At 39.1% G+C, this 122,973-nt stretch overlaps 1 protein-coding gene across 4 annotated transcripts; it reads right to left on the bottom strand.

The window, feature by feature from the left end:
- Positions 1 to 7,808: 7,808 nt before the first annotated feature.
- Positions 7,809 to 91,356, bottom strand: CFAP95 (cilia and flagella associated protein 95). Of its 4 annotated transcripts, none has more exons than XM_063650426.1 (7): positions 91,059 to 91,279; positions 70,293 to 70,401; positions 57,949 to 58,067; positions 56,648 to 56,716; positions 27,755 to 27,812; positions 9,368 to 9,450; positions 7,822 to 8,102 (listed from the first exon to the last, which is right to left on the bottom strand). In XM_063650426.1, exons 1-7 carry the CDS (start codon positions 91,208 to 91,210, stop codon positions 8,072 to 8,074), a joined length of 621 nt encoding a protein of 206 aa, XP_063506496.1. In that variant the 5' UTR covers positions 91,211 to 91,279; the 3' UTR covers positions 7,822 to 8,071. The 4 variants fall into 4 exon arrangements, with proteins under 4 accessions (XP_054357673.1, XP_063506496.1, XP_054357676.1 ...); XM_054501700.2 differs by lacking the exon at positions 9,368 to 9,450 and adding an exon at positions 11,677 to 11,810 and having other exon boundaries at positions 7,832 to 8,102; XM_054501698.2 differs by lacking the exon at positions 9,368 to 9,450 and having other exon boundaries at positions 7,809 to 8,102; positions 91,059 to 91,356.
- Positions 91,357 to 122,973: the final 31,617 nt, after the last annotated feature.

Here is a 122,973-nt window from a genome sequence, read left to right as displayed (position 1 = left end):
TCCATGCTTTTTTCAAATGTCCTTAGTTTTTACGTAACATCCTTTTTCTGTCCCAGCACCCCATGCAAGATATCACTGTAAATTTAGTTATCACATGTCCTCAGGCTCCTCTAGGCTGTGACAATTTCTCATATTGTCCTTGTTTTTAATGACCTTGAACGTTTTAAGGAAGACTAGTCGGATATTTTGTAGAATGTCCTTCACCTGGAGTTTATCTGATGTTTTTCTCATGACTAAATAGGAGCTTTAACACAGAGGTAAGGTGCCATTCTCATCACACCATGTCAAGGGTACATACTAGCAATATGGCTGATCACTGTTGATGTTGACCTTGGTCACCTGGCTAAGGTAGTGTTTGTCAGGAACCTCCACTGTCATTACTCTTATTCTTCCATTTTTATATGGTACTTTTTGGAAGAAAGTCACTATGTACAGCCTACACTTAACAAATTGAGAGTTAAGAGGAGCTCCACTCTTCCAAGGGTAGAGTAGTTACATAAATTGTTCAGAATTCTTCTGCATGGAAGATGTGTCTATTCTCCCCATTTATCTATTTATTCAATTATTTATTTATATCAGTATGGGCCATTTGAAGCTCTTTCTGTTGACTCGTGTCCCTTTGACATATCTTCATATTCCGTGTGTGTGTCTGTCTGTCTGTCTGTCTGTTGTGCGTGTTTACTTTCTGGGACTACAAGATGCTCCAGACTCATTGTGTATATTCCTGGCCACACCATAGAATCAACTATTTCTCCAAGGAGCCCTGGTGCCACAAACACTTTTATTGAGTCAGGCATTGCCTCAAGCTGAGTAGCCAATGCACATTTTCTACTGTTAAGTTCTAAAAGTCTAGAAATGTTAAAAAAATGCATCATTGATATTTTTCCATGAGTAATCACCTCCTCTACCTTTCCTTAGCAGCATTAGAGAGGGGAGACAATCTGCTTATTCTCTACTGAGAAAAACTCCTGCCCCTACCCCAGGACTTCAATTAAGGTAATCCCATCTTCAGAGAAACCCAGGATTCTCTAATATGCCATCTGTTTGGCTATCTCATGAAATAAGTTTCTCCACCTGATTTCTCTGAAGTGCGAGGCATTAAATCTGCCCCCACACTCACTTCATTTTCTTTATTTGATTGTCTTACTGTGTTTTTCACCTACCCATTTCCTTGAGTTTTTTCTCTTTCTTCACAGCCACTTTCTTGCAGTTATTCAATAAAAACCAGAAATGCCAACAGCTTCTTTTTCTACCTTCCTGCTTTATAAAAGAGCTTTATATACACTCTGCTGGACTTTAAACGATGTATAGAAAGAGGCATCTTGAAAAGAAATGCTTTTTAGTTTTTGGTTTCCCCATGTTATTTTCTTCAGTTGGCTTCAATAGAAAAATGTTTCAGATTTCAACATTTGCTTGGGTGTTTAGAAATATTTCTTTGTTTGAGGTACTTTAACTTTTAAAAAGCCACTATATATGCTGTGCAGTTTTGTTTTTTTTTCTAAGTCATGACTAAGGGCTTTTCTGTGACCAATTCTTGGGTTTCATAAAAACAACCTAGTCACCTTGTTAATGATCAGTGTCATATCAACTATCTTGTCAATATACTGCCTAAATTAAATCTATTGGGATTTTGGATAAATTTTTAATAAAAATGTTAATCAAATGCATCCAAAGAATACAATATTGAAAAATACTTTCACTTTAATTCATTCTTTATCTCTCCTCATTTTCCAATTACAATGCAAATTTCTCCTCTTCCAAATCTCTCTAAATTTGCTTCAGGCTATCCCATTCTATTTGTTTTCCTACTTAGTGATTCTACCTATTTCTACAGACTTAAATTAAGTTTAAGTACATTTATGTTACATTACATAAAAACACAAATTTTTCCTGATCGTTCTTGAGGTTAAGAACCTATTGCATAGAATCTTATGTTCTCATAAATGAACACTTATTAGGCACCTATGTGAATCCAACACATTAATTGTTATGGTAAAAGGTCTCTTATTAAGCCTTTAGCCTGCTCTTACCCTATAGAATAAAATAATTATAACCTACAAATACTCAATTCTGCCTACATTAAAATGATGGGTGAAACTATAGACCGTAAGTTCTATTGGTACTTAATGAAAACCTTACAGGAAAATGTAACATAAGTAGCTCTGAGAATTTAAAGTAGAGGGAGTTAGCCATTCCTCTTTGTTTAGAAAGATAAGGAAGAGAGTATAGAATAGGTACATGCCAATCACAATAACTGTTAAGATAAATTTATACTTTATTTCATCATCATGAAGTTGGGGTTCTGTCTAAATCTGTTGACTGAAAGAGGTATTTAGAATTTTTTTTCTTAGCAGTAGAACTGGGATTTTATAAAATCTACTTCACCTGTGTATGCGGTACTTAGTAGCCACTCAACAAATATTTATTTTGTCCTTCATCCTTATTTAGAAATTGCTTAGATTAATGTTTTCCATGAAATACGAATATCTTGGGATATATTTATAGATATCTCCTGCAAGAAGAAATGATTTTTTGATGAAATAAGCCTGGGAAATGCTGGATGAAATAGAGTTTAACTGCTTTCTGTTCTACAGAATTTCTCAGGGTCTTTAATATTTGAATATGCAGAGTTTATTCTGATTGGTGCTCTGGTTGGCCAGCAATCATTACTTTAAGGAGGATTTTAGTCAGTTCCATGGATGCTCTGGCAAACTCAGGTTTTCCATACAGGACATAACATTTTCTTAGGCCAATTTTGCCAACTCCTCCAATTTCACAAGATTACCATTGAAGCCCTTAGTAGGACAAAAGTGCTAAATATCAGAATATTTTTAAACAAGGCCATTCCGATCATACAGATTGCATTTGTATCAATTACCCAAGCATTCACTTATATTAAGATATGATTATGACAAACATATTTATACCAACCCTTCGGCATTTCTGAGTGCTCACTGCGTATTAGACATTGGTAACCCCCAGATGAGCAGATATAGCCTCCACTCTTCAAGAACTCATGTTTTGTGAAACAGCCATTTGACAAACTGGTTTCAATCGAAACAATGAAAAATAACAAATGTTGGCAAGGATAAGGAAAAATTGTAACCTTCATATATTGCTGGTAGAAATGTAAAATGGTGCACTACTTTAGAAAATAGTTTGGTAGTTCCCCAAAAGGTTAAACATAGAGTTACCATATGACACAGCAATTCTACTCCTAGGTACATGTCTGTATTACTCAGGGTTCCCTGGAGCGATAGAACTAATAGGATAGATGTATGATAGATGTATATATAAAAGGGAGTTTATTAAAGAGAATTGACTCACATAATCACAAGGTGAAGTCCCATAATAGGCCATCTGCAAGCTGAGGAGCAAGGAAGTCCGTCTAAATCCCAAAACCTCAAAAGTAGGGAAGCCAACAGTGCAGCCTTCAGTCTGTGGTCAAAGGTCCAAGAATCCCAAAGCTGAAGGACTTGGAGTCCGATGTTTGAGGACAGGAAACATCCAGCATGGGAGAAAGATGTAGACCAGAAGACTAAGTCAGTCTAGTCTTTCCACGTTCCTCTGCCTTTTATCCTGGCTGTGCTGATAGCTGACTAGACAGTGCCCACCCAGATTGCGAGTGAGTATGGCTCTCCCAGCCCACTGACTCAAATGTTAATCTCCTTTGGCAACACCCTCACAGATACACCCAGGAACAATAATTTGCATCCTTCAATTCAATCAAGTTGACACTCAATATTAACCATCACAATGTCCAAGAGAGATGCATGCAAAAACTCATACATGAATGTTCATAGGTGGAAACAACCCAAATGTCCATCAACTAATGAATGGATAAATCGTGGTATATCTATACAATGGAATATTATTCATCCAAAAAAGGAATGAAGTGCTGATATACGTTACAACATGGATGAACCTTGAAAACACTGTGGAAAGTGAAAGAACCCAGTCACAAAAGACCACATAGTGTAAGATTCTACTTACAGAAAAAATCCAAAATAGGTAAATCTGCAGAGGCAGAAAGTAGATTCTTGGTTGCTTAGTACTGTGGGAATTGGGAGGGAATGGAGAATGACCACCAATGGATATGGATTTCTTTCAGGAGTGATAAAAATGTTCTAAAATTGATTGTGGTGAAAATAGCAGAATTCTGTGAATATACTAACAACCATTGAATTATGTGCTTTAATGGGGTGAATTGTATATAATATGTGAATCATATCCCAATAAAGCTGTTAAACATTTTTTTAAAGTTATGATCTTAATATTTGGAACGATAATTTACTGTGTTAGATTTTGCTTAGATTTTCCACTTTGGTTTACAATGATTGCCTCATACTTGTTCTCTGCTATTTGGAGTGAGCTTCCAGCTATCTGCAAACTTCCCTGCTGCTCTCTCTGAAATAAAGTTAGCTTCTGATCTGTACATCTTTATGAAAGAATTTTCCTGTGGCTGTATTCTTGGCAGTGGCTGTGCCAGGCACTTCCATGGCCTCTCCCAGCCCGCCACCTACATTCTATGTCCCACAAAAAGACTTCACCGTTTTTTCTTAGCGTTTTCACAAATCTGGAATTTTTCTGCACCTCTGGAGCACTGGTGTCCATGGAGTGACTTTCCTTTATAAACAAACCACTGAGCTGGCTTGGCCCTGCCTCTTGTCTTAATCTGCCAGTGTCATATCCTAGGGTTTGGGCCTGGTACCCTCACTTCTTACTTCATCTCAAATGTGTTCCTAATATAAACCAGTTGAGCTGAAGTTTCTCTATTCTATAGTTATAAAGCAAAGTCCTTGACCCACTCCCCATCTCTACATTCTATCTAGGCTGGGATCTTGATTTTGACTTGAACTGAACCAGATGTGCTACATCCCCACTATCAGGATGCAGCCTCTGCCTTCTTCATCCTAACCCCAGTCACCAGAGCTGCCAGTTTGCTGCTTTTCTACCATTCCTTCCCCTTACTATTTCACATTGTCTCATCTCTCCCTAGGGAGGGGGTCATAATGCCTCCACAGTTGAGCGAAGTATACCGGGTGGAAATTGCAGCAAAACGGTGAACTTAGCATTCATCTAAAGAGACCCCGCCCTCCCTCATACCCCTGCTGATTGTTACTGTGTGAAAATGTGGCCAAGTGGTGCCAGATCTGCCAGATTTTCAAGGGAGTAGAAATCCTGATTTTTAGGTAAAATGTCTTAATTTATAAAGTTTGGTTCTATTCTTTTAAATTAATTTTTAAACACACTGTGCAGACCACATAAAACTTATATGTAGGTCAAACTTAACTCAGAGACCCCCTCTTTGATATATCTGCTTAGGATCTGCTCAACATTCTCTCATTCTGCCAGCAGTCTGCACCCTGGCGTGGTGGGCTCACACCAATGTCTCTGACACAGCAATGCATAAAGGCCAAAAGAGAGATGCTGTGTACATTTGAATGAGATATTGATGTAGAAATGGATCTCACTAACTTTATAAACATGAAAGATATAGTGTGATTTTGGGGTCTCGGGTGTGATTTAGAGGTTTAATTTGAATGAGATATTTATGTAGATACAGATCTTATTAACTTTGTAAACACAAAAGATATAGTGTGATTTTGGGGTCTTAAGTGGGATTCTATGACACATACAGATGGACCAGTCAGGAGACAGTGTAGTCACTTCCCACAGAGGACATTATCCAACAATGAAATCTGAATTCCAGCTTGTCTTATTTGAAGTGGTCTTTGATGCTGGTGAGATGAACCATTGAAGTGCTTACCTCAATATAAAATATTTTTACCTAAAAGATCAAGTTGTTAGAATAACGTAGAGTTCATTGAGTCCAACATTCACTCATTCACTCACTGAAGGCAACGTAATGCTTGTCATGGGGAAAATCCCTGCAGTAACCTTTATTTCAGTGCATCATTTTCCTTGGCTAGTTTAAATACAATCTCTCTTATTTCATTCTCCTTCTAACCCAAACCCAAACTGATTTCTAAGGTGATCCCTAATAGCAGACCCAGTCGTTTATACAAAATGTCATGGTAGTCATCGTGACAGTATAACATTTCTGCTAAAGTAAGTGAATCTTATTTTATGTTCTAGGCACCAGGCAGTATTCAAAGGTAATGATGTGGCCATTAAAACTTTTTCTCCACAAAAAGAAATTATTAAATGATGAGTGGCTTGACATCCAGATTTGCATACTTCAAATAGCTCTTCACCCCAGATATGTTAGGTTAGTGCTAGGAATGGTTAAACTTGGATGTATAGTATGTGGAAGGAAAGGTAATCCTAGGCAGATATCTACTAGAATAAGTACTACATAATGAATTAACATTTATATAGACTATATTACACTTAATGTATATGTAATATACATAATTAGCATATATAATATACATATTTGTGTGCATATGGACACACATTTTAAAGCAGCAGGAAATTATAGTAAAATTCTTCTGGCACATGCTTACCTGATATATCACATTTTCTATATTAGTTATCATTTCTCATCAAAAATCTTATAGTCTTTTTCATATCTTGTGAATCCAGCATTACAGGGAGTGTTCAATGAGCATTTACCATGAAATGCTAGTTCATGAATTTTATTTTTTAAAGAAAAATAAGTAAATGCAGCCCAAGTTGGCCAAATAATTAAATACATCCTCAGAAGAAATAAAAGTTTTCAAATGCACCTCAAAGATCCATCAGAATCTGCTACTCCTATAACCCTGGGCAACAGCTATGAACTGAATTCTGTTCTCCCCAGATTTATATGTCAAAGCCCTTACTCCCAATGTGGCTATCTGAAGATAGGGTCTTTAGGAGGTAATTCAGGTTAAATGAGGACATAAGAGTGGGGGTCTAATCAAATAAAACTGTAGTCTTACATGAAGAGGATGCGAAAGAGGTCTGCCACCTCCATCCCCCTCTTGCCATGCAAGAACAGGGCAAGAAGGTAACGATCTTAGCAATTGTTTTGACTCACCTTCCTATTTTGCAGAAATTTATTTTTGCATGGTTTTGGCGGCTGAAAAGTCCAAGATCAAGGTTCTGGCAGGGTTTATTTCTGGTGATGGATCTCTTCCTGGCTTGCAGACTTCTTTGTTGTTTAAGCCACCCAGTCTTTGGTATTTCGTTACGGTAGACCCAGTTGACTAATACAGCAGCCTACTTAAACCTCCATGGACCTCTGTTTGCTCATCTTTAAAATGTGAGGATAAGTCAAAACAATGGCTAAGATTTCTTCCAAATCTAACACTAGATGACTAGATTTCCCAACAAACCCCTAGAGTTTCACAAAGATTCTATCTGCACCTCTGCTATCCATATATTCAAAAGGTCTTAACTTGAATAAGGAAAAATGTCATGCAAAATAAATAATCCACAATGAAACTAGCTACCACAGATAAACAGAAATTTATAGATACCAATTTCCCCCACAAAAAAAATCACATACATACTCAACATTATTATAGGGCCAGTGTTGCCTAAACTTTGGCCATTTAAGTTTTATGTCAACCTATGTATTTATTCACTTAAAATTTGTCTTCAGTGGAATTTAAGTTAGCCTACCTTTTTATAATTAGCCACACCCTAAGCAATCATAAGCTTGACTGTGCTAGTTTTATGTGTTTTTCTAATAATTATTAAGAGAAATACATAATCCATAAAATAATGTTTCACTAAATACCATTTAGAATTGTGTAGCATACTCTCAGCAAGACACACAATAAACTTTGGAAAATACCAAAGTAGCTTGTGCAAATAAGGATATAAACACTGGTCCAGCAAATAAGACTTTCTGCTTAAAGGAATCTACTATAGTAACACTTCCATTGCATTTATTAAGATAGAAAATCATCAACCGCTACATCCATTTTTCGTTAGTCAGAGATGCTGATTCTATACATGATTTAAATTTAAATGGGCACAATAGACCCGCTAGTCAAGGGATAGAGTTTCCGTTTTACATCTGAATTAGCATAAATCCCACTCTCATCATGCCAAGTGTTGATGCCAAATCTTTTAGAACCATTTAGATCCGTGAACTGAGAACGGCATTTTCTGTGGACTATGGAATAATCATCTTGACACGGATAAGCCTATGGGGGAAAAAAGAGAAATAATATTTAATAACTGAAATATGTAAAAAGAAGTAATCTTCAAAAGTTTATTTTTCATATATTATTCTTATGATTGAAGGTTAATTTTTAATAATTGATTAATTTGTTCTTTCAAATAGCAAACGTTTCAATTTAAAAAATGGCTATTGCATTCATAATTACTTCAAAGCCCAAAAAAAGAATATAGTTAATGGTTGTTTATAAAACTAAAAAGTTACTACACATGTAAAATTTTTCTAAATCACAAATACACAGCATAAGGAACAATTTAAATTTTATGTTCATATATATAAGACCAAAACAATTATAATTTAACTACAATTCGACACCTTTTAAAAATATGTTATAACCATTGCAAAGAATAATATCTTGGGTTACATCTTTAATAATTGTTATGAAGTCATACTTCCCATGACACTGGTAAATGCCAAGCTCTGACACATTCCTGTAAGAATTTACCTCAACATAACCCAGTGTAGTGTTTATGATGTTTATCCTCAGGCCACTACAGAAAAGCTTCATTGTAATAAAACAAGATATTATCATTGACTATTTCCCAAAGGATATATTGATTCTTTCCGATTACACCAAGGGTAATGGCAGACATGGAACATAAAGACTTTCAACTGATTATCTAATATCTGCTTTAAATTGGCTCTAATTTTAAAGCACTAGGACAATATTGAAATTAAATCACCAAAGCGATAAAACAATGAAAGAACACCAAAATAGTTATAATCTTAGATTGGTTTTGTCAAAAATAATTGAAAATTTTAATCATATATTCAACCTTAATAGTGTCCATGTATTTATTGAGTGCCTATTATGGGTTAGGCACAAGTATTTGAGTGTTTATATTTTTAATCCATAACTGGGCTCTGAGGTATGAATTATTACACCCACTTTACACGTAGAAATGATGATTTTGCTTAAAATCTCAGGAGAGAATTTAAAGAAAGTCAGTAATAAGTGACTAAGCCAGGACTACAAATTAGATCTTTCTGACTATAAAACTCATTATCCCTCCAGAACCCTAACAAAACCTTTATCAATTAAGAGATGAAAATAAATATCAACTATAAAATTGTAGAGCTATATAATATCTGTGTCACTATTCTGTGTAGTTTGGGCTTTTGCTTTTGTCATTCAGGCTATTTCTTCAGGTGTTATGGTTGGTTGCTTGGTGGGTAGGTCAAATAGAGGTCCTTTAAATGAGATTTGAGCATCACTGGCCAAAATGTTACCTCAAAGGGAGGTGAGATCTTCTCATTCCCATCCCTGCTGCAGTCAAACTGAAGAGAGCTTCAAATACAGCGTCTATGTGCTCCTTCAGCATTTCATAGGCAGAGAGAAGGATTTTTATGAGGTGAGTGACAAGATGAAATGTGCTGTTCTAGGAAAGTGATTCTGGTAGCAGAAGCACTAAAGACTAGAGGAGGAAAAAACTGGATTCTGAAACTGTGATTAGAATTGGATCTCAGTCATTCACATCATCAATTACGTGAAAAACAAACGTGGTCTAGACATACAATGAAATATTATTTATCAACAAAAGGAATAAAATACCGATACATGCTACAGAATTGAAAGACCCTGAAAACATTATGCTAAGAAGCAAAACCACATATTGTACAATTTCTTGTATTAAGTGTGCAGAATAGGCAAATTCACAGAGACAGAAAAGTATACTGGTGATTGCCAGGAATGGGATGATGGGAAGGAATGGGGAGTGACTGTTAATAGGTACTGAGTTTCCTGGGGTGACAAAAATGTTCTGAAATTGATTGTGGTGGTGATTGTACAATCCCATAAATATACTAAAAAATCACCGAACTGTACACTTTAAAAGAGTGAGTGTTATAGTATGTGAAATTATATCTTAGTGAAGCTGTTATTAAAAAAAGAATGGGCCAGGCACAGTGGCTCACTCCTGTAATCCCAACACTTTGGAAGGCCAAGGTTTGAGGATCACTTGAGGCCAGGGGTTTGAGACCAGCCTGGGCAACACAGTGAGACCACGTCTCTATAAAATTTAAAATTAGCTGGGCATGATGACACGTTCTTGTAGTCCCAGCTACTTGGGATGCTGAGGTGTGAGGATCACTTAAGCCTAGGAAGCTGAGATTGCAGTGAGCCATGATCGTGACACTGCTCTCCAGCCTAGGCAACAGAGCAAGGCCCTGTCTCAAAAAAAAAAAAAAAAAATGCGTTGGAAAAAGCAATTCTGACATTAGAAAAACTAGTTAAGAGACTGTTGCCTGTTAATCCATGTTAGTTACATTGGGTTCCTCTCATTCTCAGTGCTGTGTTGGTAAACCAGCTCTAAAAAATTAAAAATGTAATATTTGCCAATTTCTGTGGCATAAATACTCCCACTAAGGCTAACTTCAAGTTACCAGAGTGAGGTCAGTGAACACTGAAGAAGAGGTGAGCATAGTTAGCTCATGCCGACTGTTAAGAGCTGGCTCCAGCTCACCCATGAGTCCGCTTCTCCCATTTTCCAGGGTGTAGCAGGGATGCGGTTTGAGTAGGATTGATCCCAGTCCCAGGTCTAGGAGCAGAATCTAATTGGCTGAAGATAATCAGAATAGTGGCATCTCATTCTCAATGACAGTAATAGGTTCAGTGTCAGGCATGTGACTTAAATTGGTCCAAACAGATTAAAGCCCAGGACTTCTGTTCAATGGTTTATGTGAAAGAAGTTCTTTTTCCATGATTGGACGTAAATGAAGAAGCATCTATCCAAGGGTGCTGTTTGCAGCTCTCCTATAACCAATCTGGCATGACACCAACACCATAAAAGTCACATCTGAGAGTCAGTAAGAAACACAATAACATTACTATATCAATCCTTTCCTGAATTCTGACTTTTTAGAACATGGAAGCAAGTAAGTTGCTTTTATAGTCTGACCCAATTTGAGCTGGATTTTGTATATCTTATTAAAAGCATCCTAACATACACCTGAATAATCTACAATATTGGAACACTGAGGTACTTGGAATCAGAGCAAATAAATGGGTCAAAACCAAGGGAGCAGGGCATATATGAAAAGTAGGAGTGAAGGAAAACAGGAAATTTCTGACAAAGCATACAACTAGGAATCAGAAACATGCAAACATGAAATAGGAGAACAAGACAGGTATTCAAAAATTAGAACAACTCACTAGAAACCTAGAGGGTATAATTATTATAAGAAAGCAGAGCGAGTATGCTTTTCAAAGTTTAACACAAAAAGCATGAAATGGAATAGAAAAAAAAAAAACAGGTATACCAAGAACAACCTTAAAAACCTTACTATTGACTGCAGCTCAGAACCAAGGCAAAATTGGTATTGTGGGAATTCTGGACAAGAAAGTTGTTTGGTATACCACTCAAGTCAATAAAGAGGGTAATAACTGGAAAATTATTCATGTGTTTTCCTCTTTCCGTGTATATAACCACCCATTTGTACTTTGTTTCAGAAAAACAACAACCAAAGAGCAAAGTCATACCAGCTTCTAACATACAAAATAGGATTTTTGAGCAAGACAATATCCTCGTAATCCAGCTCACAGTTTTGAGGACTTTAGAATGTCAATGATCAAATCTGGGAGATTATAGAGTTCTCCAAATGGGTAGAGAAAATATCCTTTGCTATGAAGGCTTAGAGAAGAGTTGAAATGAAGAGGAGGAAGATAGGGAAGAACCTGTCAAGGGAATTGTGAGAATTAAAAAACAAAGGGGTAGGGAAAGCAGAAAGAGCCAACATTATGTCCCAATTTTCCCATCCCTGGGCTTTAATCAGGCAAAGTCCCTTTGACCTGAATAGTGAATGGTACACTAGACGAATGAGAATGATGGCAAAAAATACACAGGATCTCTTTGTAGATTCTGGATATTAGCCCTTTGTCAGATGAGTAGATTGCAAAAATTTTTTCCCATTCTGTAGGATATGAACAGACACTTCTCAAAAGAAGACATTTATGCAGCCAAAAAACACATGAAAAAATGCTCATCATCACTGGCCATCAGAGAAGTGCAAATCAAAATCACGATGAGATACCATCTCACACCAGTTAGAATGGTGATCATTAAAAAGTCAGGAAACAACAGGTGCTGGAGAGGATGTGGAGAAATAGGAACACCTTTACACTGTTGGTGGGACTGTAAACTAGTTCAACCATTGTGGAAGTCAATGTGGCGATTCCTCAAGGATCTAGAACTAGAAATACCATTTGACCCAGCCACCTCATTACTGGGTATATACCCAAAGGATTATAAATCATGCTGCTATAAAGACTCATGCACACGTATGTTTACTGCAGCACTATTCACAATAGCAAAGACTTGGAACCAACCCAAATGTCCATCAATGATAGACTGGATTAAGAAAATGTGGCACATATACACCACGGAACACTATGCAGCCATAAAAAAGGATGAGTTCATGTCCTTTGTAGGGACATAGATGAAGCTGGAAACCATCATTCTGAGCAAATTATCGCAAGGACAAAAAACCAAACACCGGCCAGGCGCGGTGGCTCACGCTTGTAATCCCAGCACTTTGGGAGGCTGAGGCTGGTGGATCACGAGGTCAGGAGATCGAGACCATCCTAGCTAACACGGTGAAACCCCGTCTGTACTAAACATACAAAAAATAGCCGGGCGTAGTGGCGGGCGCCTGTATTCCCAGCTACTCGGGAGGCTGAGGCAGGAGAATGGCGTGATCCCAGGGGGCGGAGCTTGCAGTGAGCCGAGATCGCGCCACTGCACTCCAGCCTGGGCGACAGAGCGAGACTCCATCTCAAAACAAAAAACAAAAAAACCAAACACCACATGTTCTCACTCATAGGTGGGAACTGAACAATAAGAACACTTGGACACAGGAAGGGGAACATCACACACCAGGGGCCTGTTGTGGAGTGGAGGGAGGCGGGAGGGATAGCATTAGGAGATATACCTAATGTAAATGACGAGTTAATAGGCGCAGCACACCAACATGGCACATGTATACATGTGTAACAAACTTGCACGTTGTGCACATGTACCCTTATACTTAAAGCATAAAAATATACATAGGAGCTTCCTGGCCCCCATTTCTTTTGGAAACTCTTGAAATAGATCAACTCTCACACGGCCCTTTCCTTTCACTAGCATGGTCAGACAGAGGGAACCACTAAGACTCATCAATCCTGAGCCACTTTTGTTTTCCTGTGGCATGGATGACATCCTAAGGTAGCTGCCAGTCTGCAGAGGAGGATACTAACAGGGGCTGCAGAGCCGACCATTGGAGTTGGGGCTGCATAAGAGTCATAGAAGTTGTCTGTGGGGTGTACAGTGTCTATGGGAATGGAAATGAGGCTGAGTCATCCCAGACAGGCCTTCTGGGCTCCAACCAAGCCCAACGATAAAGAGAAAAAGACTGCCAGTTACAATGTCTATAAAGTTTGGCCACTAATGCCAGCAAAGAAAAGAGCAACCAGGTAGACTAGGGATATCACCCCAGAGAACAGAACAGGCAGAAAATACCACATGTAAAACCCTCCTCCTCCCTTCTGGCATCAGGATGCTAAGTCACATCCTTCTCTCCATGTATCTGCATGCCATTGTAGGGAAAGCTGCATTCTTGTTGCTGCAAACAACCCACTCTGCTCGTACTAGTGTAACACAATAGCCATTTCACTATGCCTCCAGATTCTTTGGGTCAGGAATTTGGACAGGATATGGCAAAGGCAGCCCTCTGCTCTGCAATATTCGGGGTCTCAGCTGATTCATAGAAAGAAGACAGACTTATAGAAGACATGAAAGTTGGAAGTGAGTTGAGGGTAGGGGCTGTATACATCTCATTCCATTTGGTCACTGATGCTGGCTGGCTGCTGGGACCTTGGCTGGGGCTGTTGGTTGGAATAGCTGCATGGGTCCTCTGCTTGGCTTCCTCACAGCACAGGGACTAGGTCCTGAGAATGAGCATCCCACAAAGTGAAACAAGAGGAAGGTGTATTGCTCTTTATCACCTAGCCTTGAAAGTCACATAACATCCATGCCACCATAGTCACAGTTCACCACGATTCTCTCTAGGTGGGTAATTTAGACTCTGCTTCTCAGTTGGAGGAGTGTCAAAATCACATTGTAAGAGCACGTGGGATAGGAGCATAAGTTGTGACCATTTTTGGAAAATACAATTTTTCTCCTCTTTTCAGGGGAGAAAAGAGTATGGTGTATTGGGGTCCCCAATACCACCTTAGGTTTGATGATCTAGGAGGACTCACAGCTGTGTGTGTATATGCACACACACCTATATACAGACGCTCCTCAATTTGCAGTGCAGTTATATCTCAATAAACCCATCTAAGTAAAAAATAAACTCACAAGGTGAAATGCATTTAATACCAATAAATGCATCATAAAGTCAAAAAATTGTAAGTTGAACCATCGTAAGTCAGGGACCACCTGTATAGTTGTACTCATGGTTTTGATTTATTACGTAAAAATGATACAAAGCAAAATCAGCAAAGCCTATGGGCTGACATCCACAGGAAACCAGGTGCAAATTTCCAAGAGTCCTCTCCCAGTGGAGTCACACAGTATGAGTGTAAATTCCCCAACAGTGAGTTGTGCCATGCTGTCTGCTGGAAAAGCTAATTGCAGACTCAGTGCCCAGAGTTTTTACTGGGAGCTGGGTCATGTAGGCAGCCTCTGCCTAGCATGTCCCAAAATTTCAGACTCCCAGAAGGAAACAGGTGTTCAGCATAAAACATATTGTTTGCACAAACATTTTAGCCATAGTGGGTCATTCTAATCAGGGAATTCTTATCCTGAAAGCCAAGTTTCTAGATGCCAATCAAGGACCAACATTGTAAGCAGGCTTTGAAAGGATAGTAGTATCAGTTCTGCTATGTTAGCTCTTCTCTGCACACACAGGGTGGGAGAGGATCTCTGAGAAGGTGAGCATTTTCTTCAGGAGGGATTAAACACTTTCTATAGAAAGCAGAACTATTTAAATTATGGCATCAGACTAAGCTTTAAATGGATTGAAGAACTTATGTTTTCCCACTGGTGGTGGGCTCCAGAAGAAGGTCAAATATCAGTTAGATAAATTTCCTCTGCATGTGTGAGTTGCAGACAGTTATGTTTTCCACACCCTAACATAATTGGAAATCTGTCTTCAACATTTATTTAGTGGGAATGGGAAGAAAGTGTGTATTGAAACAGATTTGTGAATTACTACATGTTACTGTTGGCTAGGTCACTATTCGGTGCTACACACACAGAGTTGTGACAGAGTTTACTTAAGGAAGGACAAGCATTGCAAGCTTTTTCTGAGCCCTTCAGGTAGATGAGTGTAACCAGAAGAATTTGTCTGATGTGTGGAATGAGTGGGCATTAGTGCACAAAGGCTTATGCAGAATGAAAGAGTAATTTCACAGGAAGAACATAAAGGACTTACACAGCTAACTGGGGATAAAGAACCAAAGATGATTCATAGCTTCAAGTCTGGAAGGCCAGGAGAGTTATAATAACACTGAAAAGAATTAGAAAGACATGGGGGTGGGGATGATTTGTTTTAGGGGGGAAATGATGAGTCACATTTTAGACATTTTTAATTTAAGATGACATCAGTAAAAAATGTTTATTTGGAAGGTAGTGCTGTGGGACAGATGGCCTGGAGAGAAGTCAGTGCCCTATGCACAGCAGTGATCACTGGCAGGGAAAAAATAGCTATAAAGAACATTATTGGGACCATGGATGATATTTAACATGGACTGTGGATTATATAATTGCACTGTATCAATTTTCCTGAAATTGAAAACTGTACCACAGACACTCGTCCTTATTTTTAGGAGATACACATTGAACTATTTAGGAGCAAAAGGGCGTGATGTCTTCGGCCTACCTTCATATGGTAAACAGCTATCAACTCTGCAAAGAATATATGGAAGCTCCTTGTGCCATTTTTGAAACTTTCCTGTAAGTTTGAAATTATACAACAATTAAAATTACCCCCTGCCCAATGTTGATTGGTATACAGCCATGGCAATTGATGAATTCTATGATATTGTGTAAAATGAGAAGTGCAGGGATCTGGGGCACAAATGTTGGGGAAGCCCATGATTGGGTCCATAAAGAAGCCATGAAGGACAGAGAAGGAGAGGTTAGGAGAGAGTGTTGCAATGTCATAGGCTCTGAAGAGGGAGGGAGGCTGAAGAATGTAGTGGTAACCAACAATTGCTAAGCTCCAAAGAAGCCTAACCCAGAGTAGCACCTGACAAAACACAATGTCAATTAACCTCTAGCCACCCTTGAGGGTGCATTTTCAGTGAAGGGTTGGGGGAGTCCCATAAAACATGCTGGTAGAAGGAGGAAAAGAAAGAGCATCAGAGAAAGGAATGCTGAAGGCAAAACAGGCCCTGCCAAAACAGGAAGCACTGGAGTTGCAACAAAAGAATCACTATAGGGGAAAACTGGCCTTCAGAAGATTGGTTAAGAAAGCATTCTTCTTTCTTTTCTTCTTGTTCTCTTCCTTCTCTTTTTTCTTTCTCAGATCATGGCAAGGCAGGTTAGGATGTTAAAGGAGGGTCCTCCTAGTGAGTGGTTCCCCCAACCCACCTTCCCTCATGGTTTTACCACTTACATCAGTAAAATGCATTAATGTATCTTTAAACGATGGGCTCTCCCGGTATCCACTCCACCTCCACCCCCATTGCTCCTTGTATGCTCTATCCTTACTCTGAGCACTATTATCTCTTGCACCTTTTTTCGGTAAAATGATAATGCTACTTCTTAGTCAACTGTATAGCCAGTCCTTAGCTGATTTTTTCCAATATTCTGGTAGGCTATTCCTTGGTTCTACTCATTCATATAGGATTTCATCCTTTTTCTTTAGGACCTTTCATTTCTGATAGTTTTATTTTTCAAGGTCATTTTCCGTTTTAGGACTGCCTTCTGGAACATAGTAACTCTGCCTAATTTAATATTACAAGATAATTTGGAAGCATAGTCTCAATTCCTTCATCCAGATCATCCATAAAAATGCATAATGGGTTATGTTTCCTGGCCAAATTAGTCAGTGCAAACTAACCTTGCATCCACCATTAAAGATAGCTATTAGCCACCTGGCATTAGCACAGCAAAGACCATTCTTCCCTAGTATGCCTATAAGGATGCTCATTTTGAGTGTTCCATTTACTCTTAAAATGATATTTGAGTTAGTAAGCTTATATATGTGAATGTCACATTGGATGGAATGAAAATAGATATAAAAGTAAATTGCTGTGATATTTTGTTTCATTATTTCCAGCATACAACATGTTTAAAAGTCTACCAATTACACGCACTTGACTGAAGACTTGCCTTCCTCTAATAAGGTTGTCTTCTAAGCACACATGCAGAATGGTGGGAGGAAAAGAAGAATTACCCTACAGTCAAACCTACCTTATCTACCCTGGGGACCAATGGGGGATGGGTATCTCAGGTGGATTCCCTCGTTCATTTACTTCACTAAATTTAAAATATTTTATTTCTTTTATTTTTTCAAAAATTTTTTTTCAGAGACAGAGTCTTGATGTGTCACCCAACCTGGAGTGCAGTGGTGCGATCATAGCTCACTGCAGGTTTGAACTCTTGGCCTCAAGCCATTTTCCCATCTCAAGCCTCCCAAAGCATTGGGATGACAGGTGTGAGCCACCGCACCTGGCCAAATTTTATTTCTATTGGATATTTTTTCCTCCAATGATTGTGTCACAAACATAAGAATAATTGGGAAATGTAGCTAAATAAATATGTAACTAGTGGGATATATTCTTATGTATTTAAGAAGTATTTACTACTCCTATTTATTTGATAAAGTTTTAGGAGGGAGAAGCATTTGTAAAAAATACTGGTATTAACAGAGCATGAGACTCTTAGCTACAGGGAAATAGCCATGGAAAGTACAAAGAAATTTAGGCTGTGGATAGAAATATAAATATCTCTACCACTAATGAATCCAGTCAACATAGTAAGGTTTCACTACAAAAAAATACGAAGATCTATGTAAATGAACACTTCACAAATCAATTGACTTTTAAAGATTAATATCACACAAATTTTAGTTATGGCCAGCATCAAAAACTAAGCAATACACAATTAAACATTAGCTATTGATATATTTGTTTCTTTCTAATGCACAAAATTGATTGGTTCTATCACTTCAATCATATAAAACACAAATATGATTTTTCTTATTCTTCAGTCTATATTATATGAGGACATTTACCTTTGCCACTGTTTTATAATGGAATGACTTAATGGGCTGTATATCAATTTGAGGCCTAGGCTTCTCAATCTTTAAAACTTTATTTCTCCTTACAAAAGTCATATATGTTCACTATAGAAACTGAAGATAATCAAAAAGAAGAAAATAAAATATCTCATAATTCCAAGTTCTCTGAAGCAGAACTTAGCTTTCTGGCCTAACTTAGAAACAAATGTTAGACCAGGCCAGGCGCAGCAGCTCACGCCTGTAATCCCAGCACTTTCAGAGGCTGAGGCAGAAGGATCACTTGAGCCTGGGAGGTAGAGATTGCAGTGCGCCGAGATCACGCCGCTGCACTCCAGCCTGAGTGACAGAGCAAGGCTCTGTCTCAAAAAAGTTAATAAATAACTTCAGAGGCAACATAAGGCAAAAGTTAAGCTTCTGGAGAAATAGGGTATCTCTCTACTAAAAGAATACAACTCTAAAAAACACTTAATCTGTTTCCTGAGAATTAAGACCCCACAATTTCTCTACTGTTGGTGATACACAAGATGAGCAAGAAGTTAAAATAATTAATTTATAATTAAGTATAATTAACATTTAATTTTCAACTAAGTTTGAATTAAATGTCTACCGAGGTCTTTAATCCGAAAGGATACTTGGTCATAAATAAATTACTATTTCAATGAGAAAAGATCATTGAGACAGAATCAAATCAAATCAAATAGTAGAATCTGAGAGCCAGAGAGCTTGGAAAGATCATTGTGTCTGTATTAGTCAAAGATCTCCAGAGAAACAGAACCAATAGAATACATACACACACACACACACACGCAGAGAGACAGAGAGAGAGACTGATTTTAAGGAATTGGCTCACATGATTGTGGAGGCCAGCAAGTAACTCATGAAGGATTTCTATGTTACAATCTTGAGAATGAATTCCTTTTTTTCCAGAAAACCTTAGTTTTTTGCACTTAAGGCTATAAACTGATTCAATGAGGCCCACTTACATTATTTGGAATAATCTTTACTAAAAGTTAACTGATTGTAAATGTTAATCACATTTACAAAAGACCTCCACAACAACATCTAGACAAGTATTTGACTAAACTACAGGACAAATAACCTAGTTAAATTAACACAGAAAATTAACCATCATACTGTCTAACCCTAGTCTTTTTTTTTTTTCTTTTTTTTGAGATAGAGTCTCACTCTGTCACCCAGGTTGGAATGCAGTGGTGCAATCTAGGCTCACTGCCACCAGGCCCAACTAATCTTTTGTATGTTTAGTAGAGATGGGGTTTCACCATGTTGGCCAGGCTGGCCTGGAACTCCTGAGCTCAAATGAACTGCCCACCTCAGCCTTCCAAAGTACTGGGAATATAGGTGTGATCCACCGTGTCTGTCCATCTAACTCTAGTCTTAAAGTGAGGAGATCAAGGCCTACAAAGGTTGAAGTATGTAAGTTTTGAGTCGTGTTTTGCAAAGTAGCTACAAATATGGCACTTGGAATCAGACCCAAGTTCACTTTGAACACTTACATGGTGTGTTATTACTCATACTTAAACTCTCTGGGACACAGATTCCTCAGTATGTAATTCTAATAGGTTGATATTCTGGGGCAGTTGTGAGGATTAAGTGAGCTAATACATGTAAGATAACTAAGCCAGTGCCTGGAACATGGTAGACAATAAGTGTTACTTCATTCCTCTCTTCCTCCCTTTATTTCTTCTGTCCTCCCTCCTTTCCTTGTTTCCTTGCTTCCTTGCTTCATTCCTTCCTTCCTTCTACTCATCTACCAGCAACTGTGTATTTTATTCAATAAGGCAAATTCTATTGTATCCCAATCAACTCGGTAATCTATGGAAGTTCTTTGTAGGCCTTGATCTCCTCACTTTAAGACTAGAGTTAGTCTATGTAGTTATATGAGCAACAACCAGCAGATCCTAAGGTTGAAGCTGGGGCCTAGGAAATGTGGTTCTTAGAGCTGGCAGAATGACATGAGACTCAGAACCAGAGCTGTTTGTTTATAAAACTATATAAATCCAAGCCTTCAAGTATAAATATAAGGTCAGCACACATATGTATGACATGTGTTGAGATCTTTCAGGCAAGATATTTAGGTTAGAAAGGTCACCATATCCTTTTGAACCCAAGTCAAAGAAGCCTGTTTCCATGGTTAACTAGCAGCAGCATTATGGGACACTCTGGCATGGATTATAAGACCCTTCCCTCTTGTCCAATTCTACCCGCTACCACTACCTTATTTGCAGAGGATTCTAAAATTCTCACTCATTTCATTTCAGTCAATAATACACGATAAGATAAATAAGCAAATGGCAATTATTCATTTGTTAGTGAATATTGAGTCAGACAATTAACAAGACAAAGAAAATTAAATCTTGGATATAGTCAGATGAAGTACAAATAAAATAGCACTAAAATGAAAGTAATAAAGATACATTATAAGCCTGGAACTTAGTTAAACTTCAGCCTTAATTTTCCAGTTACAAGTTTGGAAAAACCACGCTTTACTCTAGAATACAAGGCTTTTATACTTGATTTTCTATGTGGCCAGATTAAGTTGAACAATTTTCCATGCTATTATTTTTTAAAACAACAGAAGAAAAAGAGGAGGAGGGAGAGGAGGAGGAGAAAGAAAAAGAAAGAGACTGCCTATGCTGAAATGAAAATGGGGAAGACAATAGGCACATGGAATGAAGCAAAGATACAAACAGAGGGCCTTAAAATAACTGGGATTTGAAAGCTAATGTAATTCAGACAAGTGAGGCTTTCTATAGAATCTTCACCCTGTTCTGGATTCTCTTTCTGTCCCAGCTCTTTCTGTTTTTCAGCAAGCCATTCTTTCTCTTGTCTTCTTTTTAAGGCACCTGGTAGGCAACCCTTCCTAGTAAAATGGGATAGCTCCCTTGACCCTTTCGTGGGACTCATAAACGGGTGGCTTGCTTACTCAGCCCACAGCTCTCAACTCCTTGCAGCTCTCAACTCCTTCACTTCACAGTGAAGTTAGCCAACTGTGCTAACTTCACTTAAGGTAGGTAAGTGAGTGCAGAGGCTGGGATGAGTGCTTCTGGGTGACCAGCAAGAGCAGAACTCTGTGCGAGCCCATGGAAGCGCCTAGGGGTTGCCCATGACCCCCAGTGCCCCTGAGGGCATGTGTTAAAGTGTACTGTCTTAGCTTTGCCATCCACGGATGGCTAAGTGTTTAACAGCTCTGTGTGACAGCGCTCTGTATCCTGAGCTCTTGTTCAGTGTCCAGGAAGAATCAGATCACACAAACAAATTGAACATGGTGTCCAGGAAGAATCAGATCACACAAACAAATTGAAGATGGTGAATGTGGAGCATTTTATCGAGCAGTGGAAGTGGCTCTCAGTGGGATGGAGAGCTGGAAAGGGATGGATTGGGAAGATAATCTTCCCCTGGAGTTCGGCTGTCCCTGACTGAAGTCTTCTTTGAGGTCCTCCCAACAAACTGTCCCTCTGAAATCAAGCTGCTTCTTTCCAATGTCTGACTGCTTCTTCTCGTCTCTCCTTCTCTGCTGCTCTGCTGGTGAGGCCTAGGATTTTTATAGGTACAGGATGGGGGTGTGGCGGGCCAGGGTGGCTTTGGAAAAGGCAACATTCAGGCAGGTAAACAGGAATGCATATTCTCACTTTGGGCCATAGGTCCAGGTTTGAGGATGTGACCCTCACTGGAAATCGCCCTCTTCTACCCAGTATTTCCCTACCTCCTGTCTGTATCATTAGGAAATAGAAAACTAAAGGCAATTCCTCTTTGGAGAGTATCTTTGAGGTGAAAGAGCCTAATTAAACAATAAAGGGCTCCTAATGGTAATTCCTCCATGCCCAACTCTTGACTTTTAGCGAAGATGCATCTGCATCTGGGGTGGTTAAGTATTTCTCAGCCAAGCCAACTGAGTAAGTTCTAGAGGCCCCCAGTCAGCCAGGTACTGATCTGGTTTCTAGGAAGTCCAGGCTGAAACAACTTAGCCATTAGACACAGAAAGCACAGTGCCTAGGGCTCACAATACTTTTAGGGGCCCGTGAACCTATTTTAATTTCTTTTAAAATCAGAATCTTTAAAAATGAATATAACAACAGGAATGTACTTAATGCCATTGAATTATATGCTAAAAAAGATTAAAATAGTAAATTTTACCTCATGTATATTTTATGTTATGCATATTTTACCACAATAAAAAAATCCAGATGTCATTTTGAAAAACAAACTCTGTAGAAACTCAAAGCTAAGCCTGGAAATGATGCTGATAATATAATATCCATAAACACCTCAGAGGAAAGAAACTGATGACAGCTGTTATACAGAAAATTTGTCTTAAAATAGGGCATAGAAGTCCAAGAGTACTTCCCAGTGGGGGATTAAAAAAAGAACACCGTGTGATAACAACACTCATTGGTATGTTAGTAATAATTTCAGAAGGGTTAAGAATAACGTGGTCACATCACATGGCCATAAAATACAGTAACGCAGTCAAAATAGGTAAGGATTCAAACTGCGTAGAAGAGGGGAGAAAAGATGGGTATTTTTTACAAAATGAAAATGAGAAATATAGCCTAAAAAGATATTTCTTTTTAAAAAGCGTTTATTTTAAGTTCAGAGGTATATGTGCAGGTTTGTTTGTATAGGTAAATTTCATGTCATGAGGGTTTGGTGTACAGATTATTTTGTCACCCAGGTAATAAGCATAGTACCCAATAGGTAGTTTAGATATTTCCTTAATAAGCTTTAAATCCAAAAAAAAAAAAAAAAAAAAAGGAGAATATAGTCTAACTCGGATTATTTTTGTCTTTATATCAACTCAGTTGTAAGATATATTTGTTTGTTTGTTCTAGTGGAGGAAGGGGCCCATGAAGGCAACAGTGCTTAGGGCCCAGGAAAGTCATAATGCAACCAGGAAGTCCAGAGGCTGAGACATCAGGGTCCCAGGGGACTTGGGGCCACAGCTCATTTCCAACCAGCACAGAAATCTCAATATTTTAGCAATGCCACATCCATACCAGTGCATACAGTCCCAGTAGTAGGACAGGCAATCCTGCCATTTCAGGGAATAACTGCTGTTAAAGGGATATAGTTTCTTCTTTACTCTGAAACAATACATGGATGCCTTGTCCATGTATTGTGAAACAATTCTCTGTTAAAAACTTTCTCAGTTTCTAACAGCCAGCTTTGGACCAGTTCTCTAATGTGCCTTCTTTCCAACTTTTCCGCTGTTCTGGTTCTTTGGGAGATGATGGAGGTACTTTCAAGAGAAGGTATCTTTAATTGAAATTGAGATGAGCTGTAATAAACATCCAGTTTAAGAGGAGAAGTTCAAAATAAACAGCTTGCAATTTTCTTCCATTTCCCTCCTTGGAAATGACACCATGGCTTCCTAATCCTCTGTATTTCTTTACCAGTGCTTAGAGCTATGGAATGATAACCTGCATTCCCTTTACTTTCTATAATGCTGTCCCACTTTATACAAATGTGGATTAAGGAAATGTAAGGGACCATAATATAAAAATTAATCAAGTCTCAATTTATGCACAACATTTGAGATAATATAAATCCAAATATTTTCAGATTTCTTCAAAACTTGCATAATTGCAGATGTAGTAGACTGAATGAATGGTGAACTGCGTTCATGGCAAGGCCACATGGTGAAGTCTCTAGCAAGAAAATATTCTCTCCTTTTTCAGTATGTGTGAATTATACACTTGTTTATGTGCATGACAACATCTGTTAGAGTTCAATCACTATTCTCTGTTATTTAACTATCCACTATTATTATAATTAAAAATTATTTGTATCCAATAACAATGTCATGCAAGCATTCATTAAATGTGGGTGTCAGAAGCAGCGCTAAAAACATGTCTCAAAATCAATTGCCTTGGAAAAGACATTAGAAGTAAGTGAACAAAATTGCAAATAAAGGCAAACAACTGTCATGGTATGCTGTGCTGTTAATGTGGAAACAAATAACATGAGAAATATTAGAAATAATGCTGAAAAAATTAAAAGCATAAATATATAATGCAATGGTTAATGATTTATGTGCCCTGAAAGTACATCCCACGTTATTTATATTTATAATATTTAGTCCTTTGAAATTTGTGAGTTTTTAATTAGATTTCTTTTATTTAAAGATACAGCCAAATCACATGTAAATAAGAAAATGGACCTGAAATGCATTTTAAAATAATATGTTTCTTTCCTTGTGGTTTTTCTGATGATAAACGATCACACTTGTTACATTGGATAATTCTAAAAAGTGTAAAGATGAAGAAAATCACCTAGAATCTCAACATTCATTGGCCAACTGTGCTAGCATTTTGGCAGTTTCCCTAGTTTCTAAAATTTTCTCTATATTTTTATGTAGTTTGGATAAAATATACATGCAACTTTGTAACTTAATTTTTTTACCCTTAAATGAAGATTTATCAAGACACTAAGAACTATCTATGGAGATTATAAAGGCTGCACAATATCTCATCATATGACTATAACATACTTGATTAATACTACTTCTAATGTTACAGCCCAATGGATTCTTCTTGCCTGCCATCCCCCAAAAAACAATACATTGAGAACAGCAGGTGTTGCAGCAAAGAAAGAGTTTAGTTATCACAGGACCAGCCAAGCAGAAGGACAGGAGAAATTTCTCAAATCTACCTTCCCAATAATTCAGAGGCTAGGGTTTTTAAGAATAATTTGGTGGGCTAGGGCCTGGGGAACTGAAAAGATTGGCTGAGAATGAAATCACAGGGGTGTCTAAACTCTCTTTGCATAGCTGAGTCAGTTCCTAGAAGAGGATCTCAGGACCAGGGAACATTTCTCTGACTGCTGAAATGCTAAATCTGAAAAATATCTTAAAGACCAGTTCTTTAGGTTTCACAGTAGTGAAGTTATCTGGGAGTAGTTGGGGAAGTTATAAATCTTGTGACCCCCGTTAAATGGATCTGGAGCAGTAAGCAACGTATAGAAAAGCAAGTTAAGCAATGCCAGGTCATTATTTAACTATGCCTATTCTTTAGCAAAGTTCAAGCCCTTACCATAAGTCTAACCTTGTGACCTTTTGTTAGTATTTACAAATACGGTTTCCGTTTTTGAACGAGGGTATCAGTTCAGAAAAAGAACTATTATGGCCTCCACACAAGAAGGAGCAAAAGCAGCTGAGCCTGGTAGAAGCAAGATGGACTCAGTTATGTCACATTTCCCTTCTTACTATAATTTTTGCAAAGGCAGTTTCAGTAATACTAAATATTTAGGTACTTTCCAAGTTTTGTCATCATAAATAATTCAGTGATGAATATATTTGCGTATGAATTTTATTGCTAGTTTCAATTACTTTTCTTTGGGGAAGTTTCCTAGAAAAGGAATTATTAGGTCAAATGGTTTGTTTTTTTTTTCCTTTTTGAGACCGAGTCTCACTCCATCACCCAGGCTGGAATGCAGTGGCACGATCTCTGCTCACTGCAACCTCTGCCTCCCGGTTTCAAGAGATTCTCCTGCCTCAGCCTCCCAAGTAGCTGGAATTACAGACACGCACCACCACATGTGGCTAATTTTTGTATATTTTTAGTAGAGACAAGGTTTTGCCACATTGGCCAGGCTGGTTGCAAATGTCTGACCTCAAGTGATCCACCTGCCTCGGCCTCCAAAAGTGCTGGGATTACAGGCCTGAGCCACCATGCCTAGCCTCAAATAGTATTTTTTGAAAACATTGACAATTTTATTCTCAAAAGAAAAATATTTTTGTCTTAATTCATATTGTTTATTATTTGTAAAGGGGGTATGTTCCCTATATTTACTAGTTAGTTGATTATATTTCCTACTTTGTAAACTGCCCATATATTTCCTTTGCTCATTTCTCTAGGGTCATTAACATTTCTCCTGCCAATATGTATGAGTTCTATATAAATTAAGTGTATTAAACAATAAACTACCACATTTGCTGTTTCTATGTCTTAAATATTATTTTTTAATAGAAAAATATAAATCAGAATGTAGCATATAATGAAGGTGGTGTCCTAAACCCCTTACTTCCCTAAATCGGTTATGCTACATTTTCAAAACATTTCTGATTATTCTCATCTGTTTATCCTTTCAAATAATTCCTGGAATCTTCAAATTCTCATAGAAAACAAAATCCATTGGGATTTCATTATATTAAACTTATAAATTTGGTTTATAGTTAGTTTAGTTTTCCAGTTCCCTAAAATGGTAGCTATTCCTTTTTATTTGAGATATCTGCCTCAGTCATGTTTTGGTTCATATTTTAAAACAAACAGATAATGGCTTCAATTTCTTCTTGTGGATCCTCAAGGGTTGCAGTCAGATGGAAGCCAGAGCTGGAGTCCAGGCTCTGCTAAGCTGATTATCCATGATGGCTTCCTCACTCGTAAGTCAAGCTTGCCAGTGTCCCTCCCACGGCCTCTCCCTCCAACAGAGTAGCCTGGATTCTCTGGTGGCTCAGAGCTTAAAAGGTGGAGGCAATCTTAAAGCTAGGCTTAGAACAGGCACACAGTCACTTTTGCCATGTTCTACTGATCACCTCAACTCGAGATGGAGGAATCCTCACCTTCAATGGTGAGTGGCTTGTGCCAACAGGAAGGTCTGCCGTCTTTGGAGATAAACTGCCACATTATCTTTTATTGATCTTGGTGAAACTTTCCTCATTAAAGAATTTTGAATTTGTGTTGCTAATAATAATTTGTATGCTTTTTTCTTTTATAATTTATTAACTGTTAGTGTTGATGTGAAGGAAAGCTATTGTCTTATTTATTCTAATTACTTCTCAGCTTAATATCTTGGTTCTCCTGAACAGATAATTATACTATTGGAAAATAAGACGTTTTTCTCTTCTTTACCAATAGTTAAATATCTTATTTCTATCTCATGTCTACTGCCCTGGTTAAGATTTCCAGAACAAGGCTAATTGGAAGCAGCCTTGTTTTGTTTCTGTTGCATAATTTGTAAAGTACAAATACATTCAAGTTATAAACCGGACGTTCTTAAATTAACATACATATTTCCCAGAGCTATATTAAGCCACTTTTTTTAATGTGTTGATGCAATACAAATGAATAGAAAGTGGGTTCTTATTCCAGATAAATTGAATTCAGAGAGGGGACAAGTAAACAAGATGAGGAAGAAAGTGTCTAATATATTTTAGATACTGCAATATTTTTCCCTGAAATCGATGAACATCCAAAAATAAATCATAACCATAAAACATTGTCATGATTCTAATAAACAGCTAATATCTCAAAATAAATGTAAAATATCATAAGCTTTAGCAATTTCTCCTTTCTTCCCAAGTTTGACTATACTAGGTGCAAATAATCACTTCAAGTATACAAATAGGTAGAAGACTACGGCTCTTGTACTCACATGTGGCTGATAATCATATGGTGGAACATAATCTTCTGAGTATGTTGTCAATGCACACCTAAGAGGGATAAGTCAATGAGGAAAGAATGACTTCAAAAAAGAAAAATATTTTAAATTTTTATTGGTATACACTTTACATGAAATAAAAACATTTCAGGAAGGATTGGCCCTAATCAAAATTTAAAACCCCATAACTGTCCCAGCCTCTGTATATAGTGTTACCCACCAGCAGCAGGGTACCCCCTACTTCAATTTCAGCAGTCTCCCTTATCCTTAGGGAATATGTTCCAAGACCCCTAAGTGGATGTCTGAAGCCTCCGATAGTATTGAATCCAGTTGCTGTCAATTAGAACACATTACTGTTCACGTTTTCTACCCACAAATATAGTGCCTTTTTCATCTTAGCTAAGGACTTATCAAGCACTATGGCCTTCGCTGTTGCAGTTTGAGGTACAACAGCAAAACTAGCATGAATTTTTCTTTTCTTCCTTATAATTGCAAGGATAAAAGATTCGTTTTTACCATAGGTCTTAGCAACCTCAGCCTACGATTTTTTTTTCTCTCCTTAAGTTGAGAACTTTCATCTTTAAGCACCTAAAGTGCTTAAAGGAAGCACTTGACAGCTTCTCTTTAGCATATCTGAATGCCTGCACCACCACTCTTGCACTCTAGACCCATCATCAAGTAAAATAAGGGTTACTTGAACACAAGCACTGCAATACCATGACAATCTAATAATGAAGAAGGCTACTAAGTGACTAACAGCCAGGGACAGTAGACAGTGTGGAGACAGTGGACAAAGGGAGGATTCATGTCATGAACTGGATGAAGCCAGATGACACAAGATTTTGTGGCGCTACTCAGAGCCACCTGCAATTTAAAACTTTACAAATTGTTCATTTCTGAAATTTTCTGTTTAATATTTTCAGATTGCAGTTGACCTCATGTAACTGAAACTGTGGAAAACAAAACTATGAATAAGGGGAGACTACTGTACTTCCAATTAAGCACCACTTACTACTCTCCTGTACTAATGATATTTGTGAAAACCCAGGCTCAAGTCCCTGAGCTCAGGAGCTCTGCATTCCAAGGATTCTCTTTATCACCAACTTCCTGCCTCTATGAGCTTTTTGACCCACATTCTTTGCCAGGTGACCGCTGAAGAATAGTGGAGGACAGCCAGATGGACTGAGATTACATAGCATCCCCAACCTCCACCCCATTAAACACACAGAAATGCTGGATGAAATACATCCACGCTCATCCCCCAAAGTCTACTAGTATAGCCAAGCCCAAAAGGGAAACCCTGAGGTGGTAGAACTGAAGAGGATAGTCATTACAATGGGAAACCATAAACTGATGTGGAGTTCGACCCACACATCTAGAGTAAGAGACTTGGCCTTAGATTCACAGGAGGCAGAGAGCTAAATTTCAACTATAGCCAAGAATCTGTAAAGGCTATACCTCCATATAAAAGAAACTAGAGAAACCTCAGCTACCAGTCCAGAGAAACCTGCAAGAAAGTTTCTCTCTGCTTGAGTTCACGGTGGGGGAAAAATTATTCTCTTATGAGAAATTAAAACCCCACCTCCATTCCTGGCAATATTATGGGACTGTATGGCCAAAGAAACTCCTCTGAGTATTGCATACTGTAAAACCAGGGTAAAAGGAAATTTTAAGAAGTTTTAATGCATGGCTGAGCTGGTGAGAAAGTAACAGAACCCCAAAAAGAATCCGAAAATAACAAGTCCAACTTAGACAGGCTATTGGATACCCCGGTGGTAACCACCAATTCTTGCCAGGCCCTCAGGGTGCGATTTCCTGAGTAGTAGCAGCAGTACCTATAGAAATGCGAATACTTGGGTCCCACCACAAAACAACTAAACTAGAAACTCTAAGGGTGGGACCCAGCAATGCATATCTTAGCAAGCCCTTCAGGTGATTCTGATGTACACTAGAGTTTGAGTACTAATGATTAAAACAACAAAAATTAGAAATGTAACTTTCAAACCGTCAAATGGGTTTTTTTTAAAGACAAATCTAATAGAAGTCAGGAAAGGAGAATAAAAGGAACAGGGGACATTATTTTTGCTCATAAAACAAATTAAAATCATAAAAATAAAATTAAATATCTTAGGAATTATAATAAAAATAAAGGGGTTAAACCTATCCATGGAAATATTTTCTCAGACTTAAATTGAACATCAAACTGTATTTAAAAAAAAAAAAAAAGAAAACTCCTACTTGTCATGTTCGGTGGCATGTGTCTATGGTCCCAGCTACTCAGGAGGCTGAGGCAGGAGGGTCGATTGAGCCCAGGAGTTCTGAGCTATAGTGCTGTATGCCTATGGGCTGTAAGTTCAACATCAGTATGGTGACCTCCCAGGAGCAGGACCACCAGATTGCCTAAGGAGGGGTGAAACAGCACAGGTCAGAAAGTGAGCAGGTCAAAACTCCTATGCTGGCTGGCTCAGTAGCTTGCACCTGTACTCCCAGCTACTCAGGAAGCTGAGGAAAGAGATCTCTTAAGGCCAGGAGTTCGAGGCTGCCAAGAGCTACAGCAGCACCAGCCCAGGTGACAGAGAGAGACCTGTCTCTAAAACAAAAACAATTTTTAATGATCAACTACCTGCTTTTATACCTAAAATAAAATTACTTTCAAAGAAGCTTGAAAGTAAAAGTATATAAAAATATATACCAATGCGTGGAAATTAAAATATATACTTCTCAGTGACCAGTGGGTTAATGAAAAAATTAAGAAGGAAATTGAAAAATTTCTTAAAACAAATGACAATGAAAACACAACATACCAAAACTTAAGGGATACAGTGAAAGCAGTACTAAGAGGGAAATTTATAGCTGTAAGTGTCTACATCAAAAAAGAAGAAAAACCTCAAATAAATAACCTATTGATGCATCTTAAAGAACTAGAAAAGCAAGAGCAAACTGAATCCAAAATTAGTAGAAGAAATGAAATAATAATCAGAGTAGAAATAAATGAATTTGAAATGAAGAAAACAATACAAAAGAATGATTTTTAAAAAACTGTTTTTTAAAAAAGATAAACAAAATTGACAAACCTTTAGCCAGACTAAGAAAAAAAGAGAGAAAACCCAAATAAATAAAATCAGAGATGAAAAAGGAGACATTACAACTGATAGGGCAGAAATTCAAAGGATCATTAGTGGCTACTTCCGGAAACTATATGCCAATAAATTAGAAAATCTAGAAGAAATGGGCAAACTCCTAGACACATACAACCTACCAAGACTGAACCATGAAGAAATCCAAGACCTGAACAGGCTAGTTAACAGAGCAGGAGCATCACCATCTTGGACAAACACCGCCATTTTAAAGTTCACTTTGCTCAAAAACTGCCTAAATCCAAAGGGCATCAGCCTAATGGCTAAGGTCAGCATGATCATAAACCACAAATGACATCTCCAACCAGAAACATTCCAACCTTAAGATAAACCCCTCCCCAACCAGAGAGACATCAGCCCCAAGATAACCACCCCTCTGACCACAGTCATTCCAACTCCACAATAAACTTCTCCCCAACACAGAAACATTCCAAGCCTATGATAAGTTCTCTAGCCCTGAACCTTTAAATACTCTTAGTCTGTATGAGAGAATGCTCCTGACAGAAATCTGCCAGAAGCCCCTCTCAGGTTGATTCTCCAAAATAAACCTGTCTTTGACTGTTGAGCCACTTTTTGTGTTTCTTTCCTCTTTCTTTAACTCTTATACCAATAACAAGTAATGAGATCAAAGATAAAAAATCTCCCAGTAAAGAAAAGCCCAGGACATGAGGGCTTCACTGCTGATTTCTACCAAACATTTAAAGAACTAATACCAATCCTACTCAACTATTCTGAAATATAGAGGCAGAAGGAATACTTCCAAATTCATTCTAAGAGGCCAGTATTACCCTGATTCCAAAACCAGACAAAGACATATCAAAAAAAAAAAACTACAGGCCAGTATCTCTAATGAATATTGATGCAAAAATCCTCAACAAAATACTAGCAAACCAAATTCAACAACATGTTAAAAAAGTCATTCATCATGACCAAGTGGGATTTATCCCAGAGACACAAGGATGGTTCAACCTATGCAAATCTATCAGTGTGATACATCATATCAAGAGAATGAAGGATAAAAATTATACAGTCATTTCAATTGATGCAGAGAAAGTATTTGATAAAAGTTCAACATCCCTTTATGATAAACATCCTCAAAAAATTGAGCATAGAAAGAACATACTTCAACATAATGAAAGCTGTATATGACAGACCCACAGCTAGTGTCATACTGAATGGGGAAAAACTGAAAGCCTTTCCTCCAAAATCTGAAATACAACAAGGATGGCCACTTTCACCACTGTTATTCAACATAGTACTGGAAATCTTAGCTAGAGCAATTAGACAAGAAAAAGAAATAAAGGGCATCCAAATTGGAAAGGAAGAAGTCAAATTATTCTTGTTTGCACATGACATGATCTTATATTTAGAAAATCCTAAAGACCACCAAAAAACTATACTGATAAACAAATTCAGTAAATTTAGAACAATAAACAAATTCAGTAAAGTTGCAGAATACAAAGTCAACGTACAAAAATCAGTGGCAGATCGGCCATGGTGGCTCATGCCCTCAGCACTTTAGGAGGCCAGGTGGGTGGATCAACTGAGGCCAGGAGTTCAAGACCAGCCTGGGCAACATGGTGAAACCCAGCTTCTAAAAAAATACAAAAATTAGCCAGGTGTGGTGGCACACACCTGTAATCCCAGCTATTCAGGTGGCTGAGGCAGGAGAATTGCTTGAACTTGTGAGGCAGAGGTTGCAGTGAGCCATAATCGCACTACTGCACCCCAGCATGGGTGACAGAGCAAGATTGTCTCAAAAAAAAAAATCAGTGACATTTCTATACATTAACAGTGAACAATCTGAAAAAGAAATAAAAAAAACCTAATCCCATTTACAATAGCCACAAATAAAATTAGATACCTAGGAATTAACCAAAGATGTGAAAGATCTCTACAACAAAAACTATAAAACATGGATGAGAGAAATTGAAGAGAACACCACAAAACGGAAAACTATTTTATGTTCATGGCTTGGAAAACTCAATATTGTTAAAATGTCCATATTACCCAGAGCAATCTACAGATTCAATGCAACTCCTATCAAAATACCAATGACATCTTTTATGGAAATAGAAGAAACAATTCTAAAGTTTATATGGAATAACAAAAGACACAGAATAGCAAAAGCTATCCTGAGCCAAAAGAACAAAACTAGAGGAGTCACATTATTTGACTTCAAATTATGCTACAAAGCTATAGTAACCAAAACAGCATGGTACTGGCATAAAAACAGACACACAGACCAATGGAACAGAATACAGAACCCAGAAACAAATCCACATGCCTACAGTGAATTCATTTTTGAGAAAGGTGCCAAGAACAGACACTGGAGAAAAGACAGTCTCTTCAACAAATGATGCTGGGGAAACTGGATTTCCAAATGCAGAAAATGAAACTAGACCCCTATCTCTCACCATATACAGAACTCAAATCAAAATGGATTATCTACGACCTCAAACTATGAAACTACTACAAGAAAACATTGGGAAAAATCTCCAGGGCATTGGTCTGGGCAAAGATTTCTTGAGCAATACTCCACAAGCACAGGCAACCAAAGCAAAAGTAGACAAATGGGATCACATCAAGTTAAAAAACTTCTGCATGGCAAAGGATACAATCAACAAAGCGAAGGGATAACCCACAGAATTGGAGAAAATATTTACAAACTACCCAACTGACAAGGGATTAGTTACCAAAATATTTAAAGAGCTCAAACAACTCTATAGGGAAAAAAAAATCTAATAATCCTATCAAAAAATGGGTCAATGATTTGAATAGACATTTCTCAAAAGAAGACATACAAGTGGCAAATAGGCATATGAAAAGGTGCTCAACATCATTGATCATTACAGAAATGCAAACCAAAACTACAATGAGATATCATCTCACGACGGTTAAAATGGCTTATATCCACAAGACAGGCAATAACAAATGCTGGTGAGGATGTGGAGAAAAGGGAACCCTTATATATTGTTGTAAGAATGTAAATTAGTACAACCACTGTGGAGAACAGTTTGGAGGTTCCTCAAAAAGCTAGCAATTGAGCTATTATATGATCCAGCAATCCCACTGCTGGGTATATATGCAAAACAAAGGAAATCAGTATATCAAAGAAATATCTGCACTCCGAAGTATGTTGCAGCACTGCTCACAGTAGCCAAGACTGGGAAGCAACCTAAGGATTCATCAACAGGTGAATGGATAGAGAAAATGTGGTACTTGTAGACAATGAAGTACTATTCAGCCATTAAAAATAATGAGATTCTGTCTTTTGCAACAACGTTGATAGAACAGGAGATCACTATGTTAAGTGAAATAAGCCAGGCACAAAAAAAAACAAATATCACATGTTCTCATGTATTTGAGGGATCTACAGACCAAAACAACTGAACTCATGGACATAGATAGTAGAAGGATGGTTACCAGAGGATGGGAGGGATAGTCAGGGCAGGGAAGGGGTGGCACAGTGGGGAGCTGGGATGGTGAATGGGTACAAAAAATAATAGAGAGAATGAGTAAGACCTAGTATTTAATAGCACGACATGGGGACTATAGTCAATAATAATTTAATTGTACATTTTAAAATAACTAAAAGAGTATAATTGGATTGTTTGTAACACAAAGGATAAATCCTTGAGAGGATGGATACCCAGTTTTTCATGATGTGATTATTATGCATTGCATGCCTGTACCGAAATATCTCGTGTATTCTATAAATACGTACACCTACTATGTACCCATAAAAATTAAACATAAAATTAAAAAAAATAAACCAAAACAAACAAAAATATATAAAAGTATATACAGTGCTATGTGAGAGACCAAAATAGATGTCCCTTTATCAACTAAGAGAGAACCTAAGGTTAAAAAAAAAACAAAAAGTTACCTATGGGTTGGGGATTCAGGGATGGTTTGGAACGGCAAATTTCTAAATTCTCACTAAATATCCTAACAATAGGAGATATCAGGCCAATTGTCTTAATTCTGACTTACAATCCAAACCACTATGACTCTAATTGGATAAAGGACGGGCCTTACAAACTTTCTTCTCTGATAAGCAATTGCAGACCTTTAACCAGTTTCAGCCAGCTGATAGAGGCTGTGCATAAACTGTCTTTGGATCCTGAAGTTCACCCTTTGATACAGCCAAATTCCACCTCATTTTAACGTTAAAACCCAGTCCCAAAGTGAACGTAGGAAGTATGCCATATACATATTTATCCATTATATATGCACACAGCTCCCTCATAAATACGTATAGCTTTTCCCCCGAACCTCCTGAATATGCATGATTCAGGCCCTGTGAGGCATGAAACCCAGCCTGTGCTTCCCCTCGTCCATGCTGGAGACTTTCTCTTACCAGCTTCCAAACCAATATCTCCAATAAAGCTCTCCTTTCTACTATTTAGCCATCCTGGTGGTCTTTTGGTCAACAACAGCAAATATTAACCAAAGGAAATTGAATTCTTATAATAATATCCTATGTAAGAGACTTTGAGCAAAAATTACTGGTTACAAAGATCATTATCTACTGATTAAAAGAGCAAGTCACCAAGAAAGTATGTAACAATCTTATGTCAATAAACCTAACAACATATAGAATATTGACACTGTTTGGATATTTGTCCCTGCCCAAATCTCACGTTGAATTGTAATTCCCAATACTGGAGGTGAGGCCTGGTGGGAGGTGTTTGGGTCATGGAGGCAGATCCCTCATGGCCTGGTGCCATCTTCATAATAGTGAGTGGGTTCTCGCACTATCTGGTCATATAAAAGTGTGTAGCTCCTGCCCCCCAACTCTTTTGCTTGCTCCTGCTTCTGCCATGTGATGTGCCTGCTCCCCCTTCACCTTCTGCCATGAGTAAAAGCTCCCTGAGGACTCCCTAGAAGCTGAGCAGATGGCAGCACCATGTTTCCTGTAAAGCCTGTAGAACTGTGAGCCAATTAAACCTCTTTTCTTTATAAATTACCCAGTCTCAGGGATTTCTTTATAGCAATGCAAGAACAGCCTAATACAAATATGTAAGGCAAAAATAGACCAGAATCACAGAAATAAAATGACAAATCCACATTTATGCAGGAAGTTTGTAACACACATTTCTCAACCCTTTGGTTCCTTAAATCCAAATCTCTACATACATCCTCCAAAACCATACAGGTCAACAGTAAAGCAAATAAAACTACACAATTGCCCACAGGTAGAGCATAGTGAGGGATAGGGAATACCACAAACTTCAATTTACATGTAGGTAGAACAGTCCAGAATCAGTAGAGCCAAATCAGAGCCCATGCTGAAACAGAATCAGGCGGGCATTATATGGAAGACAGGAGAGGTGGCAAGTCTCTAGCAGGGGTGGAACACAGAGGTCAGCACCCACAGAAAGAGAACACCCTTCCCTGATGAGGAAATCATGAGAACAGGTCTGAGACCAGAAGATCTGAAGCATGACTTTTCAAGGAAGTATCCAGGACCACAGTTACAGTCTTGGGAAGACACTGCTTCTGGGGAGGAGCGGGGCAACTAGAAGGTAAAGAAAAATAAAAAATAAAACACAAGAAAATAAGGATCCTAGGGCTATAAGATAGTATCATGATTATCAGTAAACATCACTCCCTCCTATGTTTCACCACCCCAGAAACGTGTCATTAATTAAATAAGCCTCACTTCACTGTTAGAACTGAAGAGGGCACTCTTGAACTAAGATATTGAGCAAACTGCCCAAAGTTTTCATTCCTCCTGGATAGAATTATCTATGATTGCTGCTAGTCCAGGAAAATCCATCATACTTTAATTGAACAGAACAAGGCAACATTACTATGAGAAGAACACAATAAATAAGAATAAAAACTAAGCTCATGAAAATTCTCCCCTGAAATATTCCCAGTCACAGAAGTCCTCCATTAGCATTTCTATTCAATAATGCACTAGGAGCCTAGAAAATGCAGTAAAACAAGAAAAACCAGCAAAATCAACATTAGCAAATAGCATAATTGGAATAAAGGAAACAAAATTATCATCTTCCATGGATGACAAAGTTGTTTACATTTTTAAAAATATAAGAGAATCTACAAATTATAACAATAGGCAAGTTTCAGCAAGGTTGTTGGATAAAAGATCAATATACAAAAATAGCATAGCCATATACCTGCAACAAGAAATTAGCATAATCAAAGTAGGAAAATCCCATTTATACTTGCAACAAAATATCTAAGTTTCCTATAAGAATACATGTAACAGAAGATATACAAGACATTTATGGGGAAAATACAAAATGTTGTGGAAAAACAAAATAATTTATGTATGTGTGGAATGGTGGATATAATGATAGCAATTATTCCATCTAAAAAATTTAAAGCACTGCCAATCTAAACACCAATAAGGTGTTTTGTAGAACTTGACGAACAAATCCTAATAGTCATATGACTCTATGAAGTGCCAAAGAGACTCAGTATAAAAATAGACCAATTGAGAAAATGTAAAGCCTAGAAGCAGAACTGCTTAAATATAGGAATTTGGTGTATGATGGAAATGGCCTTACAAGTCAGTGAGGAAAGACTGAGTCACATGATGCTGGGCTAAACCTGTAGTCTTATAAAAATATTACATATATGCATATATAATTACATGTATATTACATATATATGTATGCATATATATATGAAATTTCTAAAATTTTAGAATTTGACATTTCATATTTAGGTCTTGACTAAATTGTAATTTAAAACTTCTGTTGATCAAAAGATACTATAAACAAAGTTTTCAGAAAAGTCATAGACCGGAAGAAGATATTTATTATAAATCTAACCAAAAGGCTGGGTGCAGTGGCTCACGCCTGTTATCCCAACACTTTGGGAGGCCAAGGCAGGTGGATCACTTGAGGTCAGGAGTTTGAGCAGCCTGGCCAACATGGTGAAACCCCGTCTCTACTAAAAATACAAAAATTAGCCAGGTGTGCTGGCGGGTGCCTGTAGTCCCAGCTACTTGGGAGGATGAGGCAGGGGAATCACTTGAACCCAGGAGGCGGAGGTTGCAGTGAGCCGAAACCGCGCCATTACACTCTAGCCTGGGAGACAGTGCAAGACTCCATCTCAAAAAAATAGTAAAATAAAATGAAATAAATCTAACCAAAAGAGGATCAATAAAATAAATCTAACCAAAAGAGGATTAATAACAGAATTAATTTTTTAAAACTCTTTTTTTTTTCTTTTTAGACAAAATCTCACTCTGTCATCCCCAGGCTGGAGTGCAGTGGCACAATCATGGCTCACTGCAACCTCCGCCTCTCAGGTTCAAGCAATTCTCCTGCCTCAACCTTCCAAGTAGCTGGAACTACAGGCACGCACCACCAGGCCCAAGTAATTTTTGTATTTTTAGTAGAGATGGGGTTTTGTCATGTTGGCCAGGCTGGTCTTGAACTCCTGGCCTCAAGAGACCCACCTGCCTTGGTCTCCCAAAGTGCTGGGATTACAGGCATGAGCCACTGTGCCCAGCCTTTAAAACTCTTGCAAATCAAATTTAGTAATTAGTGAAATGCAAAGTAAAACAACAATGAAATGCCATGTAATATATATTAGATTGATAAAAATTAAAAATCCCTATTTATGAGGATATGAAACAATAAATATGTTCAAACAAAACTAGTGGCAATATCTTGCAAAACTGAAGATGCATATGTCTTATTACCCAACAATTCTGAATATAAAGAGAACTCTTTTTAAAAAAATGTTATTGTGAATTGATGATTTATAATTGTAATATTTATGGGGTATAAAGAAACTCTTACATATATATTCAAGGAGATGTGTATAATGATAGTTACTGTGGCCTCATTTGTAATAGTGAAAATTTGGAAGCTAACGTCCTGCAAGAAAATGGATATATTGAATGGCCATATAAATCATGATAAACCATTTCTTTAAAAACATTGAAGCATGTATAGTAAAAATATTAACTTACACTATAACTGGGTAATGAGTAGATGGGTGTTTGAAGAGTATTTTAGACAATGAAAATATTCCATAATCTTAAAATATGTTTGTGTTAATAGATAACAGTGAACTTGCTTCCCTACCCTCTTCTCACTCAAAGTTATGACTCAAATGATATGCTTATCAGGAACCCCAGAAGAACACTGGAGAGTTGCTTTGGGTAGAACTATCCTGCAGGTCAGCATTTGCGTATCTCTCTACTCATGTAAAGCAGATAGAAACCTATCCCTCCTAATTGAGCCCTTTTGCCTCGCCTTATTATCACCTCCCAGCACAGAGTCTGATACAAAGTAGGCAATGAGAAACATTCATTGAATATTTAAATCAATAAAAATAAAATTAGAATATAAAGAGATAAAGATTAACTACACTGAGTATGCAAAGTAAATACAGGTGAAAGATTAAAACATTCAGTTACCTTTCTAAAAAGGCATTGTGGAACAAAATGGAAACTTTTATAATATTGAATGATGACTTTCAGCCAATTACTCACCAACTCTTTATGATTGCCTTCTCCTTCCCTCGCCCCCTTAAAAAAAAATCCAAAAAACAGGGCAACAATCAATCTTTAAGTGATAGAGAGTATATTATGCGCTCCCCAAATTTGAAATAAGGTGGTCTTTTGAGAATAAAAATATGGGAAATCAACATGGATCTTCCTCTAGATATTAGCTGTAGCAAAAAGAACAAGTCCATTAAGAGAAATGCCCTTCAGAGAAACTCCAGGAAGCAAGAGGTCAGAAAGACAAGGGAGGCATTATTTCTAGGCACTGTCTTGGGGAAGAGGTATCCTGGTTTACAAACAGATACCCTGGTTCTGGAAGCAGAGCTGGACTACATCAATGTCAATCCACCAACCCGGACTTACTGACAGCCAACAGTGACTTTAAGTCATTATCTGGAACCAGCAGGAACAAGCCTGTGCCAGGTGGCTCTGCTTTACAGCTCCCATCCCTATTTGTGGCTCTTAGGTCCAAATACCAGTCTGATCAGGGCCCTCTTTGGGATTTCCTTTTCTTAATTGAAACCAATGGAAATGGGCCACTCACTCTCCCGTGACAATAACTGAGGGATGTAGCATCCTCCAGCCGGTGGAAGAAGTTGGTCCTCAGAGGGAGGGAATGAAGCCAACAGGAAGAGAATCCCAAGTTTTTTCTAGTCCTGAGTCCAGTCATCTCTGAAGCCAGGCTCTTCCAAGGACTTTCCCAAAGTTCCATGAGGCACTCCAGTACTCTTTTAATAAACTGTCCTTTTTGCCCAAGAAAATTTTAATTGTGTTTTTGTTCCTTACAACCACAAGAATCCTATTACAATCAGGCCACCAAAGTCTAAGGCCATTAATCATTGTAATCATGTAACCAACTCCCCCTGCTCTGATTCCAAAGAGTGAACAACATTCTGATTATTGTTTGACTTCCCATATGGTTTTCATAGAGAGAGAATGCCTTTTATTAGGCTGACATGACCGTCTGGTGTGCTTGAAATTTTTATTTCTCATTATAAATTAACTAATTGGAATTCTGGTGTTTATCGTGAATTTAATGAGCACGAGTTGATCTCCATGCGTCAGATAAATTCTGAAGTACTGATAAAAACAGGCTTTCTGGAAATGTAAAACCAGAAACCAGTAAATTCACTAGGATATGCCACACTGTAAGGATGCCGGGAAGTTAGGTGGCTGCCTTTCACCCTGCACCACCCACAATTTGCTACACGTGCCCTCTTTTGTCTTTAACGGTTGTAGTTATCATATACTTTATAAGGCAGAGTACAATGAAAGATGTTTCGCAAGATAATAAAGGAAAATGTGTCTGATATTGGAGTTATCATAAAATTCATGGTATGAGTTAAAATGTCTACAGCTGCCCTAACACCAGTGGTAACATATGTGACTGGATGACAAGATGATGTACCCAAGCCCACAGAATCACAGCTTCTTAGGCTTGAAGGAACCTTAAAGATCAACTGTTTCTTTTCTGTTTTGTCTAGATGGGGGGCAGATATTTTATCATCCAGTTTCCTGGAAGCCAGAACAAGGGCATGTGACATGTATTCACCAAATCAGATGGGTCCATCTAGGAGTCTGAATGTGAGTACGCGACTTAAAGAAGCAGGGAATTAATTTGGAGTTAATCTTGTCACTGGCAGCAGTAGAAGCAGTATTCATTACTTAAGATAAACATAGCCACAGCGGGTCACGGAGTCTACCTGACCCTGTGTTGAGATGACAGGGTGTTTTGTGTAGGTGAGGCTGCAATCTTCAACCACTCTGGAAAACTCTGTCTGATTCTTAACAGTAACCATCATTCACAAAAAAAAAAAAAAAAAAAAACACTTAAGTTGAGCTGATACAGACATCCCTGTCATTTCCTCCTACTTCTACCTGCTGAATTAGCCACAGAACCAATCCACAGCTGCTGAATGCCAGGCTTATCTTTTTATTTTATTTATTGGAGACAGGATCTCACTCTATCACCCTAGCTGGAGTGCAGTGGCAACATGGAGAGAAGAGTGACTTTATTTTAAATGCCAATCCACCATGTAACTTCTAACTAACCCCAAGTTCAAGAATGCCTCCCAAATTTCTGACTGATGTATTACTCTTTATGTAGGAAGACCTACTCATTGTAAGTTTCCTCCAAAACGATCCTTGTTGTTCTGGGAATCATAGGCTTTGACACCCACAGCCACCTACACATTCCTTCCAGGGCAGGGATACTTTCCCCAAGATTTAAGCCCTGGGTGTGGGGATTTGCGATGTGGAGATCTACCTGTATTGCAGCCTCCCAAGACCATTCTTCTGTAAGTCTCCCTGCTTTTAAGTTCCCCTTAAACTACCCGAAACCTATGACCTGGATTTGTCTGCCTCTTTCTTTGGTTTCTTATTTCTTCAGCATTTGGGCGGTCGCTTTGTATATACCGCCCTTTCACAGAACAGGTGATTCAAGCTCACTGCAGACTTGAACTTCTAGGCTCAATTGATCCTCCCACCTCAACCTCTCAACATGCTGGGACCACAGGTATGAGCCACTGTGCCCAGCCCCCAGGCCTATTTTCTAGAGATCAACCTCTAAGAAGCTAGTGGGTAAGAGGTGGAGAGGAAAGATGAAATGGAGGACAATTTGAATCTGATTTTAATCCTGATCCAAGCCCAGCACTTGTTAAGATCCCTAGCAGCTTTGCAAGATATTCTCCTCTCCCATCAAGAACACAGAACTGTGACCCAAAGCTTCCAGTTTCTGCTTTGCAACTAAGCAGTCATGGAGCCTTGAGAAAGTCACTTAACCACTCTGCATTTAAACTCCTCCCATTAGTATCAGCCTCATAAATATTTATAGAATAAATGGATTAATTACTTAATGAGGAATTGAATTCTTTGGTTATTTTTGTGCTTTGATTTTCTTCTTTATACAATTAATACTTACCCAAATGACCTTGCGTGATTGTTAAGCAGAATGGAATAATGGATAATGTGTGTGAAAGTACTCTGAAAGATACAGAGCACTATACACATTTAAGCATCAAAGATGATGCAATGTAGTATTTAGGTTGGTGCAAAAGTAATTGCAGTTTTTCCCATTAAAAGTTAATGACACAGGCTCTGCAGTCAGACAGACCAGATAGGAGTTTAAAGCCCAGCTCTAGTGCTTACTGGATAAAAAACTTTTGGAAAGTCACTTTACCCCTCTGAGTCCTTTCTAACGAGGATTGTTGCAGTATCTATCTTAAAGAATGAGCGTTAAATAAAATATGGCATGTAAAGCCCTTATCTCAGTGCCAGACACATAGTAAATGCTCATTAAGGTAGAAGAGAAAACTATACTGTAATGATATTAAACAGTGGGAGGGGTTGGTTATCTTTGTGTTTTAAATAAATTATTCAAGCTGCAGGTTGGAGAATGGAGTGAAAGGGAAAGATAAGGCAGAGGAGCCGGCTAGGGTACCTATATCAGCAATTGGGATGGATCAGTAATCTCTCTTGTGCTCCAGTCTCAAATATCCACATGCTATCTGAGGTTGGCTCTTCCTCCTGACTTCACTGCCTCAGTGAATGGCCCCATCACCCTCCAGTTGCCTAAGCCAGAAGCCTAGGAATCAATCTCAAGTCTGCTTTACCCCCATAATTAATCAATCTTCAAGTAGATGTCAATGCCTCTTTTTTTTTTTTTTTTTTTTTTTTACTAGATCTAAAATCTGCACCCTTCTCCCCCTCCACACCACGATCGCTTAAGGTCAGGCCCTTATTACATCTTGCCTTGATACGTTCAAGATTGCAATCTCAGTTGCCTACCAATCTGTTCTCTGTTTTCTAAACACAAATCTGATTATTCCTGCCGTATGCTCAAAAAACTTTCATACCACCTACATGATAAAGTCCAAACTCAGCATGGCTTTCAGGCCCTGCTTTCTTAGCCCCAATATTTCTCTCCAACTTTAGCTGTCATCACTGCAAATTCTTGCTTTATGAACCATGCATGCCTCCCATAGGTCCTGCTACTCCCTGCTTTTGTTTATTATTATTATTTTATTTTTATTTGAGACAGAGTCTCCCTCTTTCCCCCAGGCTGGAATGCAGTGTGGTGATCTCAGCTCACTGCAACCTCCACCTCCCTGGTTCAAGCAATTCTCATGCCTCAGCCTCCCAAGTAGCTGGGATTACAGGTGCATGCCACCATGCTGGCTAACTTTTGTATTTTTAGTAAAGACAGGGTTTCACCATGTTGGCCAGGCTGGTCTCGAACTCCTAGCCTCAGGTGATCCTCCCGCCTCAGCCTCCCAAACTGCTGGAATTACAGGTGTGAGCCACTGAGCCCAGCCTCCCTGCCTTTTTTGTGCATCCTTCATCCTCTGCCTAGGGTGCCCTTCTCTCCTGTTGATCTGGCTGACTCCAACTCAGACTTCGTGACTCAGCTCAGATGTCGCTTCTACCCAGAAGCCTTTCCTGACCTCCCAAATCTGAATTCAGTGCTCCCTTGCATCATGTTTACCCCTAATGTATTGTGGCATGTAGTTTGGCCCAATCAACACTTATTCCAAATTCCCTTCTCCCTTGTCTTTCTCTACTTAGAAGCTGAAAACAATCATGTAGCCATGGGCAGCCATGCCACAGTCCATAAAATAGATGTAGGATGAAGATCCTGGGGAGGGCTTCCCTTTACCTTTTTACTTTTTCACTTCTTTCTTTCTGGAACAGAATGGGGATTGGAGGCATAGCAACCATCTTGAGATCGCAAGGATGAAAGCTAGTTAATAAGACTTGTAAAGAAGAAACACAAAAAGATCCAAATTCTTGACGACATTGTTTAGGTGCCATACCAGTTTTGGACTCCTTGCCTTTGTATTTCATGCCAGGTGACCAGATAAATGTCTTAATCATTCAAGCTGCTATTAGTTAGGTTTCCTGTTACTTTCAGCCAAGCATATTCCTTGGCTGATACACAAATATTAATTGGTTGTTTTTCTGTCTCATACATTAGACAAATGAGCTGATGTCTTTTTTTTCTATATTCCCGGTGCCTAACTCTTCTTAGTAAATAGTATGCAGTCATTAAATGGTTATATTGAAAGAATTAACTCAGATATGTGGGACAAATGTAATTTCCTCAGGCCTAATAGTTTTTAAAAGCCATTTGAAATAACAATATAAGATTTGTATGTTTGGGTAATAATTTAACTCTATAACTGTCAAATACAGAATCAAGTTAAATACAGATAGCAGCAAAGACTTCTGAAATTCTGGAAAGTTCTTATTCCTGTGAAGCCACCTCTGTAACTCAAAGATGCATAGTACACTACTATTCACTGAGATCAACTGAAGACTTCATTTTAAGTAATTATAACTAATGATTTTCTATGACAACTACATAAACTTTAAATATTATGAAGAGTAATTCTAATTATACTGGCTCTTTATTAATATACATGGGATTAAAGGAAATGTCAGGCTTAAATATAAATTCCACAGCCCTGATATTTAAAAAATCTTTGCCACTCAATTTGGGTTTTTTAATTATTTTAAATCAAAACTGTGCATCTTTAAAGTGCATGACATAATGTTTTGATATATATTTACATATTAAACTGATTTTACTACAGTCAAGCTAATTAACATATCCATCTCCTCAGTTACCTTTTTTGCGATAAGAATACTTCAGATCTACTTTCTTAGCAAATTTCAAGTATGTGACACATTATTGTCAACTATAATCCTCATGCTGTACATTTGATCTCTAGCACTTATTCATCTTACATGACTGAAACTTTGTACCCTTTGACCAGCATCTCTCTATTTCTCCCACCCCTCAGGTCCTGGCAACCACCATTCTACTCTCAGCTTCTATACGTTCAATGTTTTAGGTTCCACGTAGAAGTGAGATTATGCAGTATTTTTCTTCCTGTGTCTGTATTTCAGTTAGCATCATATCCTCTAGGTTTATCTATGTTTTCACAAATTGCAGGATTTCCTTCTTTTTTAAGGTGAAATAATATCCATCAACGGACACGTAGGTTGAGTCTGTATCTTGGCGATTGTGAATAATGCTGCAGTGAAGGTGAGGGTACAGATATCTCTACAAGATACTGGTTCCATTTCATTTGGATATGTACCTGGAAGTGTGACTGATAAATCATATTGTAGTTCTATTTTTTATTTTTAAGGAACTTCTATACTTTTTTCCGTAATGGCTGTACCATTTTACACACCCACCAACAGTGTTCAAGGGTTCTAATTTCTCCACATGCTTGCCAACGCTTATCTTTTGTCTTTTTGATAAAGTCATCCCAACAAGCATGAGGTGATATCTCATTGTAGTTATGATTTATATTTGCCTGGTAATTAGTGATGCTGAGCACCTTTTTAAATACCTATTGGCCATTTGCATGTCTTCTTTGGAAAAATGCCTATTGAAGTCCTTGGCTCATTTTATCAGGCTTTTTTTTTTTTTTTTCTAATAAGTTGTATGAGTTCCTTGTAAATTTTGGATATTAAGCTCTTTTCAGATATATGCTTACAAATATTTTCTCCTCATCCGTAGGCTGCCTTTTCATTTTTGTTTCTTTTTGTTTTGGTTTTGTGTTTTTTTTTTGAGACGGAGTCTCACTCACTCTGTCACTCAGGCTGGAGTGCAATGGCATGATCTCAGCTCACTGTAACCTCTGCCTCCCAGGTCCAAGCTATTCTCCTGCCTCAGCCTCCCGAGTAGCTGGGATTACAGGCATGTGCCACCATGCCCAGCTAATTTTTGTATTTTTAGCAGAGACGGGGTTTCACCATGTTGGCCAAGCTAATCTCATACTCTTGGCCTCAAGTGATCCACTGTCCTTGGCCTCCCAAAGTGCTGGGGCCACGACACCCAGCCTCATTTTTGTTTCTTTTGCAGTGAAGAAGCTTTTTTTTGTTTGATGTAGTCTCATTTTTGTTTGTTTTTTGCTTTTGCTGCCTGTACCTTTGATGTCTGTCCAAAAAAGTCACTTCATTTCCAAGACCAACGTCAAGAAGGTTTTCCTCTATGTTTTATTCTAGGAGTTTTATGGTTTCAGGTCTTACACTTAAATCTTTAATCCATTTTGAGTTGATTATTGTGCACATTGTTTTATTAGCTCATCAGTCCCCACAATTTGAACTGCTTGCATCTCTGATCAATTAGAAATGGCAAAAACTAGACCTATAGGCTTAATATCAGAAGAAATGACCATATAAGCATGGTATTAAGAGATATGAAGGTTGTTTCAATTACCTATTTTTATGGCTTGAAAGTAACTTAAAATAACAACTATTTTATTATCTCTGATTATTCTGTGGCATGATTAGCTCAGCCGGGTGGTTTATCTGTTCCATGTGATGTTAGTTAGAACTACAGTTGTCCAGAGGTTTGACTGGGCTGGATGATCCAAGACAGCTCATTCACATGGCTCCAGTTTGTTTTGACTATTGTCTGGGAGCTTCACTGGAGCTGTCAAACACAAGCCTTGATTATCCTCCATGTGGCTTCTCCATGTGTCTTGGGCTTCTCACAGCATATCAGCTAGGATCTGAGAATCAGAAAGTAGAAACTACTATTTTTCTTAATGTCTGTACTCAGAAGTCCCAGGATATCATTTCTGCCACATTCTATTAATCAAAACCAGTCATAAGGCCAGCCCAGGTGCAGAGGGCAGGCAAATAACCTCAGCGTCTTGCTGGGAGCAGCAGCATGCATGTTCAGGGAGGGAACAAAGTGCTGCAGCCATCTCTGCAAACTAGTGGCCACAAGATAAACCATATAAGCCTATCTTCATAATGCTAGTTTTAGGGCCTCACTGAGCACAACTAAAACTACAAAGAAACCTGACTTTCCACTTGGCAGATATAACTTAAATGGCTACTGTAATAAAGTTAGACTCAATAAAGACTTACAGAAAACAAAGGATGGTCTAAGTCAGCCATCAGCCCATCAGGATGCCAAAACTTCAGATGTAATGGGCACTATATCATGTGCTTTCACATATATTTTCTTATCAAATTATTTGAATTACAATGCGAGGATAGCGATAGAACAGGTTATTGTTACCCGCCATTAAAATATCCTTTGCCAAGGCACACAATCCAAATTCCAAACCAAACTCATTAGGACCTGAGTCACAACCCCAAATACTAACACCAGATATCCCACCTCCTCGGTCATTTGGCTTCAACATACATCAGCTAAGGAGAGATATCCTATATGCAAGGATAACGCAAAAAAAAATTGCATTTAGGTTGACTCCGAAATTAATTCAGCAAACTTGCCAACTAGTAAGCCGTCACCACTCAGTACCAGCCAAGCTATCCATTCCAGGAAATTCAAGTTGATGATATGCACTCAGGTAGCATTCCTGCCTCACAGGGCAAAAATGTCAAGCCAGGACCTAGGCATGTCTAAGGAACCAGGAGCCCGGGTAGTTTAAGAAATGGAACATTTGATTTGAGAAATTTCAAAATGGATAAATAACTTTTCACCAGTATTTCCTTTATAAGCTTAGTGCTTATCATGGCTAATTTTATGTGTCAACATAACTGGGCCAAAGAATGCCCAGATAGCCCAGATTCTGTCTGTATCTGTCCATCTCTTTTGCTAATCCAAAATAGAGTAGCTTTTGAATCAGTGGACTGAGTAAAGAAGATTTGCCCTCACCAGTGTAGGTAGGCATCATCCAATTCATAAAGGGCCTGAACAGAATAAAAAGAGGAAAGGTACATTTTCTCTCTTCTTGAGCTAGGACATCCATTTTCTCTTGACCTTGGACATCCGAGCTCCTAGTTATCTGGCATTTGAACTCTGGGATTTACACCAGCAGGCCCACTAGTTCTCAGGCTTTCAGAATTGAACCAGGAGTTACACCATCATCTCCCCTGGCCCTCCAGCCTTCAGACTCTAAGTGAATTGCACCACTGGCTTTCTCAGCCCTGCAGCTTACAGAAAGCAGATGGTAGGACTCCTCAGCTTCCATAACCATGAAGCACATAATAAATCTCCTCATATGTATCATATTGGTTTTGTTTCTCGGAGAATACTGACTAATCCAATGCTCAAGGCCTGGCCTGACTACATATAGCCATTATTCTCTCCATGTTTACAAAGACAAGTGATGTTCAGGAAACTTAAGTACGTGCCAGAGGTCTCTTAGTTGGCCTGTTATTGAGAGAAGCAGCATAGAAGAGTGGCTATGAGCTTTGGTATTAAACTATCTCAGCTCAAATCCTGGCCATCATCTCTGGCCAGCTGTGAGAGTATGGACATGTTATTTACTTCTCTGTGCTTCTGTATTTCCCATCACAGAATGCAGATAATGATGAAACCAATTCATAGAGTTTTTGTAGGGAGTACTGAGTTAACATATATAAAACACTTAGAATAGTGCCTGGTACATAATAAGCATCGTGTAAGTGTTTGCTTTTATTAGTATTAGTATAAGTTATAGAAACCCAACTCAAACTTAATAGAGAAAAATTAAAGGAAAATATCAACTCGTATAAGAAGAATGTCATCGGAACTGTCTTTTCCCATACCTCTGCTTAACTTCATTTATACATAGATGCTCCCACAGAAGGAGGATGTCCTCTATAACTTGCAAACTGGAGCAGGACAGGGCATCTTCCCTAGAACTCCAATAACTATCCTCTGAACAGCCTGGTCTGGATCTTGTGCCCAACACTTAGGCTTGTGGGGAGGTAGAAATGGGGAACAGAGTCAGCCATCCATAATACGGCCTAGTCAAATTACACTGAATAGGTGAGAGGATGTTGTCCAAAAGAAGAAAGCTGGCCAGACAAAAATGAAAGCTCCTACAGTGAATAAGATGGAGAATCAAGAACTGAATTCAAGCCTATCTCACTCTCATGGCCTTTCATCACCCCATTCTCCTCTTTGCATATTTTTGTTTTTATCCTCCTCCTCATCTGTATTAGTTCCTTCTCACAGTGCTGTAAAGAACTGTCCAAGACTGGGTAATTTATAAAGAAAAGAGGCTTAATGGACTCACAGTTAAGCATGGCTGGGGAGACCTCAGGAAACTTACAATGATGGTGGAAAGCACCTCTTTACAGGAAAGCAGCAGGAGAGAGAAGAGTGAGCAAAGGAGGAAAAGGCCCTTATAAAACCATCAGATCTGATGAGACTCACTCACTATCAAGAGAACAGCATGGAGGAAACTGCCCCCGTGATCCAGTTATCTCCACCCAGTCTCTGCCTTGACATGTGGGGATTATGGGGATTATGGGGATTATAATTCAAGATGAGATTTGGGTGGGGACACAAAGCCTACCATATCATCATCACCATAGGGTAACTTTTGAAACTTTTTTTCTTCTGGAGAAATGTTCAACAACTGGGTAATATTTTACCAGGAGGCAAGCCATAGCACAAATGCGTAAATAGAAAAGAAAATACATGTCCTGTACTGTACTTTGAGGAAAGAAAAATCCTTCTTACTATTTACATGTAGTCTCTTTCCTCTGAAGAGCGCCAAAGGTTTTATAGATGCTAATGTCTCAGAGAGAGGAATAAAACGGAGGAATTTAAACTGCAGCCCAGGCTTGCTACTGCTACTATGAAGACCACTCCACACACATAAGCATAAGTGCTCCATCCCAACAATGAACACTTAACTGCCTGAACTACTTTTGGGCCTCATTTAACTTGCCCATTTATGCAACTATAGATGCCTTTCTCCTAGAGCCACAAAATTTTAGAGTGGGAAAGGACTTTACAGATCATTTGGTTCAATCCCCTCATTTTCCAAATGGAAACAACTGGAGTCCAGAGAGGGCTATTAGGCAGCACACGGTCACGTAGCAGTTTTATTGCAGGTCTAGAAGTAGAACCCAGGTTTCCTATCCTATTTTTCTATACCATGTTCTTCCTGAAAAAAGCAAACACCCCCCCCCACACACACACACATATATACACACACACACATACACACACACAATTTCCAAAAGTTACTTAGTGATCCTAAACACTATTAATTTCTTTCTTCTCCCATTATGTGGATTACATAAATGTTTGGATGAATTGTGGAAACGAGTCATTTATTATGAAATTTCAACAATATACACTAATCACTACCACCAGGAGACAATCAAATTTGGTAAAAATGACAAGGTGTAGTAGTGAGGGCTGACCTTGTGTGAGGTCTACCTCTGGTGCTTCTCCATCCTCCAGTGGGAACTCAGTACTCCTGGGGAGCCCTCAAACACAGGGCCCCACGGACCTGCTTCTCACACAGCAAATACCCTGCCTGAACTGATTTTTCCCTATCAAAAAAACCTGACTTCTCCTGTGGACCATTATCCTGGGACCACACATGTTTATTATGTGTATACATTTTTTTCCTTTCTTTTTTTAAAGAGGAAAAAAAAGGTGAAGTCAAGTGAAACCGTGGGACTAGAGAAGGAACTCTATGTGTATATTTAAATGAGGGCTTCTGAGAAATAAGATCTTAACATAAAATTATATCCATTACTACATCTCCCTTTCAAAATTGGATCTGCTTGATACAGTTCTGGTTGTTGTTTGTTTTACTGGTTTGGTTTCTGATCACTTGTTTAATGGTCGTAGACACAGGCCAGAGATTTGTACATGGAAAACCTTACTTCCTAGAATGAATTAGCTACAATCATCTGGTTCTATGGACAAATCATAAAATGATTTTGTATTAAATAATCAGATATGCCAGGGCCTTTTGATAATTAGTGAATTTATTTTCCATGCCTCATAAAGAATACTTTCAAATTAAGTAAAAGTTACTTGAGAATGCTCGAGAATCAGGTAGGAAGGCAAATAAACACTCTTAAATTGACTTATTAACTATATTCATGTTCCCACCTACTTTTCCTATATGCCATAAAGGAAATGTGCCTCTTGGTACTTTTCTATTCCTCTACTGTCTCTATCCATATAGCATAAGTTATCCATGTTAGAGACTCCCTACACACGCATCTGTATTATTAATGGTTTGAGACCAAATGGGCATTATTGATGCCTGAGGGGTCTTTGAGCCTTCTTGACTCTCACTCTGCCCATCACAGGCCACTGTCAATTCCTTGGAGACTCACTCATGGGACTGAGACCAACTCTCAAGGAAAACAATAGCTTTGGTTCTAGACAAGCTCAATCGGGACTCAAAGTCTATAAATTTCATTTTTAAAGTTTAAGTCTTTGATATCACTTTAGTGTCATCTTAACTGTTCCCTATACTACAATTTATTTTTCATCTATCTCCTCCATCTGTGATGCACATGGAAGGAATTATTCACAGAGCCCTTTTCTTTAGTTAAGGTCAGGAGTGACAAGTTCTGGTGGTGTCAAACATTCTAGCTGTTCTGATTTTCAATTAGTTTCGTTGAGATGTTTGCTACCCACTTATGGAGGAAAGGTGTTATGTCTTCTTCACATTCGTCCAAAATAAAGTCAGTGGGATATAGGTTGAGTTATGAGAAAGAGAGTCAGTCAAATGCCATTTCAGCGTAACGGACATTATCTAAAAATTAAGATAAGTCCATCAACCTAATGTCTCCTTAATAACAAAACTATACCTTATCCTGATTTTTCTCCCTTAACAGGTAACCTAAACCTTAAATTTCACCTTATGATTACAGTCTGTCTTTTATAACTTGAAGCGTATTTTGGTCCATTGAGCAAATTCATTCTTATTCATTGCCTTTTAAAGTTGACATTAAACTTTCAGAGCTGTAGAGTTGGCAAGAAGCAAAAGATTATTTAATATTCAAGAGAGCAGATTCTAAAACACCACAGCATTCTACTATATGAAACATTCTATAATTAGTGTATATTAACTGAAAGAAAGAATTACATATGGAATTAGTAGGGGCCGGTTGAAAGTGTTCATGTATTTATTTCCTTGTTAATACTCATGAATCAAATAAAACAAATGAGTAATTCTAGCAATTCAAACTAACAAGGGCTGATTTTCTAAAAGAAACTATGTCTTCAAAAGCATTTACCAAAAAGAATTGAGAATAATTTTGTCTCTAAAGTCCTTGAACCCCTAAATCAAATAAGATAGGAATTAGCCGAACCCTCTTCTATTATAATTTGCTGTTCAACATCAGAAATAATTAATCTATTAACTCAGGAGATAATTGTGGTGTATTTGCTGCAGGTTAGGCTCTCTTTAGGCACTGGGGACAGAATCGTGATAGTCTTTCCTTTCAGAGCATTGAATTTAGCAAGAATGAGAAGAATGCAAACAATTGCAACAAATATTAATAGTGTTTGCATAAAAGAAGCACACAGTGCTATGAGCACCCACAGTGAGGGACCTAACCAAGTTATGGGGAGTGGGGTGGCAGTAGGTATGTGAAGGTCCTCTAGAGGAGGTTGCAGATCAGGTGAGACTTGATAACATCAAGTCTCTGATAACTCCGATAACATCAGAGTTAAGATGAACATTGAATCTTGCTTCCTCAAAAAGCTCCACTAAAACCATAGTAAAGAGACTTAAGAAAGTGTTTTTTTTTTTTTTTTTTTTTTAGCCCATAAGAATATGGAGAACAGGAGAAAGGACAAGAGAAACAAATTTTGGGAACTGAAGAGAAGACTGACAGGTGGTGCCTGACTTAGCAGAAAGCTGAATGAATCCTAAGTCAGCAAAGGCCTGTGGGGAGAGCTATCTGAAAAGCAGATGTTGCTCCAAAGCTCTTCCCCAACTGCCAGGTAACTGCCCCTCCCCTCCCTTAGCAGAAAGCTAGAAATTTATTCATCTGTAGGGTAAGAAAGTCCTTAATCAAAAACATAATTCAATTCAGTGACCATACATAATGCAGTATTCATATTGATGTCCCAGTCCAATTGCTTGCTCACTCTAAGAACACAGGCACCAGCCCACTCTTCACCCTTCAGAAGGGAGATTGAAGAGGCTTATCTGGAAATATGACCAGCCCAAAAGGAGAGGCTAAAATAGAGTCATGCCAAATAATGCTCTTTCAGTCAACAACAGGCTGGACAGTATGTACTATGAAGACTCCATAAGATTATAACGGAACTGAAAAATTTCTATTGACGTTGTGGCCTTTGTAATATCGTAGCACAATGCATTACTCACGTATATTTGTGGTGATGCTGGTGTAAACAAGACTACTGTGCTGGCAGCTATATAAAAGTGGAGCACATACAATTATGTACAGTATATAATGATACTTGATAACAATAATAAACAACTGTTACTGGTTTATGCACCTACTATACTACGCTTTTTATCACTATTTTAGAGCATATTTCTTCCACTTATTTAAAAAAATGTGAACTGTAAAACAGCCTCAGGCAGGTCCTACAGGAGGTATCCAGAAGAAGGCATTGTCATCACAGGAGATGACAACTCCATGCATGTTATTGCCCCTGAAGGCCTATCAGAAGCTCAAGATGTGGAGGTGGAAGACAGTGATATTGATGATCTGGACCCTGCGCAGGCCTAGGCTAAGGTGTGTGTTTGTGTCTTTGTTTTTAAGAAAAAAGTTTTAAAATTAAAAATATTGTTTAATAATAAAAAGCTTACAGAATAGGGATATAAAGAAAGAAAATATTTTATACAGCTATACAATGTGTTTGCATTTTAAGCTAAGTGTGGCTAAAAGAGTCCAAAAGTTAAAAAAAAAAAAAAAAGAAAAGGTATAAAGTAAAAAAGGTGCAACAAGCTAAGGTAAATTTCTTTTTGAAGAAAGGCAAATATTGTTGATGTATTTTTGATGTTTGACCTATCCAAATCTCATACTGAAATGTGATCCCCAATGTTGGAGGTGGGGTCCAATGAGAGGTGTTTGGGTCATGGGGGTGGATACCTCATGAGTGGCTTGGTGCCCTCCTTGCAGTAAGGAGAGTTCACATGAGATCTGGTAGTTAAAAAGACCCTGGCACCTCCTCCCCTCTCTCTTGCTCCCGCTGTTGCCATGTGACGTTCCTGCCTCCCCTTCACCTTCTGCCATGAGTAAAAGCTTCCTGAGGCATCACCAGAAGCCAAGCAGATAATGGTGCCATGCTTGTACAGCCTGCAGAACTGTGAGCCAAATAAACCTCTTTTCTTTATAAATTACCCAGTCTCAGGTATTCCTTTATAGCAATGCAAAATGGACAAATGAAATTGTTTTATAAATTTAGTGTAGCCTAAGTATACAGTGTTTATAAAGTCTACAGTAGTATTTAGTAATGTCTTAGGCCTTCACATTCATAGCCTCTCTGCTCACTCATGGACTCACCCAGAGCAACTTCCAGTCTTGCAGTGTACATGCATGGCATGTGCCCTATACAGGTGTACCATTTTTTATCTTTCATTCTGTATTTTTACTGTACTATTTTATGTTTAGATATGTTTAGATACATAAATACTTAACACTGTGTTATAATTGGCTACACTGTTCAGTACGGTAACATGCTGTACAGGTTGATAGTGTAGGAGCAATGGATTTTACCATCTAGCCTCAGTGTGTAGTAGGCTAGACTATCTGGTTTGTGTAAGTACACTCCATGATGTTCACACAATGATGAAATCACCTAACAACACATTTCTCGGAACATATCCCTAACATTATGCAATGCATGACTGTACTGGTACTAGGGCTTCTTTGAAATAATGACCCACCTAGATTCCTCCAGGGAATCTCCAAGGCAGTAAACCTCACTCAAAGGCTCGGAGCCCCATCTCTTAATCATGAGCAGAGGATTGATTAGCAGATGCCTGAGGAAAATGTCTCTAGCGTGGAAGATGGATACCATACAAACAAATAAAAAACAGAAACAAAAGGCATCTTGGAGAAAACAGAGAGTATGCATGGGGAAGAAAAAAAATTTTAAAGCTATCATGAAAACTTTCATTAACATCTTCAGATAGAAAAGAGAAGATACTGAAGTCATGAAACCAAAAAAAAAGATCCTATAAAAACAAAAGGATTCAGGAAACAAAAAGATAATTCAATGGTAGAGTTGAAGAAACAGAGAGGAAAGTAGATAGTAAAGACCAAAAAGAAAAGGTGAGAAAAGACAGGAAAGTTTTAGGATCAGGAAAAGAAATCCAATATTCAAATAAAGGATTTCCAAAAGAGAAAACACAATAAGTCAAGAATAAAATAAATCAAGAAAATTTCTCTGAACTGATATGAGTTTATAAACTGAAAGGTTCACTGTGTCCAGCAGAGAATTCAGTACGTATGCATCAATTACTGCTCTAATTATTTGACGTATATTAACTTGCTTAATCTTCACAACAACCCCATAATGCACAATGCAATCCTTAGAATTTTTTCATGCTTATAAGTGTATTTCCACATCACTTACCTGTACATAATGAAAGTTTATGTTTAGAAAGATGAGTGGATAAGAACTTTTTCTTTTGTAGTAAGAATTCATGCTTCCTTGCCAAAACAAACTTATCTCTTATATCAGTAAAAATAGTCTCTTGCTGTAAAGTCAGCTCTCTTTGTTCACAGTAATGTTCTATGAAGTTGTTGCAAACTCTGAATTAGCAAATATTGAACCACTGATCTTAGGGGAAATATAGGGTTAGGTTCCTGCAAGCCTCTGGTCACATTTTCACCAATCGATCAATATAAAACTTTGTTTTATGTCTGTTTCTGCTTAAAGACATCTTATTTTTTGATTTATCACCTTTGAATTTATGACCAACAACACTGCAACTCATGCCTGAATCAAGCTTGTCTAACACATGTGTTTTCTCTGAAAGGCACATCACAACCTTCTTGCTCTAAGGAACACGGCAGCACTTCATCACCATGCTTGAGGAATGTTTTAAATGAGATCACCAACAAAAAGCATAAGAGTTTGAAAAATGTGTCACTGAATAGACGGTGAAAAGAACATGTGTATAGAATAAGAGCTGAAACAAGAAGACAGGGCATCACCCTGTTCGACCTCAGTTGGGATTGTGCACATCTGGTGCCTTCCCTTTTTCACCACTCTGCATATGTCCACAAATGACCACGACAGAACCACAAGTATTGACTTGCAGGATACAAATAGGTAAATTTTACAGAGAAGAAAAATTTACAAATACAGGATCTGCAAATAGTGAGGATTTACTGTTTTATTATTATGGTTATTAATGCTGTGCATGTGAAAGGAGAAAATATTTGGTTAAAGGCAAGTCGAAGATGTCATGTAAAGGGTATTTTGTTGACCTTGGCTCACCATCTCATACCTTTGCCCCTGCAAACAAACCTTCTGAATCAAGAAACATTTTGTACAATTGTAGCAGTTTAGGGACTACTCACATTTTGCTCCGATCTGGTGGATGTCTAGGAAAGACAGCTCCAAAACCTGTGGCAGGCAATCCGGTGACCCTAAAACAAGATAACATTTTTTAGAAAACTTATTAGAGTGTAATGTGTAAACTTTCAAAGCCATGTAAAACTAATTTAGGGTCCGGGAGCAGTGGCTCACACCTGTAATCCCAGAACTTCGGGTGGCCGAGACGGGCGGATTGCCTGCGCTCAGGAGTTGAAGACCAGCCTGGGCAACATGGTAAAACCCCGTCTCTACTAAAAATACAAAAAAAATTAGCTGGATGTGGCAGCGTGTGCCTGTAGTCTTAGCTACTCGGGAGGCTGAGGCAGGAGAATTGCTTGAACCCGGGAGGTGGAGGTTGCAGTGAGCCAAGATCACACCACTGTACTCCAGCCTGGGCAGCAGAGCAAGACTCAATGTCAAAAAACAAAACAAAACAAAAACTAATTTAGGGTTAGATTTTTATGATGATTACTTTTTAAAGAGTTTTCATGTTTGCAACTTTTATGAACTTTGTAAAACAAAATGTCTCAACAAGTCAATGGAATTTTTAGCATTTTTGTCATTATTTTGACTGCATTTTTCAACACTTACAGTATAAGACAAAGGCTATGTGTCATACACTTCGATGGGGAGGCACTGTGCCAGGATGCAGGATGACGACTATGATGAATAAAGAGTTTCTATCCTCAAAGAACTCTCTATTCCTGAGGAAATGCCTTCATATAAATAACTAGAATGCAAGTCCAACTGTCATGTAGGACATAAAATACTCAGAGAACAAAAATAGAAAAGCAATTAATTCTGATTAATGACAGCTTACCTAATTCTTACTGCCTGTCAGTCAATACTTCTATGCACACTTCATACTTTATTTTGTCTAAATTTCATAACAACCCTACGAAGTAGATGCTTTTGTAATTCCCATTTTACAGGTGAACAAGCTGGCTTATAAACACCAAGTAACTTTTACAGTAAATTGTAGAGCTGGGGTTCAAACCTGGATAGTCAGAACCCTGGGCCAGAAAAAAAAAAAAACAAAAAAAAAAACCACATATAAAGAGGAAATGGCATTTTAGCTGGGCCCAGAACAAGTAGAGAGTTGATTGGTAAACAATTGAGGAAAAGAAACTCCCAAACAGAGAGAAGAGCATGAGCAGGAAGAATGGAAGCTTGAGACGAATGTGCTTGATGTGTTCCTTTAGTGTGGAACTGGGGTCACTATACCTTTTTGCTACTTATACAAGTCCTTTCTGCATGTCCACATTCTATAAAGTATTAAGAATACCTTTCGATAATCCCAGAGCTCACTGTTTCCTCATTCAATAAAGGCTTGCTCTTCATTTCAGCCCATTCTGTGTTTAAACACACTTGAGACAACTTTTCATGTGTTTCTGATGTCCAAATCTGGAAACATAGAAGCCACATATAAGAAAAATGAATTCTCACTAAAAATGGTCAGTTACTAAAACATGTTTTTATTGAAGTACATTCTGATTTTAATTGTTGACTCTAGTTGACATAAAAAATAAGTAATAGCTCATAGCTGTCAATTATTTCATCGTAAATATGTAAAAATAGCAATTACTGGATGCTGTTGGGAAATAAAAAGCAAATTGATTGTTTCTATGAAACAGAAAGAACTGCATTCAATTAAATATACTAACTTTACCTGCTTTCTATTTCCTTCTTCATCCTTTTCAGGGTTGGTATATTTTAAATACCCTGAGTAGGAAAATGTTTGTAGCAATCACTTTGTAAATCACAAGGACTTCAGATATCATCATCATCGTCATCATTATTATTCACTCTCTGTCATACAGCATAATTCAATTAATTACTAAGCAATTATTGCAATGTGGAAAAATCTGCAAACTATAAGATGTACTCAAACCAATTGCAGAAACATCAAGGGTAGCATCTCAGGGATCAAAGGAACAAAAATGGATGTAAGGGATTCAATATTTTCTCCATACAAAACTCTAGAATATCATGCAGCTGGAGGTTCAGAGCCAAGAACCAGAACTCACCACCAAGAAAATCCATTACTTTATCTGAAAGACTAGATTCCCCAAGATATTCATGAAGCCTCAGAACACATTAATACCACTAGACTCTCTGGGTTGTTGTTTTTTGTTTGTTTGTTGGTTGGTTGGTTGGTTGGTTTTAAAGAGAGACCACTCTTTAGAAAACCAGAGCCTTCAACTGCAAGAGTATCATGGCTATAGTCAGACACTTTGGGTCCATTTTGCTTTAGTAACAAGGTTTTTCTATAACCAGGAGTCTAGCCTAGTCAAAACCATTTTGATTAAGTCTCTGGTGCTGGTTTCCTGGTCTACTCCATGGCTCTCTAGATCCTTGGCTTCTCAGAGCACTGCTCTCCAAGACCTCAACCTCCTGAATAACTATCCTCCCAGCCAAATTTCCCAGCTTTGATCCGTATATCCTTAGCTCAACTACTCTTCTTCTTAGATGTTCAGGTTTCAAAGTCGATGGTAGGGGACACTACATTGGGTCTTATTTATTTTAACAGCAAAAAAAAATTTTTGAGAAAAAATTAGTAGCCACCATTTTGTTTGAAGGTGTAAGATTGACCAAAAAATTAAGCTTAGATTGCTTCTCAGCCTTTTGGCTAAGATCAAGTGTAAAAATTAAGCTGATATGCTTTGATGATTTTTAACAGTAAAATATTTCAGCAAATCAACCAACTCTTTGAAAATCATATGAAACAAAGATATTGCCAAACATAAAATAGAGGAGTAAAAGGAAACAGATAATCATAGCATTAGTGGAGCAGAATGAGTGCTTATTCTGTGCCAGACAATGTACTAAGCACTTCAAATGCATTATTTCAATACCTTCTCAAAGCAACCCTCTGAGTGTTATGTATTAATATTAATCATGGTCTCAGAAGGGAAAAACAATCAAATTGGGGACTGAGGAGAACTTAACGAAGGATCTCTTTATAAACGTGTGGGAATCATTAAGAAAATCAACACTATTGAAGCACACTGAGGATAGCAATAGTGGAGAACCTTGAGGGTAGAACAGTTACTGTAACTCAGAACAACCTACAGCTATAGTGAGGGCCACCTGATAGTTGTATCAACCTACTCAGAACAACCTACAGCTGTAGTGAGGGCCATCTGATAGTTGTATCTTTCATAACAGAAACCCAGCCACTGCCAAACCGTGGTCCTACAGGGAGGAAATCACAGGAATAAGTGTCCAAGCTCCCTCTCCTCTCACCTCTGGTCACCTGCCAGTGCCTTCCATGGGCCCATCCAGTGGGAAGCCAGAAGGCAAGGAGCTCATTGCAGCCAACCCTAGAGGTCAGCCTCCTTGGCACAAAGCAGGGTGAGAAGAGTGGAGAGTGGATCTGGAGGTGCAAATGAAGAACACTTGGTATAATTTATTTCTGTTTTAAAAAAGAGAAAACTAAGGCTGGAAGGGATTAAATAATGCCCAGGCAAATCAGCTAGAAAGTAGAAGCTCCACAATTTAAGACTCATGCAGTCTGCCTCATTCATTCATCCATCTATCCACATCTATTAAGTGCCAGGCATCATACTAGGTTCTACAACTAGATTTGTAAACAAACTCCAGAGGCTATACTAGCTATAGCATAGTAGGTTATAGTAAATCATGGGGATAATGGTAATAACAGCACATGGCCAGAAACCGTTCTAAATATCTTCACATTAAATGCTTGTGACAACTCTACAGTTCTCACTTTACACATAAGGAAATAAAGACATGGAAAGTTTGAGACCCGACTTAAGTTACGACCCTGTAAGTGGTAAAGCCAAGAATTAAAGAGAAGCCATCTGACTCCAAAGACAACTCTTAACTTCTGTTTCCTGTACCAGCAGCAAATGTTGTCTCCCAATATTAGACATTCCTTCTTCATCATCAATAGAATCCCCAAACTTTAGCTGGGTGCCTAGTGTTGCAGACCACATTTTTCAGATTATTTTACACTTACATATGATCATATGATCTGGACAATTGAGCATAAGTGGAAATAGTTGTTTCCTTGGAAAGAACTTCCAGGAAAAGGCCTCCTTTTCTTTTCCTTCTTGCTGCCTGGAATGGGGACATAATGACTGTTTTCCAGCAGCCATCTTGGGTCCTACCCAAGGATGGCAGAGCAGAAAACTGGAAGAAATTGGTCTCTGACAATACATAGAACTTTCATACCAGTCCTGCTATCCTCCAGACCCTTTACATGAAATAATACAACCCTATATGAACAGCCTCTGTTGATTTTCAGTGTCTGTTGCATGTAGGCAAACCTAATCCTACACCATCTTAATGTGAAAAAATCACTCTGGTGCAGAAATGTTCATAACCTGACATAAGGATGGTACTTCATAAAAGCACTTCCATATGTTTAAAAGTCTTTTGGGCTTTGTATATATGTATATCACAGACTGGAGATTGGCAATTTGGTATGTGAGATAGCTAAATTAACACAGCACAAACTCGCAAGATAATCACTAAAATTTCCATTTAATTTACATAATAAAATCTAGCTTGAGACAAATTATAATATAGAAAATATCTAATGGATAGAGGAAGCTCATTTCATAATATCATTCATATTCCCTGTTTTCCTGAGTACGAATTATTTTTAAATCCCAATTTCTATTCTTCTAGAATGAATTCTCATTTGTGCTGCACTTATGGGAAGTAAATCCAGTAGACACATAACCTGGGTGACTGGTACAGGGAATGAAGAGAACACTTATGACTTCTCAGGTTATATATTTCAGGTTGACCAGACTGTTCTGCTGAGGATGACTTACCCTTGGCAGAATCTCTCACAGCAAGATTCATTTTAGATAATCCCCACTGACAATTCTTTCCTGGGTTCTTTACAGGCACCCAGAAAGTATATTCCTCTGACCCACAGTGAAGGAAGCTGTATTGGTCCGTTTTCATGCTGCTGATAAAGATATACCCAAGACTCGGTAATTTACAAAAGAAAGAGGTTTAATGGATTTACAGTTCCACTGGGCTGGGGAGGCCTCATAATCATGGTAGAAGGCAGTGAGGAGCAAGTCATATCTTATATGGATGGCAGCAGGCAAAGAGAGAGAGTGTGCTTGTGCAGGGGAACTCCAGTTTTTAAAGCCATTAGATCTCATGAGACTTATGCACTATTACAAGAACAGCATGGGAAAGACCTGCCACCATGATTCAATTATCTCCCACTGGGTCCCTCCCACATCTTGTAGCTCCTATAACGTGGGAATTATAGGAGCTACAAGATGAGATTTAGGTGGGGACACAGAGCAAAACCATATTAGAAGCTCAGGTACTTCTCACATCAAGCTTTTCCCTCTGATGCCACAGGCTGCTTCTGGAACCCTCCAGTCTGTAGCGTTTTGTCAAGCATGAGTGAGACTCCAGTGCATCAAGTTCCCTGGGTGGTATCATTGAGGCCCCACTCTCAGGGTGGAAATTAAGGAGACACACTTCCCACCCCTACCCTTAAGAGATTAGAGGGGTGAGATTCACAGCATGCACGCTCTCTCCAGACAACTCCTCCAACTGCTAAATTATTTTGACCAGATCTCTTTGATTTCAACCATTTTTATTTGTTTTTAAATCATCAAGGTGAATGAGACACCAAGCAGCTCAAAACTCAGTTACCACCCAAATAATTTGCATGTTCTGCATGAGTGGGTTGGCATCTCACTTACTTGGAATAAAGGAGGAGTTGGCATCTATTATCTTAGATCTTCAGTCATAACTAAGGAAGAGTCTTATTTTAGCCTGTTAAGCAGCATTCTCCCTACCAACTGTAGCTTTTCTGCACCATTGCCAAAAAAAAAAAAAAAAAATACAAAGGCTTGATTATCTTTTAAAATCATCAGAAAGACCATACTTATTTCTCAGAAGTTTTGTCCTTGGAAATCCTGGCTGTTTTCACATCTAGGTTAACTCAGCAGTGCCATGTAAAGATTCTAAAGGATCCGAGAGAGGACTCTGCAAATATAACTGCTATTATTTTGAACAACTGAGACTCATAGGGTGCAATCAGAAAAATAATTCTATTGTTTTCCACAACTACCTCTTCAAGCAAGCTTTTATGAGCTTCTTCCTGCTTCCTCTTCTTTTTTTTTCTCTTTTTTTAGAAATAGGGTCTCACTGTTACCCATGCTGAAGTGTAGTGGCACAATCATAGCTCACTGCAGCCTCAAACTCATGGGCTCAAGCAATCCTCCTGCCTCAGCCTCCCACGTAGCTAGGACTACAAGAATGCACCACCACACCTGTCTTATGGGATGCTCCTTTTCCTGTCTCTAGCAGAAATAAATTTATAACAAGTCTCATTTTTTCCTGATCACTCTGAGATAACGAAACCACTTCTTGTCACAAAATAGTCTCAATTAAATATTTAATATTAGTAAAATAAACACAAAAGGCTCTTCTAGTTGTCTGGGGGAAAGGAAAAGCAGAGCAGGTGGAGAAATAAAAAATTATCCAACCCAGCCTACCCTTCACACTCACTTCCCTCTGCAGACTTACCAGCCTAGAGCAGGCTATAGCTGGAGGAAGAGAAAAGCTTTCACTCTAAATGAAATTCATCATTTTGATGAAATATTTTAGTTATTGAAATGTGACCAATAGGCTTTTCATTATCTGAGATTGACCATAAAACCTAAGGAAGCTGCACAGCATTTTGTCCAAGCATAAAGGAAGAACCGACTCCAGAAAGCAGGGTAAATAGGCAGTGGAGGCAAAAAATATGGATGTGTGTGTCTCTGCATGTTTGTGCGTGCGGGTGTGTGTGTATGTACGTGCACATGATTGCCCAATTCAAGTCTCATTTGTTCAACATAACAGTTACACCTGCTTAAGCAAACTAATATACATGAAAAATTAAAGTCTAGTTTCTGTAAGAGTTAAATTAGGGCATGATTACTGATGTAGAAAAGGAGCAGCAAATGAAAGTGATGGGATCAAAACGCTGGGTGGCCTGCTTTCATTCCCATCCCAAATGTCTGGAAATGACAGAGAAGATATTTGCTAGAATAAATAGACTCAGAGATGCAGCAGAAAACAAGGGGAGTACACTCAGTGGGCCAAAATTGATACGGAATTCCTAAAACAGGAAAGCCAGATGTCATTGTAGTGATATTGGAAAAGCTGATCCAAAGTTGTTCCAGGACATAATGCTGAAACCTGTGACATCAACCACAAGCTCCAAGATTATGGAGACAGGAAGCAAGAAGAGACCCTAGCTCAACAGCCTACTATCCCCAAACATCTTCCTTTGCCCTGCAATGGCATTTAAAATATTCCATTTATAAACATTTGATCCATATACCCTTTTCAGGTGCTTAGATATGAATGCAAGAAGCATCTCTAAGATTATAAGATTATACTGGTCAAAATACTATCCTACAATGTCAAAGAAAAAAATACTTGAACCAATTAAGTAAATAATTGAATTTCCCATATCTGGTATAATTATATCCTTTGTATCCCTTTTAGGACATTAGTTTTCAAATGTGATATTTTTATTCACTAAAACAGCTCAGATTTAGGCTTATTTGGCTATTCTTAATCTATTCATAAAATGAATGCTAATATACTTTTGTACTATTCATTTATTTGCCATTTTTAAATCCAAAATATCTGTGATGCTGTTAATATTAGCCTAATTTGCTCAACAATGTTGTCCTGTTAGTTCCAAAAATGCCTTGGCATTGAGCCACTAGCTGTATAAGAAAAATCTGTTTAATAAATTGCTCATGTATTTCTTTGTTCATTTATGTCTGAGAAGTTCTCAGCTTCTATGACACAGCATCATATGTGTTCTGTACTTAATCCTTCTAAGTGTATGGGATTCAACATGCACCCCTTTCTCAGAAGTGGTCTTTCTTTGGCCTCCCGGTGGCTCTCACTTTAGTATCAGCTTCAAATGCTAGGAAGGTAACAAAAGTGATTGTGATAGGGCCTTTGGTAGTGTTGTGAGGATCCTTGGGTGAGAGGCTTTACAAGTTGAAGCAATGATGATAGACATACTCTTGATGATTTTAGTTTTCATGGAATTCACCCGGGTAGACATATGTAGCACCTGAATAAAGTCCAGGTAAAAGACCATAGTTTAGAATGCTATTACCCACTAAGCTTAGAATAAGACAATCAGGGCAAACCCAGTGGCTTGAATTACTGTTCTCCTGTGAATCTATCTCCCCAATGGCCTCACTTGGCCTCCTGAAACCTGAGGGACCATTGAAGTAGGAAATCAATTATCCCACCATTGAAACCTGAATGGTATGTTTCCAGATTCTGCCAAGAGATGGTTCCTTTAGGAGTCAGCTCCAGAGCTTCAAAGGAAACCATACCCAAACCTCCTTCCAACCCATTTCAGTTCAGGTACACCTCACAGCATCCTGATGTTCTTCCTATCATAGCATCCATCATACGCTTTGCCACTGTGGTTATGTGTTCCCAATTCTCCTACGAACCTATGAGTTCCTTATATACAAGGACCAGTTTTTGAATTATGTTTCTTACCCTAGCACTTAGCATTATGCCTGGCAAAGTAATGGGGCCTCAAAAAATGTTTGTTGAATGTAGAACTTCTTCCTTTTATCCTCTTCCCTTTCTCCCCCCTCCGCTTCCTCCCTCCCTTCCTTCTTTGTTTCCTTCTTTCATCCCCTCCTCCCTCCCTTACTTCATTTCTTCCTTCTTCCCTTTCTTCCACAAATACTAATTGAGCATCCACTATGTTCTAGGCACTGTTCTAGGAACTGGGGATAAAACAGGGAACAAAACAGACCAAAGTCCCCACTTTCATAGAGCTCGTATTCTAACAGGAGGTGACAAACGATTAATAACTAAATAAGTCTAAAATATGTCCAGCAATGTAAGTGTCATGAAGAAAACTAAAGTAGGGAAAGGGGATAGAGAGATATGATAAGAATGGACTGCTCTTGTGCCTGGTCTGTTTTCTTCTATATTTTTGTGGTGTATTTTCTTCTATATTCAAATCTTTGATTCACCTAAAATATATTTTGGTATAAGCTGTGAGATGAGGAATCAAATCTTTTTTTTAGTTCCAGAAGTTGACTGCAGATCCTTGAATAACGTTGTTTAGTTCACCATTTCTTCATAACATTGACGAGAAAAATAAATTGCTTTCCAGCCAGAAAAAAAAAAAAAAAAAAAGAATGGACTGCTCTTTTACATACAAAAGGGCAACTGGCTTATTGAACAAGTAGGACTTAGAAGTAGGTACAATCAGAAAACAAATCTATTTTTCCTCCATCACTGCCCATCCACAGTCATTTGGAGGACTAGTTCTTTCTCATGCTCCTTGATGAAATATAAGACAGGTCTCGGGGCATTTCTGGTGACTCAGATAATACAAAACTTCTCTGGCTACTTTTGTCCCAAGATGATTTTCACTGAGGTAATTAAAATGCCAGTCCCATATAATAGCCAAAACTTCAAACTTCATGGGAAGATTCTCATTCCTCCACTTTGGGGCTGCTTTGGCCTGGCCCACTATATTGGGAACAGGGGGCACAGTTGGCTTCTTCTCAATTATCCCACTTGGACTTCTTCCCTATTCCCCACCACCCTCTATCTCCTTGGGGACTGATGCCAAGGATGTGTGGAGATGAGGAAGAGAGAGAGGTAAATGTGGGAATGGCAGAATGTAATCTTGCTTTGGTTTCCCCTGGGTGTGTTTATCTTTGACCCTCTCTGGCACTGGTGAATGTTCCAAGGTGACTTTCTTGGGAGGTTCTGGTAGACTTTGGGATCACCTCTGGGAACATTGAATGGCATGTCCCATGATAGAAGATGTCTCTGGCTAGACTTAAATGTCTTGCCTCAGCTCCTGGAAACCCAGCTAGACGCCCTCCCATCTCTCCTTTTTTTCCTTCTACAAATATTTATTGGACACCTACTATGAGATGCTGTTCGACAGGCTCTGAAATGACTCCATGTCATTTTCTTCTTCCCCATGGTCCACAATGGATCCACAAGAGGCACATCTGGGACCGAGGATTCACACATCGTTGCTCCACCTCTAGAGGAGCTGGCTCCCTCTTTCTGCTCTGCTTCCTCTGACCAGTCACCAGAGTCTTGTGTCTAACTTCGTGAGGCACACAAGGGTCCTTGCAGATAAGACTTAGAGCACACTCTTTCCAAAACCCTCTCTGTACTATCAAACTCCTCTTGAGGCTTCTTGCATTTCAATTCTCTTATATCCCTCATGTGAGTGGGAGCCTATTAGCACCATTTTCTTTGAGGATCTTGCATAAGTGACCTAATTCTTTACTTCAGCACATGAGGCTATTGTTCTGTTCTTAGACTTTTAGAGCCTTAGCCAAAATGTAGACAAAAGTAAGTCCCATTTTAAACTCTGCTACAAATAAATGATGCTCACATTAGCTCCTGCAGCAGCATTTAAGGACAAGGACACCCTCAATCAGCTAAATGAAAATGCGGTGGACATACAGAGCAGCCACTCAGCAGCAATCTTGCAAAAAAACCAAAAATGTTAGGAAGGCATTCAGAAGGGGAAACAGATGGGAATAGGGCTAGCCAGCATGTGTGTGGACATAATTCAGGAAATAGGACAGAAGTTATGGCTGAGATGTAAGAAATCAAAGCCCCAACACATATGCAGTGAGATACACAATATCCAAGCCAGAGCAAAAAATAATCAGGTCTATTTTCTACAAGGAAGGTGCAGTGTAGCGGGGTGAAAAGGCCAGCACACTAGACGTGGAAAAGTTTGGTACTCCAAGAGGGAGTTTGGAAAAGTCTCTAAGATCTTAGCGTTTAGAGCCAGAGAAGAACAACAGATTTTAATTTTTGATACACTTTCTGGCTGTTTGACTTTTCACCAGTGATTAAGCTTCACTTGTTCTCAGCTCCCTCATCTATCCAATGTGGATCACACATGATACCTGCCTGAAGAGCTGTCTAGAGGATGAAATGAAGCACTTTTAATGGAACCATCTTGTTGAATTGATCCTATTGCATCAATAGGATGCAATCATAAAGCAATTTCATTTTTAATCAAACTGCCCCTTCCCTCCCACAGCAAGTTATTTCCTTTTGTTTAATAAAAGTCTTAGGCAAGTCTCTTCTTGACCACTACTGTCCCTGCCCCGAGGGCAGTGCACTCCCTCTTTCTGCTGTGCCGTATCAGGCATGGCCTCTCACATTTAGGTTTTTAGGCATGTGACTGGACCCCGAGTCTTCTAAATTCCAGGACATACATATTAATCTCTCTGAGTGGTTCCCTTGAAACCCCTCTCAACTGGAGAAAGAGGGGCACAGAACCCACAACTACATGAATCCTCTTTTAACTCTTCAGTCCCTTGTCTTCAAGGACATAACTACTCATACTGGTTTAATCTAATTTAGTCTCTTAGCAGGTCCTGCCTAAGTGGCCCAGATTCTTGCTTTAAGGCATGTGGTTCCTGCCAACTATCAAGAGTGTCTTTAGGCCCTTATCAAAACTCTGTGACAACAGGAAGAAGAACTTGCCCATTCTCTTACTACATCCAGCCTCACACCTGGCATGTGAAGGTGTGGGGGCTTGGCACCAGTATCCCCTCCTTCTCTTTACACTTGGGACCTTGGGTGAGTCATTTAAGATCTGTAAGTCTAGGTTTAGAACTAAACAATAATATATTTTTGACAGCTTTATAGCTTTGTTGTGAAGAATGAAAAACAAGATGGATGAGCCAGTGCTTTATACACAGAAAGTCTATAGGGAAAAATGTAAATTGCTATTAAGATAGAGAATAGCAGTTCCATCAGAAATACTGATTCCTTAGTCTATTTTCTTTTCTATTGAATACACATTCCAAATCTGGCAGGTGAAGGACAGGGTTTCAATGGCCATCAACAAAAAGTCATACAGACAGTAAATACTACTATTTATTTACACATTCTCATTAAACCTGAGGCTTGACCACTGTAATGCATATAATATTGGGGAAGGAACGTTTGTGGTTCCTATACCTCATATCCCGCTTCTTCTCACTTCCCCCATGATATGAGGTATAGGAATATCCAGAGACCAAGAGCGTTTCTATATAGGAATCAAAAATGAATGTTTTTAAGGACCAAAAGTTCTTTAAAAACATCTTTAATATAGGAATCAAAAATACATGTTTTTTAAGAACCAAAGTCTCTAAGTGCATGTCAAGCAAGGCCTGTCTTGCCCAACTTACTCTTGTCCTGACCACAGCCCCACGCTGAAGAAAGCAAGGTGAAGCTGTGTTTGTGGGGGAATGGAGCAAGTGGATGTTGACTGAGGTGGGCATCACACTGCAGAGCCCCATCCACATGCTGGCTGATGACCCATGAGGCAGCCTGGTGCAAAGGGAAGAGGGTTGGGTGGAAACTGAGGAAATCATCAGATTCCCCTGAGATCTGGGCTGTGGAGCAAGAGGTAAACCTGAGCAGAGAGAAATAGAGATGCCAAAGAGACTCTGTGTATGCATGTGACACAGAGAGGTTGGGGTGGCAATGGGTATGCCTTGCTTTAGAGCTGTGTTAGTTCCTGCCAGTTTGCTCATTCCATATCCAGGCAGCTGTCACTTTATGATAAATGCCCATTCTCCAGGCGATCCTTTTTACTCTCTGTCCACTGCAACTATAAGAGGAAAGGAGGAAATGGCACTGCCATGCTAAGCTAATTTGTCCTCATTACCTTGCAGAATGGAGAATTTTCTAGAATAATTTCCAATGTGGAATTATGCGTCTTTTTATACCTGCCCCATTTCAAATGCTGGTCTAAAACTAGCCCAGCCTTGAGGGGGCAGAATGTGACACAAATCCCATCTTTTCATCACTTATACAACCACCCTCATCAAATCACCAGCTCTTCATGCCCTGAGGCCATCCTCTAAGGCTAAATTGTCTTCAGCTGGCCCCAAAGCGCCTGACATCGTAGGACCCAATTTGGGGGTCTCCTAGGAGTTGAGCTCTTGCCTTATGCTGACTGGACAGACACCTAGGTAGCCAAGCAGTAACCCGCTCACCTCAATTCAAACAGGAATTACTTATGCCATAAATATTCTTCTTGTAACTGGATCGTACAAACATTATGAGACTGTTAATAGCATGTTTTAATTACTCACAACTCCAGCAGCTTAAGATAAGTACAAAACACCTGCAACCAAAGACCTGGGTATAAACTCCCCCTCTTCCACACCCTAGCTGTGTGACTTTGAGTAAGTTGCTTAGTCTTTAAGAGCCTCTTTCCCCTCCTCTGTAATTAGAGATGGTAATACCTACTTTGCAGGGTTATTGTGGAGGTGAAAGGAGACATCTAGCAGGATATTGCTGCTGTAGTGACAACAGCATCATAGCAACAGGAACAATTTCCTAGGCACTTTTATGTGCCAGGCACCATGCCACGTACTCAACTTGCTTCATCTCATTTAATTCGCCCAATCACTTTGTGAGGTAGGCACATTTTACAGGTAATGTTGCTTCAGCACACAGTGACTAAGTCATCTAAGTAACTAACACAGTTAATGAGGGATAGTGCTGCACAAAACACTCCTCCCTTTACCTTTTTATGTTTCACTATGACAAAGATTTCAGACTTAAAATGAAGTAATAGCAACTACTTACTGGGGATTCATCGGTTCCAAGTCGCCGATATGTTGAATTACACAGTTTTTTAACTTTCTCAGGACCCTCTATATCATAATCTTTGGGAAAAGCTTCTCTGTCACGGTGCCTTAAGAAAAAATTAGGAGTCCGTTAAGAGATGAAGTTTATTTATTCTGTATTGCATTCAGATTTTTAAAAATTATCCAATGAAAATTTTCTATATTTGTAGTATTATTTTAAGTACAAATTTATTAGATTTGTGACATATAAAGTATTTTCCATCTCTTTTCAAGTAATGCTGAGGCTAATTCCTAAAAGCAACCTAGCATAAGTGATAAAACTAATAATGTCACCCAAACAATACTTATCAAACATAGTAATAGTAATTACTCAGTGATTCCAATGAACTGAATCTTATTTAATAATGTAGATTAGTTTACCGACAGTAAATTCTAAAATAAGACATAGTAATATCTTGGAAAGGCAACTTTCCACTTTAGAAATTCTTTGTACCATGAATTTTAATTACGATTTTTTTCAAAACAAGACAGCAAAGTATTTGCCCATACTGATTTATAACCTGTGCTTCCTGCTTCTAAAGAGGCAATAAAGGAAGCTGATAAACATGAGGTAGAAGAAAACAGTTCTTAAAAATGTAGATGGAAGAAGGAAAAAATATACCAAACATCTTGATTAAAAGAGTGATTAAGAATAATAAGAGGCAGGGAACAGTAACACACGCCTGTAATCTCAGCACTTTGGGAAGCAGGCAGATCCCTTGAGCCTAGAAGTTCAAGACCAGCCCGGGAAACATGGCAAGACCCCATCTCTACAAAAAATACAAAAATCAGTTGGGCTTGGTGACATGTGCCTGTTGTCCCAGGTACACGGGAGGCTGGGCTAAGAGGATCACCTCAGGGAGGTCAAGGCTGCAGTGAGCCATGATTGCGCCACTGAACTTCAGCCTGGGCAACAGAATAAGACCCTGTCTCAAAAAAGAAGAAGAAGAAGAAAGAAGAAAGAAGGAAGAAGAAGAAAGAGGAGGAGGAGGGGAGGAGGGGAGGGGAGGGGGAGGGGAGGGGGAGGGGAGGGGGTGGTGTGGGGAAGAAGGAAGAAGTGGATTTGGGGGTAGAGAAGGAAAAAGCAGGAGAAGTGGCTGGCAACTGAAGTAGCTATTTTTAATAGAAATTTCTTGAGTGAAATATAGGATGCTAAGACTAAGCACCCCTCAGAAGTTACTTTGCTTTAAGGGATACAGGGCTAGAATTGTTTAGGGGACACTCAAGTACCTGATAATTCAATCGTCCAGCCATTTGTTTATTCCACAAATGTTTTAAAATTCCTACTACATGCTAGGCACTTTGGTAGGTGTGGGGGATGCAGTGGGAAGCGAGTCTAATGGAGTCCCTGCCTTCAGTTGCTTGCAGTCTAGATAGAGAGACACAAAAATAAGAAAAATCTACAACATGGTAAGTGTGGGTAAAAAGCTAGGTAAGCAGAATTGCTTCCCTTAACCTAGATTGGGCACCAAATCCAAAGGGCATCCTCTTTCCTTCCCCACCCGCACTGGACTGGGGCTCAGCCCCTGCACTACATTCCCATTAACACCCCTGCCTCCTCACCTCTGAGCGTGACAGCAGAGCTCTGCAGTAGAACCCAGCAGCAAGGGAGCCCAGGGTGGGGTGGCAGGCAAAACACACCTGAGCCCTCTTCTCTCCTCACATCTGAGCATCAAAGTGCAGAACACTAAATGCTTTTTGGTAACCTATCAGCATTTTATGAGATCCTAACAGGAAGCTTTCACTTAAGTCCTCAGGGGGGATATTGGACAACACAAGCTCAACCAGGTCCTAGCTGTGTGTCCTTGGGCAAGTCACTTAACCTTTCTGTGCTTCCATTTTCACATGTATAATATGAGGACAGAAATAATAACAATACCTTTTAAGATCTTAATATGAATTAAAATTTTTTTAAAAAGCAGAAAATCCTTCATATGCTGTAAAGCATCATAAACATCTATGTATAGTGAATACTAATTGGGCTCCAAAATCTGGTATACATTGGAACTTAGTTTTGCCATAATTGAACTTAATTTTTCTTCCAAGCTCTCATTTTACCAAGTGGAAAAACCGGAATATTGGACAATCCTGGATTTCTTCCAGTTCTGAGGGGTTTGTGTGGTGCCACAATGCCAAGAATCCATCTTTGTTGCCATCCTTTCTCCTTGCTTACATCTGCTGAAACACTCTCCTTCCCCTGTGGTCTTCCCTTACAGATCCATGCAGGTCTCCATCCTCCTGGCCTTGCCACACAGACTCGTAGGTAGACTGGTGCTCTGCCGCAAGGGTGCCACTCTCTAGCCCACCAGACACTTTCTAGTGTCTCTCTCCACCTGGGTTCCTGGAAACCCAGCACCATTCCTGGGTCATGTGCCTGATCCACCAAACAGATAGTGTTTCATCTCTCCAGCACTCTGGGCTTGGGGACACATGGGAGCCCCAATCTTCAACAGTTCTGAAAACATTACTCTGGGAATAGAGGGTGATGGGGAGAGCAATGACAAGTCCTGATATGGTTTGGCTGTGTCCCCACACAAATCTCATCTTGAATTGTAGCACCCATAATTCCCACGTGTCATGGGAGACAACCTGTGGGAGGTAATTGAATCATGGGGTTGGGTCTTTCCTGTGCTGTTCTCGTGATAGTGAACAAGTCTCATGAGATCTGATGGTTTGTAAAGGAGAGTTCCCCTACACAAGCTCTCTCTTGCCTGCTGCCATGTAAGACATGACTTTACTCATCATTTGCCTTCCACCATGATTGTTAGGCCTCCTCAGCCAGGTGGAACTGTGAGTCAATTAAACCTCTTTCCTTTATAAATTACCCAATCTCATGTATGTCTTTATTAGCAGCATGAGAACAGACTAATACAGGTCCCATCTGGGATTCCAGGATTTCCAAAATCTTAACTCAAATTCAGGATCCCAAACAAATTCAAACATTCTCAGCTTTTTCTCTGGCCTTCTCCTATTTGTGTCCATGAATTCTTCATTTGCTGTGGAACAGGGTGGCTTGGCTCTTCATGCTCCCAAATCTATCGGGCTTATGCTAAGACCCAAGTTTTTGAAATCCAAATCAATAATTTGGCTGTTTTGTTACCTGCTGGGTCATTCTTCCCTGAGGCAATAAAACCAGAGTATGTCCCTGCAGCAGCACACAAGTGAAGGGGAAACATACCAGTGATATTTCAGCATATTTGCCCCAGGGCCCATCTCTTTATTAGACACTGAAGAAGGCACAGGGCCCATACTTCTAGAGGCCTAAAAAATAACTACTTTTAAATCAGAAATATATATATGTAATCCAGCTTGGATTATACCTGTCTTTATACCATCAGTCAAACTATCATTTTTAACTTTTTTTTTAATGGAATAAGGGGCCCAAGAAAGCAAAGGTATTTATGGTCTGTGAAAGTCAGTATGTGGCCCTAATGATCCTACCATATGCTTTAAGTTTCATGATAACTAGATTCTTACAAAAGATGCAGATATGTTCTTTTTTCATATAGCAACCTTAGATAGCAGCCAAAAACCTAGCATTGAAATCATGAATCCATAATGAAGGTGTTTCTTTGGGGGACTGAGCTAATGTAACTGGCATTTCCTCGTGCCTGCTGGCTGCCCACGGATGCTGTGCCCACAGCCTGCAGGGCTCTGAGAGATTCACAGCCCCAAATCTGCCCCTAGTCCCAAGAGGCTGCCAGCCTAGCAGAGAGAAATATACATGTTTAAAATTATAAAATGTATAAAATATACTGTATGAAATATAGTAAAATATATAGACCCAAATAAAATATATGTCTTTACTATACACTCTCTCTATAATACATATTTACCATATATAAAATGATTAAGGCTTTCTAAAGGAAACAGGAGACTGAATTAATTCTCTGACTTTATTATGTTAAGGGAACAGTGGCCTGTGCCTCAGATTTCCTGAGATGAACTGAGAATCATAAACTGAGGAACTAAATGAATCAACAGACTGAGAGTCTCAAATGAAAGGTGACATATAAATGCAAAATATTATTAAGTGTAATGATAATATCTACAACAGGCTTTAGTTGGGTATTTTTAAACACTTTGTCAAAACTAACTAAGCCTTATAGCCTTTCTGTGATTAAAATATAATATGTACATATATAAAAAGAATCAAGGTGCAATAATATATATTTCATATAGCTTCATTCTCCTTGCTACCTGCATTTGTTTAGTCATCAAACGACTTGCCATGATTTTTTATTTGTTGCAATGAAAAATTCTTCATGAGAAAAATAAATAAATGTACTAAAATAGAATTTACAATGCCTCTAGAGCAGTAACTTTCAAACTCTTCAACTACAGTCCCCAGTAAGAAAAATGATCAATCTTTTTTTTTTTTTACATGAAGTTTTGCTTTTGTTGCACAGGCTGGAGCGCAATGGTATGATGTCAGCTCACTACAACCTCTGCCTCCCGGGTTCAAGCGATTCTCCTGCCTCAGCCCTCTGAGTAGGTGGGATTACAGGCACGTGCTACCGTGCCCAGCTAATTTTCTGTATTTTTAGTAGAGACGGGGGTTTCACCATGTTGGCCAGGCTGGTCTCAAACTCCTGACCTTCAGTGATCCACCCACCTTGGCCTCCCAAAGTGCTGGGATTATAGGCATGAGCCACTGTGCCTGGCCAAAAAATGATACATCTTAATCCAGAATATGTACATGTATTTCCATGCATAAAATTGAACCCAAAATTTGTCCAGACACTGTGGCTCACGCCTGTAATCCCAACACTTTGGGAGGCTGAGGCAGGAGGATCACTTGAGATCAGGAGTTCAGACCAGCCTGGCCAATATGGCGAAACCCCGTCTCTACTAAAAATACAGAAAATTAGCTGCGCATGGTGGCGCATGCCTGTAATCCCAGCTACTCAGAGGGCTGAGGCATGAGAATCTCTTGAACCCGGGAAGCAGAGGTTGCAGTGAGCTGAGATCGCACCACAACACTGGTAGCCTGGCTGACGAAGTGAGACTCTGTCTAAAAAAAAAAAAATTGAAGCCAAAATTTGACAAAACAGTCTTCACCCTCATAGGAATTTGGATACTTTTTATTCTCTATTATTTTATTTTTTAAAATGCCATTATTAATCCACTGAATTGAGTTCACAATGCATTAATGGGTCGTGAAAAATATTGCTCTAGACCAGTGTTTTTCAATCTGGTTGGAGAAGGGGATCAATTTGTAGCCTCCACTCCCACCCCAGAGACAATGCAGACATTTGGCCACGCCTGGAGACATTGTTGGGTATTACTTCTAAGGAAGAGAGTGCTACCAGCGTCTAGCGGGTAGAGGACAGCGATGCTGCTAAACATCCTACGATGCACAGGACAGCCCCCAACCACAGAGAAGTATCTTGCCCAAAATGTCCATAGTACCAAGGATGAGAAATCCCTAGAGAACAGTTGCACCCCAGACTCTCAGTGGTTCCTAACCCTAAGTGCTTCAAGGAGCAGCCAAACTTTCCCCCAAAAAGGATGGGGCCAACATAAAGCTGCCAACTTTTTGTTTTGACAAGAACATTCAAAATAAAATAATCATCTATCACCTTTCATAAGAAGGTCTCTAACACCAACAATCAGTAAAAACAACCTCACAGTCCTTCAAACTGAATAGATTTAGCTATCTGAAAAACTAGCTACATTGTTCAGCAGGACTGAACAAACTAGAGTCCAGAATTGCAGGTCAGGAAGGTCCCGCAGCTCCCCAAGGCAGCCCCAGGCCAGAGGGCCCAGCTCCCTCCCTGTCAGCGGAGGAGAGGGTGGGATTAGGTCATAGGATTCTTCTTACAGGAAAGGAAACAGGTTACACTCTAGGGTTTCTGTGGTTGTGTGTTTATGTGGGGCAAGGGAATTGGGAGGTTGCAAAGAAACCAGCATCTTTGTCACTGCCTCACCTTTCACATTGTTTTGTAATTATCCGTTCACGTATCAGCCTTCTCATTTGACAGAAAGCTTCTTAGACACAGGGATTATTTTTTATTCATCTTTGTGATCTTGGTCTGACACATTGTAAATGCTCATTAAATCTTAAATGATTGACTGATCGATTGATTAAATGAATGTTCTTAAATTTTGTTACTGTCACCTTTATATAAATGCTGAAAGCAACGGCTTTCAAACGTGTCCATAAAAATGAAGAGTATCCTGGCTCAGTCTGCAAAAGCACACGTAAAGAGGGAGTAATTATGCGTATAGAGATGCTAGTCCTTTGCAATGCTAACTTGTCTCCAGAGAAATTATAAATCTACTTGCTGAATGAGAAAACTTTCAACATACGTATGCATAACACTGATTGCAAAGGGGTTTGAATCTGAGCAATATCTGACATGAGAACAATGAAAATCTGAGCTGAATTCTAGCTTCTGGTGACTTGACAAGAGACACACTTTTCTTTGCAGATTTCAAAGATGTTTAAAATGTTTAGTTAAGACTCCAGATGGCAGAATATATTAATTTTAAATTTTAGAATTATTAATGTAATTCACAACCATGCCGTTAGCTAGTGTATTTTCTGATATAAATCTGGTGAAATGAGAAGCGAAAGATACATTTTCTATTAGATTTTTATAATCATCTGCTATCTAGAACTTTAAAAGAAAATTACCCTTGAGAGTCAGCTGTATTCCCTAACACATTAGAAGCATAAAACCGATAGAATCAAAGACTATGAGACATTGACAATACTCTTTGAAGATGTCGTGGGCAAATGATTTACATGCCAAGGCAGTGTTATTTGGGGGCATGGCCCTCAAACTGACAAATGAAGACTTTCAGGTGTATTTGCAGAATCATAAAGAAAATCTTATGTTCTTTGGAAAAATTGTGACATTTCAGACTTATGAAGAAATACTTTGTTTTTCTATGTGTCTCATGCTGTGTGTGATCTGTGCATCTATAACCATGAAACCACAGAATTTGAAACTTAACTGCACTCAAAAGGAAACCATTTGATGGAGACAGATAAGTGAAGTCATCCTCTTCACTCAGCATATATTGAGTGGCACATAAATAAGACCCATCATTATTATACATTTTCTTCATAGAAAATCTTCAAAACAGAAGGCCCTATGGAAAATATTGGAAGGAAACAAAAGTTTCCTTCCTCGATAAACAGTTGGAGGCTTTGTTTATCGTAACAGTTTAAATGTTAAATAAATGTGGTCAGTCTGATTAACTGCCAAACACATGACTTTGAAAACAGCTGAAGGGACATGTACAAAATAGGGCAACACTACAATTGATAATCCCACCTGGGACACTTTTAGAGGGAAATAAGATGCTGAGTACACCAGGAGTGGTGAAAAACGGGACTGTCATGGTCAAAGCAGGGTGAGTACGTTCTGTCACCCTATATTTAGACAACTGGGTCCCAATAATCTTCAAACCCTAGGATACTTCTGAGTTTCCTTGATCCTCTCCTCCAGAAACAACTTGCAATAGCTGGCTGAAGACACTGGGTGGTGGAAAAGTAGGGCTAAAGAGGGAATTTTTAAGGGGCACTGTACATTAGTAATTACTGTAGTCTGAAACACCTTGCAGTATATCTGGCATGGAGTGACATGGAGATCAGCCTGCCCCCACCAAAACAAAAAGCAAAGAAACACTCAATTACCTGTGTAAGCTCCTATTCCAATAGTCTTACTCTTACTGGCTTAAATAATTTGAATTAATTATTCCAGAATAACATCAAAAGATTACATTATGTCACCTTAAGATCTATTTTAGATCACACTTAGTGATTCCATGAGCTGTGCATATTGAGTAGATAATACAAAGTCTTTTGGTTTCAGGAAAATTTGTTTCATTAACATTAGAAAACAAATGAGCTTTTCTTCAGGAATAAAATCTAGAATTAAAACAGACTTCCATAATGAACATAACTGCACAAATGCATATTTTTCCCTTTCCTCCTAGAATTCATTCAAAAACAGTAAAGGAAATGAAACAATTAAAAGCAAATAAATTTTTGGCAAAATCACAAGTTATCATCCCCAGATTATAACATGTACAAGGGCTATTAAAAGCAGCCAGAGTCCAGCTGAGGCCAAGCAGAAGGAGTGCTAAGAAGAGATCGACAAGATTGCACAGAGATGGCCTCTTGGAGTGCAAAACAAGTTACATTTCCCGCAGCTGCACAGATAAATTCTTTCACTGGAAACAATGGAAAATGTTAGACTAAATAGTATATATATATTTTGGCCAGGTGCAGTAGCTCACACCGTAATCCCAGCACTTTGGGAGGCAGAGGCAGGTAGATTGCTTGAGGTCAGGAGTTTGAGACCAGCCTGCCCAACATGGTGAAACCCCGTATCTACTAAAATACATAATGACATATTATTAAGAAATAAAAAGAAATGAAGTACTGATAAAAACTACAACACAGATGAACCTTGAAAATATTATGTAAGGACCATATGTTGTATAATTCCACTTATGTGAAATGCCCAGAATAGGCAAATCTATAGAGGCAGAAAATCAATTAGTGGTTGCCTGCGGCTCGAGGGCTGAGGACTAGGGGAGGCTTGGAGTAACGGTTAAAGGGAGTGGGATTTATTTTGAGGGGGTAATAAAACATTCTAAAATTGATTGTGGTGATGGATGCACAACTTGGTGAATACTAAAAGCCATTGAATTAAATACACTTTAAAAGGGTGATTTGTATGGCATGTGAATTACATCTTAATAAAATTGTTAAAAATAGGATATAACCATCAAAATAGAAGAAAAACACCTTAATCATTAAAGATTACTTTCCATAACTCTATGCAAATATATATGTAAAGCTAGATGACTTACATGACTTTCTAAGAAAAACTGTTTCCCAACACTGCCCCCAGTAGAAACAAGAAGTCCAAATAGGGAGGGATAGCATTAGGAGATATACCTAATGCTAAATGACGAGTTAATGGGTGCAGCACACCAACATGGCACATGTATACACATGTAACAAACCTGCACGTTGTGCACATGTACCCTAAAACTTAAAGTATAATTAAAAAAAAAAAAAAAAAAGGTTAGGCCTAAGGCCAGCTGAGAAAAAAAAAAAGGTACTGTTAAGGGCAAAAAAAAAGTCCGAATAGACTATTTCTAAAGAAGAAATAGAGAAAATTATCACAGAGCTAAGAGTTATTCCCCAAAACAGTACTAGTAGGGAAAAAAAATTCATATTTATGCCTAAAAGTCGAGCAGGACATTTGGTATGCCTTGACCTGCTCATTTGTCAGAGCTACATGGGCAAGGGCTGAGACAAGGAGCAAGACTTATCACATTACACTCGCCACACTGATTTTGACATATGTGGAAACCAACCAATAGTATTTCCAAATTACTTATGTTTATTATACGATTGTTTTACACACAAAGAAAAATTCAAATTAAAAAACGATGCAATCTTTCCAGACTGAATTTTTCTAATAATTGACATAACAACTAATTATTTGTTAGAGGTCTGGGTGGGATATCACAATATCTTAACCTCTGAGAGACTGCCTGCAATGGTCCATTGTTGCCTTATTGCATCCCTACAAGGAGAGCATGTGCCACTGATCTCTGAAAGCTCGGAGTTCTTATACAATACTGAGTGGGGAATTCCCTTTCTGTGACTAGATCTATGACTGGATCTATTAGGAGAGTTGCTGTTCACACCCTTGTTATAAATGGCCATATGCAAACTAGCTAACTTGAATGCGTTGATGCTAGATACATGTTAGCTCTGCTGTTTTCACCCATCTGGCTGTTCTTATAGTTTATGGATATGTAAATTAGGCTTCATATAGATAGATGGATAAATGTTGTTAAGATGCTATGGTCACCTCCAGGACTAAGAGTCACAATTCTTACAACCACACATTCTGCATCACAAGATACCAGTCATTACGCAACAAAAAATGCCCACATGTATTTCCAAAGACTCTTGGGGAAAGGGTAGTACTGCCCTCGGTTGGAAACTAATGCACCATACTTTAGTTCTCCTTGGGGATCCTAGGAACTGGGTGAACCTCCTCTGAAAAGCTCCCCTGGTCCAACAGGCCTAAGTTAAAAGCTCCTCTTGGATGATTCCTGAGCAACCTGCTTACCGCTAATCACAACACATATTACAGTACATTGTAGTTGCTGGGGTAGCCCTCCCCACTCCGTCTGACAGTAACCTATAACATCCTAAAGGCAGGGAGGATGTCTTAGTCACTGTCAAATTCCTAACCCAGCAAAGTGCCTTCAACAGAGCAATGGATTCATAAATACACTTTTAATAAATGCAATTAAAAAAAAGAGTTCTTCATCTAGAAAGAAGATAGTGAATAAAAGCTTAGTGTTTTTTTTTTTTTTAAAAAGCTTATTTAATGCTTCTGGATCCTTACTGAGCAATTCAGTTTTTCCAAATATTTAATTCCTATATTTTAATTTCAAAAAATTTTATCCTATCACTGTCTATAAAAGGAGGCTAAATTATTTGCAATGAAATTTACTTTGCAATAGATAAATGGTATTATATTAATTCTTCCATTTAATTGAACCTGGAACCATCTGATTGGAGATCTAGTAGCTTACCAAATAAACATATTATAATATTTCTGCCAATTAATTCTCTTTGTTAATGCATCACAACTTAGTTAAGTAAAAATAAAGAAAATACATGGTGTGACCAATAACAACTAAAACATAATTGTATTTCAAATGAAATAAAGCAAACAGTAATAAAGATTAATGTCTATCAAAAACAGTAAGAAGTCTGGGTGCAATGGCACACATCTGTAATCCCAGCACTTTGGGAGGCCAAGGTTGGAGGATCGCTTGAGACCAGGAGTTCAAGACCAGCCTGGGTATTAGAGGAAGACCATCATCTCTACCAAAGAAAAAAAAGTTTTTTAAAATTAGTCAGGCATGGTGGTGCATGCCTATAGTCCCAGCTGCTTGGAAGGCTGGGGCAGGAGAATCACTTGAGCCCAAACGTTTGAAGTTACCATGAGCTATGATTGAGCCACTGCACTCCAGTCTGGGTGACAAAGTGAAACCTTTTCTTTAAAAAAGTAAAATAAGAGTACTCAAATTTATTCATAACCTTTGCAAAGCACTGCAAAGATATGTTTCATCTAATCTCTACACAAGATTTCTGTTTTCTGCCCATTACATCTAAGATATATTTTTTAAATTTGCATTGAGTAGATACAAATTGGCTGGGGAGGGAGAGTTTAAAGTCAAAATAGCATCAATTGTAGGAAGTCTCCCAATATATTAAGGGGTTATGTTCTAGACTTTTGCTGTGAAACTGAGTGCGCGGAATTTGCTATTCCTTCTCCACTGCAGTAACTCTCTCTAGGATTGCCAGCCCAGCACTTCTTCCTTCTCCTGGATGCGTCCTCCTTGTTCATTGCTCTTGGAGAGCTACCATATTTCCATTTGCCCTTGCCCAGCCAGATGACTCCAAACAGGTACTTGGTCCAGGGAAAGACATATGGCCTGGAATTTGTTGAGCCAGAACTGAAAATACCTTAAAGCCAACCTTTCTTTGTGGGATCAAGATGAAAGTTATATATTCCAGAACTGCAGCAGCCATGTTTCCCATACTCTTCCATAACAAGATGAAGCAAACCCACAAAGAGAGAGGGGAAACACAGTGAGACCTGGTAGCATTTTCATCCCTCGTTCCAGTTGTTCCTAAGGCCCAGCTTACCGCTGCCATTCTCACCTGGTAATCAATCATCCAGGAATATCCTGAGTTAATTCATTCTGTTTTCTTAGGCTAGGGCAAGCTCACCATCTGTCCCTTGCAACCAAAAGAGCTCTGACCAGTACACACAGAAAATGGTGCGAATGGGGATGGGTTCCCAGAGAAACTCAGGGAAGTGTATTCAACAATACTAGTTCTAGTGCCACAAAAGCCCCTGAGCCCCAAGTTTGGGCTTCTCAGTGTGAACTTCTCCTTATCAAAATGTCACGAAGCCCCACAGTCTTCTAACTTCCTCTCCCAACCACAACACTCTTACCTAGAAAGAGATAGTCAGTAAGGTAAAAGAAAGCAAGCTTGGTGAAAAAGTACCTTAGACTATCTGTGAGAGGAAAGACTACAGCAGCATTACAACAAGGAGAGGACTCTAATGGCTTCCACAGCCCAGTTATGAGATGGTCATAAGGGTAGGGGTTTGGTTTGAGGCAGAGGTACTTCTGTATAGCAAGGATCTTTCCTATCCAAGTTTGCCTGTGTGGTGAAATGCCTCTTCTGTATACTTTGCCTTACCATGGCTTATCTTGCATGTAAAATGATTTTATTTTTGTAAATGCCAGTTAAGTTGAGCAAACTTTCACACAAAGGTCATGGCACAATCGTTCTATAATGATCAGTTTTCAGAAAAAGAATTTGACTGCAATTTCATAAAAGAAAACAGCACTGAAAGAAAAATGTAGTCAGGGCAAAAGGAGGCTGAGTCTCCTAGATTTCATCTTGAAAAATAAAAAATATAGTGCTTTCCCCAAAACACTACTATATCCAGAAGCATTTGTAGGTAACGTGCGTATGTTGAGGAATGAGAATGTAGGACTAGATTAAAAATAACCATGGCATAGGATCCACCGTTGTAGAATGTAGACGAGAATGAAAGGGTGGTTAAACCAAATGAATGTGAATAACATCATCCTTTTTACCCAACATAAACTAGCAATTAAAAAGATATTTTTAAAAGGCTCATAATAAACCATGGAGGGTGACTCAGAAGCTGAAAGAAATGAAGTATTGTGTCTAAATTCTGATCCCTTAGAGACTGCTTGCGTCCAGGGAAAAGCTGTAGAAAGCGATATCACAAATTTTAAGTAATTTTACTTTATTCTTATTATGAAAATACATGTTCGTTATGGAAAATGTAGAAGTAGCAAAGAGAAAACAGAAAAGGACAAATAATTCGTAAATGCACCATCCAGTAATAAGTATCATGGTACATGGTGAATATTTTTTCACTCTCTTTTCAGTGCATATAGACTCATTTATTTTATTTTATTTTATTTTTTGGAAACAGGTCTGTCATCCAGCTCTGTCACCCAGGCTGGAGTACAGTGGCTCCATCTCGGCTCACTGCAACCTCTGCCTCCCATGCTCCAGCGATCCTCCCGCCTCAGCCTCCCAAGTAGCTTAGACCACAGGGGCGTGCCACCACACCCAGCTAATTTTTGGTGGTTTTTTGGTAGAGATTGGGTTTCACCATGTTGCCCAGGCTGGTCTCAAGCTCCTGGCTCAAGCGATCCCCTCATCTTGGCTTCCCAAAGTGTTGGGATTACAGGCGTGAGCTACTGTGCCCAGCCTAGACACATATTTTTAACCAAAGAGAGAATTCCAGTACACGCTGTTTTTTCATACTTGAGATTAATATTTCAAATATTAATCTTTATACTTTACTGAGCCACCCTTTAAAAATAACTTTTGCTCTGATAAATCAGAGATACCCACATTTGCTTTGGGAAAAATTAGGACTGTTTCACCAAAAATCTGAAGAAAAATGGAGTATTATTGATTAACTTCTGACTGACAAAATGAAATTTTTGAGTTCTGAGTGAGATATTTTCTTGAAAGTCAGGCATTGTTGAGAATCAAAAGGCCTTCTAAATTCCTTAAGCTTCTATTAGCAACAAGAACCAGAAGCTCCCAAATATACCACAGGGAGGATGACTTTGTAATTTATCTTCTGAAGAACACTTTAGAAACTAAAAGAGGGGCTTTTGGTAAGTCTCAGGCCAACGAGAGTAAACCATCCTGGGCAAACCATGGCATCCGCTCACTGTCTCTCCAAGGCATTGAGAGGGAAGCTGAGTAGAGTGTCACCGGGCCAGCTGCAGGCCACCATGTTGAGGGGTAGAGGTGCCCCACCACTGTGGCTGCAGGGTGACCAGCCTAAGTCGGGGGCTGTGGGAGGACAAGCCTGGCAGGTATCTGTAATCCACTGCAAGAGACCAAGTGGGACCGAATCTGGAGGCAGAGACACCAAGTCCTCAACAAACCAGCAGGATCAGCCACAAAGTCAGCAGCAGCAGCACGCGCAGCAGCAGCACCCACAGCAGTTGGACCAGGATGAGGCGAGCAAGGACAAGGACCTACAGTAGATCTGGAGGCCTCACTCCTCCACTCCCACCAAAATGTCACATAACCTCAGCCCCTCGTACACATACAGATGGTAGTGGGGGAAGGAGAAGGTGGAGGAGGAAGGACTCAAAGAGTGGGCACTGTTCTGAATGAGACTATTTTAACCTAAAACAAGCTGTTAAACTAAAAGAGACAGAGATAAGCTTTAATTGGCATGTTTGAATTTTTCTCTAGTAACCAACAGTTGAAAAGTTTGAGGACTGGTTTTAGAAAATAAATTTTATATGTGCATCTGAGTTGTGTGCATATTTCTAATTCTGCTACCCGCTAGAGAGTGAATATATTTCCATGTTCTTAGCCTATTACATCATCTTAAATGCCTGCATGATATTATAATTTGGAATTTTTTAAAGTATAAATTGAGAAATAAAAACATCTCTTTAAAGTGTAAATATCATTCGTCCCTACATTAACTCAAAACCTCATTAGTACCTGTCAGTTCTTGATGGTATGACACACACTGCAACTAGGAACAGCACAAGCTTAGCTCCCATTTAAAAATTCTTTACTATTTTAACAGAAGTATATGTTATATCCTTCTAAGGTCGTTTCTACAGAGGTGTCCAAACATACTTCCATGCTATGCTATTGCATCAAGAGCATGGCTGTGAAAATCATCCCTGGTTTTAGTGGGGATTTTGTACTATACTGTAGTCTTTTACTTCAAGGCCTCATTAAAATATAAATATAGGGCCCCAGCCTGCAGTACCTTTTGGGTTTCTGTCTTTATTCTTTCTGCCTGCTCATTTGCTCATTTATTTGAGAAACATTAATTGAGCACCTACTGCATTCTTATCCCTTATCCTGAGGCTTGCCCTTCTTTCTGCCTTCTAACTATAGATCCAAAAGCCCCTTTAAAGCCTCTTCCCTCTCCCATCAAATTTTGTGTTGTTTGCATGGAAACCACATAACCAAACTTAAAAATGTGTACAATTAAGAGTTAATAAGCTTTTGATTGAGGGCCTGAGTCTATGTTAAAGGCAGAAAGAAGAAGGCTTGATAGAAAAGAAGCCCTTGTAGACTTCAGCAAAAAGACAGGCTGCAGCATGTGGTTACCAAGGGTCTTTATTTTTTTTTTCTTTGCTTTTTATCGTAGTTCTCGAATATGTGTTGGAGATGTAGAAAGATGGCATTGCTGGCTAGCAAAGATCTGTGTAACACAAGCTTGGTCTCCAGTCACAGGAGGAACTCTATATGCTTCCAGGTTAGTACCTGAGAAAATCATTGATTAAATACAGGAAGAATGACACAGCATATTAGAAAATTCAGACACTCTCTTTTCTATTTAAGTGCACTCATGATATCCTGGTGTCTTAGAACTGGGTGCTCCTGTGAATGTGAAGTACCTTAAATACATATAAACTTCCTGTTCAAACAGTGCAGTAGGGTGGGGGGAAGTCTGAAGAGCTTCATGGAAAGATTCCCGTCTTTAATTCTAATTCTAATTTATTGCCCCAGCCCAGATGATTTTGTGTAAAAGTCTTTAAAACTACAAAATTCCCTACCCCACAATTATCACCATATTTCTTCCCTTTTTTTCTGTTTATCTTTCTGGTTTCTTCCTATAGGGGACAGGAAGTGAAACTCCCAGGCTCTTTAATTTGGGGCGTAGGCAGGGAAGAAAAGTAATTAAAATCACAAATACATAAAATTAACCTGAGTCCTTAAAACTAAATGTCACCATGGAGACCAGAGCAAGAACTGTCTCCATGGAGATCCCAATGAATTTGTTTTGCTTTAAATTATTATCACTTGTTACCAGATGTCAATTTGGCCAAGGAAAAGATGAGTATGAATGAACGAATATAAGAATTAGCCTCACATGAGAGAATTTGTTAAGGGTAAGTCTAAATTGCTGTGGTTCTTAGTATTTCATCATTCCAATGAGTGGGAAGATATCCTAACAGAAAGTATTTCCCCTTAGTTCAGTTCTAATGGAATCACCTGATTATATGGCTCCATAAATGCTACAGGAATAAGTAGGGTAAAATAATTCCTAGAAAAGGCATCTCTCGCTCAGAAGCATCAAGGTGTGATAAGGGCGATATGGCTCTATCAACCACTTCAGTTGCAAGGAAGAGGTGGCTCTTTGGCAATGTTTTATCCCAGTAACGAACCAAAGGTATCCCCTAAAAAGGGTTTTGGATGTATTACTTTATCACGTCTATTATACACAACTGATTTTAATATGAGTAATGAGGTCAAAAATCTCTGTATCACATGCCAGATAAAGAGAAACACAGGAAAAAATATCTAAATGTTTGAACTGTTTAATCAGAGGAAAGTCAGAATTTCTCCCAGATACAGATTTTATTTTGTACCTATATGTACAGTCACTTAACTGATTAAATACTCTGTTGAGAAGCCATGCAAATGGTGTGTTTATAGATATTAAGTGTTCATCAATTAAATAAGAAATCACTAATAAGATATTAAAATTTAATAAAAATTTAATCTATCATAAAACAAATCAATAGAAAGCTAACAATTATGACCAAAATGCATAAAAATAAGTCAATGACATCATTCAATTTAGAATTTTACACAACCTGAATTTTATTCAGCTTTGTAGGACAGATCTTGGTGACTGGTTGGATATGGAAGAACAAGTATGCCAGCAATACAGTCAGCACAGAAAATGCTAGTGCTTCTCACATTTCACAGTCAATTCTTGCTATCTTTATATTCTATAAAGTTGCCTCGAACACTCAATTAGCAAATACAGAAATACAAGGTTAGGTTTCTGTGAGCCTCTGGTCACAATATTTTTGTCAGTCAAGACATAACCTTGTATTATGTGTGTTTCAGTTTAAAAACACCTTACATAACGTGTATTGTTGATTCATCAACATTGAAATCACTGCCAACTACACCATAATTTAAATCTGAATGAAGCTTTCTAATGCATGCATTTCCTCTGTAAGGTGTGTCAGTCTTCTTGTGCTTACCATGATGCTTAGGGGCCATTTTACCATACAGCAAACAAAAAGCATGAAATGCAAAAAAAAAAAAAAGCATTAAATAGAACGTGAAAAGGATACTTGTTTACAGTATGAGAGCTGCAACAAAAAGGCAGAGCGTTGCTTTGTTTGACCTCAGTTGGGAACATGCATGTTGGGCAACTCAAATTTTTTTGTCTTTTTTGCCGCTCTGAGAATGTCTACAAATGACCACAAAAGTCCATCAAGTATTTACACTTGACTTACAAATAAATCGTAGCAAGTGGGTGAATTTACAAACACAGAATCCGGAAATAATAAGGATCAACAGTATTTGTCAACTATTGAAAAAGAATTCTGTTTCCTGTGGGGCTGTTCTTTACTATTCCACTGCACTTGCCTATTCTTTTTTGTCCCTATCCTTAGTTCAAAACCCTGCTCAGGAACCAACCTCCCCACTACACCATTACCTCTGCTTCTTATAATCATTTCTTTTTTGCAAAAATCAGATGATACTGAATTTATTGATATTATTCTCCTTTTCTGCCCTATGGAGCTCCTTGAGGTCAATGGCCATGCCCTAATACATATAACTAACTGTCAGGCCTCTGAGCCCAAGCTAAGCCATCATATCCCCTGTGACCTGCACGTACACATCTAGATGGCCGGTTCCTGCCTTAACTGATGACATTCCACCACAAAAGAAGTGAAAATGGCCTGTTCCTGCCTTAACTGATGACATTATCTTGTGAAATTCCTTCTCCTGGCTCATCCTGACTCAAAAAGCTCCCCCACTGAGCATCTTGCGACCCCCCACTCCTGCCCGCCAGAGAACAAATCCCCTTTGATTGTAATTTTCCATTATCTACCCAAATCCTATAAAACGGCCCCACCCTTATCTCTGTCGGCTGACTCTCTTTTCAGACTCAGCCCACCTGCACCCAGGTGAAATAAACAGCCTTGTTGCTCACACAAAGCCTGTTTGGTGGTCTCTTCAAACGGACGTGAGCGAAACTAACTTCTACTGTTCTTAATATGTGGCAGGCCATGTGTTAAAGGGTGTTTTACATATCATACCTCATTTAATCTTATAATAATCCTATCATCCCCATTTTACAGTTGCAGAAACAGGCCCAGAGCAGTCAAGTCACTTGCCACAACACACAGCAAGAGAGTTAGTTTTCAAACCTAGAGCCCTAGTTTTAACCATTATGCTATGCTAAATCAATAGTGTTAGCTACTGATACGGTTTGACTCTGTGTCCCCACCCAAATCTCATCTTGATTTGTAATCCCCACATCAGGAGGGACCTGTAGTCCCTATGTGTCAAGGGAGGGAGGTGATTGGATCATAAGAGCAGTTGTCCCCATGCTATTCTCATGATAGTGAGTGAGTTCTCACAAGATTTGATGGTTTTATCAGTGTTTGGAAGTTCCTCCTTCACCCTTCTCTCTCCTGCTGCCTTGTGAAGAAGGTGCTTGCTTTCCCTTTGCCTTCCACCATGGTTGTAAGTTTCCTGAGGCCTCCCAAGACCTGCTGAACTGTAAGTCAATTAAACCTCTTTCCTTTATAAATTACCCCATCTCTGGTATTTATTTATAGCCGTATGAAAATGTACTCATACAGCTACCCTATATTATTGACAACTTATGATTTTCCTAGAATGATGCTAAATGCTTTATAAAAATTATCTCATTGAATCTGTTTCTCTACCTCTATGTCCCCAATATGTACCAAAGTGCATGATACACAAATGTATGTTGGGTTGAATTTAAGTCTTCCTGTTCCCCATCCTTCCTTCTAAAACCAATGCATGAGGTCCCTCTGTATTTTCAGCAGCAGCTGGAATGACTTACAGCGTTCCACTACCCTTCTCTCCTCACCAGGTTCCTCACCCTCTTCTCATTTGTATTCTTCTGCGGTTTTGCTATTGATGTCTGTAACTTTCACAATGCAATTTTCAAAGTAATAGTGGTGCAGCAGAGAGCAGAAGCACTGTCCCTTTGCAAAAGGTCTTTCTCTTTAACAATAACTGCTAATGGTGATTTATGTTATGACTCAAATCTCTGTGGGGTAGCAGAATCACAGAAGAGCTATGTTTTGCTTGAGAGCTATGAGGTAAGCCCTATATGAGGCTAAAAGAGGATGTTCTGTTTCCCAGTGTAGCTTTGGATTCCAAATCTGTATAACCTCTCATACTGAGTTTAAAGGAAGAAGAGAGACAGTTTCAGGGTTGAGAAGTAAAAGCAGAAAAGTAAACTTGTTGGAAAGCAGGGAATAGGCTTTAGAAAGTTTGCAAGACAGAAACTGCAGGGGTCACATACATGAATGAATGGGATGAAGTCGGGCTTAGCCTTAGGGCTAGAGTCAAAATCATTCATTTCTTTCAAAAGCAAAAACATAAAGTAGACAAGATTTGTGACTTCTTTTCATTTCTTTTCTTTCTTCACACTCCTCCCAAATATTCCAACTACTCCAAATGTAATTACTATCAACAGTAGAGCCAGGAAAGTTAATTCAAGGGAAAGAATTTGAAAAGTCCTAAAAGTTTCCACTTTTCTTCCAGTTATACATCACAGTGTTGCTATTGGTCACTGTGATATTTAATAAAAGAAAGTGAATTCACTTTCTCTTAAAGAGAAAGTGAATTTCCAAGTCAAGGTCTAAAAGCACAAGAAGTAAACCAAATGCTTCTTGGGGCCAAGCAAGAACTTACATGAGGGAAGTTCCTAAAGACAGAACAACACCCATCTTAAGGTGTAGCCAGTGCTCAGCTTTGGTACATTCATAGTTCCCCAGAGAAATAAAATCCTCTCTGGCCAGGACTTTCAAATTTTCAAAGATACAACCCGGATTTACTGTGAATCTCCTAGTTTTAAATGTGGCCAACTAATTAAAATGAAAAAAAAAAAAAGTAAACAGAGCTTATGCCAAACAATGTCTGTTGGCCTTAACCAGTGGGAGATGCCAGTTTGCAGTCTCTGGCCAGAAAAGTTCTCGTATGTAGCCTAGAAAATATGAGGGGCCTCGTTCAAATCACTCCGTGTACACCCTACCCCCAGGAAGTGGCAGCCCTGGAGGCTGGTCCTGTAAATAGGCATCTCCCTCCTGCTGTGCCCCTGGCCTCCAATTCCTTTTATGAGTGAGTGCCTGTCTCAGAAATGTGATTTCCAGGCCTCTGACAGCACCCCCTTTTCACCCCCTATTTATACACACCCGCTCTGTGTGGATGAGCTAAAACCTCAGGTGGCCGGGGATTTGGCTGCTGCGTGGCCCAGTGTGTGGCTGGGAGCTGCTCCTGAAAGGCTCTCCTATTTCCTCCTGGCTGCTCCAACCCTCTCTCCCACTCTCTCCATTTCTCCTTTGAAAATATTTCTTTCACTTTTCTTTCTTTTCTCTCTTTTCTTCCTTCCCATTCCTCTCTCGTCTCATCTTTTTCTCACCTTTCTTCTCATTTCCTTCTTTCTCTACCTTTCTCCCCCACTTTTCTCATTCTTTTTTCCGTTTCCTCTGTCGTCTCCACTCCTGTCCCCTCTCTCTGACTCTCCTTTCCTTTCCTGTTCCATCCTTTCCCCTCTCTTTCCTCCCCGCAGCACCCGGGAACTTGCCGGGGGACTTCGCTCACCAGGAATACACCAACACAGGCTTCGAGTATTTCTTGTGATGGGAGCGGAGGGTCAGGGAGCCCTTGCGCTCCACCAAGTCCGGGGGTCCGATCTCCAACCAGTATTGCTTGCTGTCACACCAGTCCTGGCAGGATCTGTCAAGGCTATCCATGGGAGCCCTCGAGGTATAGACCTCTGAGGAGTTCCCTGTGCACCTGTCCTGCCCGACAGGACCGCAAGTACCAAGATTCGGCGTCTCTTATCTCCTAAGCAACCTGGGGCGGGGCCAATGGAGGGGCGGATCCCTCCAACCTGACTGCCAAACGTTTCCAAGACAATGTCGTTACTGGTAAGAAACTACATTTCCCAGAATGCAGTGAGGGTAGCAACCGGGCTACACAGGTGATGAAAGGGGGAACTGCATCCTGGGATCCGCAGTTTCGCCTGTCCACCCGCCAAATCCTAAGAGTGGCTGGGCGCAGTTATGGGGGAGTGGTAGGTCAGTTAAGGACCAAGGGAAGAGCAAATTCCCTGAACCCCGAGTGGGTCTGTTTGGGCTGCCTTTAGAGAAGTTCTTTTTTTTTTTTTTTTTTTTTTGAGACGGAGTCTCACTTTGTCGCCCAGGCAGGCTGGAGTGCAGTGGCACGACCTTGGCTCACTGCAACCTCCACCTCCCAGGTTCAAGCGATTCTCCTGCCTCAGCCTCTCAAGTAGCTGGGGTTACAGGGGCCCGCCACCACACCCGGCTAATTTTTTGTATTTTTAGTAGAGACAGGGTTTCACCATGTTGGCCATGCTGGTCTCGACCTCCAGAACTCAAGTGATCCGCCCGCCTCGGTCTTCCAAACTGCTGGGATTACAGGCGTGAACCACCGCGCCCAGCCTTTGCAGAAGTTCTTTTTACCGTCCATCATCCATTGCTACCACACCTTCTGCTTACAAGTTATTTATAATAAGTTTAACTAAAAGAGAACGAGGGAACATCCCCTGAAACCCATAGTTTGTCATTCTATACAGCTTTCCTGCCTGCAAAAAAGGTGGAGCAGACTCATCCAGCAAATCACCGAAAAAGTTTGAAGATCAAAAAGCCTAGCTCCATTTTCAGATCCTCCCTCGATCTTTCTGAACACTAGTTTCTTCCTCTGAAAAACGAAAGAGGGAACGGGACCGTAGAGTGGAGTGGGCACAAGAATCGCAAGTCCTTTCTGGCTATGACGCTGCAAGACTCTAGGTACAGTTTAGGACTCTGGGCATTCAGATCCCCGGGACTTGTCAAGTTCTCCTCATTGACATTTTTTATATTTTGTGACAACACAAATTCATCACATTTTTGTGGTGTGTGTTATATGTGGGAAGGAGATTTCAGAAAGATTGCCTTTTGAAGTTATTGGATAGCTGTGTTACAGAAGAAAACATTGCCTTCAAGAAGTTATTGGATAGATATGTTACAGAAGAAAAGACGTTTATTTCATTTTTGACTTTGCAGGAAAAATTCTTTTTCTGCATATGTAACACATCAGAATTCTTCTCTCCTCCCTAGCCTTAGTCGAGTACCTGAGGGGCATTAAAGGACTTCCTCCTTGCAATCACTTACCCAGCATAGTCCTTAATACAGGTATCTTCAGTGTTGAATGAATGAATGAATGTTCATTGTGTTTGATTACCTTAGATTTACTTTCCAAAAGTGTCTTACTTGAGGAAGACCACATGTACACAAAAAAAATCAAACTTTAAAACAGAGTAAGAGACCATTCACACTACAAATAGATTCTTTGGTTTATAAAAGATGTGTTATAGTGCTCCCATAAATAGTGAGGCACTCTTCTGTATCAGATGGCACAAATTTGATTACATATAACTACTAAGTGCTTTTCCGTGGTCTGTGGTTCATAGTGTGGGTGCCTGTGGTATGCTAAGGTCTCTATTTTACTGATAGCCACAGTTAAAACATATTTCTTAAAACCAAATAAACGATGTGGAGAAATAAGAACACTTTTACACTGTTGGTGGGACTGTAAACTATTTCAACCATTGTGGAAGTCAGTGTGGCGATTCCTCAGGGATCTAGAACTAGAAATACCATTGACCCAGCCATCCCATTACTGGGCATATACCCAAAGGACTATAAATCATGCTACTGTAAAGACACATGCACACGTATGTTTATTCCGGCACTATTCACAATAGCAGAGACTTGGAACCAACCCAAATGTCCAACAATGATAGACTGCATTAAGAAAATGTGGCACATATACACCATGGAATACTATGCAGCCATAAAAAGTGATGAGTTCATGTCCTTTGTAGGGACATGGATGAAATTGGAAATCATCATTCTCAGTAAACTATCGCAAGGACAAAAAACCAAACACCGCATATTCTCACTCATAGGTGGGAATTGAACATTGAGAACACAGGGACACAGAAAGGGGAACATCACACTCTGGGGACTGTTGTGGGGTGGGGGGAGGGGGGAGGGATACCTTTAGGAGATATACCTAATGCTAAATGACGAGTTAATGGGTGCAGCACACCAGCATGGCACATGTATACATATGTAACTAACCTGCACATTGTGCACATGTACTCTAAAACTTAAAGTTTAATAATAATAAAATTAAAAAAAACCAAACAAATAAACAGTCCATCATCACCAGCCAAATGCTAGGAGAGTGCTGACTGCTATTTTAGCTGCTTTCTCCTAGGCAGAATGAAAAGAAAAATATGTTAACTTTAAAAGGGAAATATGATCCATGTCAAGCTCAATTCTGTCCAATCAAACCACAGCATATTGCTGTTGCTCCAAAAATATTATCATCATTGCTGTCATCTGTTCATGTGTTCATTTTACTTACGTTTAGAGTGGCGGTAACATAATATATGTGCAACCAATATGTCAGATCTCTGCAGACAATTTCTCTCAAAGATGGAAGCTGCCCAAGGCCAAGCTCTTTCCACAGTGCGTGAGTACCACAGAGATTTAAAAGCTTTTCAGCACACTAAGGAGCAATAAGTTAAGAAAACATGCAAAACAAACATAGCTTGTTATTTTAGAGTTCCTTAAGCCAAGCCGACCACCTATTTGAGTTTGTGAATATGCTTTTTGTTATACTCACTTTCCTGTTTGTATCAAATTTATAAACTTCATTGTCTTCTGTGTCTACTAAATACTTTTCAACATCCTTGTCCTAGGATTTAGGATACTAATTCTGTGATATCCTCGAGTTTATGTGCATTCCATTCTCTTTGTATACACCAATACATACTGTAGAATTTTGGTTTCTTGATTCCTTATCAATAAAATAGGAATAGAACAGCACTTATTGCAGAGGGTTCTTTTTTTTTTTTTTTTTTTTTTTTGAGATGGAGTCTCACTCTGTCACCCAGGCTGGAGTGCAGTGACACAATCTCAGCTCACTACAAGCTCCGCCTCCCGGGTTCACGCCATTCTCCTGCCTCAGCCTCCCAATTAGCTGGGACTACAGGCGCCCGCCACCACGCCCGGCTAATTTTTTGAATTTTTTTAGTAGAGATGCGGTTTCACCATGTTAGCCAGGATGATCTCGATCTCCTGACCTCGTGATCCACCCATCTCGGCCTCCCAAAGTGCTGGGATTACAGGCGTGAGCCACTGCGCCCGGCCAACGGTTCTTATTAGAATTACATAAGACAATAAATACATTGAAAGCAGGTAGAACAGTGCCTAATAGATGCTCAGTCCTCACTTAAATTTAAACTTCTGCTGCTAGTATTATTACATCATGACTTTGTCTTTATCATTTGTAAAAATATCCTAAAATGTGGTGGGGGTTTTTTTGTGAAGTTTCCTATACTCACTGTTTTCAACCTTTGTCTGTTTACAAGCTCTTTTTAATGAATATCTTTTTTATTCTAGTTTAATATGAAATTTAATAGCCTGGATCAGAAAAATGTAGGCAAGAAATTTGGATATGGTACCAGCGATAATGATAAATTTGCATTCCTATAGAATCCTTTCTCTTCAAGACTATAAGTAAGTTTTATACTTTTTAATTGTGAAATCACTGATCCTCAACATACTTGAGTTATCCCTATTTTCCTCAAACTTTATCAAACCACTGAAGTATAGAGCTTAAAGCAATGCCTTCTATTTATATTAATCCCTTCATGCTGTAATATCCCTATGGTGAGAAAATTAGGGCTCAGGTGGGGGAGGAATTGGGACTTTTCTGTAAGAAAAGTGTAGGCAGGCCAACTCAGGAAGTGAGCTTATGCTAATAAATTTCCTTATTAGCTTTATCAGATTGCTGAAGAGATTGCCAAGAACTGAACAGGGCAGCAAACCTGAAACAGATGTAAACCAACCAGATGTAAACGTCTGTGGGGGCAAACCTCTTTGCCATCTCCTTTCCCTTCCTGTCTTCATCTGTGCTCAATTCCTGGAAAAGCCCCTACTCAGGATCTCCCAAAGTCTCCAGTAGCATGTTTTCCCCCACCATTAAAATTACTTCTCTCTATCAAATGTCTTTCAATTATGCTGAGAGACAAGAATTTAACATTGCTTAAGAAAACTAATTTGTACTATCTGTATGTCAAATCCAGTTTAAATATATTTAAAACTCCTGTTTAAATTGTATAGCACTCAGAAACTAAAAACTAAGCAGTGATGTCCTAATCAAGGATTGTATAGTATTTTTTTTTTTTACTACTCCAGGAATAGGGACTTCCTGTTACTCACCCACATATACATCTGTGGTTTTCCTTTTGAGGATTCTTTACAAAAAGTTGGAGTCCACCTGCTATGTCAAAATGAATAAGAGGTTCTTGCTCAGAAAAGGGGGGATTGGGGGACACACTGGGGGTGGTGAGGAACCAGACCTCCCCTTCTCCAGCTCCCCCCATCCCTATTTTCTTTCCCCTCTTCCTCTCCCTTCTTCTTTTGCTTTTTCCCACTTCCCCCCTTATCCCTTACTTTTCCATGTCCTACTCCTTTTCTTCTTCCTTCCCCTATTTCTCTCTCTCCTCTTCCTCTCTGTCTCTCTGTTTCCTTCCTCTCTTCTTCCAACTTTGAGAAGTAGTATGGATTTTGGAGTCAGAATCTATTGTTGAGAACCCAGGTACAAATCAAATGAAAGAAAAATAATCAGACCTAGAAACCAGAGCCAAAATTTATATGAATAAGTTTATGTCTCACAACGCTCAAAGGAATCAACTTCAGCAAAACTTCAATCTTCTTTCCTTTCCTGTAACTGTAACTACCAACAGTCTTTTTTAGAATGATTTCAACCTTGAGTATGATTCCTCTGTGCTTCTAATTTGAACTGCGAATCAATTAGGCATCTACTTGTCCTTAAGCCATTATCACTAACTAGCATTGATTAAGTGCTAATAATGCAACAGGCATTATTTCTGGAACTCTTACTGTCAGCATGGGGGATTAATTTATTAAATATTCAATGTATACTATAATTCAGCATTTCCTTCATTTTAATATCTAATCCAGCCAATAAGTGAAATACCTTGACAGAGTTATTCATAATTATGATGATAAATTTTAATGCCCAAGATTAGTAATGACATACTCTAGCATAAAGGTAGCTTAGGGACTTTAAAAATGTCCTATAAGTTGGATATCCTTAATTATTCAAAGACCGAATATCCATTTTCATAAAATATTCTCATTATTTTCTCCCCAATGCTGCTTTGCTTTTTGGAATCTTCATTGTTGTTGTTGTTGTTGTTGTTGTTGTTGTTGTTGTTGAGAAAGAGTTTTGCTCTTGTTGCCCAGGCTGGAGTGCAGTGGTGCGATCTCGACTCACTGCAACCTCCACCTCCCAGGTTCCAGCGATTCTCTTGCCTCAGCCTCCCCAGTAGCTGGGATTACAGGTGCGCACCACCACGCCAGGCTAATTTTTTGTGTTTTTAGTAGAGATGGGGTTTCACCATATAAGCCAACATTCATTGTTTATTAGCAGCAAGAATGAGACAATTTAGCTACCAGTTAAGAGTTCTTATGAAAGGAGTGGTACTTGAAATTAAACTCCGTATCGTTGTGGTTTTCTTTGTCCTTCGTGGTCTTTAATCTGGTTGAAGGAACCTCATCTCTCAGGGAAATAGCTCAGAGAAAATCAGGGGGTGGGGCAGGGGGTCTTTTCTACTCTGAGGGTGATGGAAATTTGCCCATATCCCTGACAAGCCCTGCCACCAACCATGTGGTGAGCAGGCTGGTAAGGAACTGACTGAGAGGCTTCCCCCAGAGGGTCAGGTGTGAGCAGGCAGTTCTGGGTTTGCGTAGAACAGAGGCTGTTCTAGGATGAGGACACCTAGTCACCAATCTGGGGGTAATGGAAGGTTCAGGGAAGAAGCTGGAAAATTTCTTGACCTTGTCTGAAAAAGAAAAAAGTACAAAAGGAAGTGAAATTTTCCCTGCTTTTAGGGTTGAATTTTAAGTAGTCATCTAATTGCTTTAATATAAATGACGTCCAGAGAGTTTCCAAGTAAAATGATAATTTCCAGTTAAAGTTTCTATAATAGTAGTGACTCAGCTTTGTTTTTTTAAGAGATGGAGTCTTGCTATGTTGCCAAGGCTGCACTTGAACTCCTGGGCTCAAGTGATCTTCCTGCCTCAGCCTTTCCAGTAGCCGGGACTGCAGGCTCAAACCACTATGCCCAGCATTGAGCTAGTATACTCTTGATGACAAATGACAGAAAGTTAAACTAATTAGGTCAAAAAGAGGAATTTTTTGACTTACATAACTGGGAATTCCAGGGGTACGTCTGGTTTAAGCACATCTGAATCCCAGGGCTTAATAATGTCTTTGGGATACTGTCTCTCTATTTCTTGGTTCTGCTTTACTTTTTGGGTTAGCTTATTCTCAACCAAGCCCTCTCCAAGATGGCCATTGACTTACATTATTCCCTAACTCCCCACAACATGAAGCATTCCTCTTCCTTCAACCTCTAGCAAAAGTCTTGGTCACTCATTGACCTGACTTGACTCATGCGATCTACTCTGAAAATGTCACTAGAGTCAGGCCCAGAGGTAATGTGGCACTTTCCCCAGCTGGGTCTGTGTCATGAGGTTCCCCTTGAAGGATGATGCCCATCCCTTCTAAACAATCTAGACTGAAAGTATGGAATTGGACTACAGGGAAAAATAGGTTGCTACTTCCAAAGTAAGGGAAAGTGTGCCTGACAGGCAAAAATAATAGATACCCACTGCAGATAGTAACAATAAGACATCCCAACCACATATCACCTGATAGAATACTTTCACATACACAGCAGGTCCTTGAGTAACATCATTTCATTTCATTCAGTGCCATCTCATCATAATGTTGATGAGAAAAACAATTGCTTGCCAGCCGGGGCCATATCTGTGTGGAGTCTGCACGTTCTCCCCATGTCAGTGTGGGTTTTCTCCGGGTACTCTGGTTTCCTCCCACATCTGAAAGCTGTGCAGATTAGGTTCATTGGCATATATACACAGCCCCATTGTAGGTGGGTTCAGGTGGGTTCCAGCCTTGGCCCTGAGCTGCCGAGATAGGCTCTGGCCTCCTACAACCATGAACTGGACAAATTGGGTAAATAATTATCATGCTTGTTTGCTTGTTTGTATTAATCTTTCTTAAATGTATATCTAGCTCACTTTTTTTAATGTTTAATATTAGAGTGTTCATGGTCTTTATTAAGAAGTTTGGTGATGTTTTTGTGACCTGAAATATGCCATGAGAATGTAACTCATTTGTATCAATTAGCCTTTGGTAAAGTTGGTTTCATCACAGCTCATTTTCACTTAAAGTCAGTTTTCAAGAACCTGGTGACAATGCTGAGTGAAGGCTTACTGTACTGTCTTACTTGACCCTCACAAAAACTATGTATTGTATTAGATTCTCCAGAACCAACAGGACATATATAGATATATAAAGGGAGATTAAAACAAGAGTTGTCTCACACGATTATGGAGGCCAAGAAGTCCCACCATCTGCTGTTGGCAGCTGGAGTTCCCAGAAAGCCAGTGGGATAATTTAGTTCAAGTCTGAAGGCCTGAGAACCAGTGGAGCCAATGGTGCAACTCCCAGCATGAGTCCAAAGGCCAGAGAATCCGGGGAGTAGCTGGTGTAAGTCTTGGAATTCAAAGGCCTGAAAACCAGGAGCTCGGATGTCTGAGGGCCCAAGAAGACAGAGAGAGAGAATTTGCTTTTCCTCTGCCTCTTGGTTCTATTTGGGTGTTCATTGGATTGAGTGACGCTGGTCTGCAATGGCGAGGGCAGATATTTACTCAGTCTACTGAGTAAATGCTAATTTCTTCCAGAAACACCCTCACAAACACACTCAGAAACAATGCTTTACCAACTATCTGAGTACTCCTTAGCCCAGTCAGGGTGACACATAAAATTACCCATCACAGATACACAGTTGACCCTTGAACAACATGGGTTTGAATTGCACAGATCCACTTACACGTGGATTTCTTTTCAGTAAGTTACACTGAGTGTGCCAGACTCTCCTGCCTCCCCTTCCACCTCCTCTACCTCTTCCACCTCTGCTGAACCTGAGACGGCAAGATCAACCCATCTTCTTCCTCCTCTTCCTCAGCCTACCCAAGTGAAGACAAGGAAGATGAAGACTTTTGTGACGATGCACTTCCACTCAATAAATAGTAAATCTATTTTCTCTTCCTTATAATTTTCTTGATAACATTTTCTTTTCTCTAGCTTACTTTATTGTGAGACTAATACATATGACATACAATATATAGGTTAAGTGACTGTTTATGTTATTGGTGAGGCTTCCAGTCAACAGTAGGCTATTAGCAGTTAAATTTTAGGGGAATCAAAAGCTATACATGGATTTTTGACTGCACGGAGGGCTGGCACCCCTAACCCTACATTGTTCAAGGGTCCACTGTATATTGTCATTTCTATTTCTAAGGTGAGTAAACTGAATAGCATCTAGTAAGCCAGTCCTGCATTCTTATCTTTGGACTTCAAGGAATTTCTCATTGTACTACAGAAACCACACTTAAATACACACACACACATACACACACACATACACACACACTATATATGATCTATGTGTAGAAGTCTGCACCTAAGATTATTTCCTCATAGCCATTATCTCCATAACTTTTGTGTCCTGTGGGTATGTGATTACTTACCACCTAAGGCATTGGTAGCTGGTCAATTAGCAGAATGTTTCTAAAGTTTCTCCCTTGTTAATTGCCTCTAAAATGATAGAATTCAACTTCCCCAAGGCTTTCAAAAAATATGGTCGAATAGCTTGAGTCCTGTCCTTTGGCCTTGTTACTTGGTGTCAGATTTCCTTTTTGTCCTGAAGAACATCTGGCCTACAATCCGCCATTCTTTGCTCTAATCCTGTTTGTGTCTGGATTGATTTTTCTTCTCTGGGTAATTTCACCCCACTGTGGTGTGTCCATTGTCCCTGGTAAGACTAGAGGACTCAATTCTTTCTTCTTCAGGGTTCTATTGTCACTGTAGAATTTAAAGATGGTAAAGAGTAGCTGAATCTCTAAAACATTTCAACCCTATATTTTTATACCACAGGGGAAGATTATATGCTTTGTTTTCTCCAAAGCTATTATTTTAAAACAAGTATGATTTTATTTTCACACAAAATTCTAAGGAAAAAAAATTACTGAGATCTTGATGTCCTCTGCAAGAATATTCAAATGTCTGTATCCAATTCTATCAAGAATTTGTTTTAATATTAGAGGAAATGACCCTGAAATATATTTTAAGTTTTATTATATAGCTCATGCCATGTCATCTCATCTCATTTACCAGTGTCTGTTCTATTTCGTTTAAAATGAACTAAATTCTTACTCCTGACTGAACCTTATTATTATTAAAAAATGCATCATATTTTCTCCCAGTGTGGATATGCATGAGGACAATATTTTGCATAAAATTAATTGCCTTTCTTCTTGACATATTACAAGGATGACTATTTTGGAAGTAAAATATATTAATGATTACCCTGATTCATCAATTTGAAAGGTTTCTTCAATACTGACACAAAGTTTTCTTCTATTATAGTCAGAATGCGGGATAAATACTTTTTATAGGTGGCTTCAATGTCTTATTTTTTTCATCTAAATATAGAGAGAGTCATGGAATAAACTAGCCTAGAATCTGAGCACTGGGAAGGTAAAGGTTATTTGATACAGCATCTTAGCCAAAGTGTAATGGCTGAGGATACGTATTCTGCATCCACATAAGTGTAGAGAGGACACTTACACTCACAAAGGCAGCTTATGCCAATTTATACAAGTTCCATGTTCTATTGAGCTAAAATGAACCTTCTTGCTAGATCTACCTGTATATTCTACTTTTGGAAGGCTAAAGATAAGTCTTACTTCTCTCTCATGAGGTCCTTTCAGATATTTGAAGAAGAGTTCACATGCTTTCTCTTTTTTTCCAGATAAACTAAACAAACCTACCTGCTCTTCGTCTTTATGATGACTGGCACCACTGGATGTGCATCACTTTGGCTAAAGTCCCTGTCAAAAGTGTTTATCAGAAACCCTTTTGTTTTTCTGATAAACACGGAATGTTTTACTCTGACTGGCTCCAAGTACAGTGGGGCTACTGCCTTCCATACACTTGATTCTGTACTTTTACTAGCCTTGACTAAGCAAGAAGGAAGGAAGAAAAGATGGAGGAAAGGAATAAAGAGAGGAATGTGGCAATGGAAGGTAGAATAAAGAGAAGACAGACAAACTGAAATCAGAGCAGAGAAAAATAAACAAATTCAAAATAAATAAGGCTTATTTAAAATAAATGTATTCTCCAAGGCTAATACGGACCCACCACCCGGAGACTAAGTTCTGGACTTCTGGCAAGCTTGGAAAGCTTATAAGAAGTCCTCCAGCATGAAGCCAGGGACATTTTGATATGGGACAGGGTCAAGGGAGGGCTGGGAGGAGAAGGGCATGGTCTTTGGTGAGGGCTCCACCCCTGGGCCTATGCCCACGGACCTAGGTGAGGACAGGCATTTCTGTTTTCATGCCCAAATGCTGCATTTTCCAAGATTGCCCTGGCCTGCCGTGCCACATCCTGTGCATATAAAAACCCCAAGACCCTAGAAGGCAGAGACACAAGTGACTGGACATTGAGAGAAACACACCGGCAGAAGAGCACAGAAGTGGCTGGACGTCAAGAGGAGCAAAGGAGCAGAGGAGCACACTGACAGACACCAGCAGATGGCACGTCATCGACTTCTGAGCGGCCCAATTCCGGGGGAAAACCATTTTCCCACTCCACTTGCCTTCTGCCTCCCCATCCATCTGCTGAAAACTTCCACTCAATAAAACCTTGCACTCATTCTCCAAGCCCACGTGTGATGTGATTCTTCTGGTACACCAAGGCAAGAACCCTGGGATACAGAAAGCCCTCTGTCATTGCAATAAGGCAGAGGGTCTAATCGAGCTGATAAACACAAGCCACCTACGGATGGCTAAACTGAAAGAGCACCCTGTAACACACCCCCACTGGGGCTTCAGCTGTAAACATTCACCCCTAGAAACTGCCATGGAGTCGGAGCCCCACAACCTGCCCATCTGCATGCTCCCCTAGAGGTCTGAGCAGCAGGGAACCAAAGAGGTGAGCCACGCCCCCATCGTTCGCCCTGCATGGGGGACAAGGGAAATTTTCCTGGTTTATTTTGAAGGGGCCTATGAAAATACAAATCCTCTCTGAAGCCATATACCCCCAATCTAGGCCCTCAAGAGTCCCCCAGATTAAATTCAAGAAATGTGAGCTCACAAGAAAACATTGCTAAACTTAGAAGGAAATAAGCTAGGATGAGCAAAACAATAACAACAGAGGTACGTTCCCCTCCTTGCCCCAGTTCAGAAGTATGAATTATTAGACACAGGACATGAGATAAATCTGAATGGAAATTCTAAGGAAACAAATCTTGGAATAATAAAATAATTTTATCAAGCAATAAGACACTATCAAAAATGGTCAGAAATTTTCAATATTTTAGTAGTTTCTTTCTCTCATCATGGAAATCCTCTGAAGCCACAGAAAATTTAGAAAACAAAAACTCAGATTTTGGTAAAATTAAAAGAGACTCGAAAACATTTTTAAAGGCTACTGAGTAATTGTATTCCTTTGGGAGTCATGTGGCAGTAAATAGAGAGAAGCCTAAGAATGATGCAAAATCCACACCACTCCCCCTAAGATTTCCTACCCTAATCCAAGGGATAGGAATATGATGCATATTACATCACCCCTGTGATTATGTCACAATACATGACAAACGGGGTTTTGCAAATGTAATTAAGAGTACTACCCAGATGATTTTGAGTTAACTAAAAGAGAAATTATCCTAGTGATTCTAATCTAATCATATGAGCTCTTTGAAAGCAGAGTTTTCTCTGGCTGGTGGCAGAAGGGAAAGTCAGAGAGATTTGAAACACAGAAAGGTTCAAAGTGCCATTTCTAGCTTTGAAGATGAAAAGGTCATGTGAAAGACAGGGGAGAGGCCTCTAGAACCAAAGAGTAAATTTCAGCTGAAGGCTAGCAGGAAAACAGAGACCTCAGGCCCATAGCTGTAAGGAACTAAATTCTGTCAGCAACTGGAATGAGCTTGGAAGTGGATTCCTTCCCAGAGCTTCCAGATAAAAGCCCAGTCCAACTAAAAGCTGGATTTTGGCTTTGTGAGACCCTAAAGTGGAGAACCCAATTAAGCCTTTCCAGACTTCTGTCCTATAGAATTGTGAGCTAATAAATGGGTGTTGTTTTAAGCCATTTCATTTGTGGTGATTTTTAATGCAGCAATAGAAAACCAAAATGATATTTCAGAAAGTAGGGTTTAAAAATTGTTTTTGAAGATGATGAGTAACATCTTGAGGTACAGGAACTATCCCTAATGAGCAGGAAATGGATTAGGAAAAGAGGTAAATGTTATCAGATGGCTCCCTTGTGATTGACATAGCAGAAGAGGAGGGCTGACAAGAATTGACTAGCGTATATCCTCCAACAGCATGAATGAGCCTATGTCTTGTAATCTTTGCCAAAAGATAATATTTTTAGTATTTCCATCAATATAAAATTATATCCTTTGTGCTATGTTAATTATTTTGACCTGGAATTATCCTTGTTTGATATTAATATTGCAACATCAACATTTTGATTATTGGTGATTTTTCCAGTGCATCTTGGCTTATCTTTTTATACTAAGCCATCTAGGCTTATTAGGATGGGTTTCATTTATAGAGAGAGAGTATAATTAATGTTTGCTTGTAAAAAAAATATTCAAACCATTTCTTTTGGTTGTGATAACTTATTTTTTGTCTGATGACATCTTTTTCTTGTTTTTCAATGTTTTCTCACTTTCCTTTTATTTCTCTGTTGTTTATAGACAAGACTTTAATTGCTATTGTACTTTCATTACTCTTAAAAGCACACATTCTATTTTTATTTTTCTAGTAGTTCCTATGAAGCTTTTCACTTTCTTTAATCTGTACTTCTCTATTTATATTAAGATCAAGAATGAAACGTTAGCTTTTGACATTGCTTAAGATGGCAGTGCTGAGAACAAGGTATGACATCAACAAATGCTTATTCTATTAGACTTAGTTGAAATTAGTTTTTCTCAATTTCATTTGAAATTATGTGAGACATGGGATTTGTACAACATCTCAGACAGCTCAGAGAAAAAAAAGCAATATGGTCTCTGATAATGCAAATACAAATGTTTCTAAATTAATAGTAAGAAAACACTGCCAAAGTTTCATTACTTTTACTTACTACTCTTTGTTGAGAGCCGTCAAAGTGCTACATTTTTTAATGTACGTACAAAAATAACTTTGGTAGTTGACAATCAATCTCTCTTCCTGTTCAAAGAAAACCCAAAGCAGAACTATTAGTTCATTTACCTTCAAGTGCCTTTTGCTTTTTTCTAATCTAAACTCCCACACATGGAATGTAGCAGTACCTCCACAATTCCCAGAAGGTTTCTAAGCACCTGCAAGTGGCGTCCTGTCCAAGGTCAATTTGACTGTCAGAATATATTATCATCAAGCCCTTCAGCAAGTTGTGCACCTTATCACTATGGCTCCACAAATAGTTTTATTTGAGTGATATAGTCCTAAATCACCTAAATCTGAGAGTAATAAAAAGCAGTTTCAAAGATTCACACAGTAATTTCGTTAAGGTTTCTAGATAAAACATGATGGCCATGAAGGTAGTTTGGGAGAAAAAACAATTGTCACTTCTGTTTGCCTTTCATTTCCTGCCCATGTTCCTTTTTGAACTGAAGGATAAGCTGTATAGCTGACCTAAGGGTTTCTTACCATGAGTCTCAGAGGCTACTGGGAAACTGACCCTATTCTGGCTCTGCAGTGTTAAATTTAAGAGTATGTATACTTGGACCAGAATAGAATCCAGTAGTCTGGAGAGACCAAAGGTGATAAATGAGGACTGTTCACACCTAGGTTTACTGTACTGTATTGTATTGCCTCTTGTAATTATTTTTTGTGTTGTATTGAGAGATTGAATATACAAATGAAAAATGACCAGACCACACATAAAAGGGGAACTCTGACCCACAACCTATAACAATCTCCCCAGGAAATCAACCAGCCCAGGAAGCCAGCCTGCTATAAGTCAGACTTGTAGAAAGTCAGACTACTATCTCCATTGACAGTCTTGAAAGCCAAACAATGGTTCCTAGAACAATCAACCCCAAATGGCCAGGACTTTGAGGTAGGAGATCAGCAGGACTTGTCCTCTAAGCACCAGTCATGACCCTGCTGATAAAACAAGATGTAGCAAAGAAACTGACCCAAAACCACCAGGACTAGGAACTATAACACATTTGCATAAGACACTCCCGCCAGTGCCTTGACAGTTTACAAATGATGCCATGGTAATGAACCAGAAGTTGCCTTATATGGTTCTTGGAACTTGTCGCCCCTTTTCCAGAAAGTTTGTAAATAATTCGCCCTTTATTTAACTTACAATTAAGAGTGGGTATAAGTACAGTTAACCAGGAATTCACAAGTGCTAGTCTGGTCCACTCTACCTATAGGGTAGCCCTGCTGTGTCTATGGTGCAGCCATTTACGTGTACACTGTTTCTCTAATAAACTTGCTTTTTTTCCCTGTTGGCTTACTCTTGAATTCTTTCCTGAGAAAAGCCAAGAACCTTCCCAGGTGAAGCCTCAATTTGGGGGTACACCTGCATCAGCCTAGTGACCATGGAGGGATGAAGGAACAAACAACACAAACAAGACAAACAAGACAAGGACTCATGACAGGTGGGAGCTGTAAGTCTATAGGGCTTTAATGCTATAGAGCTGTGCAGCAGTAGCCAAAGCATCCTTTCAGAGCCATTATCTTTCCTGGTGACTAACAGGCTGAGGGAACCTGAGGGAAATCTTCACCCATAACCCAAATTAAAACTGATTGGCACCAACTGGCTTCCACGGATGGCTGAGTCTCTCTTTTGTTCCCCATTGATATCGACCTTTCTGGGTGAATGAGGAAGTGGAAACAGCACCTCTGGCTTGATAATTTGTTATCCCCTGTCATTTAGGTGGCCCAGAAGGGCACATGACTGGCACATTTTTGTTGCTCTTTCTCTCAGACCTTTTTCTTTTGCGTCTCTAACGGCCAGCCATTTTACTTTTACACCAATTTCATTGTCACATTTGTGGTCTTTGCTTTGGCAATGGGGGCGATTGTTTATTTTGAGAGGTTCTCACATTGTACTGATTGTGGAACACCAGAGTCACATTGTTTTGTGGCCCCAGTTATCAGTTATGTTAGGTCTTGGGCCTTTGTAATTCACTGTTGGCCAACCCTCACATGCCCCAGGGTTTTTGGCATTTGGGGAAGGGACCCTCGTTGGCCAATGCTCCAGGTTTTTTGGCAGTAGGCATCCTTTTAGCATTGTTCGCCTTTGTCATACTGCTCATTTCAGTAAACACTTTCTTTGCTTTTTGTAGAATTCAGACTATGAGAATCCCATTACCCCCTCCTTCTATATTTTCCTTGTTAAAACACCTCTTTTGTCATAGTCCACTTACTGGTAGAAGCAGTCACCACTCCACTTCCCAGTCATATCTCAAAATTCACTTTTGTCATGCCCTGCTAACTGTATTTATGCCCCCTTTGCAAGAATTGGTGAAAATTCCCCCACTGACCTTTCTTGAGGAAAAGGGAGGTGGGAATATCTGAAAGGGAAAATAAGTGGGCTCTCGCTAGATTTAGAAAAATTTCTGCGTCTAGTACAGATCTTTGCTAAACATGGGGACGACACCAAGCATCCCAGGGGACTCGCTGCTAGGATGCCTTTTAGGCAATTGGAACAAATTCCAATTAGACAGCACAAAGTGAAAGAAACTCTTTTTCTATTGCAACACCATTTGGGTTCAATACAAATTGGGAGACCAAGAAATCTGGCCTAAAATGATACTATTTATAACTGGACTTATTCTGTAAAAAAGGAAGGAAAGTAGGGAGAGGTTCTTTATGTACCGGCATTTTTTTTTTTTTTTTTGAGACGGAGTCTCGCTCTGTCGCCCAGGCTGGAGTGCACTGGCGCGATCTCGGCTCACTGCAAGCTCCACCTCCCGGGTTCGCGCCATTCTCCTACCTCAACCTCCCGAGTAGCTGGGACTACAGGTGCCCGCTACCACGCCCGGCTAATTTTTTGTATTTTTAGTAGAGACGGGGTTTCACCCTTTTAGCCAGGATGGTCTCAATGTCCTGACCTCGTGATCCGCCCGCCTCGGCCTCCCAAAGTGCTGGGATTACAGGCGTGTATGTACCGGCTTTTATGGCCCCTTACCAGGATTCGGACTTAAGGGACAACTGTAGGATTTGTGTGGCTCATCTCACTTCCAGGCACAAAGAAGCCACACCAGATATCCCAGATAATGCCCTCCCAGTGACTCCTCCTAGGAGGCCCGTGCCTCCTCCCCAGTGCCGAGCCTCCTCAGTTCCCCAATTCTGAAGTGGCTCCCATCCAAGGTTACCAAACACCCTTCTCCCTTATCCAACTAAACCCAGCCTGTAACCACTGCGGCCCAAGGAAGTAAGTCCAACCAATACCACCAAGAGTAGGTCCCCATATCAGCCCCTAAAACTGAGGCTGTGACCATTTTGAGAGGTAGCTGATGGAGATGTGGGGACAACAAGTATATGTGCCTTTTCTATGTCTGATTTGGCTTTACGCAAAGAGAAATTTGGTGAGTTTTCAGAGGACCCAGGGAAGTTTGTAGAATAGTTTGTTAAGTTGACCATGTCCTTTGACTTAACTTGACATGAGTTGCAAATATTGTTGTCCACCTGTACTGTACTGTAGAGGAGAAACAAAGGGTTCTGTGTACTGCCTGTGAATATGCAGATGGAGTGGCTGCTCATAACTAAGGCCATGGCATTTATCGTGTGAGGGGAGATCCATTTCCAGATCTGGACCCTCAGTATTATTACCAGAGGGGTTCCCAAGACCTCAAATGCTAAATCACATGGTAGCTCGTTTAATTGAAGGTATGAAAAAGTATGTGGTTAAGCCACTCAATCATGACAAGGTTAGAGAAGTAACTCAGGGGAAGGACAAAAATCCTGCTCTGTTTTAGGGCTGTTTGGTTGAGGCCCTCAGGAAATATACAAATGCAGACCCAGACTCCCCAGAAGGGCGCAATCTCCTGGGTATGAATTTTATTACTCAGCTTGCTCCTGACATTAGGAGGAAGCTGCAAAAGGCAAAAATGGGACCTCAAACTCCTATGAGCCAACTCTTAAAGATGGCCTTTGGAGTTAAGAGGCAGAGAAAAACAAAAGAAATAACCAAAAAGCACAATTGTCCGTGGCTGCCTCACACCCCTTGCCACCTGAAGGTTACCCATCCTGAGTAAGTGTAATGAGATCAGCATCTGGGATGCCCAGATGAGAGCCCTCAACTTGCTGGCCCTTGGGCCAGAATCAGCGTGCCTTCTGTAATCAAGAGGAACACTGGAAAAGAGACTACCCCAGGCTCCAAAGAGAGCCTGGGCCACCCAAACCCATAATGGCCGAGATAACAGAGGCTGACAGGGCCCAGGGTTCTCTTCAGCTCCCACAGGATACCTTACCATCTCCACAGAGGAGCCCCCAGTAACCCTTGATGTGGCAGGCTGAGCAATGGAAAATAATTAAGCTTTTCCACAACTCCTCACATTTGGGATGGGATTCTCTATTCAAATTGGTTTCCCAAATATTCCTCGGGAAGGGACTATTCCAGGCTGCAAAAAGGATCTCCAGGGCCTGTGAAATCTGTGCTCACAACAGCCCAGAAAGCCACCCCATGCCCCAACCCCTGCTCAAACCTACGTTAACACCAAGAAATATAACCTAGGGAAGACTTGCAAATAGATTTCACCCAGATGCCATTTGCTAGCACTTGTAGACACATTCACCAGGTAGATAGAAACTTTCTCTACAAGGACAGAAAAAGCACTGGAAGTGTGCAATTTCTTACTTCAATCATTCCAAGGTTTGGATTACCAAAAAGTTTGCAAAGTAATAACAAACCTTCATTCACAGCTAGGGTGACCCAGCCTTAGGCTTCCTCAGCCTTAGGCATTACCTATCATCTTCACTCCTCGTGGAGGCCTCAATCCTCATATAAAGTAGAAAAAGCCAACCCTGTTTCAAAAAGGATATTAACAAAGCTCCGTCAGGAGATCTTGGAGGCCTGTGTTTCTCTCCTACCTATAGTTCTCTTGCACATAAGAATGGCTCCAAAGGGAACATTAAAACTTAGCTCATTTGAAATGATGTATGGGAGGCCCTTTTTAACTTCAGACCTCCTGTTTTATGAGGAGACACATAGAATACTCACCCATATTATCAACTCAGGTCAGGTTCAAAAGGCCCTTCAAGATTATGGAAATAAAGTATTGTTATTTTCCACAAAGGAAAAGAATAGCATCCCTGTTCAACCAGAAGACTTAGTCTTACTAAAAACTTGGAAAGAAGGATCCTCTGAGGATCAATTACAACTGAAATGGAAGGGCCCCTATCAGGTGTTGTTGAGTACCCCACTGTTGTGAAACTTAAGGTAGTCACTAGCTGGGTACACCTGTCCAGGATTAAACCTGTTTCTTATGAGTCTCTGGAGACACAGGAGGAGGACACCATGACCTATACTTATGAACCCCTAGAAGACTTAAAGCTGTTGTTTCGGAGGCCGGGCACGGTGGCTCATACCTGTAATCCCAGCACTTTGGGAGGCCGAGGCGGGCAGATCACCAGGTCAGGAGATCGAGACCATCCTGGCTAACACAGTGAGACGCCATCTCTACTAAAAATACAAAAAATTAGCCAGACATGGTGGTGGGCACCTGTAGTCCCAGCTACTCAGGAGGCTGAGGCAGGAGAATGGTGTGAACCCGGGAGGCAGAGCTTGCAGTGAGCCGAGATCGCGCCAATGCGCTCCAGCCTGGGAGACAGTGCAAGACTCCGTCAAAAAAAAAAAAAAAAAAAAAAAAAAAAGCTGTTTGTTGTTTCACAAACACATAGATAAGTAGCATGGCAAGGAGGAGTATGTGCAGTAATAAACCACACCTGTTCTTATGTTAACAATTCAGGGTTAGTTGAATTGCAAATTCAAAAGATTTACCAACAGACTACCTAGTTACATAATTTTAATAACTTTAATAACCCCACCACTCAAAACATCTGGGACTCTGTCAAAGGATACCTACCAAGTGTGATGTGGATTTTTTTTAACCTTTCCTAGGCCCTTTACTAGCTATCTTATTACTAATCTTTGGCCCTGGCTTATTTAACCTCTGTAAAGTTTGTGTTTTCTAGATTACAACAATTCCATGTGAGTGTGATATTGGCACAAGACTTCCAACCCATCCCATCTTCTAACTGAAAAAATAAGAAATCCTGCCTTTGGGTCCCTTAATTCAGGCATCTAGAGATTTTTTGGTTTTTTTTGAGACAGAGTCTCACTCTATTGCCCAGGCTGGAGTGCAATGGTGTGGTGTTGGCTCACTGCAACCTCCGGTTCCCGGGTTCAAGAGATTCTCCTGCCTCAGCCTCCCGAGTAGCTGGGATTACAGGCACATGCCACTATGCCCAGCTAATTTTTGTACTTGTAGTAGAGACAGGGTTTCACCATGTTGGCCAGGCTGGTCTCAAACTGCTGGCATTAAGTGATCTGCCCGCCTTGGCCTCCCAAAGTGCTGGGATTACAGGCATGAGCCACCACACTCAGCCTCTAGAGATTTTTTTACTTCTCCAATGCTAGGCCGGGTCTACACTCGTAAAATCAGCAGGAAGCAGTTTTAGAAGATGGACTCCACCCTTCAACAACCCCTAAAGATTAAGGAGGAGTATATAATCTGTGAGGGGGAAATGAGATGGGAGATCAGCAGATCAACTTGTTTTCCAAGCACTGGTCACCACCCTGCTGATTAAAACAGGATGCAGCAAAGAAACTGGCCAAAACCAGCTAGAGTACACTGTTGCTTTAATAAATTTGCCTTATTTCACTACCAGCTCACTCTTGAATTCTTTCCTCAGTGAAACCAAGAATCCTCCTGGGCTGAGCCCCAATTTTGGGGTTCACCTGCATCAACTTGATTAACTGAGTTTCCCTAATTTTTGTCCCCAGTATGCCTACAGCTTTCCCATACCCGGAATTATAATGTGTTTGCATAAGACACTCCCACTAGCACCATGACAGTTTATAAATGAGGCTGTGGCAATGACCCAGAAGTTACTTTATATGGTTCTGGGAACTCCTCACCTCTTTTCCAGACAGTTTGTGAATAACCCATCCCTTTTTAGCATATAATTAAGAGCGGGTATAACTAGCCACCAATCCACGAGTGCTACTCTGGGCCACTCTGCCTATAGGGTAGCCCTGCTCTGTCTATGGAGCAGTCATTTTCCGTTCACTGTGGCTCTAATACATTGGCTTTCTTTCACTGTCAGCTTACTTTTCAATTCCTTCCTGAGTGAAACCAAGAACCCTCCTGGGCTGAGCTCCAATTATGGGGTTGCCATCATCAACTTGATAATTAGCTGACAGTTTCGTAATTTTTGTCCCCAGCATGTCTACAGCTTCCCCATGCCAAAACCCTCCAATCCAAGCATGCTTGAAGTCTTCCCTTTTTTGCAGTCCTGTGCCTGCCTTTGAGTTCTCTGCCAAAATGCAACTGACAGTGGCTGACTCCTTTGCTACAGCAAGCTTGTTCTAAACAGCTTTTGCTTGTTCTCATTTGGTTGGTCTTCAATTACTTCCATGGTATAAAGCTAAGTTTAATGGGTGCTCCTGGCTCCAATGAGGTGGTCCCTAGAACATACTCAGACTAGCCTACTTAGAGAACTAATCCAGGGTTGGTGTAAGTATAGATGTAAAGAGAAAGACCATTTAGTCCCCAGAAGGACCGATTATGACCTTTACTCAGATGTTATCATCTGTAACTATGCACCCTGTAGTGAAGATTTTAGAATAAACCTCTGTCTGTCCTGAATGATGTTGTTGATCTTTATAATGTACATCACAACGGTGTTGATTTCCTTTTATATCCTTTAGATAAATAAACCCTGTTTGATCTACCCAAGCAGTATGTGTCCAGTGTTTCCACCATTCTGAGCTTACAACTGACATTGGTCAATAGTATAGTCATGCACTTTCCACTTTTCAGTTCGGATAGGTAGGGATTATATACTTTGGGGATGAATATAGAGACTTTTGTCTTCTGTCCATGGGTAGAATTTATAAATAGATGACTGCTTATGGTAGTATTTCTTAACCTGGGGCCAGGTATCATTTAGGGGAGAAAGGACATTCTAGCCAGAGAGAGCAGCATTAGAAAAGGCAAGGAGGCAGGAAGGCACAGAGCAAGGTGATGCATCTCACAGGCCTCTGAAACAAGGCATGTTGTTCACATCTAATTTCAAATGCAAGCTTTGGTCTTCTACAGGCAGAGGAATTAATGGAAGAAAAGACTGAAGCAAACAGCTGTGCCCTAAGGGGAGCCTTCTTAAGACCACTTATTTCTAGGTTCTCTTGCGCTAAGGAGGGCAAGCGACATCATAGGCTTTTAGCTTAGCCCCAAGACATTGCGTTCTGGATGTTGTTCTCCTTCATTTGCACTGCGCAAGGACCACAGTCACATTTGACTCTTAAGTGGGACTTTGACACAGTCAAAATGTTCATTTTCAAAAATATGAGACCTAAATAAACAAATATTTTCAGAGGGAACATTAGCTAAAACAACTATTTGCTAACTATGAATGTCTACTTCTCTCTCTCTGCATTGACAATTTCCTATTTGATATTAATCACAGTTGCGAACATTCATCCCATTATCCATAATAGAGCTCCCAATTCCAATTCCATCAATTTGCATATACCATTCAATAACAACAATTTTCTTTTTTTCTCAAGATTTTTTCATCTTATCCTTGTACAATGTAGAAAATAGAAAATAGGGAAGGAAGGAAAGAAGCTAAGAAGGAAGGAAGGTCACAAAGAATGCCAACACCACCGTTAATATTTGTATTAATAATCTTTATGATTGTTATATAATGACAATATATACACCATTTTGTAATTTTTTTGCTCAACAGTATGTTTTGCTCAACAATAAGTTAAAATTTTCCATGTCATTATATATTCCAAATATAATACTTTATGACAGGAGAACATTTCATTGTTTGAGTAGTCCAAAAACTATCCCCTATTGTTAGATATTTATTATTTCCTATTCTTCATTATTATAATGAATGCTGCCATTAACATCCTTCTAACTAAATATTTTCATGCATGCATAATTATCTCTATATGAAAATAGGTAGAAACTGAATTTACGGATCAAAAACTAAGCACATCTTTATGACTTTTGATCTCTATAGCACATAGCCTTCCAGAAAGGCTGAAAGAATTTATACACACTCCGGCAGTGCCTGAGTATACTAATTTCCCCAAATTCTCTTTGTTATGAGCAATATATATATGTAAAATATATATATATATATTTTTTTTTAATTAAATTAAAGAAGGCGCCTCACTATGTTGCCTAGGCTGGTCTCGAACTCCTGGGCTCAAGTGATCCTCTCACCTCAGCCTCCCAAAGTGCTGGGATTACAAGCATGAGCCACCCGTGCCTGGCTGTTATGAACATTATATTTAAGAAGGTCTTTTTCCCCTTTCTTTAGCCTTTCCTTCCTTTCTACTTCTTGCCAACTATGAACACAATCATATGCCAAAGTTGTGCTAAAAGAAAGGTTTGTTTGTCTTATAAACATTTCATCAAAAGCATCCCAAGGACTAGTGATACACAGAATCTGAAGGATGTGACTTCTCCAGGATAGATCAGGGGCTTTGTGGGGAAAAGCAGAGTAATAAAAAAAGATCTGAATGGGGACAATGAGGAAAAATAAAAATTGGCCCTTGGTTATTCATCTGAGAAAGACTCTCTGTAGAGCAATAGGTGACTCGGTTGGTGAAGTCAGCCAATGTTTGCACCATCTTCTGGATATTATATTCAGTGTAGACTGTATCCCTGAACTCCAGACTTACGTATGTAACTACCTATTTTCATGTTTTCACTTGTTTAGCTATTTATCTCATCACCACATAACCAACATAGAGTCCATTAGAGAAACCTATTCATTCTACCTCTAAAATAATTTGGTTCACTTTTCTCCAAATTACTGCCATCTCCCATCTGGTTATTGACTCTAAATTGTTCTCCCTACTTCTACAATCATTCTCCTCACAGCAGCCAAAGGGTGATAGTCACCTCGTGTTATCTCCCAGCTTAAAATAATCCAACGGCTTCCTTTAATTCTTCCAATAAAACCTCAACTCCTTATGAGGCTTATAAGCCATTACACATGAAGGGGATCCTGCCCACTTTTCCAACACCATTTAGCAGTACTCTTCCCCTCTATCACTCTACACCAACCATACTGGCATCATTTCTGCTCCTATAGCATGTTGAGTTCTTTTTCACATTAGAACTTTTGTTTCTGCTGTTCCACCTCCTTGACCAGTCTTCTCCTCACTCTTTACTTGGGTAGCTCTTCTCATTTATCATATCCCATCCCAGAAAGTACCTTCCTGACTACCCAGTTTAAAGCCACCCCCACCCACCAGCCCATTTACTTTCCATTGCACAACCCTATTTTTTTCCTTTATTAGAAAACCCAAACTACCTTTTTATTTATTTGCGTGCTTGGTTACTGTCTTCCTCTCTAAAATGTAATCTCTGTGACTCCAATGACTTACTTTTCACTGACCCATTGCATCTCTAACACCTAGTAGAATGCCTGGCACATTGCTGACGCCCAAAGAATGTTTGATAAATAGATAAATGGAAGGTACATACCACATTTTCATTCTGGTAATAGGTTTTCTTACATGCACATATAATCGTTATGGGTGTAACCGGGGGGTACTTAATTTTAAGTAATTTTTTATTTGTTGGTAAAAGGGAGTGTGGCATTCTTTGAATATCCAAAAATCTATTTAATCATTGTCCCTTATTATTGGAAATTTATATTTCACCATTTTCACTATTATAAGCAATATTACATATGTAAATTTGAAGCTAATATATAATTATTAAAATTACTAATTTTAATTATTTAAAGATTAAAATGTTTTTGTATATTTCATTAAATTTCCCTCCAGAAATATTAAAAGAATTTATTTTCCATCAGCAGTGAACTAAAGTCCTTATATCTGGTATATCAGATTGCATTCAGCTAAAAGGAACAGAAAACTCTAATAGAAATCAGTTAATAAGGGAAAAAAACATCGCATTTAACAAAGGACCAATGGAACACTTTTCAGAACTGCTTGATTCCATGGCTTGATGGTGTCATTTTTCTTTTTGTACTTTGCCCTGAGGCTGACTCCCCTCAGATTTACAGGACAGCTGAACAGCTCTGGGCTGTATATACCAGGAAGGCCATAACCAGAGGTAAAAATGGATCATCTTTTCTGGTGTTTCCTTCCTAGTATGAAGAAATCTTTCCCAGAAGCTTGAGAGCAGACTTCCTTCAGGTCTCATTGGCTGGAAATGGGGGACATTCCCTCTCCTAAACCAATCTCTGACAAGAGGACTGGGATTAACAGGAATTCTTTCTATCTAAGCCTTAAACCATTCTGGATTTTTACTGTAGAGAAGAGTTGCATGGGTATTCCGCCAGTAAGGAAGAAGTTAGGGTGAGGTGGATCTGCGCAGACAAAAATATTGAGTCTTAATATTAAAAAAAAAAAGAAAGAAAAACAAAAAACAAAAAACTTTGACAATTTGGTGAAGAACTACCACTTAAAATTGCATTTTTTTTTTTTTTAAATGGAGTCTGGCTTTGTTGCCCAGGCTGGAGTGCAGTGCTGCAATCTCCACTCATTGCACCTTCCACCTCTTGGGTTCAAGCCATCCTCCTGCCTCAGCCTCCCAAGTAGCTGAGATTATAGGCATGTGCCACCACGCCTGGCTAGTTTTTTTTTTATTTTTTAGTAGAGACAGGATTTCACCATATTGGCCAGGCTGGTCTCGAATTCCTGACCTCAAGTTATCCGCCTGCCTTGGAGTCCCAAAGTGCTAGGATTACAGGCATGAGCCACCATGCCCCGCCTTAAAATTGCACTTCTTTAATAGTTTGCATTAACATTTTCTTATACTTTCTGCTAACTTTCTATCCTCTTCTGTTTTGTTTTGAGATGGAGTCTTGCTCTGTCGCCCAGGCTGGAGTGCAGTGGTGCAATCTCGGCTCACTGCAATCTCTGCCTCCCGGGTTCAAGTGATTCTCCTGCCTCAGCCTCCCGAGTAGCTGGGATTACAGATATACACAGCCACACCCAGCTAATTTTTGTATTTTTAGTAGAGACGAGGTTTCACCATGTTGGCCAGGCTGGTCTCAAATTCCTGATCTCAAGTGATCCACCTGCCTCATCCTCCCAAAGTGCTGGGATTACCGGCGTGAGCCACAACACCTGGCCACTTTCTACCCTTTTTTAACTCCTTTGGGAGAGCTCAACTCTTCTTGGTGGCAGCAAAAAAGCAAAGAAAAATAGTAGAAAAATAATCCAAATAGCAGGCTGATATCATTACTAAAAACTCCAGCTAGTTTATAAGAGCCATTATTTTGATCAAATTCCCTTTACATTTCCAAGTCCACAACCTTCCACCAAGCACACTGACCACTAGTAGAACAGGTGCAGCAATATGAATTCACAAAACATTTATTATTTGCATTAACCATATGTTTAATAGCAGGAGAATCAAGAGGAATGCAGCTCCCAAGAAGTTTCTTAAGTTTTACAACAACCCAAGAGCATTCCCTTGTGATTTCATATTGTAATCTATGTCCTAGGCCTCTTACAACCTCCTCCCGATACCTTCCTTTAAGGTAGAAAAAGTTATATGACACATGGCTCTGGCTCCAATTACACTTGTTTCCTTGGGAATTTTCTATTCTAACATCATTAACTTGATAAATCATTGATGTCACTGAGAATGGATATAAAAAGATTAATCTAATTGTACCATCAGCTTCATTAATGTGAACTGCACTAAACACTGCAATCCCTCCTTATCTTTATCTGTTTTCTTCCAATATTTCTATTTCAGTCACTAATTAAATATACTTTAATTATAATAACTAGATAATAATACATTTCCCTCTTCTAAAAATGATTTCCTTTTTGGACAATAATACTTGACTATTTATTGCATTCTTTACCATTTGCTTATTGGTATGTGGGCTATTTATATATTAGAATTTTCGATTATGTGTTATATGGGTTACCAGATCTTTTTCATATTATTTTTCTGTCTTTCAGACTTGATTAGAAATATCTATCTATCCATCTATGGATAGATGTATTTATTTTTTCCATGTATATATCTTCTATTAATCTACATAGTTTTATTAATCTAAGTATTTTTATTAATTAGAAAATACATACCTTCTACATATTCTATCTCTATTAATAGAAGATACATAGATTAATGGAAGATATATATCTTCTATTAAAAGCTATAGAGATATAGATGATATACCTTGTATTAATCTTTTTTCTTAAGACTTTCTGCCTTGGGTGACATGTTTAGAAAGGTTTCTCATCCATGGATTAGGTATGTATATCCACTCATTCTTTTCAAGGATCTTAAGCCTTTTAGTTTTACCATAAATGTCAGCTTTATTTATGTATTTATATATTTAGCTAATGAAAACTTTTCAAATACCAATAAAAAAATTATTGAGGCAATACATTAAAGCTGACATGAGAAATGAGGGCTTTCAGGCAGGGCTTTGTCCTACTGATGACATTCTTCTCTTTCACATTTATTTACTCTCCCTGGATGACATCATTATCACTCATAGCTACTACATTCACACTGATGACCACCAAATCCAAATTTCCAGTCCAACATGTAAAGGAATTCCCCCAGTCATGAGAAGTAGAAGAGAGTCAAAGAGTCAGGTGAAATGAATTGAGACCCAGTGGTAAAATAACTGAAGGGAAAAGATGAATGTTGCAAATGTTGGGCCAGCACTGTCATTCAGCTTCATTTCATTAATCTTCTGTTTGCTGTGGCCAAGGTCAAAGGGATTCCAGCTTCAAATTCCTGCTGCAAGAAACAAGAATGCTATCTGGAACCACAAAATTAAAAACTGCAGGAAGGACTGAGAAAAGGAAGTATTCATGGCTTCTTCTTGAACTATGCATTGGATGGGAAATCGGCAATCAGGATTTCTATAATGATTAAAGAATATACACCTACTTACCTGTCATAATTCATGAACTGAAAAAGAGGGAAAATGTGTTCAAGAGTCATTTCCATCTGAGTATGTCTTATACATCTATTTTTTCATAAAGAGATTTCTATGTTTGCCATTATTTAAAGAAAAATTATATTATATTCAAAAATTAAAACCAGTAAATTAAAAAAAGAGAGGCAGAAGTGAGTTGGGCTCAATTTCCAGAGATAAATCAATGAAATTTTAAAAAGCTTCTTGCGCAGTACTCTGAGAGTTTTCTTAGAAGTTGATTTAAAAGTGAGAGAATTCAGGATACAGGTGTTTTGGGTTGTTTTGTTTTTAATACATTACTAATCAGTTTAGGATCTTCAATGTGTTCTATGTGTCAGGGGAAATTGACAGTTTAAAGTGAGGAAAATAGACACCTCAAAAAAGTTAAAAAGGGTCAGAACTAACATTGGAAATCATGTTTTCAAATTATAATTTTGGTACTCTTTCTACTCCTTTTACCATAAATTTCTCATTTTCTCAGATTTTGTAATAAGGCCAAATGATAAGCTGGTTACAAACAATTGCAATGGCTTGGTAATATTAGAGCATTAAGAAGATAAGGTCGAGGCAACAGGAAAATCATAGCAGGAACAAGTTGTCATCATATCCATCCATCTGTTTAAACACCCTTCATCTGTTTAATCAGGGTGGCTTTGAGCCAGAGAGAGAAGAGGAATTGTAAAAAGCTAATGTGTGACACCCAAAATTCTAGAAACAGCTTTTCTGGATTTTAAAAAGAAAAAAATATTGCTTTTAACCACTCTCTTAAAGGAAGGCACACAGTAGGTGTGGAGCTCAAGGGAAGAACATGGGCTCTGTTAATGGTGCAAGTCCCAGCTCTGCCACTTATTGTAGACTTTGGGCTAAGCCACTTATCTAAGCCTTGCTTTCCTCATCTAGACAATGGAGAAAAAGAAAGTAGCTACCTCATAGAGTTCCTCAGAATTAAATTCAAAAATATATTCAATAGTATATGTAAAGTATTTAGCAGAGTGCTGGGCACAAGGTAAGCAGAATAATGATCTCTTGCTGTGGTTTTTGTCACAATAAGGAGCATAGATAGTTCTAAGACATTTCTTTATGGTGGCTTTTAGTTCCCAAAACTAATATCCCACTTCTTTCCAATTCTTTGCTCTTAAATCAAAGAGTAAACCCTGATGTTTTCTCCATGATAACAGAATTTGAAGACAGAAGGTAGTCTGATTTAATTTGGTGTGTAATATTGAGTCAGCAACTTGATCTCAGAATTTCATTCCTTATCTGTGAATTGAGGATACCAGTAAGATCTCATGAAGTTGTTTTGAGTGCTAAATAAAGTAGATAGGTAAGAGATGGTTATTTTTGCATTAAAGCCTCTATAGACTCAAAAAGTCCATACGATATGGGTTATAATTACTCATCACTCCACATGCATATGTAAAAGTGGCATTACTATTAGCAGAGCCTCATCATCTTCCCACTATTTTTGAAGGCTTATTTTCCTCATAGCCATTTCTCTTTCCGATTCTGGACTCCTTTATTTGGACCAAAACAGATGACAGGTGAATAGCCTTTATTTGTTCATTGCACATAATAGCCCAGGATTCTGAAATGCCACGGTGATTCCTGTTCTATGTGCTAACCAGACAATTTCAGCTACTAAGAAGCAGAACCAGTTCACAATCTGTGAACTCTCCAAGGGTATGATATCAATTTCTCATTTTTCTTTGCAACCCTAGCACAGGGTCTAACACTAAGAATTAACCTTAAAAAAATAGGTTAGGTTGGGCTATGACAGCCTTCTGTGTCATGAGCAAGAATCCAGATATATCTTCAGGGAGTGATAACGAGCAAGTCAAAGCTTTTAAGCATAGAATTAACACAATCATGTTTGGTATTAGAAAAATCACTCTGAAAGTTGTGGAAGGAGGAAGTTTGGCCTGCAGGTATAACCTGCATAATCAACGTAATCAAGGAAAGGGAAAATAGTCTGAGAACTCTGCCTAATTAGGAAGGCAACTATTTAAAATATTTTTTAAAATATTTTCATCAATATCCTTAACATTTGATTTAGTTATGTTTAATAATATAATTAATACCTAATAGTTACTGAAAATTAGAATATACAGAGAGATAAAAGGAGAAAAATTAATTATCCATATCCTACCTCTCAGAGATAAACTACATTTTGGAATACAACTATCGGCAGATATTTTTCCTGGATGTGTGTTGTACGTATGTGGAGAGAGGAGAGGAGAGAGAGGGAGGATCAGATATGAAAACAAATAAGAACATTTTAAAAATCAGGAAAAGGAGGATCCACAGACAGAGGTAGACACATGAGGAAGAATTCTTATAGGAGGTCAACACATACAATCCAAAGTTGGTAAGTTGAGGACGCCCAGAAGAACTAAAAGTAGACACTACGGGCAGTGGGCCTAGGAGTGGGAATAAGAGTGGCAGACTTTACTTCAAAAAAAATAGCTTGAGATATAATTCACATGCCATAAAATTTACCCTTTTAAAGTGTATAAATGAATGACTTTTAGTATAGTCACAAAGTTGTGCATCCATCACCACAATCAATTTTAAAGCTTTTCATCACCCCCAAAAGAAACCCCACCCTATTTAGCCACCACCCTCCAACTACTCTCATCTCCCACTAAACATTAGGCAACTTCTAATCTACTTTCTGTCTAAATAGATTTATATGTTCAGGATATTTCATATAAATAGATACCATAATATGTGGTCTTTTGTAACTGGCCCCTTTCACTTGGCAAAATGTTTTCAATGTTCATACATGCAGTAGCATAAGACTTTACTTTAAATTTAAAACTTTCTGTACTAGTTTACTTGATTTTGTTTATACCATTGGCATTTCTTGCTTTTATAATCTAAAAAAATGGAAAAAATACCTTGTATGCATATTGTTAAATACCAATATGATCATTGCTTTCTACAATCTGTATTTTTCCCTTCAAACCATGTGACAAATGAGAGCGATTAAGATCTAGTAAGCCAGGTATTGTGCTAAGTACTTCCATGCATCATCTTAGTTAATATACACAAAAAATCTTTGAAATATTATATTTATTTTATAGAAAACTGAGGAATTTTATAGACAAGGTCACAGAGTTAGTGAGTTGTAGATCCTACTTTTTGAAACCAAGGAGTCCACCTCTAGAGCCTGCATTTTTCAAAACAGTAAATAGAGATACCTTGACTTTTTTTTTTTTTTTTAGACAGAGTCTCACTCTGTTTCCCAGGCTAGAGTGCAGTGGCATGATCTCAGCTCACTGCAACCTCTGCCTCCCCGGGTTCGAGCGATTCTCCTGCCTCAGCCTCCCCAGTAGCTGGGACTACAGGCGCCTGCCACCACGCCCGGCTAATTTTTTGCATTTTTAGTAGAGATGGGGTTTCACTGTGTTAGGCAGGATGGGCTCGATCTCCTGACCTCGTGATCCGCCTGCCTCAGCCTCCCAAAGTGCTGGGATTACAGGCATGAGCCACTGCGCCTGGCCGCCTTGACATTCTTAAAAGCATTAGAAGTTAGAAATGTAGACCTCAATCATATAAAATAACTGTAGTTATACAGAGTGCCTTGTCTTTGAATAAAACATGATGTTTTTCACATAGTATCAATAATTTTAAAAATCAAAGCCAGCAAGAGAAAAACATTATCAGTGATTTCTATAGACTGTGAAAGGACTTTACAGGCTGTTTTTAGCTTTCCCATAGTACAGTTAAGATATATTTTGAATGTAATGGCTGAGTTACATGTAACCAAGCTTTTCAGAGATATTCTATTACATAAAGCAAGATACCCCTGAATATGTACAGCTGCTCTTTTGCAAAGTACAACACTAGAAAATTATGCTATCTTTGCCTGGTTACAGAGAGAGTGTCATCCATAGCCATAGTATTTCTTATCCCCTTAGAATGAAGGGATATTCACAGATATCAAAAGCATTCCCAAGGCAACAATTTTGAAGCCAAAAACATAAATCAAAATATTTAGCAATTCTGTGTTTGTGTTTTTTGTTAATACATATTGTTCTGTTAAGGCTTCCCTTTTGGTAGGACTATTATAGACTGCAGAATGAGCTGCTTTTCATGCATGACTCCATATGGCAAAAAGAACCACGTTCAAGGGGTAA

Source organism: Pongo pygmaeus, chromosome 13 (genome assembly GCF_028885625.2).
Source record: "Pongo pygmaeus isolate AG05252 chromosome 13, NHGRI_mPonPyg2-v2.0_pri, whole genome shotgun sequence".
Classification (NCBI taxonomy): Eukaryota; Metazoa; Chordata; class Mammalia; order Primates; family Hominidae; genus Pongo; species Pongo pygmaeus.
The sequence above is the reverse complement of the archived record's forward strand: the minus strand, read 5'-3'. Positions and strand labels throughout refer to the sequence as shown.

What these genes read in the sequence shown, in the direction of transcription:
- CFAP95 (XM_054501698.2), bottom strand. Translation starts at nt 91,210, where the DNA reads ATGGATAGCCTTGACAGATCCTGCCAGGACTGGTGTGACAGCAAGCAA. An exon ending in CCTGTGTTGGTGTATTCCTG is followed by an intron (nt 70,402 to 91,058) that starts GTGAGCGAAGTC and finishes TTTTTTCTTAAG; the next exon opens with GCACCGTGACAGAGAAGCTT. An exon ending in AGCTCTGGGATTATCGAAAG is followed by an intron (nt 56,717 to 57,948) that starts GTATTCTTAATA and finishes ATCTTGTTTTAG; the next exon opens with GGTCACCGGATTGCCTGCCA.